This window comes from Chelmon rostratus, chromosome 10 (assembly GCF_017976325.1).
Source record: "Chelmon rostratus isolate fCheRos1 chromosome 10, fCheRos1.pri, whole genome shotgun sequence".
NCBI lineage: Eukaryota > Metazoa > Chordata > Actinopteri > Chaetodontiformes > Chaetodontidae > Chelmon > Chelmon rostratus.
Genome location: NC_055667.1, coordinates 25,711,652 through 25,816,842, shown reverse-complemented (window position 1 = coordinate 25,816,842; position 105,191 = coordinate 25,711,652). Strand labels below are relative to the sequence as shown.

At 42.8% G+C, this 105,191-nt stretch overlaps 2 protein-coding genes and 8 non-coding genes across 11 annotated transcripts; 9 read left to right on the top strand and 1 right to left on the bottom strand.

Moving 5' to 3' along the window:
* Window positions 1-6,788: 6,788 nt before the first annotated feature.
* On the bottom strand, window positions 6,789-16,302 carry gpr37l1b (G protein-coupled receptor 37 like 1b). Its single transcript, XM_041946361.1, has 4 exons — window positions 15,318-16,302; window positions 12,020-12,328; window positions 10,303-10,674; window positions 6,789-9,230 (listed from the first exon to the last, which is right to left on the bottom strand). The coding sequence occupies exons 1-4, from the start codon at window positions 16,017-16,019 to the stop codon at window positions 9,057-9,059; spliced, it is 1,557 nt and encodes a 518-aa protein (XP_041802295.1). The 5' UTR covers window positions 16,020-16,302; the 3' UTR covers window positions 6,789-9,056.
* A 12,507-nt stretch (window positions 16,303-28,809) lies between these two features.
* itpr3 (inositol 1,4,5-trisphosphate receptor, type 3) lies at window positions 28,810-98,589 on the top strand. Of its 2 annotated transcripts, XM_041945896.1 has the most exons (60): window positions 28,810-29,280; window positions 38,185-38,255; window positions 43,434-43,555; window positions 44,057-44,143; window positions 45,891-46,049; window positions 46,955-47,053; window positions 47,133-47,216; window positions 47,416-47,562; window positions 47,958-48,053; window positions 48,256-48,300; window positions 48,502-48,644; window positions 48,828-48,927; window positions 49,460-49,620; window positions 49,960-50,101; window positions 50,211-50,375; window positions 51,555-51,727; window positions 51,823-51,942; window positions 52,225-52,306; window positions 52,624-52,739; window positions 52,873-53,124; window positions 67,576-67,720; window positions 67,826-67,970; window positions 68,420-68,634; window positions 70,199-70,319; window positions 70,947-71,001; window positions 71,095-71,260; window positions 73,383-73,550; window positions 75,288-75,362; window positions 76,356-76,475; window positions 77,305-77,427; window positions 77,886-78,086; window positions 78,180-78,295; window positions 78,675-78,810; window positions 79,507-79,632; window positions 79,720-79,845; window positions 81,180-81,300; window positions 81,678-81,859; window positions 82,328-82,476; window positions 82,610-82,718; window positions 83,880-83,973; window positions 84,437-84,612; window positions 85,977-86,136; window positions 87,050-87,267; window positions 87,731-87,931; window positions 88,030-88,140; window positions 88,649-88,744; window positions 88,868-88,969; window positions 89,077-89,160; window positions 89,320-89,430; window positions 89,742-89,934; window positions 90,552-90,671; window positions 91,110-91,285; window positions 91,826-91,990; window positions 92,088-92,277; window positions 92,747-92,845; window positions 93,328-93,446; window positions 95,112-95,277; window positions 95,403-95,563; window positions 95,665-95,826; window positions 96,964-98,589. In XM_041945896.1, the coding sequence occupies exons 1-60, from the start codon at window positions 29,189-29,191 to the stop codon at window positions 97,078-97,080; spliced, it is 8,076 nt and encodes a 2,691-aa protein (XP_041801830.1). In that variant the 5' UTR covers window positions 28,810-29,188; the 3' UTR covers window positions 97,081-98,589. The 2 variants fall into 2 exon arrangements, with proteins under 2 accessions (XP_041801830.1, XP_041801831.1); XM_041945897.1 differs by lacking the exon at window positions 75,288-75,362.
* trnak-uuu lies at window positions 53,868-53,940 on the top strand. The gene has a single exon. It is a non-coding gene; the product is annotated as a tRNA-Lys (tRNA).
* Window positions 55,204-55,276, top strand: trnak-uuu. Its single transcript has one exon. It is a non-coding gene; the product is annotated as a tRNA-Lys (tRNA).
* On the top strand, window positions 55,839-55,911 carry trnak-uuu. Its single transcript has one exon. It is a non-coding gene; the product is annotated as a tRNA-Lys (tRNA).
* trnak-uuu lies at window positions 56,857-56,929 on the top strand. The gene has a single exon. It is a non-coding gene; the product is annotated as a tRNA-Lys (tRNA).
* On the top strand, window positions 58,112-58,184 carry trnak-uuu. The gene has a single exon. It is a non-coding gene; the product is annotated as a tRNA-Lys (tRNA).
* Window positions 59,367-59,439, top strand: trnak-uuu. The gene has a single exon. It is a non-coding gene; the product is annotated as a tRNA-Lys (tRNA).
* On the top strand, window positions 65,409-65,481 carry trnak-uuu. The gene has a single exon. It is a non-coding gene; the product is annotated as a tRNA-Lys (tRNA).
* trnak-uuu lies at window positions 66,153-66,225 on the top strand. The gene has a single exon. It is a non-coding gene; the product is annotated as a tRNA-Lys (tRNA).
* Window positions 98,590-105,191: the final 6,602 nt, after the last annotated feature.

The following is a 105,191-nucleotide window of genomic DNA, read 5'->3' as shown; positions in this document are numbered from 1 at the left end:
TGAAGACTCGGGTTAGGTTTTGGTGTAGGTCAGGGTAAGTCTGCAGGAAATTAATGCAAGTCTATGTAATGTCCCCAAAACTGATGGAAGCCTGTGCGTGCGTGCGTGCGTGCGTGCAGATATTTTTCAGGAGAAAAATCCAGTGACTGTCTTTCTACAGTCGTAAATTGCTGATGTGGCGGACGAGATGTTGTGCACATGGGTGATGGTTGAGGTGTCAGGAGCCACCTGACAGCACCAAAACAAATGTTTCTGCACAAAATCAGAGTTTTAAAAGGAAAGAGAAGCTGGAACCAGCAGCAGAGCACATATTCAGATCATTTACACAAGTAAAAGTACTAATATGACCCAAAAAAATACTAGTCCTACATTGAAAATGTTACTCAAGTAAAAGTATGCAAGTACAGAAAAATGTCCCATGAGGCTCCTTGTTTTGTCCAACCAGCAGCCCAAACCTCAAACTGATTCAAACCAGTCAAACCATGAAGTGTTTTCACATGAAAAATGACTTAAACGGTTATCAAAGTCGTTGCCAGTCAGTTTTCTGTCCATCATTTCAGCTGCACTCGTACAAACTGGTCTTCGGTTAAATTCATAATTAAACATCGTAGGAACAGACTCCAGGTCGCTCGGGTCAGACCTTTATCTGCCCGATGTCACATGATCAATGAACGGCTGAAGGCCTCTAATGAGGCCTGCACAGGAACGCTCTGGTACACCTGGTTCTGACTTTGAGAGCTCACACAGTGAACGCAACGATCACGTGACGATGAAGACGAGCTGTGTGAGAGATGTTTGGAGAAGAGTTGTTATATCACACCCACAGCTCTCTAATCATTCAGGCTGTTATTTTGGGGGATAACTGACAGTTTAGAGGAGGGGAAATAAGAGCGTGGAGCTCAGCTTTCTCAGAGATTCAAAAGCAGATGGACAAAAAAAAGGAAGTAAAGGAACCGAGAGGAAGAAAAAAAGCAGCTGGTCATTTGGTCATTTGGCGGTGACGTGATCGCACTGATAAAACTTCATCCTCCTCTCCGTCCCTCCATCCATCCGTCCATCCTCCCCTCAGCTCCTCTGGCCCTCCCTCCTTTTTCTCCCTTGTCAACAAGTGTGTGTGTGTGTGTGTTTGTGTTTGTGTGTGTGAGAGTGTGTGTGTAGCTACTTTTATACCAGTCAACAAAGAAGCAGGCCTCAGTGTTTCCTGTCTGCAGTACAAGGTGGTCCCACCAGTGTGTGTGCTCGTGTGTTCCCAGTGAGAGTCAACCTAGCTCTCCATCGGGACCCCGTGCTCGTCGCCATGACAACAGTGTCCCCCTGCCCCCTCCTCACTCCTTCCCTCATCAGTTTTTCCCTCAGAACAAAACCAACATTGTGCTCCTGTGTGTGTGTGTGTGTGTGTGTGTGTGTGTGTGTGTGTGTGTGTGTGTGTGTGTGTGTGTGTGTGAGACATTCAGGTCAGATTAGTTTGTGTTCATTGAGCTTGTGCTCGGAGCAACACACACATACACTCACACACTCAGTAACACACACTTGTCGCTCTTCATTCACTCACTCTGTGCTGCTGAGGAGAGGCCACGCACGCACACACACACACACACTCGTGGAGAAGTGGTGCTTCATGTTTGGGGATTCACACGGTGAACACGAAGGTTCAGCACCTCTGTGAAACTTTCACACAGACGAGCTACAGAGTAAACGAAATGTGAGAAACAATGTTTTCTAAAACTTCTGCATCGTTTCAGTTTAAAGGAAAAGTTCAACATTTGTTCATCTGCTTTTCTCATGTTTAGATCAACTGTGGTGGAATGTAACTAAGTCCATTTACTCAAGTACTGTACTACACTACAATTCTGCGGCACACAGTTACTCCACATTTATTTGATAACATTAGTTACTTTGCAGAATCAGCTAATAAATGATTCTGTAATATTATAGATCACTATGATAGTAATCAGCTCCATTTTCACCAGCTGCAACATCAAAGTGATGAATCCACTCATATACTACATATGATTCTGAAATGATAATGTACTTTAAGTATATTTTGATGCTAATACTTTAGTACATTTGCTTAAGTAAAATTTTCAGTGCAGGACTTCCACTGACAGATCACTGTGGTGTTTCTGTAAAAGATCTGACTACTTCTTCCAGTACTGGATACCGTCTTGTGGGTGTTTTAAGTAGAATGTCAGGACCTGGTTAGCCTAGCTTAGCATAGAGACTGGAAACAGCTAGCTATCTGACCTGCACACAATCAGAAATGTGACAACAGTTTGTGGTTTAAGGTGACGTTACCTGTTGGAACGGTTTCAGTGATGGTGTGCACTGAAGTCTCACGTTTTCAGGTTTGGTTCCTGTTCAGGTGCTTGACGGACACGGAGCAGCTTCTGTTTTCTGCTCCAACATTTAAAGTTAGTGAACATGATAAACTCCTTTCGAACCCCCGGTGAAGGGGGTGTGTTTTTTATTGCAGACAAAGTCATTGCTGTCTCGAGAATCTTTTTGTATTTCTGAATCGACTGGGCCGGATCAAACCGTCTCGTTGGAGGCCGGACTTTCTCTCCACTGCTGCTGTCCTCGACATTTTTCGATCTGTACTTTTTGCTCAGTTTATAATTCAAGACATCAAGAATATATTGCTTTTAAAGAAAGGATTTTAAAAAGTAGCCTTTTCAGCATCCTCATTGGTCAGCTTTAGACTGATTTTAAGAGTTTACCGATCATCTTTAAAGCACCTCATGGTTTAGCTCCCAGCTATATTTCTGAAATGTTGCTCCTCTATGAGCACAGGCTACCCCAGACCCCCACCCAAAGAACAAATAAGTGACAGGTGGATGTGATGGTGTGAAACATACACCCACCGTATGGATAGATGTGGGACTCGAACCTGTGACCTTCCTGTTATGTAACTGCTGCAGTTGGTTCCCATCCAGTCTGTCCCAGAGACGTTCTCGCATGACCAATGGAGGTCTAGTCTAGTGTGTGTGTGTGTGTGTGTGTGTGTGTGTGTGTGTGGCATCATTAGTGAACAGAGGCGGTCTGTTCAGTAGTTTGTATCAGAGGGGCGAGCTCTCATCACTACTAATGAGAACAACATCACCAACCTCCTGAAACACTCTGTTCCTCCAACTCTCCATCAATCTCTCTCTGTTTCTCCTCCTCTTCTCTTTCAGCTTCCTCTTTCTCTGCCCGTGATCCACCAGCAGATTTAAGGGCTCAAATTAGATTTTTAAGGATCGGTGCACCCAAACAAACACACATAAAACTTAATTTTTCACTTATCTTAAATGTCTATCTAAGTCTCTACCAAGACAAGAAAAGAAAATGTTAAAGAGTGGCCAAAAAAGGAAGTCAGACTTCTGAGATAGTAGGTCAAACCGTTTGACTTTATAATGTTGGGTTCAGACTACACAGTAACAGCCTGGTAACAGCCCAACCTGACAGATGTAGGGCGTTGAAGCCATCCAATTTCTGCCACTTAACCAGAGCCAGGTCGCGGTGGCAGCAGGCTGAGAAAGGTAGTCCAGACATCCTTCTCTCCAACAATGACTTCCAACTGTGTTCTGGGGGTCTCCGACCAGGTGGATGTGCCCGGAGAACCTCCAAAGGAAGGCGCCTCAGACCATTGTGACCAGACATTGAACCGCTTCAGCTGGCGTCTTCAGACGTGAAGTAGCAGCAGCTTTATTCCAAGTTCCCTCTGGATGTCTGAGCTTCTGACCCTATCTCGAAGGCTGAGCCCAGAAACCCTGCAGAGGAAACTCGACGTTCCTTCAGTCACTACTCAAAGCTCGTGAATCATGACCATAGGTGAGGACTGGTGCGTAGGTCGACTGGTAAATCAAAAAGCTTTGCCTTCCGGCTCAGCTCCCTTTTCATTACAACAGACCGGTACAACGCCCCATTACTGCTGGCGCCGCACCAATCTGCCTGTGGACCTCACGCTCCATTTTCCCCTCGCTCATGATCGAGACCCAGAGATACTCGTTCACTCACCTCACACCAAGTGCTGCTAGAGTTTTGACCTGTTTGACCTGAGTTTTCACTTTTTCACTTCTCCTTGCACCTTGGAAGGAGGTGAAGTTGTGCTGGAAATCTCTACCGTGCTTCTACAAGATGGTCTTTAACTCAAAGCCCTCTTGCTAGCTTTTTCTGGAGTTTTCAGACACATCTCCCTCATCCTCCTGTATACAGTTTTGTTCAGTTGTCATGGAGATCATGATGCTCATTTGGCATCACATAACCCAAGTATGGACCAGTTGTATATGGTTCAGATGTGAGTGACCTCCTTTGGCTGATGACGTTTGACCCCCAACCACAGGTCATTTATCACATGACCAGAGCTCCATACTTACTTCATGTGATGACACTGAATCAGCATCATCTGAGCAACTTACATTCGTGGATAAAAACTGTGAGATGCAGTTGAAAGCTCCAGAAAAGGAGCCGTGATCATATTTATCCCAGCAGTCTGTTTTCTTTTAATAGTTTTTTCTTCTCCAGTCTGTCTGCCTGTCTGTCTGTCTGTCTGTCCCACCCACTGCAGGGCCCAAAGCATCATTTCCTAGCTGCCTTTTAAATGTGTAAATCCCCTTAACAGGTTGCCGGGGGTAACCAGGCAAAGACAGGGGAGGAAAGAGACTTGCATTGATTTGAAAAGAGTTTGAGTTTCTAAATTAACAGAACTGTGTGTGTGTGTGTGTTTCTCACACGTGAATTTGGGCTGGTATCCCATGGCAACGGGACAGTAGTGAGGTTATTGATATGCAGCGCAGCAGCTCTGCCGAGGGAAAGACAGGGAGGAAGGATTCCTTCGCACCATTTAAAACTACATGAAAACAAAAGCCTGAAATGAGTTTCTCAAAGTCTGTTTTTGAACATGAACCAATTATTCCCGCTGTGTGTTTTCCCTCATAAACGGTTAATTCAGCGCTGATTGCATTATTGGAGTCCATTAATTCATCATTCACATGTTGATGATTTTGTTTCCTCGGATCAGATGGTTCCTGATTTAAATGCGAGTTCTGCCAGTTTGTTTTGCGCCATTTAGACGAACATTTGAAAAAAAGAGTTTAAAGAAGCATCTCATTAAGTATTCGCTCGTTTCAGTACTTCCAGGACTTGAACAGAGTCCAGGAGATCAATAACTTTGCATCGTTTCGCCTTGTTGCCAGATAATGTTGTTTGTCCCATATCTTTAACTTAAACCACAGCTTCATCTGCATAGCGTAGTTGCAAAGAAGCTGCTGTTTCCAGAAATGTTTTTCCCATCAAATTTTTTTCTGTACGTGATCTCCTCAGTGTTACTCAGCAGAGAAACTCATGACTCTCTGGATGGCGTAACGATCCGAAAGGTTAATGTTCTGACCACCAGTTTACATGACTTGGCTCTAAACACTACAATACCCATGAGCCTCGGCTGCCATTGGTTTGGAGAAGAAGCTGGTCAGAGTTGTGAATCAGAGCTGTAGTGAATTCATAATGCTTTGTTATTGCAGTCCATAATTTGCTGAATTCATTCAAACTTATAAAAAAAATGAACTGCGTTACGCTTCAGATTGTAAAACCAGGTCTCTCAACAGTGTAATCTATAGCCTCCACCTGCCGTCAGCGGCGAATGCGAAATAATTTTAAGATCAGGGATTGAATAAGACAGGCCTGAGCCTGTTGTGGTGATCAGCTCAGCTCCGTCAATAACATCACTACTGCATCAATAAGTTTTCCAAACTGGGGTTCAAATGATGACTCATATTTATTTATAAATGACCACTTCTACATCAGTTTATGCCTTGGTCACAAGATAAAAAGCTGGAGAGACTCAACAGAAAAAGACTTAAAAAGAAAAAGATACAGTAAAACAGGCACTGACATCAATTAGATTTGTGTGGACTGCCCCTTTATTAAAAAGTTATGAAAGAGTAGCCAGGCACTTAATGTCAACTTTGTTCACATTTACAGTAAAAACAAACACAGCACAAGTGGGACTTGAGCTTTTCGTAAGTCTTGTTTCTTCTGTCCAATTATTGTGAGGACGAGAACATAATCAGTAGACCGAGCAGCATGTGACACATGTTTACCATCTGTAAATAAGATCCCAAAATGACAGCATGATTACCGCTTTCTGTGAGACTGGAATGATGCTCCACATGTGGATTATTATACAAGGTACATTCACACAACAGTGGCTTCAAACGATGGTGTTTTGGTAAAATCTACTGACCGTATAAAGGCACCATTTGGGATTTTCCTTGTTCCCCATCTATTATAGCAGATTTAACTGTTTATAAAAACACAGTCGTTCATATTTTCACTTCGTGAAAAATGACAGCATCACTTTCATCACTATGGTAGGACCCAAATGTAGATGTTAAGTATATTTAAATTCCATTTGTGTTGAAGTTAAAAGGGGAATAAGAAAATGTTTGTTTTTGCAACATAATGAAATCGGGAAAGATGACGATCTTAGCCTCCAGGCTAAGTGTTGCTAATATTTTTGTAGCATTGGATAGATTATCAAACTATCATTTGCAGATCCACCTGTCACTTTTTCAGCTTTGATAAATTCTAAAGTCGAATTTGTTTCAGTTAATTTGAATGCTGCTAACCCATGTAGCATAATCCTAAAGTCAGTGCAGAGCTGACTTTGCCTCTGCAGCCTCACAAGCTAACAGCTAACAGGCGGTTCCAAACTCAGCAATTGTCTTACCTTTTTCAATAGATGGTGTTGAATCCAAAATGCTTCTTTTTATCTCTTGTGGATAAAAAAAACTAAAACCATCTAATCACGGCACCAAGCATCCACTAGAGTATCTCTGAACCAGAGAACAACAGCAACTTATGGATGTGGCAGGACATACTATGGGTCAGACAGACACTGAATTTTAGCAAACACCCTCAGTCGAGTCACACAGTACTGATTTATTTTCACAGTTTTGATTGGTAGTTAGAATTTCAAATCAAAACTGACAATTCTGTGTTACAGATACATTTGTACATGTGCTAAACACAGCCCATCCTCCCCAGAAAACGGCTGTACAGGTCATCTGTGCAAGCGGGTTGTTACGAACCCACATTTACCGTTTTTGGTAGACAGTGACCTCTAGTGGCCATAATAATTCTGAAAAGAGCAAAGGCGGAAGTCAGGTGATGTAGTATAAAGAGCAAGAAAGTCCACATTTGGATGAAGGTGGGGTGGCTGACTTATAAGTTAACGTACTGAATTTACATGATGTATGTAATGGTAACATTTTCAACCCAAACCGGGATCTTTTCCTAAGCCTAATCAAGTCATTTTGGTGCCTAAACCGAAACAAACTGCCACCGTTTCACAACATTAGCCTCATGACACCGGTAGGCCTGTCGCTGGTGCTCTCCAGCGGTCATATATGTTGTTTCAGGAGTCACAGGTAGTCATGCAGGTATGAGGGTGAATTAGCTAAACATGTCTAACTTTTAGGTGAAAACTTGAAGCTGCAGGTCATGACATAGATACAGTTTGACCACTTTCCTCTGGCTGTTGCTTCAATATTTGCTGATTCAGACACTGGCAGTCCGGGGCCGAAGAGACACTAAGGCACAATCGGCTCTGACACATATTATAATACCACGAATTTAACATTGTGACACTGAACATTACAAAGGCATACACATTCTTGTAACATAGAAAAATTACTATCTTGCTTCCCTTCATACAAAGATGGAATTAGTTGTACATCTAGAACTAAAATGAGCTACATCCATAACTTCTGTTTCTTCATTTGTTCTAGTTGTTTGAGTTTGACAGTCTGAGTGAAAGCACTGTGCTAAACATATTAATACACTTAAAACCTACACAGTTTAACTTCCTGTACAAGAGACCACCCCGGTTCTGAGAAGGTCTGAGTCCTGTTCAAATACTCTTTAGATCTCCTCCCTTTCCCGCTTCACCGCTTTCTTCCCTTTAGAAACATTCATGAAGCCGCACAGAGACAGAATCTGCAGAAATGACTTTTACTTCAGCCTCTACAGCTGCACCAGACTGAACCACAGATAACTAGCATGTAATGTGGGAAGACCTCATGTTCATATTCCCATCAACACAGCTCTGATTGGTTGATTGGGTTCCCAACACTAATTGAATCTCTGGAAAATTGGTGGTGATTTAAAGGCCTGGTCAGGGTGACAGTAAGAATGGACTTAAATTTGTTGGCTAGAAGGAAACTGAGGGTGGGGGCTCCAAAACCTCCAGGAATCTTCCTCTATTCATGGAGGTAGTGATCATGTACTTAATATCTGTCCATAGCAGTCAGTGCTAGTGTTTAAACAAGTTGTGACCATGTCAGTATACATCATGTTAACTACAGCCAGTTTAATGTTAATGTAACTTGTCTGTCCTTTGAAGTTTAGCACCCAATTGGATCATTGACTCTGTCTCCAGCAATGTACATTGAACCAAAAACTGTCATCTTTAGAGCTTTCAAGCAGCTTCTTCGTGTTTTCCCCCAAAGCTACTGTAAGAGGTTTAAACTGCTAGGTTTGAGGTATCTGCTACTTTGCCATAAAACACATGAAAACTTCAGCTTCAGACCAACCAAAGAAGACATACGTGTTGTTTTTCCACTGGAGTTATACATCATATATCATTAGAGCAGGAAGTTGGAGGGAAGAGTCCATTGGGAGAGTCCTGAAACAGGCTCCTGCTTTTATAACAGCTGGTTGTGCAAGTACAGCAATTTCTCTAATCTCACTACAGATTAAACATCACTTCCTGCACAGACAGGAAGCTGCAGGGGGTAACACGGTGTCCATAGAGGAATATCATACAAATGGTACTCTGGAAGAAGAGATAGACAGAAAGAAAGATGATGACTGGAGTGAAGTGCTCTGACTGAGAGAGAAAATAGATGGAAAGAAAGGAGGAGAAAATGAGCAAACATTGGAGGGAGGAGAAAGGAAACGGATGAGTTAATGAAAACTAAAGATGGAAGAGAAACAATGTTGAACGGTAAAAAGAAGAGATGTATGGACGGGACTGATTTAAAAAGGAGGAAATGATGGTTAATGTGAGACCTATAGCTCTAGCTGGAGATAGACAGGATGGCCGACGTGTCTTTAGCCTTGTCGAAGAAGATGGACGTCTCATTGGCTGCCTTCAGTTTCACCTGGGCGGAGCTTGGCGAGCCTTGAGCCGTGGTTGGCTGACACTCCTGACAGCAGCAGCAGCAGCAGTCCATGAAGGCCTGACCGAGAGCCTGAAACACACCGGCATGCAGATTCAGCGTGTCAGTACTTACAATTAACATCCGTTCTCTCACTCGTGCATATTTTAAAAGCTTCATTTAAATGATGAGATCTCATATCTGTGTGTTAAATGTGGAGCTGGATTCAATAGGTGGTTAGCCTAGCTTAGCATAAAAACTGGAAACAGGGGGAAACAGCTAGCCTGCCTCTGTTCAATGTTTAAAAAGACAGCTACAAACTCCTCTAAAGCTCAGCGATTAATATGTTGCATCATCAAATGTAAAAACCGATGAAGAAATGTAATCAAGTACATTTACTCAAGTACTGTCCCAAAGTCCAAATTCGAGGTACTTGTACTTCACTCAAGTATTTCCTTTTATACAACTCAAACTTCTTTCACTCCACTACATTTGTCTGACAGCTTTAATTAGTAGTTACTTTTCAGATTCCTTCTTGTCCAGTGAAAAGCACGTATCTCCACACGTGTTGATGTTGAACGTTTGTGATGAACTGAAGGATGAAGTTTTCCTTCATGTCTCGAGAAAATTGTCGTCCTTCTTCAGCTAAATAAACTGTTTGAAAAGCCTCTTGGATCAGCTGGAAAATGCATCGTCACAAAGCTGAACAGGCTGTTTTTCTGAGATACGAGGTTATCAAAGGACATATGATGATGTTATAGAATATGATGCATTGCTGTAGATTAAACTATCCAACAGTATTCTGAGATTTGACAGTACACATAACTAGAAAATGAAGAATTTCTGTGTTCTAGATGTATACGTATGTATATGTAGTTTCTGTTCTTACTTTTACCTTTATTTTTGTTTTACATACTTCATAATTATCTTTTACTTTTTCATTTTATCTGTGCTTTTTTCTGTCTTTGTGCTGCTGCACCAACTGACTTTCTGATCAGTAAAGGTTTTTCTTAGTGTTAGGAGCAGAGATGGTACTCATAGAGTCATCATCAGGCCTTGAAGCTGCTCTGGGATCAGTTCTGTGTGAAGAGGACAAATTGATTTAAGGATTTCGCTGGTTCCTGCACTCCGGTCCGGTGAACTTTACTCTCTATCTCTGACCTACCTTACACAGACACAGCAGCAGCACCGGTGTCACTGATGACTTGAAGAACAACAGGAAGTGATGCAACAGCGCCAGCATGGCGGCCGTGTCCTCGGAGATGGCGATGTGCGTGTAGGCCAGCGTGATGTTGCAGACGTGTTCAGGCAGAGCGCAGACGCCGTAAACCACGGCTAATGCTAACAGTGTGCAGTTCAGCTGCCGCTCCACCGCCTGATGCTGCTGACGCTTCTGATTGGACGAGCGGTCGTCGTGGTTACGCTGCTTTTGGGCAGAGCTGGAGTCGCTGTTGACGTTGCGGGTGGCCATTTGGCAGAGGATGGTGAAGAGGACAGGGAGGCAGAAGTAGCAGCCAAAACACCACCACATACGACCCTGAAAGAGGAAATACAGGAGTAATCTGATTACCTTACATGCAGGCGGTAATCTTTTGTGGTACTTTTGTTTGTATAGTTTGGAGAGCAGTTTGTAGGAGTTATGGTATCTGGTACTTTCAGGTTCAGAGCAACTTTGCATCATTTTAGTTGATTGTGCAGCACTTTGGCTTGAGTCACCTTGAATCATCATCATTTGCAGTCACCAAATCCTGTATGTAGTTTGACTCAAAGAGTCTTAACTCTCGTTAGCTTTGAGTAGAGCTCTAAAACCTCATGCCGTCAGGGACGGGTCCCTGCTCAGCTGTCACTGACTTGGTTCAGTTGTCATCACGTGACTTATGTCCGAAAACTCACATGGTAACACGTGGTTGTAAATGAGGGTTGCAGTCTTGCCCTCATGGAAGGTAAAGGGTGCGCTTTGGATTCCCAGCTTGTGTGATGTCACAAATCCTGCTACCCCTCAAGGGAACCCAAAACCTGAAGGTTTGTTCTAACCAGGAAACGGTATTCTCAAGTCAAGTCTTCGGTCAAGTCAAGATTTATTTCTTAGGGTACGGAACCCGTCTTTGCACCTTGTCTGCGGTAGTTCTGATCCTGGATCACTGTTCTCTCAGTGACAGAGTGCCTCGTAAAATGTGTAACAAGAAAAACATTTAAAATATGAGCAGACCAGATCGAAGGCGAAAACAATCTTCATCAGTACAACAAATCAGCACGAAGAAAATGTCTCCTCTTATTACAGTCATCTGTGTGAAACCAAAGATGGCGGACGATGTCTTCCTTCCTCTCTGACTGGATTACTGCTCAGCAGCACAGTGCTCAGTGCTGCCACTAGTGGCAGGAGGATATACATCAGTATTAACCAGTTGCACACATCTATATCTTTGTGGATGGTTTCATGTGATGTATACTGACTTTTCTGTGTCTGTACTTTCTTGTTTTATTGTTGCTTTATGGTTACAGCTGCTCGCCATCATTTTTTACACTTAGAAAGCTTACAAGATTGTCAACTATTCCGTGAGTTTGTATTTTATGAGCCGCTCAGAGACCGAAATGTTCATTGAGCGTCAGGAGATGGCATGGCAGGACTATGATATGTGCAGTGATGGGACTGATGGGACACCCTGCAGTGAAGAGAACATCTCTACTGTGAGCTCATTGGTGCGTGGACATTTCATCCATCATCACACTCAATGAAAATGTAATTCTCCTTCCCAAAAGGTCGGAACATAGAAAGGGAAGCAACAGCTTGATATTGGATCAGGTTTGACAGAATGAACACATGGATGATTCTCAGAACTTCCTCCTGGTCAGTGTATCCTGTGTGTCTGTTATATTCTCACCTGGTGATACCTGAGCAACAGAGAGTGGAGGGAGTCGGGCAGGTAGAGGGACAGAGGGGAGGAGGGGGTGATGGTGCAGGAGTCGACCAGCCGGCCGGTGGACGGGGACACGGCCTGGCTCAGCTGCCACAGGAAGATTTCAGGGCTGGACAGCAGCAGAGCGGCGAGCCACACCAGCAGCAGCTTCAGCAGCACCGAGCGGCAGCGCTCCACCCGCCGAGCCTTCGGCTGCGAGGAGGAGGTGGCGGCGTGGAAACGATCGATGCCCAGAGCGCACAGAGTGAAGGAGGTGATGCCCAGAGACACGGCCTGCAGGGACGAGAGACGATTCCATCGGTGAGCTGCGTGCTCTCATCTCTTGTGTAGTTTTATCAAAGGGTTTCTCAAAACCGCCTTTGTGGCAAATATGTCTTCTCCTTTCACTAAGAACTATACCCATGTAGTTGCTCTTTTAATTATTCTAAGATCAAGTTACACATCAAGTTGACCCGACCCATTCAAACACAACCCCCGAGAACACCGCCATCCCGGCTTCTCCACCACATTCAATTCAACATTACAATACCTCACCACCTCCTGGGGTGGTCCTCAATGGCCATGAGGACTGTGTTCATGGCTGAGGTACGAAGAAAAATCTACTTTGGGGCAACAGTAACTCAGTCTGCAGCAATGTGGCTGGAGAGGTGCTCCAAAGAACACCGCCAGGGCAGGACAGAGGTCCCCTTGAGCAAGACACTGAACCCTGGACATGACCACATGTGAAGTATTCCTTCTTCTGGATGCAGCACACTGAAAACCTGGATTGATCATGTCAGGTGATTTTATATCTTTATATTTTATATTTATAAGCCCCAAAGCTTTTAGAATGACCACAGTGATTGAAAGAGTCTAATCTATCCAGACATACATCACATGTTGGTATTCAATGAACTTTTCAACGTACAAGCTGTCCCTGAAAGCTCTTCAAAGGGCTACAGTTGCTTCCAAGAGGCAGAGCAGTGAGTCAACAACAATTCAACATGTCATCCAAAGTGTTGATCGGTATCAGTTCAGATGACAGAAGTGGCCAATTTCAAAGTTCTTCAACATGATTCCCGACTAAAGTTCAGCCATTAATGATGTTTTAACTCAAAATTAATATCATTTTTAATTTTTCATCAGACAAAACATTCTGAGTTTGGTTAGTATTTATCCTCAGTCCAGCTGCTCCCTGTTCGTTGGTAATTATCTTTTTACAGAAAGATCAGGTGTTTCCCAAACTGTCTTCCTCTGACAGCATGAAATCACCAGAGACTGACCTAATGAGCTCAGAGGGGCCTGATGTGTGTCTGAGAAGGTCTGGCATTGGTTTATATTTATCTTAAAGTTAACAAATCTCTTTCGCAGACTCAGACCAACACGTTAGTTCTTCTCTCTGCCTGTCTATGACTCTCAGCTCCAAACCTGGAAGTTCCAAATGAAGACACAAATCTTTAAAAACACTTCACAAAAACATTGTTTCATTTCCTAAAAAGGCTCATTAATCTCCCAAAATCTTTACCTCCCTCTAGTCATGTTTTAATGCTTTTATTTGTTTTTAATACATCCTTAAACTATATGTCTGCATACTTGACAAAAGTAAAATAATGAATATAGGTAATAATAAAGGTAGAACATGTGAAGTGTCTCCAACAAACAACGGCTGCCTCAGAACAGATACTGATACTAATAGACTTCCAACTTCAAGAATGAACTTTCAGTCTCAGCTAAAACCTGTGAAAACAACAATATGACCCTTCATCAACTTTAACCAGCTGGACTTAATACCGTTAACATGAATACATTTCTACACACCCACACTGGAGAATACCCAGTTCTACCACAGTAAAACCCAGTCTAATTAAAAACACTCTGACATTGTGCCATCAACATATCGGTCAGATGTTTCAGATATCAGTTACAAGTCCTCGGCGTGTTTAGCCTAGCTTAGCACGAAGACTGGATGCAAGGAGAAACTGTTTGCTTAGCTCACATCCAAAGAGAAGTAATAAACCTCTTCAGCATCTCTAGAACTGTCTGTCTGACTCCAGAGAGGACTGCAAACTGCAAACAGTCGGTTCGGTTCTGCTGCAACAGACTGAGACACTGTCAACTATCCTCTGAACTGAGGACCTCCAATATGGCCACCAGAGACAAATCAAACAAGCACATTCTCACCCCAGATTTGTTTCTGTCAAACCACGAACATGTCAGCAGGACGTTCGGCATCCATAGTTAGAGGTCACCACGGCAACTGACTGTCAGACTCTTCAGTCTCTGCTGCTCAGAGTTCATCAGTTTAACCTCAAACCTCCACCAGACAACCAAAATGTGAACAAGACTTTGTTAGATTAGTTAGATTTACGTCTACATTTACATGCTGTTCTTCAGCCGCATCCATACACAGGCTGCATGTTTAGACCACGTGGATGTCCACAGGTCCAACCCAAGTGCTTAGATTAATTTTCAAGAACAATCCTCTCTGCAGAGAGGCTGGAGGATCCAAAATACAGTCGACCAGAATGGAACCTGATAGAGAATATCTATAAAAATAATTTAAAATCCTGTTTTCACCTCCTGCAGCCACAGTTAAACATTCTGAAGCCAACTGGACGGTACAGACAGATGCAACGATGTTTTAACTTCTTTAATATCATCAGTTCAGTTCCTTTAACAGCATTTCGCTAACATACACTTCTGACTTCCTGAAGTACATCTAAAATGTCTCTTAGGTACGAGAACTACTGCTCGTCTGTTTAGACCAATAATAGAATAATAATAGAATTTGCATCCAATACAACTGTGGTCCCATGTTGGGTCTGAATTCCTTAGAACCAAGTCCACCCATGGAGACCTGTACCAGGTGTGAATGGGGTCCTGATAATCCCCCTCTAATGACTGAGCTTTCTGCCACCATCAGAGCAAACTTCACTTGTATGCAACAATGTCAGATCACTTCATGAAATGTCTCTGAACACCTTCATGCTCATCAGAGGATGAACCCTTTCCATTTTCTACAGTCCAAATGTTTAACCCAGCATGTTTTAACCTTTATTTATTCACACAAAGGTAGCCTCCATTTTGCACAGTTAAACATGACCCCCCCTGCCGCTTTCTGGGGATTGAACCTTTCAGCCTTTGGGTTTGACGCTCGCTTCTCTAACCTTCAGGCCACCACTGCCCCACTTCAAGTATTTATTTGACAAAAACACAAAATCCAGTTTCAGGTATCTCACTGGCTTCCTCTTCCTCCTCTTATTTCTACATAAGTCCCACCCACCTCCATATAAGGCACCATACGACATGTGATGTCACCCAGGATCCTCCTATGGGAGAGCTGGTTGAGGACCACCACAGGAAGGCAGAGCACCAGGACCAGGAAGTCCCAGAATGCCATGCTGGCCAGCAGGTAGTTCCAGGCAGACCTCATGTAGTAGTTGTTCCAGACGATACACATGACGGCCATGTTTCCCACCACGCCCACTGCCAGCACCAGGCCGGCCAGGAAAAGGACTGCATAGGCCGCGTACGAGCTCTCTGCCAGCGGATAGAAGGGGTTGAAGAGTCCTGGGGCATCGTGGTCAGAGCTGGAGGTGTTTCCAGGGTGGTTGACATAATCATTACTGTTGTCCCCTCCTGCTACCTTTGTTCCATTGTTGAACTCAGTGGCCTGCGGCGTCGTCACTGAGTCATTCTCGAAGGATTGGCTGAAGGTGGACTGTTGCTCCTCCTCGTCGGCGCCACGGGCCAGACGGCGGTGCTGGTCCAGGTCGAGATCCAGCATCTCAGGGAGTGGGAGGCTCTGGTTGGGGGCGTTGTCCTGGGTCCTGAGCTGCTTGGCGATCCAGAGGGGGTCCAGTTTGACATGGGAGGAGGGTTTTTCAAGGGCATTGCGCTGACCTTCGTGTTGCCCAACGCTCTTTGCGTCCGTAAACGGCAGCAACAGGTACAGACACAACCACAGACTGACAGATGGAGCCATGATGCCGATTATAAATGTGAAAGATCCTCTAAAATTCTTTTCAAACCAGAATTGTTCAGTTGTTTTCGTGCTTAAAAAGAAGCTCCAACAGAATTCCAGCAATGTTTCCAAAACGTCCCAACATTCAGGAACGAAATGATCAGCTTGATGTTGGCAAAGTTTCTGAAACCTGTGCTGGTCTGGTCCAAAGCTCCAAATGACAGCAGGTTGTCTGGTGAAGTCAACAATTCCAGGTTGAGTTATGCCAAAGTTGACAGCTGTTTACTTAGCATCCAAGTTTGTAGTCCAGACAAGATGGTCTCTCTGTTTTCACCTTCTCTTCTCTTCTCTTCTCTCTTTAAACTCCCAGTGATCCCAGTTTCCCACTTTAAAACTCAACTCTGTTTTTCCCATCCATTAGTAATCCACACAGGTGTTGGAGCTCAGGAGGAGGGGGGGAGTAGGGTGAGGGTCTGCGTCCGTGTCGCGGCTGCTGTGTCTGGGCTGCAGACAGCAGAGAGACTGGGTGTCCTGGAGCTCTGAGGGTCTCTGGGAAGAAGCAGCCCTGTGCAGTATGGCTGGATGGAGCCTTTGTTAGGATGCACACACACACACATGCACACACACACACACACACACACACACACACACACACTCTGACAGGCCTACAAACTCAAGCATACAAACAAGGTTGGCACACACACAAATACACACATTTGTCTTCACAATCATGCATGCATACCTTCCTTTGCTCTCTTTGGCTCACAGTTTCTCCCTCTCTCACACACACACACAAACGCAAACGCACGCATGCACACACACACAATCACAGGCATTTAAATGCACGCTCATCTCTGCTGCCCCCTGGTGGTGGTTTTACTGGGAACCTGAGCCAGTTGAGTTCACTGAAAGAAACACATCGGACTCGAATACTGATGAAACCACTTGAGTGTGTGTGTGTGTGTGTGTGTGTGTGTGCGCGCGCTTGCTCTTGTTGTGGGAACCAACTGAACAACTTGACAGTGAGAACATTTTTGCAGGGTGAGGACAGATTTTGGCTTCTTCTAGCTTTCTTCTGTTGGAGAGCTGCTTTCTGTACTATACTGTGCTTCAGTACCAGCTGCATAATCCTGTCTAATGATGTTATCTGGAGAAGTGTGTGTACAAAGGACTGATATATTTGAATCTTCTGCACCATAGAGCCCCATTAAAAACGACTACAGCCCTGAGAGCTGAACACGCTGCAACTTCAGCACAAGCAACATGCAAACAAATTCAGTTTTAGGAAAAATGCTGCAAAGTGAGAGAACAACCAACCAAATACAGAAACACTGGAAGTGACACAGTGACTTTGGAAACACAGCTGGGACACAATTGTTCCACCAAAAAACGTGAATTTTACCTAATTTTCTCAACAAGCATGTCCCAGGTTTTTTTATATTATACTTACTACTGTATGTACTGATCACTGATCTGTGCTTCTGTACACAGAAACCAACAGACCTGCAGTTCCACTTTGGACCACTGGAGGTCGATGTTGCTCTGAGTTAGTGAAACTGACTGATGACTCAACAGCAGCATCAATCTAATACTGTTAACTGATTCAAGAAGCAGCTAATTATAGAGAAGGAAGCATTCAGAGCCTTTACTTCAGGAAAAGTACTAAAAGTACTCAGTGCAGTAAAATGTTCTACTGGTTGGTTTGAGCCCAAAGTGAAGATCAATTAATTTGATGAGGACGGTTTTATTCTGACTGATAGAAATGACTAAAGTTCATTTAAACAAAACACTCGCAGCCACTCAAAAGTTCAGCTTCAGCATTTATAAAGGTGATCAGGATCAGGTCTCTGTGCAATCTGCTGCTTCACACACACACACTTTGATGTAATGTACATGTGAACATCCTTTCTGACAGAAACTGACCTGAAAACAGCACAAAGTCAATATATTTACTGTTTGAGCTCATCAGCTTCATTGATTTTTGTAAATATCTGCTGATTCTGAATTTGATGCAGCAACATGTTTCAGACAAGTTGTGACAGGAGCAACTAAAGACTGGGAAAGATGTGGAACGCTCCAAAAACACCTGTTTGGATCATCCCACAGGTAAACAGGTTGATTGGTAACAGGTGATAGCGTCATGATTGAAAGGCTCAGTGGCTCACAGCGAGGATGGAGCGAGGTTCAACACTTTGTGAACACGTGATTGGATAAAGAGATTAATACCTGGACTCAGGAACACTTCTCTTTACCCTCGTCTCCAGCTCCTCCTGAGGCCTCGTGGGACGTACAGCATCAGCACTAATACTCTGTGGGTATACTCAGACTGCTGCCTCCACCTCCCCAAAACATTGTCCAGCAGCAGGAAATGGATTTCTATATATACTTATATAATATATAATATCCTCCTAACATCATTAATGCTTCTCAGTCGGTGCAGAACTGCGTTAAGTAGCTCACAAGCAGATAAATGGCTGACTTACAGACATCTGCCAGGACAAGCAGCGACCTGCCTGAAACACCCGTGTCAGCCTGTCAGTGTCGGCCAATCAAACAGAGTGTTCGCTGAAAAAAGACACGGCAGCACAAGACATTACCTGTGATGACTGTGATGACTCTTTACCTGCTGCTGCAGCGTCGACTGGTCCCGCAGACCGCTTGTCGGACCATCATAACTTTCCTACAGCGCCACCAACAGGCCAAAGTGTCCTCTTGTCCAACACTTAAGTTCATGCAAATGTAGCATCCTGACACGCTGAAAGGTAGCGTGCTATCATGCTAACTACGCATGGTAACATTAAGCATGTTAGCTGCTATGCTAAATGTTAGCATGCCTCTGTGCTCTCAGTGAGTACGATTAGCCTCTTTGAAATGGCTTTCGGTTGATTTTAGAAATGATTTCGTCTTTTGTCAGGATTTGAAGATCAAGCCAGAGAGGAGAAGACATTTTTTTTAAATGACTAAATCCAGACTGAGAGGCAGGAAGAGTTTTAGTGACCGTTCAGGCCAAACATGGCATTAAAACACACAAAGAGCTTCAGGTTCCAGTGAGATCAGGTAAACGCTGGAAATCCTATGTTCAAACGTTACAAAGCAGTCTGCACGGCGGGTGACCCGTCATCGCCCTGATCCTGATCAGTCAGCTCATCACAACCCGAGATTTTTTGATTGACAGGTTTCAGGTGCTGGCAGCCTGTGAGTGGACAGGCTGGATATGGACACGCCGTCCCACTCGGTCCACTCTGCTCCTGCAGCTCTATATAAGGTTGTCGGTCTCTCCAGTGGAAAGACAGCAGCACAGGTCAGTGGCCACACACACACACACACACACACACACACACACACACCTTATATGGGAGAGAAAGCTGGTGGAAAATGTCGGCGTGAAACAACAGAGCGTGAAATTCCTCCTTTCACTTAAATCCAATCTAAATCTCCCAGAGCTGAGAGTCGTGTTTGGTTTGGAGCGAATCATCACGCCGCAGCTCAAAGATGACCCCGAAAAATAAAAGCACACAGTCCACTCTGTTCATGTGGGATTTAACCCAAATTCACACACGATCCACGCTGACGGATCGAACTGTGTTCATCGGGACACGGCGGCGGCATCCAGAACTGTCCGCTCACTGCGAGACGCTGTCTGTCCTGTCGCATACTTCAGTACAGGTGTATAATAAACAACATGTACTTCAAGTGTTGTGTTTCACAACCTGTGCCTGTGAAATGTAGTAGAAAGTATCACAAAATGGAAATACACAAGTACATTTATATCAAAACTACTGAAGTTACTTTCCACTACTGCGATCTCCCTGTTTGCAGGTAACTCTGCGAGACCGTTGCACCTGGCTGTTGTTAGCTTCCTGTTTGGTTAGCTTTGCTGGATTTCCGGTAGCTTAGCTCTGCTAATGTCACCTTAGCTATCACTTTGCCCTGTTAGTGTTAACACTGCAGCCAAGTCGCTGGAATCGAGTGTTTTTCAGGTCTGTGGTTGCTAAAGCCTCGGAGACAATAAATGAAATGATGTACAAAGATTATGTTGGATAAACAGAAAAAGACTTCACCTGTACGAACAGGCTTTATTACGGAAGCCGAGAACCGTCAGGTCCGTATACATTTTTTTTTACCGTTTTCTCGTGATAACAAATTATTATTTCGTTATCTCGAGATAACAAAGACCATTTTCCCGTGATAACGAATTAAATTATCTCGGCTTCCGTATAGCCTACACACAGAGCCTCCAACAGGACGGCGATTAATTTGATGAGAAGGGAACACCGAGCCGAGGTAGATTTCTTGCCAAGTTTGGCTCCGGACAGGAAAGAGGAGTGCTCACAGAGCAAACCTTAGCGCCAACGCTGCTAACTTTATGTTAGCAATATCAGCTGCAGTTAGCTCTTAGTTTAGTAAGGAAGCTGCTGCAGTCAGTCCACCGGGAATCGCCTCGGCATTGTAATGGTCTCTGTCATCGTCGCTGAAGGCTGTGTGTTGCTCCGGTCCGGAGTTATTCACCATAAAAGTGCTGTTTGTTAGGATGTCTTACTGTTAGCTGCTAATTTGGCAAGATCTTTGCACAAACATACTCAAAATACTATTAAAATTGTCTAAAAAACAGCTGTCACAAAACAAAACTTGGATGACATGAGTGAACAGAGCACAGAGCAGTGAGAACACCACTCGTTAGGTCTGCTGACAGCAAGGTTTGCTTTGCTAGTTACTGTGATTTTAAACACAAGTTGTTGTTCACAATGTATCGTTCATCATAAACAATCGATGCTTAGCCTGGCAGGGGGGGGCAAGAAAAGATGATCCATTCTGTGTAAAGCACTGGGGGAAACCCTGAACTTTAAATACGAAGGGGCATACTTCCTCTGATTATAGACACATTTTAAGTTGATCACTGTAACGCATTGTGCCGTACTAACCATAATGTAAACACACTCATCACATCACTGCTAATAAACACTTTATCAAGCTACATCGTGCTAAATTAGCACTAGCCTTCGTTAGGGATTTGTCTGTGTAGAAACCCCGAAATTGAGAACCAGTCTATGCTTAGAACCAAACAATTTAATTCGTTATCACAGGAAAACGGTCTTTGTTATTTTGAGATAAAGAAATAATTAATTCTTTATCACGAGAAAACGGTAAAAAAAAAAATTATACGGACCTGGCCGTTCTCGGCTTCCGTACTTTATCACCGAGCTACGATCAAATAATGAGATGAACTCAGGTTGTAATTAGCTGAGACAGGACGTACGTCAGCTTTCCCTCATTGTCACGACGACCGTCAGTCTCTGAATTATTGGAATTCAGCCGAACTTTTACGTCCAAATGCAACAAATTCCAGAAAGATGCTCTGACCCTTCTTTACCATTTCTAAAATCTTTGCTTCTTTCTTTCACTCTCGCCTCTCTGCCACCTTTTCATCTGTTTACTTCTGACTCTGACTGCTTTTCTCTCCGTCCCAGTTAACCAACTTCATCCGGGTCTGAAACCTCCAGAGAAGTTTGTGCTTTCAAGTCCGGATGGAAAATCTGCCTTTTTTTTTTTTTTTTTTAAAATAGATATTCTCCCTATTTAGACAGCTCGTCGTTTTCTAAATCCGTCCATCCTCTGAGCGTCCAGCCGGCCAGCTCACATCACTTCATCACTTCACACACACACACACACAGAAACATGAACTCTCTTCATCCCCTGAAAGTTAATGACATGAGCTTCAAGCCTTAAAATGAACACAGTGAGAGCTGTGTACACAGAGAGGAAGAGGAGGGTCTACACAGGGAGAGACATTTGACATTAAAACTGCCTTTTATATCCACTCCACTGAGCGGGGTTGCAGGCGGGATTACGGAGGGCGTGAGGTGTGTTTACCTGCTCAGACTGCAGATAACCAGGAACACAAAGCAACTCTTCTTTTCTCTGGTTAAAGAATAACTCTCGCTGTTCGTCTTCCCTCACAAATAACATCTGTAAAACTGAACTGAACCATTTCCTCAACATAACCCACCCAGAAACTGAAGTGGAGTTTATTATCTGTTCAGTTTCACTTTCTGCGACGTGGTCTTCCTGTCACATGGTCTAAATGCTGGTCTTTACGTGACATTTTAAAGAATTTATTAAAAATGAAATCTGAATCGGCCTTGAAAACCTTGTAATATGAGTTTAATAGTACAGTGTTAGCGCTCATGTCATAATGCTGCTGTATAGCTTCATTTTAGCTTCGCCTCCTGTTAGCTTCTGGGTTGCCGACTGACTTTATGTTATCTTAATTACAGCCGCTGCGATATCAAAAAGAAATCCGTTGACATAAAATCCAACATTTCATCTACAGTTCAACTTGATTTGCATTTATCGAGTGTGACTGCAATGCTAGCGGTGGGAGTAATGTGTGAAGGATTCTGTTGTGTTAGCATCAATTGTAGCTTAGCACTGTTACAAAGTCGGTCTGCAGCTACGTTTCAGCTGATAATATGTTGAAACGATGCTGATTCAACCGTGTCAACCAAAGTCGGTCTACATCCCAGCTTTAACTCATTCAAAACTGAAACCTTGTTAAAATACATGTTAAAATATTTCATGAACTTTTTTTGTAATTTGACATATCTTGCAAATACTCCAAGAAACAAATACAAGAAGTGACTGTTTCTGCGTTTAAAGCGAGTTTAATGAGTTTCCTCCTGAAATACAAACGTTAGATGAAGAAACAAAACATAACAAAACAACATTCATGTATGTTTCAATATCAATTAGAAAAAGAAGCTATATGAACACACATTTTAATAAGTGAAAGAGAAAAAGGCGACAGCAGGGAACCTCGGGGGGAACGTTACAAAAAAAAGCAGAACGGAGCTGTCACACACACACACACACACACACACACACTCACACACACTCACACACAGGTCTAGATTCATTTGTTACGCCTCCTCAGAAACAAACGTGCTTTTGGCTTATGCTCTCCATCGCCACGGAGACCACTGAAGCCCTGACTGCCCGCTGTCACCATGGTCACCACACACACACACACACACACACACACACACACACACACACACACACACACACACACAGCTCATATGATAAATCTCTGAGTGGACAGGTCAGGTGCAGCGAGTGGACTACTAATTGTTAACAACAACATGCTGTTCACACGCTTTTACTGCTGACTGCAAACGAAGCATTTACTACAGTAAAAGTACTAATACCACACTGAAAAAATACTGCATTATGAGTGAAAGCCCTGCATTGAAAACGTTATTTAAGTAAAAGTATAGAATCAGCAAAATGTACTTAAAGTATTAAAAGTACTGAGTGCAGTAAATTGTCCCTGTGACTGTTCTCCTGTTCTCCTGTTCTACTGTTCTACTTTTCTGCTGTTCTCCTGTTCTCCTGTTCTGCTGTTCTCCTGTTCTGCTGTTCTCCTGTTCTACTGTTCTGCTGTTCTCCTGTTCTACTTTTCTGCTGTTCTCCTGTTCTATCTGTTCTCCTGTTCTGCTGTTCTCCTGTTCTGCTGTTCTCCTGTTCTACTGTTCTACTGTCCTGCTGTTCTCCTGTTCTACTTTTCTGCTGTTCTCCTGTTCTCCTGTTCTGCTGTTCTCCTGTTCTGCTGTTCTCCTGTTCTACTGTTCTCCTGTTCTACTTTTCTGCTGTTCTCCTGTTCTACTGTTCTACTGTTCTCCTGTTCTCCTGTTCTGCTGTTCTCCTGTTCTGCTGTTCTCCTGTTCTACTTTTCTGCTGTTCTACTGTTCTACTGTTCTACTGTTCTGCTGTTCTCCTGTTCTGCTTTTCTACTGTTCTGCTGAAAGCCCTGCATTGAAAACATTATTTAAGTAAAAGTATAGAATCAGCAAAATGTACTTAAAGTATTAAAAGTACTGAGTGCAGTAAATTGTCCCTGTGACTGTTCTCCTGTTCTCCTGTTCTACTGTTCTACTTTTCTGCTGTTCTCCTGTTCTACTTTTCTGCTGTTCTCCTGTTCTCCTGTTCTGCTGTTCTCCTGTTCTACTGTTCTGCTGTTCTCCTGTTCTGCTGTTCTCCTGTTCTACTGTTCTACTGTCCTGCTGTTCTCCTGTTCTACTTTTCTGCTGTTCTCCTGTTCTGCTGTTCTCCTGTACTGCTGTTCTCCTGTTCTACTGTTCTCCTGTTCTCCTGTTCTACTGTTCTACTGTTCTCCTGTTCTGCTGTTCTCCTGTTCTACTTTTCTGCTGTTCTCCTGTTCTACTGTTCTACTGTTCTGCTGTTCTCCTGTTCTGCTTTTCTACCGTTCTGCTGAAAGCCCTGCATTGAAAACATTATTTAAGTAAAAGTATAGAATCAGCAAAATGTACTTAAAGTATTAAAAGTACTGAGTGCAGTAAATTGTCCCTGTGACTGTTCTCCTGTTCTGCTGTTCTACTGTTCTCCTGTTCTACTGTTCTGCTGTTCTCCTGTTCTTTCTGTTCTCATGAGATTACTGTGCCTCAGTCGTTCATGTCAAAGCAGGATTTTACTGTTGGAGCTGGTTGAGCTTCATTTGACTCTATTTTGCATAGATAGATAGATAGATAGATAGATAGATAGATACTTGTGCTCAAAAAGAGGATTCATTCTCAGTGAAGAACCTTGGAGCTCTAATCTGCCTCTATACCTGCCAAAGAGCAGTGATTCCTAACACGTCTCTGGGGGTCAACAGGTGGACACCTCCCTTCAACAGTGTTTCGCCTACTTAGTCCACTACACCTCCAGGAGGCTCGGCGGTGAACTCCGGCGTCCCAGAGTCACCCCCCCTAGTGCCAGTTCACACTGCTCCTACACAATCCAAACAGCACTGCTACATTCAACTGACCCAGGCCTGTTTATGCTACCATTGAGCTAATGCTAAATGCTAACTGCTAAGAAGAACAGAAGAAGACAATACAGCTAAATTCACCTATACTGTTAATGTTAACTGCTAAATGCCAATGCTAACTGCTAAGATACTCTATCATACTACCGCCGCTTAAGCTACTGTTAGCTGCTACAATGCTACCACGGGCCTAGATGCCACATGTAACTGCCAAGTGCCGCACTACCATCATCTACCCCTGCCTCTCACCAACTGCACCAATAAAAGCGGGGTGGGAATACAAACCCTTGTTCGGGTAGGGGGTAGAAAATTTAGAGGGTGCTGAAGGTGGAGGCCTAAACCACATACTAGATTTAACAGCCTCTTCAAACATTACCTTCAAAAAGCAAGCAAAACAGGAAAACAACAAAAAAACACAACAAAAAACAAGCCAACTCTGTATCTTACAACACAAACTCACCTGAACAGGCTGCATGGTCCCAAAGAGAGACTCTAGCTGGCCACACCCCCACCTTATCTAAACTTCCTCTTCCTGGATCTCTTCCTATTGGGAGAGAGAAGATGGGGCGGGGAAAGCAGAGCAGAGGAGAGGTGTCTTGTTCAGACTTTAACCTCTTCTCCTGCCGGGTTAGGCATGCATGTCCTAATCCATATCCACTGACTAGACCTAGCAGCCTCATCTGACATTTCCCTCACTGTCTTCCTTAAATTTTGCCCCTGCACTCCCAGCTCCCTCAACAGTGAAACAGCTGACCCTGCAACAAAACCTCTACACCCCACTTCAACCGGACAGACCCTGGTCTTCCATCCCCTCTGCTCAGATTCTGTCTTTAAATCTGCATACTTAGTCTTCTTCCTTTCATAAGCTGCCTCCACTGAATTTTCCCAAGGGACTGTTAACTCAATAAAAAACACAGTCTTTTTACTCATGGACCATAAGACAATGTCCGGCCTCAGATTACTATAAACTATTTCCTGGGGCACAACTAGCTTTCCTCCCAAGTCGACCTGCATTTGCCAATCATCAGCCCCGACCAGGCAGCCACCTACCTGCCTTGTCCCTGACTTAGCAGCTCTATTTTTCTCCCCCTCTCGAACAAACTGCACATCTAACCTCTCCTTTCTAGAACTTCCAGAATTCACCTGCTTCCTTCTCTCTTCAATGCCTGCGGCTAAGCTTCTCAGCACCTGATTATGCCGCTATGTATACCGGCCTTGTGATAAGCTAATTCTGCAACCTGACAAAATGTGCTTTAAACTTGCTCTACCTGAACAGAGTGGGCACGATTGATCGCCCTGTACCCAGAGACTTAGGTTCTGCGGGGTTGGCAACACATCGTATGTCGCCCCTATCAGAAATTTAATACGGCCTTCCTCCATATTCCACAGGTCCCTCCAACTAAGTTTCCTCTTCTCAACACCTTCCCAATTCAACCATTGTCCCTGTTTGGCTCGACCAACTGCAACAGCCAATCAGGAACAGGTATATCCTTTGGTCATGTTGTTATAGAGTGTGTGACCTCAACAGCAACTCTGAGACAGATGATGGAGACCAGTGAGACGCAAAGCACCACTGGGTCCTTTACTGGTGTCTGTGGTGGATTTACTGGAACAGAGTCACAGCGAATCAGACAGTGTAGCAGCTAAAACAGGAAGTCAAGTCAGCATGACTTTACACACACACACACACACACAGATACACACTCTCACAAACTCAGACACAGTCATAAACACACACACAAACAGACACACAGAGACACCCAGAGACACACAAATACACACTCACACACACACACAGACAAACACACGCACACACTTACTCACACTCACACACAACCACAGACACACACAACCACATTCTCTCTCACACACACAACACACACTCTCACAAACTCAGACACAGTCACAAACACACACACAAACAGACCCACACAAACACATGCACACACAAATACACACTCACACACACAGACAAACACACACACACACTTACACATTCACACTCACACTCACACACACACACACACACACACACACACAGTGTGTACTGAAGGGTAAAACCTGCCTCTCCAGTTCAGATCCTTCACTGAAGTAGAAGTATTAATACACACTCCACTACAAGTAAAAATCCTTTAGTAAAAGTAGCTAAGTACAATGTACTTAAAGTCCTTAAAGTAAAAGTATTTGTATCTGGCTGTCCTGTGAGAACCTCGTATCTCAGAAAAACAGCCTGTTTTCAGCTTTGTGACGATGCATTTTCAGCTGATCCAAGAGGCTTTTTAAACAGTTTATTTAGCTGAAGAAGGAGAATTTTCTCAAGACATGAAGGAAAACTTCATCCTTCAGTTTATCACAAACACTCAGCACATACGGAGATACAAGCTTTTCACTGGACTGGAAGGAATCTGAAAAGTAACCAGTAACTAAAGCTGTCAGAAACATTTAGTGAAGTCGTAGCAGAAAGTTCCATAAAATGCAAAAACTCAACTAAAGTACAAGTACCTCAAATATGTTTTTGTATTCTGAGAAAAGTTTCCAACAGAAAACCTCAAACTTCTGCATCTCCTCGTTCTCAACGTGCTGCTTCTCGCTTCGCAGAAGTTTGTATTCTGGCTTTCCTTCACAGTGAAAATGATGCTACAGCTCTTAACTGACGATCAGGTCGTGATCTTCCTCCATCAGGTTGTGATCTTCCTCCATCAGGTCATCTGAGAAGGTAACCTGATGGAGGAAGTGTCTTGCTGTGTGTGCAGTGACGACAGGCTCTGAATGTCCAAACCGTTGCTGTTCAAATGAAACACTGCAGCATTTCAACATATTTAAATATTCAGTATCATATTAGAAATTTATATGAATCTGATGTCTCTTATTTTATTGTTATAGTTAAAATGATTGATTATTGGAATGTTATTATCATGTTCATGTGTTCATAAATTTAAATGCAGGTCACTTCCAGCCTCCTGAGCTCCACCTTGATAAACAGGTAAAAGCTCATCAGGTGAACATTTTGATTCATGAGCAAACACCTGCAGAGGTTGTGACATTCCCATCAGCCTCAGCTACAGTATGCTAACTGCTAATTAGCACATGTTAGCATGCTAGCAAGCTAAACCGTGAACCGGTGACAGCTGTAAACATGAACAGTGTGTTTCCTAATAAACTCTTCTGTTTGTTCACTGTCTGTCTTCTTCTTCTCTGTCTGCATTTGGCTCTGTTTGCAGGTAGACTGACACCTGCTGTTTGTCCGTGGAACAGCATGAAACAGGGTCGTGTGTTTGTCGCCTGTTTGCTCAAAGGAAACTGGGTCCACTCGTGTGAACGTGGCTCCACAGCGCCACCAGTCATGTGTATGTTTAGCTCTGAGATGTCAAACATGAGGTGGTTGAAAGCTCCAGAAACAGCAGCGACGTCGGCTAGAGCTGCTGATTAGACAGAAGATGTTTTAGTTCTTGTTACATAAAAAGTTCTGATATTTTACAGATGAAACGATTAATGCAGGAAGTTTTCACTCGATCGATCAATAAAATCGTGATTAGCTGCAGCTTTACCCTCCGGCTGCTGATGAAGACTGTGAGGTGTGGTTAAGAGCTGAGGAAAAGCTGAGTAAGTGGACTTTGAGCTAAGACTTTAGATTTTATGTCAGGACTGATATCAGAAGACTTTGTCGAGTTAAACCTGATGTTGGTGTTCAGGACATGTTTCCTGTTTCACCTGTGGAACACGTGACTGCGTAGGTTAATGGGGGGGTTAAACAGGCAGGCAGGCGTGTGTGTGTGTGTCTGGCCCTGCAGCAGTTTCTCCTTCCAGCTGTCTGTCAGTCTTATCAACACCTCCGCTCACTTCCTGCTTTTTAGTACCGGAGTCTTCGGCGTGAGCACGTACGTGCACGCCCCCCACACACAGTGACAGGGCGCGGAGGGAGGGAGCCGTGTTGTCTGTACACCTCAGTGTGTGTGTGCGCGTTGAACCTCCCGGCAGACTCACACACTCAGCGGACTGTGGTGTTTTCCTGCAGGTTAGCGCGGCTCTGCGGACTCTCTGCCGGGTCTCTGCTGGTTCTTTGTCTCTGCCGGGTCTCTGCCGGGTCTCTGCTGGTTCGCGGAGTCTCGGTTTCATGTTGGACCAACTTGTTGAGAGTTTTTTCCACTTTGCTGAACCCGGCAGTGAGTCTGTGAGGGCACACACAGCGAGCAGGACTCTCCAGCTCCAGGAAAGGACTTTGCGTCGCCGTGGACTCCAGCTGCTGCCTGTGGAGCAGAACCTGCGGGTGTAGTCGCAGACAGAGAGGAGCAGCAGGAGGAGCAGCAGGAGGAGAAAGTTTCTGTCCTTCACTCGCGCTGCTGGAGGAGCCTGACGCCGCTGCAGGATGTCGGACTCTGCGTCCAGTTTCCTTCACATCGGGGACATCGTGTCGCTGTACGCGGAGGGTTCAGTGAACGGCTTCATCAGCACGCTGGGGTGAGTTCATCGATCCCACACACACACACACACACACGCGCGCGCGCGCACACCGGTTACCTGGGCTGTTCACACACTCAGGACGTTCACTCCAGTTTCAACGTATTTCAAGTATTTCCACTTTGTACAACTCAAACTGCACAACATCAGACTCTCTGCAGCCAGCTGACAGCTGCAGTTACTGTCCACATAAAGGATTTACATTAAAAAAACACGATAAATATGTAAAATCTAATTCATTGTTAAGAATCAAACCGAGTCTCGTGACCTCGGTGTATTTGTGGCCTTTTGTTACATCTCAGACGTCTGCGTTTGTTTTGTCCCATCAATCATCCGACGACCCCTCAGACTGATCTGGCGACCCCGTGGAGGGCCCCGACCCCGACGTTGGGCCCCACTGGCCTAAACCAGCTAACAGTAAATGACGTAGCAGAAAGTAGCTCCACCTGCAGCAGCTCCACCTGCAGTAGCTCCAACAGTAACATGCTGCTCTAACATTGATGCTTCAGCATCAACAATCTAATAATGTGTCATAGAATCAGAGATCAGACACAGGAGACCTTTTACTGCACAGACAGTACTTTTACTGCATGAAGCTGATTATACTGCTGTACTTTTACTGCATGAAGCTGACAATACTGCTGTACTTCAACTGCATGAAGCTGATTATACTGCTGTACTTCAACTGCATGAAGCTGATTATACTGCTGTACTTTTACTGCATGAAGCTGACAATATTGCTGTACTTTTACTGCATGATGCTGATTATACTGCTGCACTTTTACTGCACAAAGCTGACAATACTGCTGTACTTCTACTGCTGATACTGGTAATATGTATGTTATTGTTGTTCAATTAGGATTATAAATGCAGGACTTTTAAGTGTAATGGAGTATTATTACACTGGTACTCTGAGTACTTCTTCCACATTTAGTATTTTGAAGTGAAAAGACGACTGCTGAAGGTTCACATTAACTTCAGTTCATGTATTTTTACACAGATTCAGGATTTATTCTCCATCACTTACTCAATGTCAGTACTTTCATTTGACTGGTTCAGGATCTGTGTGAGCGGCCACTCACAGCTGAGTGTTCACTTCAACATGCTAACACACCTGAGGAGACGGAGGTCCTTCGGAGCGTGCAGACCCCTGCTCAGGACTCTTAAGGACTCTGTGGTGGCCTCTGCTGTCCTCGACGCTGTCTGAAAACGTCTCTTTGGTGGAACTGATGAGTTCTGGTCTAGTTTTAACACTGTTTCTGTGAAGAATTTTAGTTTAGTTTGAGTAAAAAGTAGAAATATTTCCCTCTGAAATGTAGTGAAGTGCGAGTGACGAGTAGGAAATAAAATGTGGCTTTGCACAGACGGTGTTTGCTGGACTTTTGGACTAAAGCGACTCATTTCAGAAGATCAGCGTTTGATGTGTTGAACTCAGCTTCTGACTCCTGTTTTATGACGGACTCAAACATTTAAAGATGTTTTTTTTAATCTCATCTCTCTTTGCCCACTAGAGAGCGTCGACGGGAAGATTTTCACACTGTAAAATGTCTCGGTTGACCACGATTCTTTAAAAACTGAGTTTGAGAGATGATTTATGCTGAAAAACAAAGATCCGCTGATATATATTATACTCTCAAACGTTGATATTGATATTGGCCTCAAAAATCTAGAATTGATCGAGCTCTGCTTTATGCCGTGAAAACATGGAAGCAAGCTAAGCTAACTAGCCTCCACTGAGTGGAATACAAGCTTGAGGCTCAGCTGCTTTTTGACACATGAGACAGTTTCCTTGTGTGTTTTAAAGCTCCTGGACGTCGTCTTTCCTCTGCAGCGTCTTATTCTCCATTCATTCCTCTTCGTTCAAAATGAGACGTTACAGGAGAAAGACAGCAAACGAACTTTTCTCCTCAGTGAATCTGAAGCGAGAAAATACACTCAGCAGAAAAATGATGATTCTGAAACTTTCTCTGATGTTTTCCAGAGAGTTCAGGAATGTCTGACGTACTGTCGAGAATAACTTTCAACACACACACACACACAAACACACACACAGAAAACACACCCAAACATGCTTGCACACACCCACACACACGCACACCCAGACACACACACACCCACACATGCACACAAACATGTACACGCACACATGTATGTACAGACATACACACAAACACAAACATACACACGCACACACACACACACACACACACACACACACAGAAAGTGGCAGCCATGTGCTTGTGTGGCAGGAAAAGGAAGTGGTACCACATATGTCCAAGAGAGATTTCCACTGTGCCAGTTTGTGTGTGTGTGTGTGTGTGCGTGTGTGTTTCCTGTACTGTGGTCTTACACCCACTCTCCTGCATTTGACTCACTGTTGACCTTTTACAGTTTCTCCGCATACCTTCACTTGTTGACTTTTGCTGCCTCCCTTCGATCTGAGCAGCAACAATAAAACAATACGTTGCCGTTTTTAGCCACACTAGCGTCATATGCTAACAGCTGTAAGGAAGGAGAGGTCATGTGGTCAGTTCATGTTGGTCCAGTGTGGAATAATTTCCACAGCTGTTGGATGGATGGACATGAAGTTTGGTTCAGACGTCTGGAGGATCAGTCCTGGTGATGGTCTGACGTCCTGCAGGTCTCTCAGAGTTCAGTCTGTGGACTCAGTGGACAGACACTGAGGAGCATGTGCAGGGGACACGCAGCGCTTCAGTAAAGCTAGAAGCTACATAACATTTGTTAACTGAGTCACAGTCATTGAAGTGAATGAGCGCCATCTTGTGGTTGGTTATCCATTTCTTGTAATGGTTTAAATTAAAATTTACGAAAAATGCTAATGTTGACATGCTAAATGTTGCGTACTCATTTGCCTACATGCTAACGACTCAATGCGCTAATCATTGCTTTTTTTATTTAAGCAAATTTACATGCTAATTTTCTTTAGCATGCTTAATGGCAGGTTGTTAGCTGCTAACATGCACTTTAACAAGCCAAAAACAGGTCTATGGTGTCTTCATGGAGGGCGGTGTCGGCCTGTCTGTCCAGCAGTTTGGTCCAGACTGAAAATGTCTCAACTGTTTGATGATTGTGATGAAATGAGGTTCAGACGTTCATGTTCCCGTCAAATCCTCAGAATTTTCATTGAGCGCCCCCATCAGGTCAACATGTACTCTCATTTTTTATTTATCATCAGCTCAGATTTCCAGTTTGTTTTCAGTATTGTTGGTTCATGACTGAATACCTGCAGAGCTCAAGATGTTCCCATCAGTGTCAGCTGTGCTGTGGTTTTTTAGCTGCCACACTAACAGCGAGTTTAACATGAATTAGTGAATTTCTCCATTGTGAGATCAATAAAGTCTTATCTAATCTAATCTAATGAGACAAGAGAAGCATCAGATAATCCTGCTGTTCAGTGAGTGTGTCCGTCCTCCACCCCTTTAATCAAACAAAACCAACAGGAGCCACCTGAATGTCCTGCAATAAAGTCATCAAGAGACGCTTCTGTCTCGTTTGTTTCTCGGAGTACAGGTATTTGTCCAATACAGCCAAAAGTATGTGGACAGCCAAACATTACAGCAGCTCCAGTTTGTTCCTTTCCTCTTTCAACATGACTCAGTGAGTCCTGAGCTCAGCGCCATCCAGCACCTGGACCTCAGGCTGTGAGCCAGACCTGATCAGCCAGCATCAGAGCTGGACCTGAGTGATGGGAGCTAATCGTGAAGGCTCAGCACGTTGTTGCAGTGACGTTACACTATCACAAATGTTCAACTGTCCACATAGTTTTGGCCATGTTGTGAACATTGTGTGGTGTTTGCTCACAGTTTGTTTCCGTTTGGGAGAGACATTTGAATAGGGAGTACCTGCCAGGTGAGTCAGGTGAGTACAGAGGGATGTGCTCGTTTCCCTACAGTCAAATGAAGCTGCATCAAACAAACAGCATTCAAACAGGAAGCTCGTCACTTCTAATCCATCCGCTGTGAACACAACAACACAAACAGTCGTCAGCTCCCGTTCTCCTCCTTCAGGACGAGCCGTCCTCCCTCACCTGCTCCCCAGCAGAGCTCCATCAGGTTAAAGTCACAGACGTGAAGTGAAACATCTGTCAGGAACTACAGCTGTGCGACAAACTTATCATCACATTGGTTTCATTACTGTGTAGGTGTTCATATTATTGTGTCCATCTGTGCTTTTTATTTTGCTGTTGATCTTTGGATGAGATTCAGCTCAGATCAGATTCAGCTGTCAGTCTGCAGAAACACTCGAACTGAACTCACCGTGATGGAGGGTGGATGAACACGGAGGGTGGATGAACATGGAGGGTGGATGAACACGGAGGGTGGATGAACATGGAGGGTGGATGAACACGGAGGATGGATGAACATGGAGGGTGGATGAACACAGAGGATGGATGAACACGGAGGGTGGATGAACATGGAGGGTGGATGAACACGGAGGGTGGATGAACATTCTGTCTCGTCCTGCAGGTTCAGTCTGTGGCTGATGGAGAACACCTGTGGTTGTTCAGATACTCAAATCCATATTAAAATCTGTTTTTCCTGCCGCAGGGTGGAGGAGGTGGAGCAAACAAAAACAAACCACATTTTACGGATGGAGCCCTTTAGACAGAGTTTAGTCAGTGTGATGTAAAGTTAAGTGAAATGATCAGCTGATGAATCGTTTTGGGAGTTTTCAGAGTCCAGGTCGGTGTCACAGATCTGATGTCACTCAGGTGATTATCTGTTTACGTCAGGGGGCCCAGACTTAATGGAGGGCCAAACCTGGAACTTCATTGAGGGCCAAACCTGACCATTTTACTCAACAAAACAAACAGCATCAGTTTTTTTCCAAATCAAACCTCATGCGGGACCAGCTTTGGCCCACAGGGGCCACTCTGGGCCACCCTGGTTTTCATGGTTTGTTGCTTTACGACTGGATGCCAAATCTGTTGTTTTTCTTAAATCCAATTTACTACCTGAGACTTTCTGAACGTTTGAGCCGTGAAACCAGACTCTGAGTCCAGCTGATGAATCCTGAACCAGATGTGGATGAAAAACAGGCCAGCTGTCAGAGAGCTGAACAACATGTTAGTCACTGACTCAACATACCAGAGAGTGTGTGTGTGTGTGTGTGTGTGTGGGAGACAGTCCTGTGAATAGAGCAATCAGCGAACACAGGTGACCTGAAAGACACACCTGGCAGGCAGACAAAAGGACTGATTGGCTGTTGTGGTCTCAGGGATGTTGGACTCTGTGGGCGGTCGGAAAGCCAGACTCCAAAGAAAGAAAGAAAGAATGACTGGAAGTGAAGAGGAGAGGAAAAGTGGGAAAACATAGTGGAAAAATTTAGAAAAGATAAAAACAAGAGATGTGAAGGAGGATCGATAGAAGACAAGAGGACATCTTGGAAGTGAAGACATTAAAAAAAACAAAAGATGAGGAGACAGGAAGTGAAAAAAGAGGAAAAAAGGAAAGAAATTAGGAAGAAAAACAGAAATCATCTGCCGTACAAACAGAAGGCGATCGAAGCGACGCAGGTTTTCATGAACGTCAGCTGATAACGACCACGTTCGTTAATATCTGATCTGTGCTGTTCACGTGTTGACTCTCTGTGTTCGTCTCTTTGTCCTGATGAGACGGTCACTTTATTTCCATATGTGTTTGTTTACTGAAGCACAGTCATTTACATGATGGTCGACTCAGTCGGTGACCCTCATACACACAGCCTGTGTGTGTGCGTGTGTGTGTGTGTATGTGTGTATGTGCATGTGTGCGTGCGTGCATGTGTTAGTTCTGTCTCTGTGAGGACATTTAAAAACTGAAGACATCGCTGGAAAAGGAAGGCAGTTGTTGAAAAGTGGCGACATTTTTAGAAAAATAGCACATTCATGTAATCATGTGCATCATTATTATTCATGTCAGGATGTTTTTTGGACGGTAGGAATATTTTGGAAAGATGAGGACAGAAGGTCATTTTTTAGTGCTGCCATTTTTAAATTTAGTTTGAATTATTGGTGTATGTGGTGGTTGGTTGATTGGTTGGTTGGTTTCTTGATTGGTTGGTTGGTTGGTTGGTTGATGGTTGGTTGGTTGGTTGGTTTCTTGATTGGTTGGTTGGTTGGTTGGTTGATGGTTGGTTGGTTGGTTGGTTTCTTGATTGGTTGGTTGGTTGGTTGGTTGGTTTCTTGATTGGTTGGTTGGTGGGTTGGTTGGTTGATGGGTGGTTGGTTGGTCGGTGTCTTGATTGGTTGGTTGGTTTCTTGATTGGTTGGTTGGTTGGTTGGTTTCTTGATTGGTTGGTTGGTTGGTTGGTTGGTTGATGGTTGGTTGGTTGGTTGATGGTTGGTTGGTTGGTTGGTTTCTTGATTGGTTGGTTGGTTGGTTGATGGTTGGTTGGTTGGTTGATGGTTGGTTGGTTGGTTGGTTTCTTGATTGGTTGGTTGGTTTCTTGATCGGTTGGTTGGTTGGTGGTTGGTTGGTTGGTTGGTTGATGGTTGGTTGGTTGGTTGGTTTCTTGATTGGTTGGTTGGTTGGTTGGTTGGTTTCTTGATTGGTTGATGGTTGGTTGGTTGGTTGGTTGATGGTTGGTTGGGATGTCACCGCAGCAGAACACAAACAAACCACAGGGTGCAGATGAAAAAAATGAAGCAAATGTTAAACACATGTAGTATCAGAAACATAAAATATGCACTTCCAATGGTCCAGTTGCAGGAAGGTGTTCAAAAGAAGATGTTAAAAAGTTGTATTTCAGTGTGTCAGAGGTGACTGAAAAGTGCAGTTAGTGAGCTCCTCCTCAAGAAAGTCCTCCACCAATCACTGAGCTGGCCTCCTAACGAGCTTGTCGATGTGCTGCCAGCACACATGTGGAGAACATCTGCAGCATGTTGTTGCAGATGTTTTGGCCTCTGAGTCTAAACATGTAGTCCGTCTGGTTTGTTGTTGTTCAGTTTGTTTCTACTCGTCATACCTGACTGAAGGCGTGTTGTCTGACCCCCCAACAGGGACCACAATCAAAGTCAGCCGTCAGTCTTATTGTGTTTTTACCTCCTGCGGTTTGACTCTCAGGTTTCTCAGGACTGGGTGGGTTTAGGGTAACCTGTGTACTTTCCTATGCGCAAACAGACTGACTGCAACCAGTTGAATGAACAAAAAAGTGAATGTTTGTAATGTAGAAACAGCCACACTCAGCAGGACAATGTCCATGTCTCCTCTCTGTTTGTCTTCTGGCTTCAGTTATCTGAACTGTTTGAACAGAGCTCATAAAGCAGCGTTTGGCAGATGATCGTTAAATATATGGAGGCTGGAGTTTCCCACAATCACTTGCAGACACCCGATTTGTTTACAAGCTGTGGTTTTTGTTTCTGATTGACCTGCGTGACCCGACTGAAGCAGAATGCAAAAATATGACTCAGATACACACTTAAGTCATCGTTGTCATTTCAACACTAACTGCAGATTTAAAGAACTTTTTTCAGTTAGTGGAACGTGCTGAAGCCAATGTGTAGCTCCATCATATAAAACGAGACTTTTATTGTGAAATTTAAGATGGTGAAATGTTGTTTACTTCACAATAAAAGTCCAGAGGATCAACTTTTACTTTGCTGCTCTGGTTCAGACCAAAGAAAACCATCCTGAGGATCATCAGAGTCTGAGAACATGTTTCTGTTTGTTGTTAGACACACACACACACACACACACACACACACACACACACACACACACTTGTGAAATCTCTTTTCCTGCAGTGAGCAGACAGTCTGCAGTCAGCAGGATTACCTGTTCATTCATACACACATTAACTACATGCAGCAGGAGGCCAGGTTATGTGTGTGTGTGTCTGTGTGTGTGTGTGTGTGTGTGTGTGTGTGTGTGTGTGTGTGTGTGTGTGTGTGTGTGTGTTTCAGACTGCCAGGGGCCTCTATCTGTCACTATTGAGCCCCTCTGTTGCCTAAACACTGATGGTAGGAGAGCTTTACTTTAATGAGACACAAATACACACACACGTACATACACACACACACACACACACACACACACACACACACACACACACTCACTCCTTCAGTGGTATCTACTCATGATGACTGTTGCAGTGGCGGTGAACCTGTTTTTAGACCTTCAGGGCCACACAGCAGATGCTGTTTGTGGAGCTGGTCGGGGCTGTATGCTGTGAAGCAGCCTGCAGACAACAGCTAAGGGCTGAAAACCCACGCTCTCATCTGCATGAAGCTTTTACACACAGAAGGAGCTCCGGAGCGCTCTGATTGGCTGTTGGTACGGCTGCTCCTCACAGTCAGGCTGAACTTGTTGCTTATCAGCTTAATCAGCAGCATCGGGTGAGAAGATGTGTGTGAAAATAGAAGAAGTGTGACTGCAAACAGCAGCACGATGCTGCCGCCACTTGTTTCCTGTCCTCTTTTAAACAGGACCGGACCGTCGTCTCTTCAGCCACTTCGCCTGCTGGGCTGCTTCCAGTATAACCGCCTGTTTGCAGACTGACAGCCGCTGGTCTCAGTTCAGTTTTATAAAAGTGAGCTGAGATGATCCGAGCTCCTTTAGTCTCTACGTACAGTTTAGTGTCTGTTGTAGTCGCCATCTTGGATCTGTGTAAAATCTGTGTACTTAAACATCCTGAAACTGCACAGATAATTTGTACAAATACATTAATTTATCCATTAATTATATAATTGAAATACAAGGAAAATAGCTGAAGTATTCATTCTTAATGTTGTCTGTATTAATGGAATGTACGTTTCTTTAATGACCTTCCTCCATCTGGTTCTCCTCTCGTCTTCTCCCACTCGTCCCTTCTTCCTCTTCTTCTGTCTCTCCTTCTCCTCCTTTCTCCTGCCGCTGTGACTCTGATTCATGACATTTCTTCTTCTTCTTTGGTGTTTGTCTTTAGGTTGGTAGATGACCGCTGTGTGGTCGAACCAGCTGCTGGAGATTTGGAGAATCCTCCAAAGAAGTTCAGAGGTAAGACCGTGTGTGTGTGTGTGTGTGTGTGTGTGTGTGTGTGCGTGTGTGTGTGTGCATGTGTGTGTGTGCGCGTTTGTGTGAGTCAGTTCAACCAGCAGCAGGAAAATAGCACTGTAAAAACTGTATGTCTGCAATGGCGCCATCAGGCGATGGTCATGTGTCAGATCTAACCAGCACAGTGGCGTTAAGTCTGCAGTGTCTTCAGGTGACTGGCAAGACTACACGTATGACCCGACCAATCACAGCATGTCTTACTTCACGATCAGCGGTCTTGTGTTGCAAAACAAAAAAAAAAAGGGAGAAAAGCCGTGTGTGGACGCGCTCCACGAACTCTTCTTCTGTGGCGTCGTCTCACCTGACAGCAGCATCCGCCCCCCTCCTCTTCTTTGCTATGCTTACCTGACTGCGCTCTGGAGGGAGCACCCGATTGGCCAATGCTCAGGAACAGGTCGTGGAGATGTCACATGAGGCGTGTCACACACGCTTGAGTTTTCATCCGGGTCGTTTATGATGTCACTGAACAAGCTTTTATTTTGAAGAGAACAGAGCCCTTATTTTTAAAAAAATAAAACTCTTAATATTGGCATCCGGTGTGGTTTCAGTCATGTGACACAGTCCAACAGGACCCGACCACACCTGAGCAGCAGTGAAGTACAACCATGAAGTAACAGAAAATGGAAGCAAAGTAAAAGTACCTCAGAATTGTTCTTAAGTACCGTACTTGAGTAAATGTACTTAACAGTGGTTTTGATGTCATCTCGCCACATCACATCATGATGGCGTCACACCTGTAACGTTCAGCTGCTGGTTGAACTTGTGTATTTAGGTCATGCTGACGGGCTCTCGGGATCCGGTTCTAACCTTCCCGTCACAACCATGATGTATCATAAGAAACTCCTTTAGTACAACCACACAGATGTTTGACGTCAACAGATGTCAGCTGGGCTCCCGACTGCCTGTGGAATCCGCAGCTACGACCGACCCGACGCAGGTCCTGGGTCAGGTCCTAAGAACCAAATGGGCCCATGAAAACCTCCAGAGTCCTGTATGAAATATAAATGATGAGTGTGTGTGATGTGAATCCAACTGTGATGAGAGGCTGCTGGTGAAGCTTTCCACTGACTGCTCTCTGATGAGGTCACACACACACACACACACTCACACACACACACACACACAGTATATAGAAAACAGCTTGTTGCACCATCTGCTCTGTGCTGTTTTAGTTTTGGGACGTGGAGCAGTTGAACCAGTTTACAAGTAGATCACAGTGAGTGACTGCTCGAACTTTAAAACCAGCACAGACAGACCGGACAAGTCCAGCGGTGGAAGAAGTATTCACATCATTCAGTAAGAGTATAAATACACACTGTGAAAGTACTCCACTGCAGGTACAAGTCCTGCATCCAGACCTACTTCAGTAACAGTATATCGAGTATTATTAGCAACATGTACTTAAAGTACTCACAGTCAAAGTGTTGGTGTATCAGTAAAATGTTCCTGTCAGTGTTTCTCATCATATCTGATGTTTGTGGATTAATATTCCTGCTGTAGATGTTTCAGGTTGAACTCATTTGAACTACTTTATATACTGTTGGCTGGTTTAATCTACAGCGATGCATCATATTCTATAAGATCATCATATGTTTGTCCTGTGAGAACCTCGTATCTCAGAAAAACAGCCTGTTTTCAGCTTTGTGACAATTAATTTTCCAGCTGATCCAAGAGGCTTTTTAAACAGTTTATTTAGCTGAAGAAGGACCAGAATTTCATCTTCATCCTTCAGTTTATCACAAACATTCAGCACATCTGGAGATACAAGCTTTTCACTGGACAGGAAGTAACGAGTAACTGAAGCTGTCAGACAAATGTAGTGGAGTAATAAATGCAATATTCGTCTCTGAGGTGTAGTGGAGGAGAAGTTGCAGTATTTTGAATTTGTACTTCAGCACAGTACTTGGGTCAGTGTACTTAGTTACATTTCACCACCTCGTCACACCCACCTGGAGATTTGAGCTGCAGCTCAAACTTCATGTTAAAAGTGACAAAAATAAATCTGACAAAAAACATCATCTTCTGCTTTTTTAAACACATTGTGATTAGAATCGCCTCATTATACGCACATTATTTTTCTCTTGATCAGCTTAACATATTTATGTGATGAGCCTGAAATGTGTGAAATGGATGTGATGAAATCGGCAAGACTGATTCACTAAAGACAGTTCCTTACAGTCCACTGCTCGTCGTACAGAGCGACGTCTAAAAAATCAGAGTAAACCGACTAAACATTTCCAGTCAAAAGTTCAGTTCAGGAATTAATGTTAATTAACTCATTTTCACCTGTATTGGACAGTATGCTGGAGATCCAGGCAGGAAACAGGCAGGAAATAGATATTCACTAACAGACAAACAGCAGCCTGTGTGTGTGTGTGTGTGTGTGTGTGTGTGTGTGTGTGTGTGTACGAATTAAAAGCTCATTTCCTTATGTCAAGATGACTTTAAACCTGAAAATCCATTTTGATCTTTACAATATGACACAGGCAAATTATGTTTGCCTACGCAAACACATTTTAGCGTGCAGGATCTGCTGGAGGAGAGTCAATATTTACCTCCCTCTCCTCCTCTTTGTGTTTTCTCTTGTTTCTTTTCTCTCCATCTTTAGTTCTTTTTCTGAATTTCTGCCTTTTTTTCCATCTGATCCTCTTCTGTCTTGTTTTCAGTGGAACTAAACGATGAATATTTCTTATTACTTACGGACGTTTATATTACTTAAACGTCCGTTTTAGCCGCACAGCGTCTCTCTGTTGGTCCATCTCCTTCATTCAATTTGTTTTTAAAGTATGTCTAAGTATGCTCACAGTATAAGTCTAAATGACTTTACTTCTGTCAGGCCAACATTTCCAGTGCTTATTATGTACTGCTATCAGCTCAAGCTGTATTTTAGATGAATGCTAACTCATTCTATGTTGTTTGCCATGCTGGCATGCTAACTGCACATATGTCAACATGCTAAAATGCTAATTTATTTCAGAGTTTGGTCCATCCTCATCCTAAAAGCCTGTTTTTTAGGTAAAAATCTAATACTTATACAAATACATATTTCATGTGTCCAGAAAAGGTTATGTTAGCATGAAATAGCACTCTGTGATTATGTAATGCTAAGGGCTTACCAGGGCTAACTATCTGCAATGATATTACAGGACCATGCTAATGTTACTCCTTATTCCTTTTTTTTTTTACTACGTGGATCATAAACTGATGAATATAATGACATCTTTCCTTGCACCTTTTAGCCTTAGCCTCAGCCTGTTAGCATGACATCATAGCCATCAAGTGCATACTTAATTAATGAGTCAGTTGGACAAAGTTTTCATCCAGCTCACTCAATTTAAAGTTAATTACAGCTGATAACATTTGCAAGTAAAAGTTGTCTTTCCTGTTTGGCAAATCAACAGTCGCAGGCTAACGTTGAGATGCTGCTTCTGACTTCTGTCTCAAATCAAAGACCCATTTTTAAAATTTCTGCGAATTTTGAGGATGAGAATATTTGTGGGTGGGCAGACTGCACTTTATTATCACTGTTTCATGTATATGTTAGCACTAGCATTTTAACATTAGCAAGGTGTGTAAAAAAATAGAGTAGGATACAACTTAATGCTAACATGAAACATCAGTGAGCTAATATGCTGTTAAAGATTAGCTTGTTGTGTTCGTCAAAGAATTAACTGTATCATCCTTTTATCATGATCAGGAATTAGTTCAAAATCCAAGAAAATGTGTTTTTTAATTCTTATATTTGATGTACAGTGTAAGTTTAGAAGACAACCTGTGAGTTTAAGTCAAATGCTAACAACATTAGAGCTTTATGTTTTCAGTTCGGTTCTAGAGGAGACATTTTACAGTCTGTTTCATGTGGTTTTGATGGGCGACCATCAGTGTTAGTTTCCCTAGCGGGCTAACAACAATGTTAGCATCTCCAGGAGACTAAAACTGATGTTAGCTTCTCTAGCAGGCTTCATTTGATGTTAGCTTCTCTGACAGGCTAACAGCATTGTTAGCTTCTCCATGCTTCTCAAGCATGTTTCTGCTTCGAATGATGATAGTTGATCCGATGTGTAGAGCTGAGCCTGAAAGCTGAGCCTGTGAACCATTGGAAGCTGTCCAGGTGGCTGGTCTCAGGTGATGTTGCTGGTGGAGAAGCTGGATGTAGAAGTCCTGGGCCTCCGTGGTTCCACGTGATCTGTAGTATGAGGCCAAATACTCAGAAACGACTCTGGTGACGGCCGATGGTAGTGAAATGAACATTCAGGTCACATGAACAGGTAGATGGTACCTGGTATCTGGTAGATATTCCTGCAGTCAACTCGCCAGCTGCAAACTCCTTGAAACGTGCAACATCGTGGCGTTGTATCGGCTGCCTTATCATGAGCAGCCCGCAGCACACCTGTGCAGTAATCTGCTGTTTAAACAGCTCTTCTGCCACACCTGTCAGGTGGATGGATTGATTAGATAAGATAAAACTTCATTAATCTCACAACGGAGAAATTTTCTTGTGCTCAGTAACATGGATTTAAATTTCTGATCAAAATTTGAGAGGAACAAGCCTTTTGTGTGCGCAGAAAGACTCGTAGATCTTTTATTTCAACTGATAAAAAATGGGAGGAAACAGAAAAAGCAGTTTATATTTTGTTCAGTGTTGTTCTACGAGGGTTCGGTGACGTTCCCATCAAATATTTCCAGTTTTCCAGGAATTTAAAGCGTCCATTTGATCGTGTCTTTAAAGACTCCCACTGCTGGTTAATCAGCTGACAGAAACAGAGACTATACTTGGTCATATGGCAGAGATAAATCTCTGGATGAAGCACACACACATACAGTCAGAGAGGCTTAATGTCAGATGCTTCACCAGTTTGATGTTCTCAAACCAAAACAGCTAATTAGCTTCACGTGCTGGTCCACTGACCAATCATCACCCCGGAACTAATTTCTCAACCCAAACCACAGCACAGTGAGTCCTCATATCAATACACCATGTGTAAGATTAAGGTTATTTACCTTCTAAGATTATGGAGAATAAGGTTGTTCAGGGCGTTTCTGAGAAATGACAGAATGAATGTTTAGCCCTGTGTCTTTGAGCTGAACAGTGTCCATCTGTCCTGTTCTGTCCTCGCTCAGATTGCCTGTTTAAGGTGTGTCCCATGAGCCGGTACTCGGCTCAGAAACAGTTCTGGAAAGCCAAACAAGCCAAACATGAGAAGGACAAGATCGCTGATGTGGTTCTGCTGCAGAAACTACAGGTAAGAGACACGCCCCCCCCCCCCTAAACATTGATGATCCAGATCATCAATCAATAAGCCCCCGAGTCGATGCATAACTCGTCCAATCACTGCACTTTTTCTTAGATGGTCGTTGAACACAGAGTAAAGCAGAATAACAGAACTAAGTGTGATGGAAAGTGATGTTTGCTGCTGAAGCTCAAATGTTTGGTGGAAAATGAATAACATATGTCTAATAATCACAGATGAGGTTTATCAAAAACACATCAGTAATAATCTGTAGTATATGAATAAAGAGAACAAGCACTACTCACAAACTACTGCTGACCCCCCGTCAGTCTCTGTTTCAGTATTAGCAACACTGCCGTTAATCTGACTGTATGTTTGCTGCTCATGATTATTGTTTGGTTGTATGAAGAGTATGAAGATGATGTTCACACCCTGATGTTACACCATGTTCTCAGTAAAAAGAGACAAGTGTGTGTGTGTGTGTGTGTGTGTGTGTGTGTGTGTTTCTTCCAGCATGCGTCCAACCTGGAACAGAAACAGAACGAGACAGAAAACAAGAAAGTCCACGGAGACGTGGTCAAATATGGAACTGTCATGCAGGTGAACGACTTCTTCTTCTTCTTCTTCTTCTTCTTCAAGGAGCAAACAAAATAATATTTACAGGTTAAACATGAAACTGGAGATGGGTTGTCACATGCTGATTTCAGTGAGAAAACTCTTTGATGTCTGTCATTGTTGTAGCCCAGCACTAAAAATCCAGGACCCTAAGGGGTCAGGGGGGGCCCAGTCCCGAGCCCCTGTTTGTAGAGACAGCTGTGGCCTCGTGTTTTCAGGTTGTCCGTCCGTCTCATGAACAGAGCACCTCGGGAACGCCTTTCTGACACGAGAGAATTCATCCACCAATTATCACAAAACCTCATAAAATGATGAAGTGAGGACGTTTTCTATCCATCAGGTCAAAGGTCGTCTTCACTGTGACATCATCATGTTGTGCAGAAGCTCTTTCCTGTTCGTTATTCAGCAGCGTCTCTCAGGAGCAGCAGGCAGACTGCGACCGTGTTTCAGCCGTATGTGCTGATATTGATCTTCTTCCACCAGACGACGACAAAAACAGAACTGATCACACACGATGAAAACAAAAATACTTGAATAGATGTATTCAGTACGTCACCGGCCGGTATGCGGTGTGACTGAACACGACTGAACACGTCTGCGTCCAACAGCGCTCATGCTGCCATGACAACCAGGTTCACACCTGTCACCAGGGCAACGTGTCCTTTTGACTTTCTCTGTGATACATATGTGATCATTTATTGTACCTGTCTGACACTCGTGTGTACACACACGTACACACAAGTGCACACACACACACACACACACACAGTCTTACTGCTTTGCTCTGTGTGTCAGTGTATTGCTATCTGTTAGAGTCAATATTGACCTTGCTTCAGAGTGAAGATCTGTCAACATAACACACACACACATACACACACACACACACATACACACATACACACACACACACACACACACACACACACCTTTCTCCTGCAGGAGTCTTTATCTTAACAATCTGACACAGTTACACTCAGCAGCAGCCACACCCAGACTCTCACTGTGTGTGGGTGTGTGTGTGTGTGTGTGTGTCTGTGTTTGTGTGTGTGTGTGTGTTGAAGGTGTGGAGGAGGTTGCATGGATCTGTAACACTCCATTAAACCACAGCACAAATGAAAACTGAGCCGCACCTTTCACATGTTTAAACACACTCAGTGTGTCTGAGAATGATGAAGCAGCTTTATTCCGTATGTTTCTCAGGAACTGTCCGACTTCCTGTCTGTGGCTCTCAGCTTAAAGCCCATTGGTTGCTGCTGCAGTCATGAATCCTCAAACACAGCTCACATGTGTTCCTGCTGTTCATAGTGGACATTCAAAGATCCCTTTCTTATCCAGAATGTATACCACACTTTATCTGAAGCTCAGATTAGACTTCAGACAAATTAAGTGGATTTGTTCCAGATTTGAAGCCTTTGAAGTGTTTTTGTTACCGTCATTTCACTGCAGCTCAGCAGGGAAACAGTTCAGTCTTCATCAGGTCACACTTGTGAAATGTGATCAATTTTGAACTTATCCTTTGAATAGCTGCTCACTGTCAGAATAAACTACACTGAGTGTTCATGAAGCAACAGTGAGGCTCACTGATGTGTTTCAATGGAGCTCTGTGGCCCAGAGGAAGAAGATCTATCAGCTGTTAGCAGTTAGCAGTTAGCATTACTGCTGGTTTGAGTCTGAACACAAGCAAAAATGATAAACAATCACCAGACTTTATATGCATATTCTCTGTGCCCAGTTGCTCCATATGAAGAGTAATAAATACCTGACAGTGAACAAGCGTCTGCCGGCTCTGTTGGAGAAGAACGCCATGCGGGTCACTCTGGACGGGACGGGGAACGAAGGCTCCTGGCTCTTCATCCAGCCGTTCTGGAAGCTCCGCGCCAACGGAGACAATGTAAATCCACCATCCTGAACACCTCACACTGCAGACCAGGTTTACAGCACATTCACTGTGCTCACAGGGAGAGCTTCAGAGTTATTCATCAGTTTCATGTCTCCAGTGACCTTTTCTCAAATAATAATTAAAAATAAATAATCATGATCCGCACATTAGTAATAATAATAAATACAGCATATTTCAAGCAACAAAGACGCAACACTATGTTCATACACCGAAAACAGATTAGAAAGCAGAAACAGTACAAATAAACCAGGAACAGATTTTTAAAAAGACCCAAAGAAAATGCTCAAGAACAACTAAAATCCTGCAGCTGTGGAAACTACAGTCAAAGAAAGTGTGTTTTCTGTGGATGCTGCTGTTAGCAGGAGTTACAGTCAATTAATTATTGCTTTTAGAGGTATTTTCAGTCAGTAGTGGTGGTACAGACAGTGTTATATCAGTAGTCGTACTATCAGTAGTTGTAATAGTAGCGGCAGTAGCAGTGTGGACTGTGTAAAATGTTAAAACAAACACAATGAGTCATTTTCAGATGAACTGTGTGTGTGTCTTTCTTTGAGTCCGTGTGCTGATGTCCTTCATAAGATCAGGGCTGGAATGATTTAGCAGTTTGACACAAAATTTAACTCAAGGACCTCTTTCTATGTTTTTCTGGACCTTTCAGTCACATCTCACAGCCTTCATCTGCTGGTGAGGTCTGTCAGAAAAAAGCTAGTAAGTGGAGCTTGAGTTAAACATGAAACTGAGACCTGAACCAAGCCTGTACCTGATCCAGCTGATCCTGACTCATGCTTATTAATTACTTCTTTTGGCCAGAAGAACCACAGATACTATCAGTTGAAGTAGTAACTGAAGTAGTTGTAGTAGTTGTAGCAGTATGGGTATTTTGCTGCCTCTTGCAGGTGGTTGTGGGAGACAAAGTGATCCTGAACCCGGTGAACGCTGGTCAGCCGCTTCACGCTTCAAACTACGAACTGACCGACCATCCAGGCTGCAAAGAGGTGAGACGCAGCACTGACACTGAGACTGAGACCAGTACTATCAGAACCCCCCAGTAAACGGCTCTTCCTCCCTCTGCAGGTGAACTCTGTGAACTGCAACACCAGCTGGAAGATCAACCTGTTCATGATGTTCAGTGACCACAGAGAGGAAGTCCTCAAAGGAGTGAGTTACTGACACACAGCAGACAGATTGAATTATTCCAGCTTTGTTTCTGAGAAATCTGCTTTTTCCTGCAGTTTGGCTCGTTTGATACTTTCAAATACTACAATACCCATGAGCCTCAGCTGCTGTTGCTGTTGAGAAGAAACAGAGCAGACAAACGCTGCAGACTTTAACGCTTGTGTCACTTCCTGCCTGTCAGGGCGATGTCGTGCGTTTGTTTCACGCCGAGCAGGAAAAGTTTCTGACCTGCGACGAGTACAAGAGCAAACTGCACGTTTTCCTCCGAACCACACTGAGACAGTCGGCAACATCAGCAACCAGCTCCAACGCCCTGTGGGAGGTCGAGGTACGAACAGAGACACAGAGACAGAGAGAGACAGAGAGAGAGAGAGGGACAGAGAGAGACACAGACAGAGAGAGAGACAGAGAGGGACAGAGACACAGACAGAGAGAGACAGAGAGGGACAGAGAGAGAGACAGAGAGAGAGAGAGAGAGAGACAGAGAGAGGGACAGAGAGAGAGAGAGACAGACAGAGAGAGAGAGACACAGAGAGACAGAGAGAGACAGAGAGACGGACAGAGAGAGCGAGACAGAGAGAGAGAGATAATGTGAGAGAGACAGACACAGAGACAGGGTGAGGCAGAGAGAGAGACACAGACAGACAGAGAGAGACAGAGACAAACAGTTTCCTTTGAAGCTCACATTGGTTTAAACTCTCTCTGTACTGATTGGTCCATCAGGTTGTCCATCATGACCCATGTCGTGGGGGGGCGGGACACTGGAACAGTCTCTACCGCTTCAAACACCTGGCCACCGGGAACTACCTGGCTGCTGAGGTAACCATGGCAACGCTGGGTGGAAGGACTGATGAGTGACTGGTCAGATTTTTAGCGCCAGCAGGATGTTGCTGACTGTGGTCTTATTGTTGCAGTTTTGTCCACCATTTCTGTCAGTGATAATAACTCTAATATCTAAACTAACTGGAACAAAGGTTCTGAAGGGTCTGAGGAAAACGTGCTTGTGGTGTTGTTGTTGTAGGAGAACCCAGGCTATAAAGGAGACAACGCAGAGCCGTCATCCTCAGTGAGTCCCAGTTTAACTCTTTACTGTTGTCACTTCATCAGCACCAGAGAGGCTGAAGACTGAACTGGTCTGAACATTATGATGACTTTACTTTATGACTAAAACATCAGCGTGCAGCAGAAACTACCTTAAAGAGGTCAGTTTGTGTCTTCCAACCCTCTCACCTCCTCAGCTTCACCCTGGCCTCTGACCTCTCTGCAGGTGGACAGTAGTCGTACCAACAAGCGTTACCACGGTGAGAGGATTAAGTACAAGTTGGTGGCAGTGGCTCATGGGAACGACATCGCCTCGCTGTTCGAGCTTGACCCGACCACGCTGCAGAAGACCGACTCGTTCGTGCCACGGTAAGATCTCTCGCTGGGTTCGGCCACCTGCTCGGAACGAGCCGGCGAGTGAAAGCAGGATTTGTTTCACAGCAGCAGACTGATGAGGATGTTGATTCATTTATCAAGTGAGCCTTTATGGCCCAGATAACCATGAAGACCTTCAAACAGAACTGCACACAGAGTGATCTGTTTGTCTTCCAGAAACTCGTACGTACGACTGAGACATCTGTGTACCAACACCTGGATCCAGAGCACCAACGTCCCCATCGATATAGACGAGGAGAGACCCATCAGACTCATGGTTCGTCCCACTCCAGTTCAGACATGCTCACATGCTGTGAACCGACTGTGTTTGCAAGTGTTAGCGAAATAGTCGCCCAATAATTTCCTGTTGAAAAATTGATTGATTGGTCCATTGGTTGGTCAGTTCTTTCAGCTCGAGTTCATAGGACCGAAGATTGGAAACTGTCAAGTACTAAAAGCTGGCAGATTCACACATATCTACTCTTTAATTGTTCCTGAATTATTATTCTTTTCTTCACGTTTAAAATTTGAAAACATTTTGGTTCTTTTGATCAATAGAAAAAAAAAGTTTCAGAGAAATTCAGGCATCATATTAACACTAGTCTTCATGTGACATACAGATAGAAGCAGAGTGTGAAGCTTTTTCCACATGAAAAAGAGAAAAACCATATGGTCAAACATGTAAACATGTGAAAATGTGATATTTAGAAACTAACATACAGCAGGTAGTATTTTGTGGAGAAAAAATCAGAGCTGGAGTTACTGTCCATCAGTGTGTGAGGAGTATTTTAATCCAACTCCTGCTGCAGTTAGGAACGTGTCCCACTAAAGAGGATAAGGAGGCGTTCGCCATCGTCTCTGTTCCTGTGATGGAGATCAGAGATCTGGACTTTGCCAATGATGCCAGCGCCATGTTGAGCACCGTGGTGGACCAGTTCAGCCAGGGCTTCATCAGCCAGAACGACCGCCGGTACGATACTGAGTGTGTGTGTGTGTGCGTGTTCATGTGTGTTTGTGTGGTAAGGGCAGTGATCTTAAAGCTGTCAGATTATCCTTTTTAATTAGATTAAAATGTATTTAATCAAAGATGGATACGTGGACCACGTGGTTTGCACTTGACAAGAATTAGCCGTCTCGTCTTTTCCAAATCACAAATCAATACTGGCAGTCACTGGTTGGTTAGGTTTCCAGGTCCAGAGAGCTGATTTAACTGTTTCATTTCTGAAGGAGATTCATGGGAACATAAGCAAGAGCAGATAGGGAGGAAGACCTTGAGGAACCGCTGATAACCAATGGCTTTGTTGATCAGGTTTGCCATCAAGCTGCTTGAGGACGTGGTTTTCTTTGTGGCTGATGTCATCAATAGCGGTCAGCCAGTCTTGGATGTAGCTATGACCAAAGCCAACCGAGAGAGACAGAAACTGATGAGAGAACAGAACATCCTCAAACAGGTATGATCCAAAACTTCCTCAAGGATTTAAAAACACAAGCAGGAAATGCTCGAGCCAAATGCTGATGACCACCAACAAACTGGTGTCTGGTGTGTGATTGTGTGCTCAGATCTTTGGCATCCTGAAGGCTCCCTTTAAGGAACGGGGTGGAGGGGAGGGTCCTCTGCTGCGTCTGGAGGAGCTGGCGGACCAGAAGAACTCTCCCTACCAGTACATGTTCAGACTCTGTTACAGAGTCCTCCGGCACTCCCAGGAAGACTACCGCAAGAACCAGGTGAGGAGGATGATGATGATGAAAATGATGGTAATGATGATCCCCCTAGTCAACTACCAGAGAACTCAATGTGTTCAGTCAGCTGGATCTTTCCATGTCAAAGGGGATATCCTATACTGGGACCATTTACCTTTTCTGTATATAAAAATAAGATTTGTGACAAATTATCCAATAAATTGTACCATTTTATGCAGATGATACTGTTTTCTATCTACTCATCTTGACAACAAACCAAGTCTTGGGAAGGTCCACAAATGCTGGACCCTGCAATTCCCACAATGATATTAAATGAAGACATGTGGGAAAAAGCTACCAGCTCAACTTACTCCACAGACTCCTGCTTAAAATTTAAATAATCTCAAATTAGTATTGAGGTGCTACAGATCAGAATTTGTCTTTTCAATGAGACATCCGTTTCAAGTTACATTTGCTTCTAATTAGTTGTTTTTACTTCATTTTGGGTAGTTTTGAAACTTAAATACCTGTTTATGCATCTGTCTAATTATCATTTATAGTCTTTGGTAATGTGTGACAACGGTGTTATTGTGAATGCTATCCTCTTGACAGAAGTCTCTCTTAAAAGATTTTAATCTCAACACGACTTTAACCTGGTTCAATAAAGGATGAAGAAAAAAAGATGATGATTATAAGGGAAGAGATAATTGTGATGGAGATGATTAGTTGACAGAACTAAGAATCTCCCCTCAATGTCCATTTTGTAGCCGTTCTGGAGCTTTCAGTCATATCACATAAGCAGCAGATGGATTTCGTTAAGTTGACAAAATGCCTTAAAATCCTTAGAAAATACAATTCTGACAACTTAGCAAACTCTATCTGCAGAAGAAAGCAGATAGACAGAAGCTGAAGGCTCCAAAACGGCTACTAAATGGACCTTTAGGTGAGATGTCACCTGTTGTTCACAAGGTTGAGAATAAACTCTGATGATGATGATGATGACGTTGACGGTAGGGACACTCAGAACAAAAATGATGAAGTTAGTGATGATAGTTGACAGGCTAAAAACGATGATGGTAATGATGACCATGATGATTATGGTATAGGTGTGTGTGATGGTGATGTTGTTACTGTTGGCAAAAAAACTAAATACAAAGAGGTGAAAAGCAAGAAGTGATTGAGTCCCCTGTTCAATCAGTCTCTCTCCCCTCCTCCAACCTCCAGGAGCATATAGCAAAGCAGTTTGGTGTGATGCAGAGTCAGATTGGTTATGACATCCTGGCTGAGGACACCATCACTGCCCTGCTGCACAACAACCGGAAATTGCTGGAGAAACACATCACCAAGACTGAAGTGGAGACCTTTGTCAGTCTGGTCCGCAAGAACCGAGAGCCCAGGTACACCTGGGGGAGGGAGACAGGGGGGAGAGTTGGTCAGTGTATTGTTGTTATTTTATTGTGCTTATATGGCCTTTGTGTGTGTGTTTCGTTAGGTTTCTGGACTACCTGTCAGACCTGTGTGTGTCCAACAATGTGGCCATTCCCGTCACTCAGGAGCTCATCTGTAAATGTGTGCTGGACCCTAAAAACCAGGACATCCTCATAAAGACAGAGTGAGGAGGAAGGGAGGCATGACCTTTGATCTTTAAACCTTGTGGTTCTGGACAGCACATTAACCATCGAGAAATGACAGGATATCTGTCATAGTGTAGTCTGTAGTAGACATGGACATTCAGCAAGACAAACCTGCATGAGAGTTAAATGGGAGGCAGCAAAACTGATTTTTCTGTTCATTCATGAGTACATTGCAAAGAGGAATTGATAATAGCAAATTATACTTTCAATGTCATTTAATGTGTTAGAATTTCACTTGACTTCTGTTTCGCTCCATCCAGACGACGTGTTCCCAGAGAAGCCCCCCCTGGTGGTGTTCAGGGAGAATACATGGGCATGGATGACTATGGAGATGAGGATGAGGTAGGTTTTTTTTTTTTTTTTTACTTTTTAATCACTTTGTTTACCCCCACACATGCCAAGCAACTAAGTTTCCCTGGCCACAAACACACCTGGGACGATAGAATCACAACCACAGTGTTACGATGATGCTCCGATAATACTACTGTTGTTGTGTTTTTATGGTGACAATGCCATAGACCGTTTTGTTGCCTTCATCACATAGAGTGAAAAAAAAACTGCATGCACATCCATGAAACAAGTTCTCATTTTTAACAATGACGCAGGGGAAGGTCATGTCCATCTATTCAGTTTGATTTTATTCTTGTGTCTTCCTGTAGGTGTGGCTGGTGTGGACAGACAAGACCAATGAGAGACAAGAGAAGAGCATCAGACAACTGGCTCAGGAGGCAAGACAAGGAAACGCTCACGATGAGAACGTCCTAACCTACTACCGGTAAACACAAACACAGTTTTCACGTTTTATTTCATTTAATTTATTTAAAACGCTATATTGTACGTTCATCGAAGAATGGCATTAGCAGAGAGCAAAGTACATGGAACCTGTCTGTTTCTGTGTACACCTGAAGGTATCAGCTGAAACTCTTTGCGCGAATGTGTTTGGATCGTCAGTATCTGGCCATAGACGAGATCTCCAAGCAGTTGGACATTGAGCTCATCTTTCTCTGTATGATGGACGAGACACTGCCATTTGACCTCCGGGCCTCCTTCTGTCGCCTCATGCTCCATGCTCATGTAGACCGAGACCCACAGGAGCTGGTGACGCCGGTGAAGTTTGCTCGCCTCTGGACTGAGATCCCCACCTCCATCACCATCAAAGAGTTGGTAGATTTTGATACTACAGCAATGTGTCATGTGAATTATCAGGTCTTTTGAATTTTTTTCTATCTTGCATGATTGGTTTTTTCGCACTTTTTCACATGCAGATCCAGGATACCTCAGTGGGGAGTTCAACAGACTTGATATCTTAGTCACTGGGCACGAATGTGAATCTAGACAATCTGAAGGACTTGCAGACTTCCTCACAATGCACGTGTGTGATGTCCACAAGTCTGTAGGGCCCCATTTGCACTTGCTATTCGAACACTTTGATTTAAACATAGCCATGTTTTTGTGTCTCTGTTGACCAGATCACAACTGACTGCAATGGGTCTTCATTTTCCCTTGTGCCATTCAAACCGGGTTGACCCCCTTCAGTCCAATGATAGATGAGAAATAGCATCTAAACTTCTGTGTTAATGTTGTAGCAGTTAATTAGCTGACATTTTGTTTGGCATAGATTCCCTTAAGTCTGCAGAAGTGTGCTGGATGGACAGAATTCTTCCAAAAGATATTTGCTCACTTGATGTCTTGACGGTGGGATTGAAAGCACTGTTTAATGGCCTCTTCATACTGTGTGGCAACAGCGCTGTTGCAGATTCATTGACTGTGTCCACACCCTCTAAGATTGACTTAAAGGATCTTGGTCCGTGTGTCACACTGCACTATCCACGAAGTTCCTGGTGTACCAGTGTTTTGACTTGGGGCGGCCATTTTTTTTTTCCGTAAAATTCCTGTTTTTGAAGCCTGGGTAGCTCAGACGGTAGAGCATCAGACTTTTAATCTGAGGGTCCAGGGTTCAAGTCCCTGTTCAGGCGATTGGTTTATTGTGTGTGGTTCCTTCACTTGTCAGTATTCATGGAGGTCTACAGGAAGCCTGCTTGTGGCACTGGGCACGAATGTGAATCTGGACAGTCTGAAGGACTTGCAGACTTCCTCACAACACACGTGTGTGACGTCCACAAGTCTGTAGGGCCCCATTTGCACTTGCTATCCGAGAACTTTGATTTAAACATAGCCATGTTTTTGTGTCTCTGTTGACCCGATCACAACTGACTGCAACTCTGTGTGTGGTTCCTTCACTTGTCAGTATTCATGGAGGTCTACAGGAAGCCTGCTTGTGGCACTGGGCACGAATGTGAATCTAGACAATCTGAAGGACTTGCAGACTTCCTCACAACACACGTGTGTGATGTCCACAAGTCTGTAGGGCCCCATTTGCACTTGCTATCCGAGAACTTTGATTTAAACATAGCCATGTTTTTGTGTCTCTGTTGACACGATCACAACTGACTGCAACTATGTGTGTGGTTCCTTCACTTGTCAGTATTTATGGAGGTCTACAGGAAGCCTGCTTGTGGCACTGGGCACGAATGTGAATCTAGACAATCTGAAGGACTTGCAGACTTCCTCACAACACACGTGTGTGATGTCCACAAGTCTGTAGGGCCCCATTTGCACTTGCTATTCGAACACTTTGATTTAAACATAGCCATGTTTTTGTGTCTCTGTTGACCCGATCACAACTGACTGCAACTCTGTGTGTGGTTCCTTCACTTGTCAGTATTCATGGAGGTCTACAGGAAGCCTGCTTGTGGCACTGGGCACGAATGTGAATCTAGACAATCTGAAGGACTTGCAGACTTCCTCACAACACACGTGTGTGATGTCCACAAGTCTGTAGGGCCCCATTTGCACTTGCTATTCGAACACTTTGATTTAAACATAGCCATGTTTTTGTGTCTCTGTTGACCCGATCACAACTGACTGCAATGGGTCTGTGGTTCCTTCACTTGTCAGTATTCATGGAGGTCTACAGGAAGCCTGCTTGTGGCACTGGGCACGAATGTGAATCTGGACAATCTGAAGGACTTGCAGACTTCCTCACAACACACGTGTGTGATGTCCACAAGTCAGGAAGCCGCGCTGTTGCAGATTCATTGACTGTGTCCACACCCTTTAAGATTGACTTAAAGGATCTTGGTCCGTGTGTCACACTGCACTATCCACGAAGTTCCTGGTGTACCAGTATTTTGACTTGGGGCGGCCATTTTTTTTTCCGGAAAATTCCTGTTTTTGAAGCCTGGGTAGCTCAGACGGTAGAGCATCAGACTTTTAATCTGAGGGTCCAGGGTTCAAGTCCCTGTTCAGGCGATTGGTTTATTATGTGTGTCCGTGTGTGGTTCCTTCACTTGTCAGTATTCATGGAGGTCTACAGGAAGCCTGCTTGTGGCACTGGGCACGAATGTGAATCTAGACAATCTGAAGGACTTGCAGACTTCCTCACAACACACGTGTGTGATGTCCACAAGTCTGTAGGGCCCCATTTGCACTTGCTATCCGAGAACTTTGATTTAAACATAGCCATGTTTTTGTGTCTCTGTTGACACGATCACAACTGACTGCAATGGGTCTGTGGTTCCTTCACTTGTCAGTATTCATGGAGGTCTACAGGAAGCCTGCTTGTGGCACTGGGCACGAATGTGAATCTGGACAATCTGAAGGACTTGCAGACTTCCTCACAACACACGTGTGTGATGTCCACAAGTCAGGAAGCCGCGCTGTTGCAGATTCATTGACTGTGTCCACACCCTTTAAGATTGACTTAAAGGATCTTGGTCCGTGTGTCACACTGCACTATCCACGAAGTTCCTGGTGTACCAGTATTTTGACTTGGGGCGGCCATTTTTTTTTCCGGAAAATTCCTGTTTTTGAAGCCTGGGTAGCTCAGACGGTAGAGCATCAGACTTTTAATCTGAGGGTCCAGGGTTCAAGTCCCTGTTCAGGCGATTGGTTTATTATGTGTGTCCGTGTGTGGTTCCTTCACTTGTCAGTATTCATGGAGGTCTACAGGAAGCCTGCTTGTGGCACTGGGCACGAATGTGAATCTGGACAGTCTGAAGGACTTGCAGACTTCCTCACAACACACGTGTGTGACGTCCACAAGTCTGTAGGGCCCCATTTGCACTTGCTATCCGAGAACTTTGATTTAAACATAGCCATATTTTTGTGTCTCTGTTGACCAGATCACAACTGACTGCAATGGGTCTTCATTTTCCCTTGTGCCATTCAAACTGGGTTGACCCCCTTCAGTCCAATGATAGATGAGAAATAGCATCTAAACTTCTGCGTTAATGTTGTAGCAGTTACTTAGCAGAACTTAGTTCAGGCGAATGGTTTATTATGTGTGTCCGTGTGTGGTTCCTTCACTTGTCAGTATTCATGGAGGTCTACAGGAAGCCTGCTTGTGGCACTGGGCACGAATGTGAATCTAGACAATCTGAAGGACTTGCAGACTTCCTCACAACACACGTGTGTGATGTCCACAAGTCTGTAGGGCCCCATTTGCACTTGCTATTCGAACACTTTGATTTAAACATAGCCATGTTTTTGTGTCTCTGTTGACCCGATCACAACTGACTGCAATGGGTCTGTGGTTCCTTCACTTGTCAGTATTCATGGAGGTCTACAGGAAGCCTGCTTGTGGCACTGGGCACGAATGTGAATCTGGACAATCTGAAGGACTTGCAGACTTCCTCACAACACACGTGTGTGATGTCCACAAGTCAGGAAGCCGCGCTGTTGCAGATTCATTGACTGTGTCCACACCCTTTAAGATTGACTTAAAGGATCTTGGTCCGTGTGTCACACTGCACTATCCACGAAGTTCCTGGTGTACCAGTATTTTGACTTGGGGCGGCCATTTTTTTTTCCGGAAAATTCCTGTTTTTGAAGCCTGGGTAGCTCAGACGGTAGAGCATCAGACTTTTAATCTGAGGGTCCAGGGTTCAAGTCCCTGTTCAGGCGATTGGTTTATTATGTGTGTCCGTGTGTGGTTCCTTCAGTTGTCAGTATTCATGGAGGTCTACAGGAAGCCTGCTTGTGGCACTGGGCATGAATGTGAATCTGGACAGTCTGAAGGACTTGCAGACTTCCTCACAACACACGTGTGTGACGTCCACAAGTCTGTAGGGCCCCATTTGCACTTGCTATCCGAGAACTTTGATTTAAACATAGCCATGTTTTTGTGTCTCTGTTGACCCGATCACAACTGACTGCAACTCTGTGTGTGGTTCCTTCACTTGTCAGTATTCATGGAGGTCTGCAGGAAGCCTGCTTGTGGCACTGGGCACGAATGTGAATCTAGACAATCTGAAGGACTTGCAGACTTCCTCACAACACACGTGTGTGATGTCCACAAGTCTGTAGGGCCCCATTTGCACTTGCTATCCGAGAACTTTGATTTAAACATAGCCATGTTTTTGTGTCTCTGTTGACACGATCACAACTGACTGCAATGGGTCTTCATTTTCCCTTGTGCCATTCTAACCAGGTTGACCCCCTTCAGTCCAATGATAGATGAGAAATAGCATCTAAACTTCTGCGTTAATGTTGTAGCAGTTACTTAGCAGAACTTAGTTCAGGCGAATGGTTTATTATGTGTGTCCGTGTGTGGTTCCTTCACTTGTCAGTATTCATGGAGGTCTACAGGAAGCCTGCTTGTGGCACTGGGCACGAATGTGAATCTGGACAATCTGAAGGACTTGCAGACTTCCTCACAACACACGTGTGTGATGTCCACAAGTCTGTAGGGCCCCATTTGCACTTGCTATCCGAGAACTTTGATTTAAACATAGCCATGTTTTTGTGTCTCTGTTGACCCGATCACAACTGACTGCAATGGGTCTGTGGTTCCTTCACTTGTCAGTATTCATGGAGGTCTACATGAAGCCTGCTTGTGGCACTGGGCACGAATGTGAATCTGGACAATCTGAAGGACTTGCAGACTTCCTCACAACACACGTGTGTGATGTCCACAAGTCAGGAAGCCGCGCTGTTGCAGATTCATTGACTGTGTCCACACCCTTTAAGATTGACTTAAAGGATCTTGGTCCATGTGTCACACTGCACTATCCACGAAGTTCCTGGTGTACCAGTATTTTGACTTGGGGCGGCCATTTTTTTTTCCGGAAAATTCCTGTTTTTGAAGCCTGGGTAGCTCAGACGGTAGAGCATCAGACTTTTAATCTGAGGGTCCAGGGTTCAAGTCCCTGTTCAGGCGATTGGTTTATTATGTGTGTCCGTGTGTGGTTCCTTCAGTTGTCAGTATTCATGGAGGTCTACAGGAAGCCTGCTTGTGGCACTGGGCATGAATGTGAATCTGGACAGTCTGAAGGACTTGCAGACTTCCTCACAACACACGTGTGTGACGTCCACAAGTCTGTAGGGCCCCATTTGCACTTGCTATCCGAGAACTTTGATTTAAACATAGCCATGTTTTTGTGTCTCTGTTGACCCGATCACAACTGACTGCAACTCTGTGTGTGGTTCCTTCACTTGTCAGTATTCATGGAGGTCTGCAGGAAGCCTGCTTGTGGCACTGGGCACGAATGTGAATCTAGACAATCTGAAGGACTTGCAGACTTCCTCACAACACACGTGTGTGATGTCCACAAGTCTGTAGGGCCCCATTTGCACTTGCTATCCGAGAACTTTGATTTAAACATAGCCATGTTTTTGTGTCTCTGTTGACACGATCACAACTGACTGCAATGGGTCTTCATTTTCCCTTGTGCCATTCTAACCAGGTTGACCCCCTTCAGTCCAATGATAGATGAGAAATAGCATCTAAACTTCTGCGTTAATGTTGTAGCAGTTACTTAGCAGAACTTAGTTCAGGCGAATGGTTTATTATGTGTGTCCGTGTGTGGTTCCTTCACTTGTCAGTATTCATGGAGGTCTACAGGAAGCCTGCTTGTGGCACTGGGCACGAATGTGAATCTAGACAATCTGAAGGACTTGCAGACTTCCTCACAACACACGTGTGTGATGTCCACAAGTCTGTAGGGCCCCATTTGCACTTGCTATCCGAGAACTTTGATTTAAACATAGCCATGTTTTTGTGTCTCTGTTGACCCGATCACAACTGACTGCAATGGGTCTGTGGTTCCTTCACTTGTCAGTATTCATGGAGGTCTACATGAAGCCTGCTTGTGGCACTGGGCACGAATGTGAATCTGGACAATCTGAAGGACTTGCAGACTTCCTCACAACACACGTGTGTGATGTCCACAAGTCAGGAAGCCGCGCTGTTGCAGATTCATTGACTGTGTCCACACCCTTTAAGATTGACTTAAAGGATCTTGGTCCATGTGTCACACTGCACTATCCACGAAGTTCCTGGTGTACCAGTATTTTGACTTGGGGCGGCCATTTTTTTTTCCGGAAAATTCCTGTTTTTGAAGCCTGGGTAGCTCAGACGGTAGAGCATCAGACTTTTAATCTGAGGGTCCAGGGTTCAAGTCCCTGTTCAGGCGATTGGTTTGTTATGTGTGTCCGTGTGTGGTTCCTTCACTTGTCAGTATTCATGGAGGTCTACAGGAAGCCTGCTTGTGGCACTGGGCACGAATGTGAATCTGGACAGTCTGAAGGACTTGCAGACTTCCTCACAACACACGTGTGTGACGTCCACAAGTCTGTAGGGCCCCATTTGCACTTGCTATTCGAGAACTTTGATTTAAACATAGCCATGTTTTTGTGTCTCTGTTGACCCGATCACAACTGACTGCAACTCTGTGTGTGGTTCCTTCACTTGTCAGTATTCATGGAGGTCTGCAGGAAGCCTGCTTGTGGCACTGGGCACGAATGTGAATCTAGACAATCTGAAGGACTTGCAGACTTCCTCACAACACACGTGTGTGATGTCCACAAGTCTGTAGGGCCCCATTTGCACTTGCTATCCGAGAACTTTGATTTAAACATAGCCATGTTTTTGTGTCTCTGTTGACACGATCACAACTGACTGCAACTATGTGTGTGGTTCCTTCACTTGTCAGTATTTATGGAGGTCTACAGGAAGCCTGCTTGTGGCACTGGGCACGAATGTGAATCTAGACAATCTGAAGGACTTGCAGACTTCCTCACAACACACGTGTGTGATGTCCACAAGTCTGTAGGGCCCCATTTGCACTTGCTATTCGAACACTTTGATTTAAACATAGCCATGTTTTTGTGTCTCTGTTGACCCGATCACAACTGACTGCAACTCTGTGTGTGGTTCCTTCACTTGTCAGTATTCATGGAGGTCTACAGGAAGCCAGCTGAAGACTGAGCTCAGCTAATTAAGCTGGTGTGCTCCTCCTTGGTTGGAACGAAAACCTGCAGCCACACGGCCCTTTATGGAATAGTTTGGACATGCCTGATCTAGACAATCTGAAGGACTTGCAGACTTCCTCACAACACACGTGTGTGATGTCCACAAGTCAGGAAGCCGCGCTGTTGCAGATTCATTGACTGTGTCCACACCCTTTAAGATTGACTTAAAGGATCTTGGTCCGTGTGTCCGTGTGTCCGTGTGTGGTTCCTTCACTTGTCAGTATTCATGGAGGTCTACAGGAAGCCTGCTTGTGGCACTTGTGAATCTAGACAATCTGAAGGACTTGCAGACTTCCTCACAACACACGTGTGTGATGTCCACAAGTCTGTAGGGCCCCATTTGCACTTGCTATCCGAGAACTTTGATTTAAACATAGCCACGTTTTTGTGTCTCTGTTGACCAGATCACAACTGACTGCAATGGGTCTTCATTTTCCCTTGTGCCATTCAAACCGGGTTGACCCCCTTCAGTCCAATGATAGATGAGAAATAGCATCTAAACTTCTGCGTTAATGTTGTAGCAGTTACTTAGCAGAACTTAGTTCAGGCGAATGGTTTATTATGTGTGTCCGTGTGTGGTTCCTTCACTTGTCAGTATTCATGGAGGTCTACAGGAAGCCTGCTTGTGGCACTTGTGAATCTAGACAATCTGAAGGACTTGCAGACTTCCTCACAACACACGTGTGTGATGTCCACAAGTCTGTAGGGCCCCATTTGCACTTGCTATCCGAGAACTTTGATTTAAACATAGCCACGTTTTTGTGTCTCTGTTGACCAGATCACAACTGACTGCAATGGGTCTTCATTTTCCCTTGTGCCATTCAAACCGGGTTGACCCCCTTCAGTCCAATGATAGATGAGAAATAGCATCTAAACTTCTGCTTTAATGTTGTAGCAGTTACTTAGCTGACATTTTGCTTGGCATAGATTCCCTTAAGTCTGCAGAAGTGTGCTGGATGCACAGAATTCTTCCAAAAGATATTTGCTCACTTGATGTCTTGACGGTGGGATTGAAAGCACTGTTTAATGGCCTCTTCATACTGTGTGGCAACAGCGCTGTTGCAGATTCATTGACTGTGTCCACACCCTTTAAGATTGACTTAAAGGATCTTGGTCCGTGTGTCACACTGCACTATCCACGAAGTTCCTGGTGTACCAGTATTTTGACTTGGGGCGGCCATTTTTTTTTCCGGAAAATTCCTGTTTTTTGAAGCCTGGGTGGCGCTACCCGGGGACCGACAGACTGGCTCCCCTCCTCCAATCGCCTCTCCCCGTTTCCATCTTTCGCGGGCCAATCGCGCCTCGCCATTTCCATCTTTCGCCGGACGGCCAATCGCGGCTCGCCATTTCCATCTTTTCCCCCGGCCAATCGCGGGCCCTCATTTCCATCTTTCGGCCGGCGGCCAATCGCGGCGCCTCATTTCCATCTTTTCCCCCGGCCAATCGCGGCTCGCCATTTCCATCTTTCGGCCGACGGCCAATCGCGGCGCCTCATTTCCATCTTTTCCCCCGGCCAATCGCGGCTCGCCATTTCCATCTTTCCCCGAGGCCAATCCCTGCCGGCTTCCGGCCAGTACGAAAATAAACCCGGGAACGGGAGCCGGCCGCGGTGTTTACGGCTGAAGCCGCTTCAAGTGTCCCGGTCCGCTTCTGCCGCTCTCAGGTTTCATCCGCCGACATAATGAGGTGAGCTGCTGCTGCTGGCGAACTTATTTTACGCTTATTTGGTTTTGACGACGAGCTAGCTAGCTTCTTTACGCTGTTACGCTATATGACGAGCGCTATATCGGCATTAATGCCGTTGCATAACGTTACTGTCTTGGTGCACGTCGGTGCAGAGAGAGTCGCTGTTAATTACTGTCCCTGTCTGTGTAGATTCAGATAAAATCACATAGAGCGACGCATAATTATAATGATATATATATGCGATTTCAGTCAAGTTAAATTTAGACTTTATGCTGGTTTTCCTCAAAGAACAATACATAAACTTAACGTTTTATTAGCCTCAATGTTCTTACAGTAACGTTATAATGTCAGAGCATGTTCTCTTGCAGTTCTTCTTAATATCATTATTGTGCTTATGATGATGATGATGATTATTATTATCATCCTGGAAATAGTGACACAATGAATGTCTTTTAAATGACCAAACACAACAAATTAACCTACAGTTATTGATCACATGGTTACCATCTGAAGGCAACAGCCTGAATCTCCAGCTGTGGCTCCGGAGGGCCTCCATAGATGAACCAGGACTGTTAGGCTGCATCCCTGGTAGTGAAGCCCCCCTCACTGCTTTCAGCCACTCAGGGGACCCTTTTCACTGTGTCAACATCTACAGCGTCAGGGTGCTCGGGAGGAAGCGGGGCCTCTTTTCAGCCGCCTGCTGTTTACTCTGGTCAGTTATCATGATGAGGTTATTTTTCTTATCCAGAAATACAATAATCTGATGCTGTGAGAAGTTACACTCTGACAGATGTGTTATTTGTCTGTCTGTGATATTGTGTGTTTTTGATTTTGCTGTACTCTTATATTTATCAGGGTGTAGATGAGCGCAGTGTCCCAGGGATGGACCGAGTGGACAGCCTGGCAGAGTATTTGCTGGGGCTGAGGACTCAAACTGGACAAACACTGAGCAACCAGCAGGCCACCACCATCAAAGCCCTGTGGCAGAACCTTCTGCGTATGCCACCAGCAGCGAGTGGCATACACTGCATGGCACTGCGTGTGTCTGACAACAGGACACTTCAGGTGTTGTAAAAAAGAAACCTGAATTTAAACCAGGTGTGGAGAGCATGACATGTTGTGTCTGAGCATCAACAGGATCCCCTGCCAAGTGGCCAGACTGTTGTCGTCTCGTAGAGTCCAACTTTGTCAGACTCTGTAACATTAAGAGCCCTAGAAAACAGGCAGTTAACCTCTGACAAGATGGACTCAGATTCTCAGAGACTACAGCAAGATCAGGCAGCTGGTCCTGGGTAATGGTACGGTCATGCACAACACTACTCTGCAGTTGTTTGATGTGAATCAGACGGTGGCACAACAAGCGACTGAGGAGTCAACCTGCCTGCTGCCTCTATTCCTGCTGCTCCTGTCCCTCTCCCACCTGTACAGCCATGCCCCATAGCCTGCTTCTTCTATCAGCCCATTGCTGTAATAATTTAATTATCATCCCATGTAACAGGTCTGGTATTTCAGGAAAGTCAGCATTACAGAAATAACATACTGTATATACTGACAAATATTGTGTGTTCCTGGCAAAGTCTGTCGATATTGTGTTTTAGTATATGCAGTATATATATTGTAGAGCAGTGTTTTCTAGCTTTAATTATTATACTTTGTATTCAGTTTATTTATACATTTTCTTTCATTAATTTCTTTGTGTGTGTGTGTGTGTGTTATGGTTACAATTGTGTGCATGAGAGAGAATTAAGGTGTATATTTTCTAATAAAATGTATATTTCTACAGCAGGACTAATAAATCATTTCTACTAAACATATCTGTAAAAACAGGAGTCAGGTAAAGTTTAGCTTTTTGCAAACTCAAGCAGACAATGAAATAACAAGAAAGGAACCAAAAAGTAGTTCCACATTGTACAGTCAGCTAGACAAGGCAGCTGCATTGTTGCAGTGCTTTATTCCATTAGTTGTTAATTAGATTGTATCCTTAAATTGCATCTATTTCTAAAGAAAACGCACAAAGTTACATGTGTGTATGTGTGGTTCTCAAATGTTGCTATTCAAAATAACCCATGTTCCTATTTGCGTTTCATTTTTAAGTGATTTTTGAACGATTCATAACACTTTGTAAGAGTTTGGGTTTGTGGAGATATGGTCCATGTTGGGATTGAACCGGCGACCTTTGGAACCAGAGTCCCCCTACTGTACGCCAGCAAAAATTCACGTTTGGACGTATTTCTCAAACTATCACCATAAAAACTCACTCCTATAACTTCCGGCGGGCAACAGAGTCGATAATCACTGTCATTTCACTTCATTTCCTCCTTTTTTCTCTCTTTTTCTTCCTTTTCCTCCTTCCCCCTTCTTCCCCCCTCCTTCCCCCTTCTTCCCCTTCTTTCCGCTTCTTCCCCCGGCCATACAGACTATTGTTCCCCAGCTTTGGCGCAGACGGTAGAGCATCAGACTTTTAATCTGAGGGTCCAGGGTTCAAGTCCCTGTTCAGGCGATTGGTTTATTATGTGTGTCCGTGTGTGGTTCCTTCACTTGTCAGTATTCATGGAGGTCTACAGGAAGCCTGCTTGTGGCACTGGGCACGAATGTGAATCTAGACAATCTGAAGGACTTGCAGACTTCCTCACAACACACGTGTGTGATGTCCACAAGTCTGTAGGGCCCCATTTGCACTTGCTATTCGAACACTTTGATTTAAACATAGCCATGTTTTTGTGTCTCTGTTGACCAGATCACAACTGACTGCAATGGGTCTTCATTTTCCCTTGTGCCATTCTAACCAGGTTGACCCCCTTCAGTCCAATGATAGATGAGAAATAGCATCTAAACTTCTGCGTTAATGTTGTAGCAGTTACTTAGCAGAACTTAGTTCAGGCGAATGGTTTATTATGTGTGTCCGTGTGTGGTTCCTTCACTTGTCAGTATTCATGGAGGTCTACAGGAAGCCTGCTTGTGGCACTGGGCACGAATGTGAATCTAGACAATCTGAAGGACTTGCAGACTTCCTCACAACACACGTGTGTGATGTCCACAAGTCTGTAGGGCCCCATTTGCACTTGCTATCCGAGAACTTTGATTTAAACATAGCCATGTTTTTGTGTCTCTGTTGACCCGATCACAACTGACTGCAATGGGTCTGTGGTTCCTTCACTTGTCAGTATTCATGGAGGTCTACATGAAGCCTGCTTGTGGCACTGGGCACGAATGTGAATCTGGACAATCTGAAGGACTTGCAGACTTCCTCACAACACACGTGTGTGATGTCCACAAGTCAGGAAGCCGCGCTGTTGCAGATTCATTGACTGTGTCCACACCCTTTAAGATTGACTTAAAGGATCTTGGTCCATGTGTCACACTGCACTATCCACGAAGTTCCTGGTGTACCAGTATTTTGACTTGGGGCGGCCATTTTTTTTTCCGGAAAATTCCTGTTTTTGAAGCCTGGGTAGCTCAGACGGTAGAGCATCAGACTTTTAATCTGAGGGTCCAGGGTTCAAGTCCCTGTTCAGGCGATTGGTTTGTTATGTGTGTCCGTGTGTGGTTCCTTCACTTGTCAGTATTCATGGAGGTCTACAGGAAGCCTGCTTGTGGCACTGGGCACGAATGTGAATCTGGACAGTCTGAAGGACTTGCAGACTTCCTCACAACACACGTGTGTGACGTCCACAAGTCTGTAGGGCCCCATTTGCACTTGCTATCCGAGAACTTTGATTTAAACATAGCCATGTTTTTGTGTCTCTGTTGACCAGATCACAACTGACTGCAATGGGTCTTCATTTTCCCTTGTGCCATTCAAACTGGGTTGACCCCCTTCAGTCCAATGATAGATGAGAAATAGCATCTAAACTTCTGCTTTCATGTTGTAGCAGTTACTTAGCTGACATTTTGTTTGGCATAGATTCCCTTAAGTCTGCAGAAGTGTGCTGGATGGACAGAATTCTTCCAAAAGATATTTGCTCACTTGATGTCTTGACGGTGGGATTGAAAGCACTGTTTAATGGCCTCTTCATACTGTGTGGCAACAGCGCTGTTGCAGATTCATTGACTGTGTCCACACCCTTTAAGATTGACTTAAAGGATCTTGGTCCGTGTGTCACACTGCACTATCCACGAAGTTCCTGGTGTACCAGTATTTTGACTCGGGGCGGCCATTTTTTTTTCCGGAAAATTCCTGTTTTTTGAAGCCTGGGTAGCTCAGACGGTAGAGCATCAGACTTTTAATCTGAGGGTCCAGGGTTCAAGTCCCTGTTCAGGCGATTGGTTTATTATGTGTGTCCGTGTGTGGTTCCTTCACTTGTCAGTATTCATGGAGGTCTACAGGAAGCCTGCTTGTGGCACTGGGCACGAATGTGAATCTAGACAATCTGAAGGACTTGCAGACTTCCTCACAACACACGTGTGTGATGTCCACAAGTCTGTAGGGCCCCATTTGCACTTGCTATTCGAACACTTTGATTTAAACATAGCCATGTTTTTGTGTCTCTGTTGACCAGATCACAACTGACTGCAATGGGTCTTCATTTTCCCTTGTGCCATTCGCATGGATTCCCTTCAATCTCCAGGGTTAATGTCCCTGTTCTTTTACTTTGTGTGTGTGTAGTTTCTTCACTCGTCAGTTTTCATGGAGGCCTACTTGGGTCGACATGTGATGCTGGAAAACTTTCAAATTAGGCTTGGCTCTCCTAATCATCTACTACTCCTCGTCCTGTGTGGTCACTGCACTGTTCCAACTTAGTGTTGTGACGTTCACGAACGAACTGGTTCTTTTGAACGGCTCATTAACATGAACGATGGGAACCGAGTCGCAGCTGGGTACCGTTCTTTTTTTTCCAAGTTACATGGGGAGAAGCGCTGCCCAGCTGAGACAGTTTTTTGAACGGCTCTTTGAAAGGAATGGCTCACCAAGATCCGGCTCCCCTCAAAGAGCCATAAATCCCATCTTTATTCCAAATTAATTAATTAACCTTTTGTTAGTGAGGGTGGTTGGATGTATTTCAAACTATAATTCATGAAAGGTCAGGTTTTCATTTCACTTGCAGCACTTTGCCGAATAAGAGTGAGTGGTGTGACAGTTCAGGAGAGATTTTAATTCCTCGATATTTTTGATTGCCAATGTAAAACCAGCCAGATCACAAGCATCTTCAGAAAATTGCAATGTGCTTGATTTGTTCCAGTTTATTGTATCGTGTGAGATAATAAAAGTTCCCATAGTGTCACATGAGCATTCTGTAAGTATAAAAATGAATCATCTGCCTAAAGACTGACGTTATGTTCTGAAGTGGCAGCGTGAATTCCTTCAGTTTTATTGTTGTGTCATATTGCTGCTGAGAGTGGTTCAATAAAAATTGCTAATCGAGATTATGAGAGTGGACATCCTTGTGTGTGAGCTGACCCTGTTATTTTTTTATTGTTATATAGCTATAAATTGTTCTTATCCAGTGGACCAACAACTGTCCAAAAGCAAACTTGCGCAAAGTGCTAAATAGAAAGGTCCAGTTTTTTTTTCGAGGTCAAGTTCAAGTTATTCTATTTCCTGTTGTTTGTAGCAGATGGACTATGGATGTGATTGGATCCAAAATATAGTTGGTCTTGTGTGTCATCCGCAGTTATGATTCCAACATGGATGACAGCAGAGACAACAAAAAGAACCGTTTCTCCAACACAATGGTGTTTATGGAGGAGTATCTCAACAATGTCCTGAACGATGAACTGCCGTTCCACAATGAAGAGAAAAACAAACTCACGTATGAGGTGTGTCCCTACTATTCTTCTTCCTCTCTGATTTTCCTACTTTCTCCATCCTTCAGTGTCCATTCTTCTCCAGTGATCACTTCCTTTTTTGTGTTCTTTCTCCAGGTGGTGAGTTTGGCCAGGCATTTGATTTACTTTGGTTTCTACAGTTTCTTTGAGCTGCTCAGACTCACCAGAACCCTGTTAGGCATCATTGACTGTCGACCCAATCCTGGATACACTGGGCTCTTATTCCATGATGATGGATCAGGTACTCTCTATTCTGGTTACTGTTACATAAGCTAACAAATACAGTCTTCTTTTTCTGTTGTGTTTACTCAGTGTCAGTGAAGATTCCCAGACAGGCCCCTATTAGAAAATATTACATTACTTATTAAAGCTGAACATTTTATTGAACAAATGTGTTCATTTTAGACAACTCAAGGGTTTTCTTCATGCACTTCAATGCAGTCACCACTGGCTTCCCCACACAGCTTCTGCTAGTGTTAAATCAAAATTGCTCACACAGCGCTCTTGTTAAGGCTGTTTATTGCTGTTGTTGCTGCATACCTAACCCGGAATATCTTGTTTTTAGGACTGAAATGTTGTATTCATAAAGTAAATTGAAGTGATGAACTCTGTGTGTGATTCTTTTGTTTTTTTTTCAAGTGTAATGTTGTATGGTTTGTTTTATTACCTGTTTTCCTTCACTGTCTACAGGGAAGAATGTGAAACGCTCCATACATGGAATGGGTCAGATGATGTCCACCATGGTCCTTAATAGGAAGCAGTCCATATTTGGAGGTCCAGGAGCCAGAGGGGCAGGGCTGGGTGCGGGGCTTGTGCTTGACGGACAGAGGGGTAGTAAAGATAGTATCGACAAGATGGACCTAACAGTGATGGACACCAAGCTGAAGATACTGGAGATATTACAGGTAACTAATATCACAAATAAATTATTTGAAATAAACACCTCGTGGTCACTTAATTAATGACACCTGTTCAGTCTAATACAATTCACTGCAATTGCCCAGCCATAAAGTCTACCTTTATGATGCCTATAATGTCCAGGTTTTTTTCCACATTGTCACAGAGCGTTAATTCAGTCTTTATGTTTGCTTTAGCGTTGAGGCCATAGTGCTGGTGTTTTACTGAACTGTATTATATTAAGGGGTGTTTCTTCTGCCCCTCTCATGTATTTAAATAGGAAGGACCAAAAATTAGAAACATCTCAATCTTGTCCAGTGCAGCACCACCTTTAACGATAACCACAATAATAAACATGTCGTAATTTGTACATTTCCATCAATTCAGGAAAAAAATATTATATTTAGCTAAAGGAAATTTATGGTTGATCAGGCTAGATTGTACAGGTGTAGCTAATAAAGTGGCCACTAAGTGTATATTAATCATATGAAACCAAACTAATGACTAAAATGCTGCAAATAGTGATGAACCAATCAACTTAACTAAATTAAACTACACTACTGACAACAGGAAATTTAGAATTATTTTAACAAATTGCATTTTTCAATATCCAAACTACATCAATTTGGACTGCTAATGATAGCGACAATAATACAGACAACCTGCATAATTTGATACTGTGAAAACTTCAATATACCTAAAACAAAGACACTGAAATACTTTGAAAGACCTCTGCCATTCCAGCATAACATCACTCAAAAGTTAACTCTAATCCAGCCCTGAACTATGTGGAAAATACACGTGGACGGGGCAGAAGTTTCTAGCGGGTACATTCTAGTTATGTTTTCCTTCTGGAGTATGCTGGAGTGAACAATGGAAACTATCTCACATTTGTGTGTCTGCCTGTCACAGTTCAAAATAGTCCTGCACAAATTTTAATTCCACATCCACAAAATGTTTCTGCAGCTACAGAACTTTGGGGGATTTAGATGCTGCACTTTAATGTTAAGAGGGTGGAGCTTAAGACAGAGATAACACTGCTAGAAAAAAACAAATTTTACTAGCTGGGCAAGTACCACAGTGCATCCTCATTAGTTGGAGCCAATCAGAATAGAGGCATATGGTCACTTCTGTCTCCAAAACACTGAGATGTCGACGAACTGGAGGCTTCAGAACTTCAAAACATCCACAAACCAATGGGTGACGTTGTGGTGGCTCCATTCATTGTTTATGATACAGCGTATGGTGAAGACTATTCACATTGTTATCCTGCTCACTACTTGATTGAGGCAAGCAGTAATATATTTTTGATACTTTCTGTGGTACAACCCCGTTTTTTTAATACATGCATAGATAGATCCAACAGAATGTGATGATTTACAAAACACTGAAACCCCATATTTAATTGAAAATGGCACAAAGACAACATATCAAATGTTGAACAGGGTTGTATAAGTGAAGTGAGAAACGATTCGTCATCTCTGACCTGACAAACTCAGACTGACACTGAAAATGGCTCCTCTGTTGAACGTGAAAAGGTTTCTAACTCAGCCTAACTCTGCTCTTCTTCAGTTCATCCTGAACGTTCGTCTCGACTACCGCCTCTCCTTCCTGCTCTCTGTGTTTAAGAAGGAGTTTGTGGATGTTTATCCCATGGCTGACGCCGACGCCACCACTAATTTGGAGCATGCAGGTACTCACACAGAGCCAATGGAAACACACTTTTTCAAGCCTGGTGCTCTTGTATTTTTTAAAACACAGCATTTTCTATGCATTTATTGTCCTTTCGTACACACACGCACACACACATATATATATAGTGTGTACTTCTGTAATGTGTGACAGTTGGCAGTTGCTGCCCTCTTACCCAGCTCTCAGTTGAAAAAGAGATTTTAATCTCAAGGAGACTTTTATCTGACTAGATAAAGGAATTTTTTCTCACCTTTTTCCAGAATATGATTACTGTCTGCTGTTTTTGAAATGTCTATGTGCATGGTATGAGTCAACACATAACGCAGAATTTGGTAAAGGTTTGTTGTTACTTCTCTTGATGCTTCCAGACGTCCCAGTCAACCTGGAATCAACAGGTAGAACCTGGAAAACTGTCAAATCTTTCATTTTATGGTTGTAAATTTAGAGGCAGCGTTCACACCACATTTTTCCCAGTTTCCATTCAACGTTTGTTAACATACACCTTTTAAAGTGATGTAGATGTACTTCCTGTTTAACCTGTGAGTGCATGTGAATAATCTCCAACCAAATTACCTTTGCAGATTCAGTCCTGTTGTTTATTAGCCTCTTTGTGTTTGTCCCTCCTCAGCCACCATCAACCTGCAGCACATTGGCGAGCAGGCAGAGGCTATGTTTGGAGTCGGGTATGTAATTTTGTACATGTACATGGTGCATATGTAGATACATCTAAATGTACATATTTATTCATACGGCTTTATTCATGAACACATATACAGTAAGGGGAACAGTATCCTAGAGGTGGATGATGAAGGCGGTCGTATGTTCCTACGGGTGCTGACCCACCTCACCATGCATGACTACCCTCCTCTGGTTTCTGGAGCCCTGCAGCTGCTCTTCAGACACTTCAGCCAGAGACAGGAAGTGCTGCACACCTTCAAACAGGTACACACACACATACATACACAGAATTAATAGCGTACACAGTGTTAGGGCTAGGAAATGACCATCAGCTGAAAGTCAGTATCCAGCGTGTTCTCCTAACTGTTAGGTGTTATTAAGGATTTATCCACAGAACTAGATGAAAGTATCACGATACTTTCCCAGAACCATTTCACAGATATGTTATATAATAAAGTTAATATTGTGTCTGCCAGTCAAGAAGGTGTGACTGTAATATGGACTGTTGGCTCCTGTATTTCCTGTGCTGTGACAGTCAAGAGGCTTCCTTGAATGGCAGAGTAGAGCAGATTGGCAGAAAACGGGTCAAATTTCGCGAACAAATGCAATGCTTTTGGTGAGAGTCACTGCCTGGGATTTGTGTCTCAGGTCGCTGACTCATCAGCGTCCCAGTGTTCACTGAATAAATAACCTAATCAGAATCAATTCACTTTATAATAATTCACTACCTGTTTATGGAGGAAGTAATTCATAACACACCCTGATTGTGGTCATTATGGAAAGTTAGTATTGTCTGACTCTGCTTGTTCCTTGTCTGAGCCGGAAGGTAAGTTATCAAGGCTGGGTAGCTCAGATGGCTGAGCATCAGACTTTTAATCTGAGGGTCTAGGGTTCAAGTTCCCTGTTGCTGCACAACTCTCACCTATTCAGGTGTTCACATTCTAAATCCTAGAGTTGCCTTTAAACAAGAATTATCTGTAGAAACAGATAATATACACATCTTCCGAAAGCATGAAGTGTCTTAGTCTGAATCAAATGGCCGGTGTCTTGAGTCCTTCACTACGATCGTACCTACCATGAGGTGTCTGAAGTCCTTGCTTTTGTCCTCATTCATGGAGGTCGCCAGGAAATCTGCCTATGGCCACTGGTACAATTGTTAAGTTTTTCAGGCTGGTGTGCTTGCAGACATCCTGAGAACATGTGTGACGTTCACAAGTCTGTAGGCATAAGGAGGTTAGGGGTTACTGCACTATCCACCTAATTCATGGCATACTAGTTTACCAATTGGGAGTTTGACTTAGGGTGACCATTTGTTCCAGACAGCAGTCTTTCAGTGAGGTGTTGTTTCACCACAAACCAAAGTCTGCAGAAGTTTGCTGGATGAACAGAATCATACCTATTCATACTGGGTGGCAACAGCGCCTTTTCAGATTCATTGACTGTGTCCACACCTTTTAAGACTGACCAAAAGGATCTTGGTCTTTGTGTCAAACTGCACTATTCACGTAGTTCCCGGTGTACCAGTGTTTTGACTTAGGGTGGCAATTTTTTTCCCAGAAAGTTCTCCGTTTGAAGCCTGGGTAGCTCAGGTGGTAGCGCATCGGACTTTTAAAAGGAGAGTCCAGGGTTCAAGTGTCTCTTCAGGTGGTTGGTTTATAGTGGATGTGATATGTGTGTAGTTCCTTCAGTTGTCAGTCTTCTTAGAGGACTACATCTTGTGGCCTTAGGCAGAAATGTTGGACAGGTTTCCTGAGAACAGTCATGTTATGTCCACAACACTTAAAGATGTTGTAAGGACATTTAGCCCTATTTTTTTGTGTCTGTTGACCAGATCACAGATCTGATTGCCGTTGTCTTAGTTTTCCCAGGCGATCTTCAATTCAGGGTTGGCCCTCCTCCAGATTAGATAAATCTAATTACCTCTTACAGTGCTCTTCCAGATGAATTGAATTTGCATTTGTTGGTGGGAGTTGTGGTGGTTTTTATGCAAAGGGGTGTCATTGATATTGAAGAGCTCTGACAGTTCAGTTTATTTTACCGTTCAACAAGCAAACAAGGAACAATATAGCCTCTCTTGCCCTGGTAATAAACCCTTCCTGGTGCCCACTGATCCTATGCCTGCCCACCCATATAAGTAAATTCACCTGACCTGCCGAAGTTGCCCAGTATCTTCAAAACAAAAGCATTAACAAGTACACAAATTAACTAAAATACTGATACTAATGTTGTATTCAAACTAATTAAACTATATTCTTCAAACAAAACAGCAACAAAATAAATAAAAGATATTTAATCAATAAAAATAACCAAACAATGAATGGCTCCAACACCACTGCTTGTAAGACAGACATGCTAATCCTCCAAATTTTTATCTGTGCATGTGCAGGTCCAGTTGCTGATCTCGGCTCAGGATGTGGAGAACTACAAGCTGATCAAGGCAGATCTGGATCGCCTCCGAACATTGGTGGAGAAATCTGAACTGTGGGTGGAGAAGAAGAGCTCAGGTGGAGGGGACGGGAAGAAAGACAAGAAAGACAAGAAGGACAAATTAGAGGTAAGGAGGAAAAGCATGATTATTTTCACCTTTAATTCATTACATGCATTAATATTGAAAAGGTAAAAGTAGGTGGAGTTTGAGGATCACATACAGAGATGTAAAATTCCACAATTTCTTCCACAAGTGATGCACCTGGGTCATATTTTAACGAGTAAAAACTGGTAAAAAGTGCAGAATCATCAGCATACAGCTTTAGATTAAGAGAGAGTTCAAACAGGGAGATGAGGTCAATGCTACTTTCTGTCCTAACTCCTAAAGACCATTCTTTTTCAGAACTAATAGGTGTGTGTCTTCATGTTAAGATCGCTGAGTGACGTTCCGAGCTACTGTAAAGAACTAACGGTATAACCACTAACAAACTAACACAAAGTCAACAAAAACATCGTGAATTGGGTATGAAAGGAGCGTCCTGGAAAGGCTCAGTCACAGCGAGGATGGAGCGAAGTTCAACACTTAATGAACACATGATTGGATAAAGGAGATTAATACATGGGCTCAGGAACACTTCAGAAAACTGTTACAGTTCATTTGCAAATGATCAAATTCTGTTTTTATTTACATTTACATTATTTACATACATTTACACATCGTCCCAAGTTTTTTGGAATTGAGGTTGTACTAACCAGAAACTGAAAAATATATTTTTAACCTTTGTTTGCTTCCTGGTGTGTGAACTCACTGTACTTAATGTTGGTGTGGGGCTTGCCGGTGTCTCAGGTGCACCTTCATGGTCCGGGGCTCAAATTTGGGATTTTTGTTGGATGCCACGTCTCTGTGTAGTGTTTCTTTGTACAGTAAAATAGAAACACAATGCCGCAAAAATGTCTTTGTTGCACAATTTTACCATTGTTATATATCTTGTACACACTTACATACTGCATATCAAACTATTCAACAACAAGCCAGTTGGGTTCTGGCCCGATCATCAGTCTGAATTCCCCTTTCATGTTACCACATTGGATTTCTGTTTGGGAGGGGGGTTGATTTTGCTCTGTTTTGCTCTGACTGGTCAGTAATCAAATCAAAGCAGACAGCTTCAGAGTTTGCAGACTGTAGGCAGACTGTATGTCTGTAGGTTGGCTTATGACCACCTGTGCAGTTGCAAATTGACACTTTAATTTTTCTGTTGCTATGTTTCATAGACATCGCTAGGCAGCTAGCTATGCGTCCCCAGTCTTAATTGTGCCTACAAAGTCCTCAAAGGTTGATTGTTTTTCAACACCTTTTTGAATCAGTGAACATACTGCAAATGTGGTCAGTGATTCAGAGATCCTGTCAAATCCAGAAAATGAAAAATTCTCCTAATGAATCCAATGCATGTAGCACACCACAGATTTGTAGTGCTGAGAAACCCAAGGCCAGTTTTCACAGCGTGTGCAGTGAAGTTCCTAACTAAAAACTAGAATAAATATCAAGAAGAAGTAGTTTTGGTGTGTTTTGTCAGAGCAAAACTTTGCATTAAACATATATAAAAGAAAGGTGGCTTCCCCAACTGCAGAGTTTATTTGCAGCCTCAAATGTGCTTAGTTAAAATGAAGGTCAAATGACTTTCTGCAATGCCAAAGCTACGAGGGTCCCTGGCATGACCCAAAATGTATGATCATGTGTATGTGTTTATGATCATAACGCACATACTGTATAATTTAATAGTTTGATTTGTGATTGAAGTGTGTATAATGCAATAGCATACCCAGATAGAACTGCATCTGCTGTCTTACCTTCTACATCCTGCAGGGGGCTTCAGAGGACGTGACACCCAAGAAGGAGAAACTGGAGAAGGGCAACGAGAACTACCAGAAAGTCAAAGAGGTGAGAACAGACGTCCATCAGTTTTCCTTCAAGAGGTAATGTACCGGTAGGTTTTTGGTCTCCATCTGTTGTGGTGTATCTGTTGTGCACTTCCCAGCAATCGCCTGTCAATCAATCGGTGTGGGCGTGGCTGCGATGTTTTTTTGTTGATGAGGTCTTTTATGCGATGCTTTTGTCTTTGTCTTGTCACCAAAGTTGGCTCTTACTGCTAAGCATAATTACATTTCTTATTGTTGTATTTTTGTTGTGCGTAATTATTCCTCCTGTTTCTGTTGGCTCTGAAGCAATCCCTTCCAAACACGTCTACACTGTGAGAAACAAAGGACACATGAATTCAGACCTTTAAGTGAAATCTAGTGATTTTTATTGTTCATTAGTCCTCACTCTTTGTCTATTAAACATGCTCCTTCCTTTGAAGTCAAATTGGTTTTCTGTTGTTTTAAGAAACGTTCTTTATTTTTGACTTTGTAGGGTACTTGTTTTAAACTCTAACAACACAATCACTTATGGGTTCAGTGATTCTCGAGGAGTATTTTTGTGCTCAGTTCATATGGTTCTCTTGTTGTTTGAAAACTGAATTACCACTTTCCTAATACTTCCACAGTCAGTAAGAGGACTATTAGTAAACAGCAAAATGTGTATAATGAAGCCTGATTTGGGAATCCTCATTTTTGATATCAGCAGTCTCAGACATACATAGTTGCTTTAATTAAATTTAGTTTGAGTTGTTATGCAGTTGGTAAAGTTAAAGAAATCAGTCCTCCGTTTGTCAAACATTACAAACATAATTTACCGAATGTAAAAAGCTAAAAGTAATGGGCCCAACAGGGAGCCTTGGAGAACCCCACAACTGTCAACAATTCTTTCATTTAATGAAAGTAAAAATGTGTGTTTCATATACTTATATCGATCAGTAGAGTGATTTCCTGTCTTCATCTCACTCTCCGTTACACCATCATTTCTGATCGTGCACCACCTCTGTCTCCTCTGCAGATCCTGGAGAGGTTGAATAAGATGTGCAGCAGTGGAGTTTGGAAGAAGCAGCAGAGGTTGTTGAAGAACATGGGAGCTCATAAAGTCATGCTGGACCTGCTGCAGGTGTCCTACGACCAGGTAAGGCTGGCTTTGGTTCTCACCGCCAAAATAGAAGCATCTCAACAGATTCACTGAGCCATGGCTGAATGATTGTAAGTATGTCTGGAAACTGATGAAGGTCGATAGTGCTTTTAGTTTTGTAAGCTTCTTTTTAAATGGCCGATAAGAGCAAATATGCTGCAAAGGTGTAAAACATTTCCATTACGTGGAAAGAAAATTGGACTAAAGAGGTGACAAGACATGAAAAGTTATGTGTCCTTTTTTTTTTTTTACATTTGTCTTTAATCTTTTTCAAATTTCTAACAAACCAACAGATTTACATAGCTAGCGTTAGCATACTAGAGACTTTGTCTTCTGAGAGAGCTTACTCCCGGGTTGAAAATCAAGCTGTTCCGCTGAGCACTCCCCCTGGAGGCCTGGAGCACTTTCATTGTGTTGTCTGGAAATGCAGGTTTCTCTCTTGCATTTTTATTTTTGGACTTTCTGTATTTTGAACTTTGCATCGTTTCTGTATTTGCAGTGTGGTTGCTTTTAATGTATTTGTTTTGGCTCTCTGCACCACGTTTTTTCATTTGCAGGATGTTTTTCATTGTTGTATTTGTTTTGGATTTTCATGTGTTTTTGAATTGCATTGTTTCGGAAGCTGCAGCACATTTCTCCCAGTGGAAATGTGGGAGAAGTTTCCACATTGTTATTGATTGGTCTGATTGACAATGAGCCTAGGTTATGATTGGAGGCTCCATACAGTTAACAAATGAGCTTAACGCTGACCTCTGACTCTGTGGGACCTTTGTTTGAAATGATCAGTTCATCTCCTTCATCTCTCTGTCTGTCTGTCTGTTCGCAGAATGACGTGAAGATGCAGGAGATCATCAGGTACACTCATCTGTTCCTACAGAAGTTCTGTATGGGGAACCAGGAGAACCAGGCTCTGCTGCACAAGAACCTCAATCTGTTCCTCAACCCTGGGGTACACTGCTTCTATAACTCATCAGCTGATTTGCAGAAACTTATTATTTTGTTACAGTGAATTATTTTAGTCAGTTATCAAGTGAACAGCACCAACAGTGTAAACACACACACTAGTGTCCCCTACAGGCTGCAGTGTTCATTACAACTGTTAGACAGAACACGATCCTGATGGTTTATCTGTTCTCAGAGTCTGGAGCTGTTAAGATCTAAAGGGTTCATCCTATGAGGAGCAGGAATGTGTTATAGCCTCACTGCTTCCCTCAGCGTGCTGCTCTTTAAAGGAAGACGACAGTTAACCAGACGCAATTCAGCCAAACCAACCAGTTCAAACTCCTCATTCTTTAAATATCTCATCAGGAATACACCCAACAGACTGATTCACTGAATGAATCAAGACGTGATTGATCATTAGTCAAACTGGACATTGCATGTTGAACTCTCCTCCTCCGTCTGTAGCTGCTGGAGGCCGAGACGGTGCAGCACATCTTCAGCAACAACTACCAGCTGTGCAGCGAGATCTCAGAGAGCGTCCTGCAGCACTTCATCCACTGCCTGGCCACGCACGGCCGCCACGTCCAGTACCTCAACTTCCTCCACACCATCATCAAGGCCGAGGGCAAGTACGTCAAGAAGTGTCAGGACATGATCATGACTGAGGTGAGGACGAGGACGAGGACGAGACGTGTCCCCTTTGCTTCACAATGTTTCAGTGTGTTTGTGCGTTGATGAAATCCTCTGATCTCTCTGCAGTTAACCAACGCTGGCGAGGACGTCGTCGTCTTTTACAACGACAAGACCTCCTTCAACGTCATGCTGGAGTTAATGGCAGAGAGCAGGGAGGGCGTCGGCGAGAGCAGCCCGCTCAGGTAACCATGGCAACTGTGTACATACAACGGAAAAGTAAAAGTGTTGCTGTATCAGTAAAATGTTCCTGTCAGTGTTTCTCCATCATATCTGATGTTTGTGGATTAATATTCCTGCTGCATTAATGTTGAGCTCATTTGAACTACTTTATATACTGTTGGCTGGTTTAATCTACAGCGATGCATCATATTCTATAAGATCATCATATGTTTGTAGCCTGGCTGTCCTGTGAGAACCTCGTATCTCAGAAAGTCAGCTTTGTGACGATGCATTTTCAGCTGATCCATTTTTAAACAGTTTATTTAGCTGAAGAAGGAGAATTTTCTCAAGACATGAAGGAAAACTTCATCCTTCAGTTTATCACAAACGTCCCCTCTGCAGGTATCACATCTCTCTGGTGGAGCTGTTAGCAGCCTGCGCTGAGGGCAAGAACGTTTACACTGAGATCAAATGTACCTCGCTGCTGCCTCTGGAGGACGTGGTCCGAGTGGTGACCCACGAGGACTGCATCACTGAGGTACTGAGTGTGTGTGTGTGTGTGTGTGTTTTACCCACACATTAACTGCTTTTTTAACCTTTTAACCTTTTACACTCACCAGTTTGGTTGTTGTCTTTTGAACTGGGAGGTGAAAGTTAAACCTTGAATCTGAGACGCTGTAAGGAAGAAGCGAGTTTTCTAGCTTTTCTCTGTTTTTGGTGTTAATTCACCTTGATTATTCGTTCACACGGTTCCTCTCAGGTGTGTCTGACTGGATAGTACAGCGCTGGCTAAAGAGCTGGTCCAGTACGGACTGATGAGCCCAACCTGTCCTTTAACTTCAGGGTGGATGGTTCCAGCATTAAGTGTTGATGTGGTTCCTGTTTTCACAGAGCTTAATGTAACTGCAAATATTATGTTTGTGTGAATGTCCTGAATGAATTTAAACAGTAAACATGAAGACAAATAAATCTCTGTGTCTGTCTGTCTGTCTGTCTGTATCTGTCTACCTTTATCTGTCTGTCTCTCTGTCTGTCTGTCTGTCTGTCTGTCTGTCTGTCTCTCTGTCTCTCTGTCTGTATCTGTCGACCTTTATCTGTCTGTCTCTTTCTGTCTGTCTGTATCTTCCTGTCTGTCTCTGTCTGTCTCTGTCTGTCTGTCTGTCTGTCTGTCTGTCTGTATCTGTCTACCTTTATCTGTCTGTCTGTCTGTCTCTGTCTGTCTGTCTGTCTCCAGGTGAAAGTGGCCTATGTGAACTTTGTGAATCACTGTTACGTGGACACGGAGGTGGAGATGAAGGAAATCTACACGTCGAACCACATCTGGAAGCTGTTTGAAGACTTCACAGTGGACATGGCGAGGGTAACAGCTCCATCCTGGTTACTAGACTAGACTAGGCACAGACACAAAGGACTGACAGAGGAACTCCTTTTTGTTTTTTTTCTGCAGGTTTGTAATAAACGAGAGAAGCGTCTTTCTGATCCCATCTTGGAGAAATACATCATCAACGTGGTCTTTGACACCATCAACGCCTTCTTCAGCTCCCCTTTCTCTGAAAACAGCACCTCTCTGCAGGTCAGGACCACGATGCTCTGTGGCCGCACCGTGTCTGTTGATCTGCTGCAAAATGTTGTCCAGACCAGATAAGTTCTGTCTTACCTTGTCACCGAAGGTCAGAAGCTGTGATGGAGACAAAGACATGAAGTTACAGCTTCTCCAAACAAAAAATATAAATTATTTCCAGGATTTCTAAACTTCTACATGAATGAAGAAGAAAACACATTTATATTAGTAAACTACTGCTGATACTTTGATGCTACTTAATGATGTACTTGCAACATCACTGCAGACTGTTTTACTGCCTCACATTTAATGTTGAATTCTAACCTCTTTTCGGGAAAGATGTACCAACAACCCTCGTAAATACGGACAGAAAACATCTTTACGTCTTCACATGAGAAAAATCACTGTCCTTTTCCTGCCCGCTGTGTTCAGTTTGAGAATCTTTTATCTGACAACATACAGAAGAAGGTCAGGATCTGTTTTAACTGAGTGCTGTCATTGTGGCTGGATGCACCAATCAGAGGGTTAGAGAAGCTCATGTGCAGCCTGAGAGGCGATACCCTGGGCGAACATGGCACACATCACATTATAGCTCTTTTAAACTGCAGCTGCTGCATTAAGACTTATTGAAGTCCCACCAGTCGTGGGAATAAGACAGAGACTTTATATGTGTAGCAGTCAGTTGAGATCAAGCCCTGAAGATGTTCCACTACAGAGAAACTTCATTAAAGATGCATTAAAGTTTACAAAGTAAGTAAGTTTACAAGGGCAGTGTTGGTAGAGTGAGGTCAGAGTTTAATCCTGCAAGCCGAGGAATCTCCACACTTGAGTGACATTCATTGCTCCAACCTTTATTTATTCTCGATAATTTGATAGATGAAATAAAAAAAAAGGCTAAAAACATAACCACTAGGAGACGTTTAAGATCTAATTTCTAAAACGGCCAAAAGGTTGAAGTGATTTTAAGGAGGAGCTGTGTTTTGTTCCAGGAGTCAAATTAACTTCAGTTTGTCAAAGTTCAGACCTGGAACATGAAGCTGGAGCTGTTCAGCAGAGTGAGTGACAAACCAGTTCTCAAACCAGCAGCGGCCTCACCTGGCGAAACGCTCCGTCAACAACCAACAGAACGGGAACAATAAAGTTAGATGACCTGAAAGACTCAAAGCAGGGTTTCACTTCCCCGCAGAGCTGCATTACAGTTTGAACCTGAGGGAAAATGTTCCTTCTGTTTGCTTCGAGACGCTGAAATAACATGAAAAGCAGTGTGATGATAATGCAATAAAGTGACAGCAGGTAGATCACCTATTGGACCTTCATTTACCTGTCAACACCTGTGCTCCTCTCAGACTCATCACACCATCGTGACTCATCTGCTTCAGTCCTCCGTCAGACTGCTGGACTGTCCCTGGCTGCAGCAGCAGCACCGCGGACAGGTGGAGACCTGCATCAAGACCCTCGCTATGACAGGTGACACATACAAACCCTGTCCTGGTGGAGAGTATGTTAGTACATAAACTCAAGTACTTTCAGCACTGTACAGTTCTGAGTTTCTTCTTCTACTCCTGTATTTACTATGTGGATGAAGGTTTTAAACACCAATAATAAGCATATGAAACAAAATGTTCTCTCTAACATCAGCAGAGCCTGTTTTGGCTGCACAGTCAGTGCTTTGACTTTTATAGGTTCAGTACATTAAGTTCACTTAACTTAAGTAACATTTTGAATGCAAAAGTTTTACTTGTTAAAGAGTATTTTTGGGGCCGGGACCTTCTTGTTTTTGCCTGAACGCGTCTTCCACCATCTCCATGTTTTGTTAGTGATGACCGGATTACTTCTTTCCTCAGCTAAGAGCCGGTCTATCGCTCTTCCTCTGGACCTGGAGGCTCAGATCAGCTCCATGTTGTCCACCTCTGCGCTCAACTCCCTGTCCCGCAGCAACCCGAACTACAAGTCCTCCTCCCGTTCCTCCAGACCCATCGCTCCCAGCAACCCCTGGGACTACAAGAACATCATCGAGAAACTGCAGGTACACCAGGATCTACCACAAATACAGCTACAACCCAGAAACATGCACACAAGTACAGAATCCAGCTGATACCAGCAGGCGTTTTACTGCTCAGGCCTGAACGGGACACATGAGACCACTTTAACTGTCAAAACTGAAGTGAGTCAGGAAGAAAAGGACCACATACGCATCAATATCATTATTTTATTCTAGTTATTTAACCTGACTGAGATAAAAAAAATCTATTTTCAGGAGTGTCCAGGCCATGATGAGCACACACACAACATATATATATATATATATAATTTATTTTAAATAATGTGTGTATACCTGCGTATGTGTGCATCCATGTGTATCTGAATGTGTGTGTGTGTGTGTGTGTGTGTGTCCATGCATGTACATGTATCTGAATGTGTGTGTGTGTGTGTGCGTGCATGTACATGTATCTGAATGTGTGTGTGCACGTGCGTGTGTGTGTCTGGTCCTCAGGACATCATCAACACTCTGGAGGAGCGTCTGAAGCCGCTGGTGAACGCTGAGCTCTCGGTGTTGGTGGACGTCCTCCACCAGCCGGAGCTGCTGTTTCTGGAAGGAACCGACGCCCGACAGCGCTGCGAGTCCGGAGGATTCATCTCCAAGTGCGTTCAGGTTCTCTGAGTCCACAATCTACTCACACACTGACAGAAGCATGATGGGAATAATAGTGTGTGTGTGTGTGTGTGTGTGTGTGTGTGTGTGTGTGTGCGTGTGTGTGTGTGTGTGTGCACGCAGGCTGATCCAGCACACGAAGGCTTTGATGTCCACCGAGGAGAAGTTGTGTATCAAAGTCCTGAGAACTCTGCAGGAGATGCTGATCAGGACTCTGGACTTTGATGAAAAGGTCAGTTAAAGAACTAATTTAGTAAACGAACTAATGAACTGACTGACAAATGTCACTTTTACCTTTCGAGTCATTTTTAAAGCATCTTTAAAGCAGTTTTTATTTTTGTCGTATTCTTACATGACATCATGCAGGTCAACACTTTTTAAATGTGCTCGTTCACTGTTTTTGACTTGACCTTTAATGAGGAACTGCTCTTGATGCTAACTTGCTCTCACACTGACCAAACACAATCTAGTTTCTGCTGTTCTGTTACTGATTCCTTCCTGCTGGTACAGAGGTCTGTGGTCCTGGTTCTGCTGACCCTGTCCTTCAAATGTGTTTCCACTGATTCAGACTTGCTGAAAGAATCCTGTTTATTCTCTGGCGGCTCGTTTGGTTCTTCAGAAGCAGTCCAGGGATTATATTGTTGGTCTTGGTTGATCATGAATAACAGTGTGCTTTTATTTTGAAATAAAGGCAATATGACTAGAGTTGAAACCATGACCAGCATTAATTTGACTGGCTGAGTGCTGATCATGTGATTGCTGTTACATCAGGTGGGTGTGTTGGGAACCCTCCCAGCATGCACTGGGGCAGTAGCTTCATTCATAAGTCTCATTTTCTGTGTTCCTGCATTGTTATTCTTGTTTTCCTGGAGGCGTCCATCTTGTTTTTTGGACTTGTTGTAGTGGATTGCAGATGCACTCAGATGCGACTCCTGAGCTAAATGGAGCTCAGCAGAAGCTCCTCAGCAGAGTTCGTTGTCGGAGCTGAAGTTGTTTTTCAGGACTGCTTGTCTGTCTGATGTGAAGTACAAACAGAACAGCGGGGGAAGATTAGTCCAACCTCCATCTGGTCTTCTTCCAACACTCTGCTGATCCTTTACGGCCATCTGCAGCAGCAGAATCAGGAGTTAACATGTTCATCTGGAATATATTCATCTATACTGATTTCATCAATCAGGAAATTCAAGATTTATTTTATACACAAACCTAGCTTTGTGTAGTTTGCACAAACTGCTCATCTGGTTCTAGAAAACGAAATGTCTAATAATAATAACGACCAGAAAGATGTCCATCACACGGTGGCTTTATTTATAATTGTGAGCTGACGGCTGTTGCTTGTAACATGAAGGAGGGTTTTGCGACTTGCTGCTGACGCTGCCTCGCGTCATTTCAGGGAATTTCACTGCGGAAGGTTTTGCTGCAGAACTACTTGTACCCAAACAAGAAGAACAACGCGAAGAACGACCTGGCTGAGCTCGGAGCTGCAGGTACGCTGCTTCATACTCAACAGTCAGTGTTAAATTCAGAATTTCTCAACCAACACATTGATTGAACATTACCAAAGACATGATGATGTATATGAAACAGGAACTGCAAAAACATTCTCTGAGACTCTAAATCTTCTGTTTGATGGCAAAACCTGATGTTCTTCTAATAAAATTTGGGAGAGGTCAGATGTAATACCATATTTCCTCAAATAGTGTCTGAGACCTTTAGCTCATCTGCAGAATGTACCAGGCCTTTATTTGAAGCAGGCTTATATTAGAGACATGCCTTTATTTCTGATTTCTTCAGTTAGATAAGAATATTTGGTCAGATTTTTGTTCAGAGTCTCATAGTTTACTGCTCTTGTGTGTGTGTGTGTGTGTGTGTGTGTGTGTGTGTGTGTGTGTGTGTGTGTGTGTGTGTGTGTGTGTGTGTGTGTGTGTGTGTGTGTGTGTGGCGTGACAGGCGGCGAGCAGGAGCGGGACTGGGCAGCGGTGGCGGCGGTTCAGTGTCGTCTGGACAGAGAAGGAGGAACAAAGCTGTTCACTGATCTGGTGATGAGCACCAAGAATGACAAGATCTTCCAGGAGAGCATCCAGCTGGCCATCTGTCTGCTGGAGGGAGGAAACACTGAGATCCAGGTAACACATACACACGCACACGCACACGCACACACACCCGAACATGTCAGCCAGCGCTACTGTGTTTTTAATGGAGCTCTATGGCTCAGAGGAAGATCTGTCAGCCAATTAACAATACTTGTTTATTACCGTGGATACATTGGGACTTTTTATGAGATTTAATGACAAGAAGAACACTATCGAGCCAGTCTTATACTTAATGCTAATGAAATGAAAGCCACAAGTCAAACAAATCCACAACCGTCAGCAGCGAGTGACAAATCTGTCCTGTTGTCGACGTCATTGCTAACAGCTGAGACATGGACAGCCATATTTGTCCTCCATTTTTCTTTGAGAAATTGGTTCAGAATCAGATTCTGCAGGTGAGCCGGCTATTCAGTGGAGAGGGCTGTTCTTCACCCACAGAGACTTCCTGTTACATGTAATTTCCCAGTAACCCAGAAGGAGTTTTTGATTCATTCCAACAGGCACCTTAATGTTTCATAGAATGTATTTCAGTCTGCATCCAGATGTGTACATATTCTTCCCAACACATCTGACGATGTAAACAGATTACATCCTCAAAATAATAGTGAGCCCTACAGGCTGTACTTCAAAGAGATGTTGTCTTTAAAGGGGAATGAGAATCGCTGGGCATTCTGGGGCGGCGCCGTTTTGAACCTTATTCAGTATGTTGTGTGTTTTGTGTTAGTTCGGGCTGTCAAACAAATATTCAATACATTCAATTGTGAAAATCTGTTGAAGTCCAACATATTAAGTCTTTCATGTCATCATGTCCAGTGAATATAATTCCGGGTTTAGATGTGAGAGTATTAAATATTCTGGCTTCTCTGATGTCCGCCCTCTCTCTCACTCCACTCCTGATTTGGTGAATTAAGAGTTTATGTCAATCAAACCAGAGTTAGTGATGATTGTTGGAACAGTGGAAAGACAAACCAAGAAGGTTTGGGTGAGTTTTGTTTTGTTTTAGTTGTGTTTGAATGAAGTGTGTTTTACGATGATAAAATTACTGTTTTTGTGAATGGAGTCTGGTGGCTTTGGTTAGAGCCATATAACAGCTATTTGTGGTTAAACAAAAACTCGTTAACAAGAAGGAATCTGTAGGGATTCTTATCATGATGTTGTCAGACAGTCTTATTATAACAATCTGAGCTGTCAGTGGTGAAAACAAACACAGTGGATGAACACGTGATGATGTGTGTAGTCTTCATCATCACTTCCTGATCATAGACCCCTCGTCAGACATTACCCCGACATATTAAAAAAGTCATGATCCACCTCTGACACTCTCACACCAACAGACATCAACAGTCTCAGACACAGTTAGAGATCTGTGGATAAAAGTGTGTGTCGTTCTCCTGCAGAACTCTTTCTACAAACTGATGATGGGCGACAACAAGTCAGAGAAGTTCTTTAAGGTTCTTCATGACCGGATGAAAGAAGCTCAGACCGACATTAAAGCCACAGTGTCTGTTAATGTCGGAGAGATGACGCACAAGGCCAACGAGAAGGAGCTGGAGAACGGTACGAAGATGATTCTGCTCTTTCTTTATGCGCCTGTATCTGCTTCTGTTTGTTCATTTATTGTTTCATACCAGTTTGATGCCACTTTGCGCCAGTGACAGTCTTTCTGTTCTGTCTGTAATGAGTTTTCTGTAAAAATGCTGTCTTTTGGTCTGTGCTGCAAGTTTTAATTATATATGGAAACACTTGTTTGTCAAACTTAGTGTCCATCCATTAGCTTTACCTGATTATCCTTGGAGGGAGCGGTGATAAATGTATTGTATTCATGTAAAATAAGAAAAGGTTTATGTATTAAGGCTGCTGTGACAAGAAATTAGCAATTTTCAGGAAAAAGTTCTCATATTTATAAAATAAAGTTGTAATTTTACAGCATTCTGAGGGAAATTTTAATATTTCAGGAATCAGAATCAGGTTTATTGACAAGTAGATTTTCATAAACAAGGAACAAACACAGTAAGAGAAAGACAAATAAAGAAGACCTGCTCTGAAAGAACAGAAAACTGAAATTTACAGTAAAAAATATGTTAAATCTGTGTGTTAAAAAAGAAAAGAGCTGCACAGTGCTCAAACAAAGAGGACAAAATGTTCACAGTATGAAGAGTTTGTGCAAAACAATAATCCAGAGTTACTGAAGAGTAACCCTGGTATGTGGGACAGAATGAGGGTCAGAGTCAGTCAGGGTCTCCAGCCTTAGAGAGGCTGAAAGAAGCTCAAACAGAAAGATTAAACATATTTAGTATTAGTACTTTGTAAAAAATTTTAGTGTTGTCCCTCTGTCCTCCCTGATTGTCCCTCTGTCCTCCCTGGATTTGACTGGACTTTCACCTTCACTGGTTTTGTTTTCATGCCAAACTTTGAGGGTTGTGTCTCACCAGCGCTCATAAATAATGACCTTATTCCCCTCTTTGTAAAGGTGGCTCTTCAGCATTAGTGCTTCCTGGTACAGGAAGTCACCCGATGTTGGTCCAGGGCCAGTCCATCGCCCCGGTAACGGGCGCCTCCGCCCTGCCGGTTCAGCCAGTGGCAGAGCAGAGGGAGGTGGACATGGAGATGGGACCAGCTGTCACCATCATGAAGCCGATTCTGAGGTTCCTACAGCTGCTCTGTGAGAACCACAACCAGGACCTCCAGGTTAGACTCTGCTAACTAACCAATGATGAAGCAGCAGCCACAGATCGGTTATTACTGAGTGGCTGACTGAGTCAGGATCTGCAGCTCTGGTTAACACGCCAATCAAAATCAGAGTGAGATGTTCAGAAGATGTCTCATGTCTGTGTGTTCAGTATGGAGCTGTACTCGGTGGTTAGCGTAGCTTAGCATAAGGACTGGACTCTGTAGATCCTGTCTGTGATAGATTCAGTTCGATCGTAGATGAATTTTGTTCATAAATCTGTGAACATGAACTGACAGAGACAGAAGTCGAGATGCTGGCAGGTCAAAAAGCAGAATCAGCTTCTGAAGAACAGATGAGTTCTGCTCTGTTTTAGTCTATTTTCTGTCAAAATAAATCTGTGATGCACAAAAAGAGGCAGAACAGACAATGTGAGAGTGTAGATGACGACTGACTCTGAGCCTTTCTCACCGTCTGTCTCAGAACTTCCTGCGTTGCCAGAACAATAAGACCAACTACAACCTGGTGTGTGAGACTCTTCAGTTCCTGGACATCATGTGTGGAAGCACCACTGGAGGTCTGGGCCTGCTGGGCCTCTACATCAACGAATCAAACGTCCACCTGATCACTCAGACCCTGGAGACCCTCACAGAGTACTGCCAGGGCCCCTGCCAGGAGAACCAGGTAGACCCACAGGGCCAGGAGGGAGGATGGGTCAGTGGTGACAGAGGCTGGAGACTCATCAGTTTCTGTGTGTGTGTGTGTGTGTGTGTGTGTTGCAGACGTGTATCGTGACCCACGAGTCCAACGGCATCGACATCATCACAGCTCTGATCCTGAACGACATCAGTCCTCTGTGTCGGTATCAGATGGAGATGGTTCTCCAGCTGAAGGTACGACGGTTCATCATAAATCTGCCATAATGTCGAAGCTCTGTCACAGAAATGATTTTCTTCTACATTTAACATAAATCTGTGCTCACAAAAACACACCGAACAGGATCTGGTTATTCAGTTTATTTCTTCAAAACAACATGTGAGACAAACATGATGTTATGAAGTCAGTGTGTCTGTGGAAAAACTGAATCAGACACAGATTATCATTCCAAGCAGAGTGTTTTTGTTTGTCTCGAGGGGAACTTTAAGTAATCCTGATTTACTGAGCTCCAGGTTGTCGACTTCCTCAGAGAAATCAATTCTGAGCAGATTTACACCCGTAGGTCTTCAGATGATTCAATGACTCATATTTTAGTCTCTTACTCATGAACATTTTAACAGACGCTGCAGCGGCTTCCAGTTCACGGCCTCAGTGTCAAATCATCATGCTTTAGTTCTGCACTGTATCCACCTGTCGTGGTCACACCTGTTGACTGACTGCTGCTGTTTTCTTCCTGGTTGCCAGGACAACGCCTCCAAGCTGCTGTTGGCACTGATGGAGAGTCGGCATGACAGCGAGAACGCAGAGAGGATCCTGTTCAACCTCCGACCACGAGAGCTGGTCAGAACAGATTCTTAACATCAGAATTTCTTTTACAGCTGGTGTTTATAAAGTGTGTTAAAATAATGTGTGTGTGTGTGTGTGTGTGTGTGTGTGTGTGTGTGTGTGTGTGTGTGTGTGCAGGTGGAAGTGATAAAGAAGGCCTACCAACAGGAAAGTGAGTGTGAGGAGGTGGAGGTCTCTCCCCGTGAGGTGGGACACAACATCTACATCCTGGCTCAGCAGGTGACTAAACACAAGCTCCTCATTGGCTGCCCCAGTCCTTCCATGTTCAGTTATTGGTCGTCATGGCGACCTGCTGTCCTCTCAGTGTTTGTTTGTTTGTTTGACAGCTGGCCAGACACAACAAGGTCCTGCAGAACCTCCTGAAACCACCAAAGAAGAGTAAAGAGGGAGACGAGGGAATCTCCTCCATGGTAAACCATCCATCCATCCATCCATCCACCCACCATCCCTTCATTCATCAATTTATCATCCATCATCATCCCTCCAACCATTATCCATAGTGACAATGAGTAGTAGTACTGCAGTACTTCCTAACAGTACTTCCTGCTGTTGTGTTTTTCTGTCTGCAGTTGAACCTGAACAACCGTCCTCTGTCCCAGATGTTGAAGTCTTCAGCTCCAGCTGCTGTAGTGGAACAGGACCCACTGGAGTACTACGACCAGCTGACCTCACAGATAGAGGTACTGCTACTGCTACTGCTACTACTACTACTGCTACTACGACTACTGCTGCTGGCGGTCATTATGCTTGTACAACAACAAAACAGTCCTGTCCCCCACACTGATACTATAATTAATAATTGTAATTCTAGTGTACACTGTAAAAAGTTTTGAGATCAGTTGCTGTTTTTGTAAATGAGAGCGACAGACAGAGACAGAGACAGACAGACAGAGACAGAGACAACTAGTCCAGACGACAGAGAGCTGCTATGCTGCCATTCACACTGTGTGTGTGTGTGTGTGTGTGTGTGTGTGTGTGTGTGTGTGTGTAGATAGTTCGTGAGGACCGCAGCATGGAGCAGATTGTGTTTCCTGTTCATCCCATCTGTGAGTTTCTGACCGAGGAGTCAAAGTTCAGAGTCTTCAACACCACCGAGCAGGACGAGCAGGGGTCAAAGGTCACGCACTTCTTCGAACAGACCTCCTTCCTGCACGGAGAGATGGAGTGGCAGAAGAAGCTGAGGAGTGAGAACACACACACACACACACACACACACTTCATTCACACATTTGTTTTCCCACCAGTGGTAATAAGTAAATGCATTTACCCCAGTACTGTACTTGAGGTATTTCCACTTTTTGCTACTTTATATTTTACTCCATTTATTTGATAACTTCAGTCACTTCATACTTTTTAGATTATTAATACAAAATATCAACAATCAACAAATAAATTAAGATGTTTTATTACAGATGAGGATAAAACTACTCAGCAGAGTGTGAAGTAGTTAAACTCTGCTCACCTTCACCAGCTGCAGCGTTATCATGACTTAAACTATAATCCAGTAATGTGCCACATATCTTACAAATATATATATATTATTATATAGTAGAACTCTTAGCTTGTTTTACTATTATCCACATAATTTTTTACAATATAGTGCCTTTTTTATATATTTTTTAGTATTTAGTATTTCCTCTGTAACTAAGGAATTTCCCTGCTGGGATCAATAAAGTTTTTCTAAGTCTGAATATTCGATTGGTCATAGTCAAAGTGAGGATTTTTACTTTTGGTACTTAAGCTATATTTTGATGCTAATACTTTTGTACTTGTAACAGAGTGTGCACCGTGTGTACTGCAGGTATGCCGGTGTTGTACTGGTTCTCCAGGCGGATGTCTCTGTGGGGAACCATCTCCTTCAACCTCGCCGTCTTCATCAACCTCATCATCGCCTTCTTCTACCCCTACGCCTCAGGACAAGGTGCGACTCTACTGCAAATGTGCATTTGAGTAACAACGTGGTTTTAACTAATTTTTAATAAAAAGTAAAAATCTATTTTTAATGTTTCATTTTGACACATTTAACCAAACAAGGAGAATCCTGCAATTACAATTTCATTTTTATTAGAAATTAGCTGCAATCGGCCAAAATTCAAAAGTTGTGTTGCCAAATGTAAAAATAAAAGTCCATCTCACATTCAGGAGCACTGCTTTGGTGTGAAGTGCTGATGTTCAGACAGTAAATATCTATTTCCAAACCTGAAATGAAAATTCCATATAAAAATTTCAGTTCGATGAAGTTATTATAATATTGGCATCCATTGACTTCCATACAAGAAGATGCAAGGTGCTAAAAGTGTAACGTTGTGATGATGACTACTCTCCTCCTCCTCCTCCTCCTCCTCCTCCTCCCTCCCAGTGGGAGCCATCGATGACTCCCTGTTGTTGATGCTGTTCTGGATCCTGACCGGTCTCTCCGTGCTGGGTCTGTTCTCTCAGCGTTACGGCCTCCAGCCTCTGACCGTCGCTCTGATACTCAGATCCATCTACCACCTGGGCATCGGCAACACGCTCATACTGCTGGGATCGCTCAATGTACGTAAGACTACATTACCCATCTGCCACCTGGGCGCAGGAGGTACTGGTGGGAGCGTCCTTTTTAGTCTTCTTTTAACGTAGATCAGTTAAAGTGTCTTTAGCTCTGTTAGCTCAGTTAATGTGACCTGTTAGCTCGCTAATGCTATTTAGCGAATAAGCTAATGAGCAAAAGCCAGACCTCCGTTTTCATAAAGGTAATTTTATTAGAGCAACAAGACAATTCAAAGTGCTTTCACAGAGAGAAAAGATATCCAACCACAATAACACATTTACTTTGAATACTTGAAGTACATTTTCCTGATTATACTGAAGGATCTGAAGTCACTTTGCTCTCTCTCACCTCGATGAGCTCACTCATACATCCCAACATTTCAGATCATGAGGATCGTGTTGATGATCTTTGTACTAACTGTTCTGTGTGGTTTCTTCTCTACGTGAGACGGTTGAATCATCACGTTTTATTATTTAGCTTTAATTTATGATTGAATCCGTTTCATATTCAGAGGAAACTGACAAATCTTACCTGTTCACCTCCAGCTCATCAACAAGGTGGTGTTTGTCGTGAGCTTCGTGGGCAACAACGGGACGTTTATTATGGGATACAAGGCCATGGTGATGGATGTGGAGTTCCTGTACCACCTGGCCTACGTCCTGACCTCCACCCTGGGACTGTTCGTCCACGAGCTCTTCTACAGCATCCTGGTAAACACACACACACACTGATCAGGAGAGGAATACTGAGGCTCAGTTACTGACCCGTCCACCTGTCCACTCCACCTGTCCACCTGTCCATCTGCAGCTGTTTGACCTCATCTACCGGGAGGAGACTCTGTTCAACGTGATTAAGAGCGTCACTCGGAACGGTCGCTCCATCCTGCTGACGGCGCTGCTCGCTCTCATCCTCGTCTACCTCTTCTCCATCGTCGGCTTCCTCTGCCTGAAGGAGGATTTCATCATGGAGGTCGACCCGCTGCCGCAGATCGCCGCAGGTGACGACGCACCTCCGACTCCTGAACACTGACATGCTTCATAGTTAATTTTCAGGAAGCGTTTTCGCTTTTATCAGCGTGTGTAGAGAGGTGACAGGAAATGATCCGGGTCAGCATCTTAACCTCGAGACCCCCGCAGGTGACCCGACTCACCTGAACTGTAACTGTAACCTTTGACCCCTGATGAAAAACTGTTGGAACAGTCATCACTCCTCATATTTCTGACAGAACAGATGCTAAACATGAACTCATCCATCAGTAAAACAGCAGAAAAATCCAGCGCTGACTAGTTTTCTCTATTACGATTAAAACTTTATTGAGCCAGGTGAGACCACAGAGCTCGCAGATCTGTTTCAAGAGATGGCAGCTGTGCGGTGTTTGAAGCACCGAACATTAAACACATAACAGGTTTAACGTTTGTACTGGTCAGGTGTGCTGGTTGTACTGGTGACGGTGTTTTGTCGTTCAGCTCCTCCGCAGAGTGAAGCCTCTCAGGATTTCCTCAAGTCGTGCTCTGCAGACGGAGTCAGCTGCACGGCGGCGAGCGACGCCGCCACCGAGGAGGAAGGTGAGTCAGTCCGGTCGGGACAGGTGCGAGTTCACCGCGGCGCCTGGAGGGCGTGGGCCGACTCCACAAAACCGAAAACCTCGGACAGAGAAGATGGCGTCAGGACGATGGTTAACAGCCTCTGCGTGTGTGGTCGCATAAAAAGGGCCGTCTGAAACCTACAAGCATATAAACGTTAGAAATAACGTGCTTCACTGTGGCTGTGATAACACGCATTTACTCGCAGGATTAGTGAAAGGACGCTGCTCGCTATCGCTGGTTTGTATCTGAAACTGAAGAGGAGGTTAGGTGTGTAGCAGGTTACCATGACGATCTAGCCAGGTTCAAAGGGAGACAGCTTCATAACTAAAAAAATTCTTTAGGCTCAACATACCTGTTAATCTCTCTTCATCCCCCCCCCACGTGAAGAGATGATCCCACAGTAACACACAGTGACTACAGCTGTGTGTGTGTGTGTGTGTGTGTGCGCGTGTGTGTGGCAGAGGAGGACAACGCTGAGCGAGCTTGCGACACCCTGCTGATGTGCATCGTTACTGTGCTGAATCACGGACTGAGGAACGGAGGAGGAGTCGGAGACGTTCTCCGCAAGCCGTCCAAGAACGTAAAGAACCTTTTCTATCTAAAAATCCATCCCATAATACACAAACTGTTACTCAACCCCAGCAGTGGAAAGTAGTACATTAGTTCAGTACTTTTAGTATTATTTTATTAGTTGTACCAAATAGCTTTGTTAGTGGTTAAAGGATAGTTCAGGCTGCCTGTGCTGCTCATCAATAGAGCACTGAAGCTAAGCTAACGTACTGCTGAAGCTAAGCTAACGTACTGCTGTGAATAGAGTCAGCAGCTAAATAATAATAATACTCAGTATCAGCTCCAGTGTTCGCTGTATTTATCCTCAGATGTTACCTTTCTGTTCGACAGCTCTTAATCTTTGGCGCGACATTTTCTCAACCGTAGAACTTCTGTGTGTAAATAAAAAATGTTAATTCTGATAAAATGCTGTTCACCGTGGAGACGAGAGGAAACCTTTCTGAGAGAGGAAGAGGAAACCTTTCTGAGAGAGGAAGAGGAAACTTCTCTGCAGGACACATTTCTTCACTGGTTGTTTCAGGTGTTTGATTTATTTGCAGGTATTTGGTGCTGAATCACCTGACGGCTGAGTGCAGCGCTGCTCTTCAGTGAGGGTCAATCTGGCTTATTTAGCGGCGATCTGGAGAAAATGTAATGCCAAAGATAAACAGAAAGGGGAAAATATTGTAAATACAGTGAACACTTCAACTGATATTGATTATTTTAGGTGGGCCTGTCTTTAAGTGGATTAAATCCATTCTGCTGCTTCTTCCGCCATTGACTATCAGGAAACCCTGATTATTGATAAGCACGTCATACAAACACCACTTCAACCTGAACCATCCCTTTAAGAAGTCACTTCAGCCTTCTAGATCAGTTAGAACGATTTTTTAATTTGCCACATTAAGTTCTCTGCATGGTGAGTAATCGAAGAGCAGCTTGGAGGTGATTTCATTCTGGTTTATACGGAATATTTCCTGGAAATGATCTTTTGGGCAGAAACTCAGAGTCAACCTTTTTTTCAATAGTTCATCATTTAATTTGTCACCATGGTGAATTTTTGTGTTTGTGCTGGTAACACAGACTCGATCCCATCGGGACGTGTGAGCTGACAGCACTTCCAAACACTGGGATCCAAATTCATTCATCTTAAACTTGACCTCACTTGGCCGCCGTCCCTCGTGTGACTCACGTCCAACTTGTCTGTTTTTTTATTTTTGAAGCTGGACATTAAACTAGATGTAATGTACTGTATGTAGATATCATTTTTTAATTTTTAAATCTATTATCTTCATCCTTTTCTCTCACTGAGTCGCTCTTTAACAGTCAGTCTGGCAGCAGTTTGTAAGTCACCTGTAGTTTTTAAATGTGTTCATGTTAGTTAACGGTTTTTACAACAATCCAAGTTTTTAAATACTAAAAAGTTTTTTGGTTCAAGACTTTTCCAGAAGGTCAAAGCACATTTTCTCCATAAATTGAGAAGATTACTGGATTTATGACTGATCTAACAAACCAACTACAACATTAAAACGCTGCCTACACACTCATGTATCAGTAATAATAATGCAGATATATGATGTACATATAATGATCGATGAGGCCATGCATAATACTTTGTTTGGGCCTTCAGGAAAATTTAAACAAAGTACTTTTATGGTGGTTTTAGAACTTTAACTCACTGAGTGTGTGTGTGTAGGAGCCGCTGTTTCCAGCCCGGGTGGTGTACGACCTGTTGTTCTACTTCATCGTCATCATCATCGTCCTCAACCTGATCTTCGGCGTCATCATCGACACGTTTGCCGACCTGAGGAGTGAGAAACAGAAGAAAGAGGAGATACTGAAGACCACGTGTTTTATCTGCGGTGGGTACAGACAAGCAACCGTCTGAGCGGCCGATGAGCCGCCGGCAGCGACGCGTCGGGATGTCGTGGCGACGGCAGATCTCTAAACGTAAATATCTGACCGCCGGCTTTGTGTGTTGTTTCAGGTCTGGAGAGAGACAAGTTTGACAATAAGACGGTGTCGTTCGAAGAGCACATCAAACTGGAGCACAACATCTGGAACTACCTGTACTTCATTGTTCTGGTGCGCGAGAAGAACAAGACGGACTACACGGGACCCGAGAGCTACGTGGCTCACATGATCAAGGTCTGCTTACACCGATGGTTTAAAAACTGCAAACACCAGAGTCCGAGGACCTGATCCTGGGTCACTAACATGTCCAAACGTGGACACTTCTTCTGTTTCAGAACAACAACTTGGACTGGTTTCCACGGATGCAGGCGATGTCTCTGGTGGTAACCGACGGCGACGGGGAGCAGAACGAGATGAGGATGTTACAGGACAAACTGGCAGCGACGATGAAGGTGGTGACGACGCTGACCACTCAGCTGACGGAGCTGAAAGAGCAGGTATTCACACACACACACACACACACGCACACGCACACGCTATCCATGTCCAATCCATGTTTGTTTTCTCTCTGACAAATACAAAACTACTTGTCCTGAAAAGTTTGAGTATCAACATACATTTTTTGACACTAGTGTCAGTAGTAGCTTTGGTACAAATACACACACTTATGTGCTGCGTTCACTGCAACTTAAGAAAATAAATAAATCAAGAAACAACAGAACAAAACAAAGTAAACAATAAACAATAAATCAACCTGATGATGCTGTAATAAGAAGCTAACAGTGTTTGTTTCAGCTAACACCTGGTGTTAGCCTTCTCCTAATTACTCGTGTGTCGGCTTTTAGCACAGCTGAACAATTTATCAAAATGTTATTGACACGACAATATGACCCAGTGCGACATCCGTTTTTTTGATGAATGACGGTAAAATGTGTTAAAATGTGACACAAATGAAGCACTGCGGCGCACCAGAGGCACAAATCAGATTCTCCAGACATGTTTGATCCAGATCCAGCAAAGATTACATCATCTGTCAAATAATCACATTTTTTATTTTAAGAAACTTTTATTATACTTCAGTGTTTCCATATTTGTAGTTTGTTTCTTTATGCTGCCTTTTATATATACAATTACCCAATATTTTCATCAGTTAATCTGATTATTTTGGATTAATTGTTTGGTGGGTGAAACATCAGAGTTTACCAGACTTCAAGGCGACATCAAATATCTTATTTTGTTTGAAACTCATATTCTTTTTTCTTTCGTTTAAGGTCTAAAAAGCAGCAAACAGTCACATTTGATAACATGTAGCCATATTTTTGGCATTTTTGCTTGACAAATAAAATAGTTGGAGATTAATTTTCCATCAATCACTCATTTAGCGAATCACTGCAGATCTGCTGCTTTATGCGTTTCTTTATTTGCTTTTATTTTGTATGTTAAGTGTTATTTTGTTTTTTTTAGTGATTGCTGTCTACGTGCTGTCCAACTGGTGAAGATGTTTCTTCATCTACTTGTGTTTTTGTCGCAGCGCAGTGTAGCTTGTAGGAGAACATCTATTTCGTCCTCACAGTTAATACTGAAAGCATCATTTTGAAGAATGTGGTCTCACTGTGCTTCCTGTGTTCCTGTAGATGACCGAGCAGAGGAAGAGGAGGCAGAGGATGGGATTTGTTGACGTCCAGGCAGGAGCGAGTGCTGCGCTGCCGCCCAGCGCCGCAGGAGGAAACCACCAGATCTACAAAACATAAAGAGACAGCTGATTATCAGACATGTGACACACATCTGGAAACCTACAGCTGGACTGATGGACCGCCCCAAAGGAGAAAAACACTAGAATATATAAACAGAAACCTGATATGTCTCTCACTGAAAGCACAAGAAAGATTTATTATTTTACTTTCTATGTCTGGCTGATGATTCACTGACGGACACAGTGGCCACTATCACTGTATACACTTAAAAGACATGTTGATAGCATCTCAGCTAAGCTAAGTGTGGTTCATCTTTTGATTCACTGAAATGAACAAATATTCAACATTGTAGATTAAATGTCTGATGTCACTTTCTGAATGCTTCAGGTCCAGATGTGGCTGTTTGAAGCAGGAATGACCATGTGATTGATTTTGCGTTGAGCCAACGTCAGCTTGTATTTTTAGTAGAAGCTATCATTAGCAGCAGATATTATCGGATGTATTTTCTGGTTGACGCTTTGTTCGGATTAGCTGAACTACTTTCAAGCCACATTTTCACCCTGACTCAGATCACAGAAGGAGTTTGGACCAGTTCAGTCCAGATTCCTCCCTCTAAAAGGGTTGGCAAAGGATTCTGGTCCCTGGCACCTTAGTTTCTGCACAGACAGAATTTGAACACTTTATTATTGATAAATTTTGTTCCAAGATGAAGCAGAACTGAAATTGGAGATTTGTGATGCAGCCATGAAGCCTCGACAGAGTCCAGCAATCATGGGTTTTTGTGGATCCGCCTGGAAGTCACTGATACTCCAAGTTCCCACGACAGATTACCAAGACATTCTGCCTTAGGCCTTTATATTGACAAATACTTGAGAGAATTTCCAAAAATCAGCATCATTATTGGCACAAATACTCAAAATTGCAGCTGAATTTGGATTAATTTTGATTAACTGATGTAATTTATGGTTTAGAATAAACAGCCCAAGTGTTTTGGGTTTTAGTGAAAAAACAAATGTTACACAAATTGAAAATGGCTGCAGAGAAAACCGAAGAATCACAGACTTTCTGGAGGACTGCAAGATTTTACTTTGTTCAGTGTCATAGAAAAATGCTAAAATGTGAGTGTGTATAAGTGAGTGTATGTTCAGAGAATAACCAGGCATCAACACACTTTATTTCATCATTTTAAGAGAATGTACATAGAGACTGACATGCAGCATTTCTTTGCTGATGATAGAATTAAATATTTCAGTAATATCTTTGGTTGAATGTAAAGTGAGTTGAACCCAGTGTGGTTTTTTCTTTGTAAATCTGGGGAATTGTAGTTTTACGTGATATGTATTATTATTATTATTATTATTAAGGTTTAACAGTGACATATTTAAGAAGAGAGCAGCTGCTGTTTGTTTTTAACACTGTAACTAGCTCAGTACATACACTGGATTATAAGTGAACTGCTTTTAGCAAAGTTTGTGAACAGGTATTTACATCTTTTCCAGACGGGTACACACAGAGTGGGGAGGAGGACAATGTAATGAAGACCACGCATCTTCAAAATAAAATAAAAAAAATTAAATATTTACAAAGAAGAACAAAATGTCTGTTGTCTGTTTTAGTGATATCTACCCTTCCATTTAAGTATTAAAATGCAGTTAAGTGGTCATGAATGTGCATGAAAGTGCAAGAAGAATCACAACTTAGATCTTAACATTTACTGTGAAAAGCTGAGATTTTCTCCTGATTGTAGGAAAAGAAGAAATCATCAAATTAGCAGTCATGAGTCTGGCAGGAATATAAAGACTTTTGGAAAGGAAAGAAAAACTTTTTGCTGCATAATGAAGAGTTAAAAGTTGATAAATGGGATTGAAAGAGTCTGTTCTATGATAAGTCACACATGAACAACATACACAGGACACCATGTAACATATATCATACTATAGCATTGTATACTGCAGCATGTCAGTATGATAGTATTGTACGTCTTTTGTATATGTGTAGCATTATATAGTATAGCATTTCATAATATAATATGTTGTACTATAGTAGGTCATAGTGTAGTATTATTTAGTACAAAATGTCACAGTATAGTATGTCACAGTATAGTAGGTCATAGTGTAGTATTATTTAGTACAAAATGTCACAGTATAGTAGGTCATAGTGTAGTATTATTTAGTACAAAATGTCACAGTATAGTATGTCACAGTATAGTAGGTCATAGTGTAGTATTATTTAGTACAAAATGTCACAGTATAGTAGGTCATAGTGTAGTATTATTTAGTACAAAATGTCAGAGTATAGTATGTCACAGTATAGTATTATTTAGTACAAAATGTCACAGTATAGTAGGTCATAGTATAGTAGGTCACAGCATAGTAGGTCATAGTGTAGTATTATTTAGTACAAAATGTCACAGCATAGTATGTCACAGTATAGTATTATTTAGTACAAAATGTCACAGCATAGTATGTCACAGTATAGTATTATTTAGTACAAAATGTCACAGTATAGTATGTCACAGTATAGTAGGTCACAGTATAGTAGGTCATAGTGTAGTATTATTTAGTACAAAATGTCACAGTATAGTAGGTCATAGTGTAGTATTATTTAGTACAAAATGTCACAGTATAATATGTCACAGTATAGTAGGTCATAGTGTAGTATTATTTAGTACAAAATGTCACAGTATATGTCACAGTATAGTAGGTCATAGTGTAGTATTATTTAGTACAAAATGTCACAGTATAGTGTGTCACAGTATAGTAGGTCATAGTATAGTAGGTCATAGTGTAGTATTATTTAGTACAACATGTCACAGTATAGTATGTCACAGTATAGTAGGTCATAGTGTAGTATTATTTAGTACAAAATGTCACAGTATAGTATGTCACAGTATAGTAGGTCATAGTATAGTAGGTCATAGTGTAGTATTATTTAGTACAACATGTCACAGTATAGTATGTCACAGTATAGTAGGTCATAGTGTAGTATTATTTAGTACAACATGTCACAGTATAGTATGTCACAGTATAGTAGGTCATAGTGTAGTATTTTTTAGTACAAAATGTCACAGCATAGTATGTCACAGTATAGTATGTCACAGTATAGTAGGTCACAGTATAGTAGGTCATAGTGTAGTATTATTTAGTACAAAATGTCACAGTATAGTAGGTCATAGTGTAGTATTATTTAGTACAAAATGTCACAGTATAATATGTCACAGTATAGTAGGTCATAGTGTAGTATTATTTAGTACAAAATGTCACAGTATATGTCACAGTATAGTAGGTCATAGTGTAGTATTATTTAGTACAAAATGTCACAGTATAGTGTGTCACAGTATAGTAGGTCATAGTATAGTAGGTCATAGTGTAGTATTATTTAGTACAACATGTCACAGTATAGTATGTCACAGTATAGTAGGTCATAGTGTAGTATTATTTAGTACAAAATGTCACAGTATAGTATGTCACAGTATAGTAGGTCATAGTATAGTAGGTCATAGTGTAGTATTATTTAGTACAACATGTCACAGTATAGTATGTCACAGTATAGTAGGTCATAGTGTAGTATTATTTAGTACAACATGTCACAGTATAGTATGTCACAGTATAGTAGGTCATAGTGTAGTATTTTTTAGTACAAAATGTCACAGTATAGTAGGTCATAGTGTAGTATTATTTAGTACAAAATGTCACAGTATAGTATGTCACAGTATAGTAGGTCATAGTGTAGTAGGTCATAGTATAGTAGGTCATAGTGTAGTATTATTTAGTACAACATGTCACAGTATAGTAGGTCATAGTGTAGTATTATTTAGTACAAAATGTCACAGTATAATAGGTCATAGTGTAGTAGGTCATAGTATAGTAGGTCATAGTGTAGTATTACTTAGTACAAAATGTCACAGTATAGTATGTCACAGTATAGTATGTCACAGTGTAGTAATTCATAGTGTAGTAGGTCACAGTATAGTGGGTCATAGTGTAGTATTATTTAGTAAAAAATGTCACAGTATAGTATGTCACAGTATAGTAGGTCATAGTGTAGTATTATTTAGTACAACATGTCACAGTATAGTATGTCACAGTATAGTAGGTCATAGTGTAGTATTATTTAGTACAAAATGTCACAGTATAGTAGGTCATAGTGTAGTATTATTTAGTACAAAATGTCACAGTATAGTATGTCACAGTATAGTAGGTCATAGTGTAGTAGGTCATAGTATAGTAGGTCATAGTGTAGTATTATTTAGTACAACATGTCACAGTATAGTAGGTCATAGTGTAGTATTATTTAGTACAAAATGTCACAGTATAGTAGGTCATAGTGTAGTAGGTCATAGTATAGTAGGTCATAGTGTAGTATTACTTAGTACAAAATGTCACAGTATAGTATGTCACAGTATAGTATGTCACAGTGTAGTAATTCATAGTGTAGTAGGTCACAGTATAGTGGGTCATAGTGTAGTATTATTTAGTACAAAATGTCACAGTATAGTATGTCACAGTATAGTAGGTCATAGTGTAGTATTATTTAGTACAACATGTCACAGTATAGTATGTCACAGTATAGTAGGTCATAGTGTAGTATTATTTAGTACAAAATGTCACAGTATAGTAGGTCATAGTGTAGTATTATTTAGTACAAAATGTCACAGTATAGTATGTCACAGTATAGTAGGTCATAGTGTAGTAGGTCATAGTATAGTAGGTCATAGTGTAGTATTATTTAGTCCAACATGTCACAGTATAGTAGGTCATAGTGTAGTATTATTTAGTACAAAATGTCACAGTATAGTAGGTCATAGTGTAGTAGGTCATAGTATAGTAGGTCATAGTGTAGTATTACTTAGTACAAAATGTCACAGTATAGTATGTCACAGTATAGTATGCCACAGTGTAGTAGGTCATAGTGTAGTAGGTCATAGTATAGTAGGTCATAGTGTAGTATTATTTAGTACAAAATGTCACAGTATAGTATGTCACAGTATAGTAGGTCATAGTGTAGTATTATTTAGTACAAAATGTCACAGTATAGTAGGTCATAGTGTAGTATTATTTAGTACAAAATGTCACAGTATAGTGTGTCACAGTATAGTAGGTCATAGTGTAGTATTATTTAGTACAAAATGTCACAGTATAGTAGGTCACAGTATAGTAGGTCACAGTATAGTAGGTCATCATATAAAAAGTGGAAGCATCAATTTTTGCAGCATGTCGCATTAAATCAGGTCATAGAACATGAGGCCAGTGCAGCAGCTGACAGTAAAACCGTATCATAGGATGACACTACAAATTGGGTCATGGTGTATCTGTAGTAGGTCACAGTATAGCATGTCACAGTACGTCATGTATACTACGTCATAGTATACCATTACATAGTCTAGCATGTCATAGTATAGCATACAAGGGACTATATGTTTCATACAGTAGGTCATAGTGTAGTATTATTTAGTACAACATGTCACAGTATAGTATGTCACAGTATAGTAGGTCATAGTGTAGTATTATTTAGTACAAAATGTCACAGTATAGTAGGTCATAGTGTAGTATTATTTAGTACAAAATGTCACAGTATAGTATGTCACAGTATAGTAGGTCATAGTGTAGTAGGTCATAGTATAGTAGGTCATAGTGTAGTATTATTTAGTACAACATGTCACAGTATAGTAGGTCATAGTGTAGTATTATTTAGTACAAAATGTCACAGTATAGTAGGTCATAGTGTAGTAGGTCATAGTATAGTAGGTCATAGTGTAGTATTACTTAGTACAAAATGTCACAGTATAGTATGTCACAGTATAGTATGTCACAGTGTAGTAATTCATAGTGTAGTAGGTCACAGTATAGTGGGTCATAGTGTAGTATTATTTAGTACAAAATGTCACAGTATAGTATGTCACAGTATAGTAGGTCATAGTGTAGTATTATTTAGTACAACATGTCACAGTATAGTATGTCACAGTATAGTAGGTCATAGTGTAGTATTATTTAGTACAAAATGTCACAGTATAGTAGGTCATAGTGTAGTATTATTTAGTACAAAATGTCACAGTATAGTATGTCACAGTATAGTAGGTCATAGTGTAGTAGGTCATAGTATAGTAGGTCATAGTGTAGTATTATTTAGTCCAAAATGTCACAGTATAGTAGGTCATAGTGTAGTATTATTTAGTACAAAATGTCACAGTATAGTAGGTCATAGTGTAGTAGGTCATAGTATAGTAGGTCATAGTGTAGTATTACTTAGTACAAAATGTCACAGTATAGTATGTCACAGTATAGTATGTCACAGTGTAGTAGGTCATAGTGTAGTAGGTCATAGTATAGTAGGTCATAGTGTAGTATTATTTAGTACAAAATGTCACAGTATAGTATGTCACAGTATAGTAGGTCATAGTGTAGTATTATTTAGTACAAAATGTCACAGTATAGTAGGTCATAGTGTAGTATTATTTAGTACAAAATGTCACAGTATAGTGTGTCACAGTATAGTAGGTCATAGTGTAGTATTATTTAGTACAAAATGTCACAGTATAGTAGGTCACAGTATAGTAGGTCACAGTATAGTAGGTCATCATATAAAAAGTGGAAGCATCAATTTTTGCAGCATGTCGCATTAAATCAGGTCATAGAACATGAGGCCAGTGCAGCAGCTGACAGTAAAACCGTATCATAGGATGACACTACAAATTGGGTCATGGTGTATCTGTAGTAGGTCACAGTATAGCATGTCACAGTACGTCATGTATACTACGTCATAGTATACCATTACATAGTCTAGCATGTCATAGTATAGCATACAAGGGACTATATGTTTCATACAGTAGGTCATAGTGTAGTATTATTTAGTACAACATGTCACAGTATAGTATGTCACAGTATAGTAGGTCATAGTGTAGTATTATTTAGTACAAAATGTCACAGTATAGTAGGTCATAGTGTAGTATTATTTAGTACAAAATGTCACAGTATAGTATGTCACAGTATAGTAGGTCATAGTGTAGTAGGTCATAGTGTAGTAGGTCATAGTATAGTAGGTCATAGTGTAGTATTATTTAGTACAACATGTCACAGTATAGTAGGTCATAGTGTAGTATTATTTAGTACAAAATGTCACAGTATAGTAGGTCATAGTGTAGTAGGTCATAGTATAGTAGGTCATAGTGTAGTATTACTTAGTACAAAATGTCACAGTATAGTATGTCACAGTATAGTATGTCACAGTGTAGTAATTCATAGTGTAGTAGGTCACAGTATAGTGGGTCATAGTGTAGTATTATTTAGTACAAAATGTCACAGTATAGTATGTCACAGTATAGTAGGTCATAGTGTAGTATTATTTAGTACAACATGTCACAGTATAGTATGTCACAGTATAGTAGGTCATAGTGTAGTATTATTTAGTACAAAATGTCACAGTATAGTAGGTCATAGTGTAGTATTATTTAGTACAAAATGTCACAGTATAGTATGTCACAGTATAGTAGGTCATAGTGTAGTAGGTCATAGTATAGTAGGTCATAGTGTAGTATTATTTAGTCCAACATGTCACAGTATAGTAGGTCATAGTGTAGTATTATTTAGTACAAAATGTCACAGTATAGTAGGTCATAGTGTAGTAGGTCATAGTATAGTAGGTCATAGTGTAGTATTACTTAGTACAAAATGTCACAGTATAGTATGTCACAGTATAGTATGTCACAGTGTAGTAGGTCATAGTGTAGTAGGTCATAGTATAGTAGGTCATAGTGTAGTATTATTTAGTACAAAATGTCACAGTATAGTATGTCACAGTATAGTAGGTCATAGTGTAGTATTATTTAGTACAAAATGTCACAGTATAGTAGGTCATAGTGTAGTATTATTTAGTACAAAATGTCACAGTATAATATGTCACAGTATAGTAGGTCATAGTGTAGTATTATTTAGTACAAAATGTCACAGTATATGTCACAGTATAGTAGGTCATAGTGTAGTATTATTTAGTACAAAATGTCACAGTATAGTGTGTCACAGTATAGTAGGTCATAGTATAGTAGGTCATAGTGTAGTATTATTTAGTACAACATGTCACAGTATAGTATGTCACAGTATAGTAGGTCATAGTGTAGTATTATTTAGTACAAAATGTCACAGTATAGTATGTCACAGTATAGTAGGTCATAG

Coding starts and splice junctions, on each gene's coding strand:
- gpr37l1b (XM_041946361.1), bottom strand. CDS start 16,019: ATGGCTCCATCTGTCAGTCTGTGGTTGTGTCTGTACCTGTTGCTGCCG. Junction 12,329..15,317: donor GTATGGTGCCTTATATGGAG/GTGGGTGGGACT, acceptor TCGTCCCTGCAG/GCCGTGTCTCTGGGCATCAC. Junction 10,675..12,019: donor TGTTGCTCAGGTATCACCAG/GTGAGAATATAA, acceptor TTCCTCTTTCAG/GGTCGTATGTGGTGGTGTTT.
- itpr3 (XM_041945896.1), top strand. CDS start 29,189: ATGTCGGACTCTGCGTCCAGTTTCCTTCACATCGGGGACATCGTGTCG. Junction 88,141..88,648: donor AGATGGTTCTCCAGCTGAAG/GTACGACGGTTC, acceptor CCTGGTTGCCAG/GACAACGCCTCCAAGCTGCT. Junction 89,161..89,319: donor ACGAGGGAATCTCCTCCATG/GTAAACCATCCA, acceptor TTCTGTCTGCAG/TTGAACCTGAACAACCGTCC.